Raw genomic sequence first — 144,179 nt, forward strand, 5'->3', positions numbered from 1 at the left:
GCACTGTAAGAACTCAGAAGTGAAACTCTGAATCATCTGCTTAGAAATTATTTTGAAATTATAAGAAATATTTTTGACAGTACTGATCCACCTCCCAAGTGGCATCAGATGCAACAACAATAAAACAGGCCCCAGAAGAGAACCCTGGACCACACCACATGACAGCTTGGACACATTGGACATGACATCATTAAAAGTTTTTCCATTGATACAAGAAGTCAACCACTGGACAACAGCAGCAGAAACACCCGTCTCAGATTTGAGGCCATCTATTGAGGGTTTTGTGGTCAGGATGGATGCTGACTGTTGTGGAGCTGGTTGTTGTGGTGCTGATTGTTGTTGTCAGGTTCAAACACTGATGACATCTATTAAACAAGACAAGAAGCAAAGAATCAAACAAAGGCAGAATTCAATTTTGCTCAATTGAGGAGAAACGTGTCAACCTGTAACCTCTTACAGTGTCACCCACGCTCTGGCGAAAGATTGTACGCCACCTCTTTGTATTTGGATATTCCCTGTTTACATACCAACATCTGTTTCTAAAGGAATGGGGAGTATGTAAACAGTCATTGTTTTCGGTCACATTAACACAAAAGAAAAAGATGCCTCGGGCTTGGGCTGGTCCTGGCTTCAGCCTGGGCAGGTCTTGGATGACCATAGATAACCCCCATCCCGTCTCCTCCCATTGTACACAATGGAATTTTCCAAGCCTTTGCTTGGTGCAACAAAGACAACCTCTTGTCTGTTCATTGGGAACTCAGAGAACGGAAAGTTTTTTGATCATTTACATACAATTTTTCTGACAGTTGTGATGCTGATTGTTGTGGTGCTGGTTGTTGTGGTGCTGATTGTTGTGATGCTGATTGTTGTGGTGCTGGTTGTTGTGGTGCTGATTGTTGTGATGCTGATTGTTGTGATGCTGATTGTTGTGGTGCTGGTTGTTGTGGTGCTGATTGTTGTGATGCTGATTGTTGTGGTGCTGATTGTTGTGGTGCTGATTGTTGTGGTGCTGATTGCTGTGGTGCTGATTGTTGTGGTGCTGATTGTTGTGATGCTGATTGTTGTGGTGCTGATTGCTGTTGTGCTGATTGTTGTGGTGCTGATTGCTGTGATGCTGATTGTTGTGGTGCTGATTGTTGTGATGCTGATTGTTGTGGTGCTGATTGCTGTGGTGCTGATTGTTGTGGTGCTGATTGCTGTGGTGCTGATTGTTGTGGTGCTGATTGTTGTGATGCTGATTGTTGTGGTGCTGATTGCTGTGGTGCTGATTGTTGTGGTGCTGATTGTTGTGGTGCTGATTTTTGTGGTGCTAATTGCTGTGGTGCTGATTTTTGTGGTGCTGATTGCTGTGGTGCTGATTGTTGTGGTGCTGATTGTTCACCAGTGACAGTCTGATGGCAACAGAGAAAGTGAGGTTTTGTTGTCTGATGCCATGGAACATTCCTTCAGTATGAGCAGAACATGAAAGCCAAGGTTCCAGCTTGGTGTTCCAAGCCGTCCTCAACGTTCCTTCTGTGTTTAGATCTCTGGCTCCTTGTGGCTCCTTGTGGCTCCTTGTGGCTCCTTGTGGCTCCTTGTGGCTGCTGAGCAAAGAAAGCGTCCAAGTGGTCTTGATTGCACATTCCCAAACAGGTTTGGTTTCTCTCAGAGGGCTGAAGCCAACGCTCCTGGCGCATATCTCCTGGTCTTTGGCTCCTCAGATGTTTGTCTCCAAGTGATGTTTTGCTGTCAGCTCCTGACTAAATGTCCTTCAACAAAAGTTCATCTTGTCAGGTGCAGTGTCATCATAAAAAAGGCAACATTCTGACAAGGTGGACGGACTCTGGCTGACTTCTTCATGAGTTTGGGCACTAATCGCTTTTTTCTCTCCCTTGGCGCTGAGTGTGGAGCTGCAGGAGCTTTTGTTGCAATCTGCTAATTCATGCTGCCTCACACTTTTACTTAGCAACTGCACGTTTGGGAAAAGTGTGCTCCTGATTAGAGATCGCCTCACAATAACTGCATGAAGCAAACCTTCTTCTTCTCTTCGCTGGCTTCTTGGTCTCTCGGGCAGTCACAGTAGTCCAAGAAATCAATCACAATTCATTGATAGAGACCTTAATCACCAGCGTCTCAAAGGGCTGCACAAACTCACAAGATCCTAGACCCGGGGAAAAACAAAAAAAACCTTGAAAAGTGGGTAAGATTATTGATTGGTTCAATTATTCATGTGGGAGTCCATATATACACACACACATTTATATACGTAAACACATGTATATATGTGTGTGTGTATATATGTGTGTGTATGTATTAATGTATATAGATGTCAATAGGTATGTGTATATATATATATTACATATACATGTGTTTATTTGTGTGTGTGTATATATGTGTGTGTATGTATTAATGTATATAGATGTCAATAGGTATGTGTGTATATATATATATATATATATATATATATATATATATATATATATATATATATATATATATATACACACATATATATATATATATATATATATATATATATATATATATATATATATATATATATATATATATATATATATATATATATATATATATATATACATACTACATATACATGTGTTTATTTGTGTGTGTGTGTGTATATATGTGTGCGTATGTATGAATGTGTATAGATGTCAATAGGAATGTGTATGTATATATATATATATATATATATATATATATATATATATATATATATATATATATATATATATATATATATATATATATATATATATACGCACACACATAAATACATATATATACATATATACACACATATACATATACATACATATATACAGTACATATGCATATATATATATATATATATATATATATATATATATATATATATATATATATATATATATATATATATATATATATATATATATATATATATATATATATATATATATATATATATATATATATATATATATATATATATATATATATATATATATATACCTTGTGTAGGGCCACAACAAACACGTGGCAGATGAGACCCCAATACAAAACATGGGTCAACCCAAAATCTACATCCTGTCAAAGAGAGGATCTTTGACCGACATTTTGCCTTAAAAACAACAGAGTGTTCCTGTCATATACAAGAGCCTTGGCTAGTAGGTCTGAATTAGCCATAATGCTAACAATAACTAGCTTTCCAGGTACAATTTTGCACCTACTGGAATGGAGATTAAGCTTGCATTTGACCTTCAGTTAATTATTACGGTGTAATTGCAGCATGAGCGTGTCTCGCCTCCAACTATGCTTTGTGGGTCTTAAAATGTGTCTCAGTGTTACAGTGGACACATGAATTATTCATGAGGAGGACACTCAGTGCTGAAAGGGCATCCAGAGGTCACTTGGACCAAGAAAACACACACACACACACACACACACAGACACACACACACACACACACACACACACACACACACACACACACACACACACACACACACACACACACACACACACACACACACACACAGAGGGTTGTAGACAGAATACTTGATAAATAGAAAGGGGCGGGGCCGTGATTGGACTCTTTAGCGCAGACAACACTGCTGCAGTGTCGATACAAATGGTGACATTTTCCAAGCAGTTGTTCATTCATCCAACTGTACAGCATTAGGAATTGTTGTTTGACATCAAAGTAGTATTACTACACATTTAATGTGATCCAGAATGGAGTAGCAAAGGTCAAAAGTCAGCTATGGTAAACACCAATTCCATGTGAAAGCTCTGACAGGTGCAATTTTACCCCCGTCAGGTTTAATACCATTACTCAAAGTAAGAACTAACAGAAAAGACATGTTGTTTAGTTTTAATTTAATTTGTTTAAATTCATTTAATTTATATTAATTTTAATTTTAATAAAATACAATACAATAAAATAAAATAAAATACAATACAATACAGTACAATTAAATTAAATCCTGTCATAGCACATTCAAAAAAAGAACCCATGCTGAAGTGTTCCTTTTGCCCATGATAAGTACACTTCCTGTCGTAGTACATTCAAAATAGAACCCATGCTGAAGTGTCCCTTTTACCCACGATAAGTACACTTTCTGTCATAGTATATTAAAAAAAAGAACCTTGGTTTAGGCTCAGTGTTCCTTGGCAATGACAAAAACATAAAATTAAATTAAATTAAATTACATTTAATTAATTACATTTTTAAGATTAAAAAATATTAAATAAATTGAAGTGAATAAATACTCTTTTGTTATTATATTCCTGCCAAGTCCGTGGGGAAACAGCGAGAGACATGCAGATGCATGTTGGGTGCGTGTGGAGGCACAGAGGAGGACATTATCTGCTGCACTTTCAATTCAGGAGGACCTGTCTGAGCTTTTAAACTGCTTAGCCTTCCAAAGTTGTGCTGCACAAATGTCTGCCAGACAAATCTCCGCAACTTAAAAGCTCATAAATGCATATCCAATCAGCAGTAGTGTCACGTTATGGTAATTTTCTCTCCTCGCTCACGCGCTGCCTAACGACTTATTTATGGAGAAGATGTTTACAGGACATTCAACCGCAACATGAATGATGACATATCCTCTGGGAATGTTAGTTTTAATGAACCTTAGCAAAGTCAATATCTTGACATATTCTGTCAAATTGGAAAGTGGCATCATTTCCAAAAATACTAGTTCAGCGAGCCACGCAGGAAGTGGTGTTGAAGTGAGGATGATTGAAATATATGCACAACTACTAATAGTCAACTTACTTTTGGCCTGCAAGGGTCATCATGACAACTTCCTGTTCCTAATTTGGGGTCATGTGTCAGGAATTTTAACTCAATTGTCTTCAGATGGTCTCCTGCTGGCCCCACTATGGACTGGACTCTCACTATTATGTTAGATCCACTATGGACTGGACTCTCACTATTATGTTAGATCCACTATGGACTGGACTCTCACTATTATGTTAGATCCACTATGGACTGGACTCTCACTATTATGTTAGATCCACTATGGACTGGACTCTCACACTATTATGTTAGATCCACTATGGACTGGACTCTCACTATTATGTTAGATCCACTATGGACTGGACTCTCACACTATTATGTTAGATCCACTATGGACTGGACTCTCACACTATTATGTTAGATCCACTATGGACTGGACTCTCACTATTATGTTAGATCCACTATGGACTGGACTCTCACACTATTATGTTAGATCCACTATGGACTGGACTCTCACTATTATGTTAGATCCACTATGGACTGGACTCTCACACTATTATGTTAGATCCACTATGGACTGGACTCTCACACTATTATGTTAGATCCACTATGGACTGGACTCTCACTATTATGTTAGATCCACTATGGACTGGACTCTCACACTATTATGTTAGATCCACTATGGACTGGACTCTCACTATTATGTTAGATCCACTATGGACTGGACTCTCACTATTATGTTAGATCCACTATGGACTGGACTCTCACTATTATGTTAGATCCACTATGGACTGGACTCTCACTATTATGCTAGATCCACTATGGACTGGACTCTCACACTATTATGTTAGATCCACTATGGACTGGACTCTCACACTATTATGTTAGATCCACTATGGACTGGACTCTCACACTATTATGTTAGATCCACTATGGACTGGACTCTCACTATTATGTTAGATCCACTATGGACTGGACTCTCACACTATTATGTTAGATCCACTATGGACTGGACTCTCACTATTATGTTAGATCCACTATGGACTGGACTCTCACACTATTATGTTAGATCCACTATGGACTGGACTCTCACACTATTATGTTAGATCCACTATGGACTGGACTCTCACTATTATGTTAGATCCACTATGGACTGGACTCTCACACTATTATGTTAGATCCAATGTGGACTGGACTCTCACTATTATGTTAGATCCACTATGGACTGGACTCTCACTATTATGTTAGATCCACTATGGACTGGACTCTCACTATTGTGTTAGATCCACTATGGACTGGACTCTCACACTATTATGTTAGATCCACTATGGACTGGACTCTCACACTATTATGTTAGATCCACTATGGACTGGACCCTCACTATTATGTTAGATCCACTATGGACTGGACTCTCACTATTGTGTTAGATCCACTATGGACTGGACTCTCACACTATTATGTTAGATCCACTATGGACTGGACTCTCACACTATTATGTTAGATCCACTATGGACTGGACTCTCACTATTATGTTAGATCCACTATGGACTGGACTCTCACTATTATGTTAGATCCACTATGGACTGGACTCTCACACTATTATGTTAGATCCACTATGGACTGGACTCTCACACTATTATGTTAGATCCACTATGGACTGGACTCTCACACTATTATGTTAGATCCACTATGGACTGGACTCTCACACTATTATGTTAGATCCACTATGGACTGGACTCTCACACTATTATGTTAGATCCACTATGGACTGGACTCTCACACTATTATGTTAGATCCACTATGGACTGGACTCTCACTATTATGTTAGATCCACTATTGACTGGACTCTCACACTATTATGTTAGATCCACTATGGACTGGACTCTCACTATTATGTTAGATCCACTATGGACTGGACTCTCACACTATTATGTTAGATCCACTATGGACTGGACTCTCACACTATTATGTTAGATCCACTATGGACTGGACTCTCACACTATTATGTTAGACCCACTATGGACTGGACTCTCACACTATTATGTTAGATCCACTATGGACTGGACTCTCACACTATTATGTTAGATCCACTATGGACTGGACTCTCACTATTATGTTAGATCCACTATGGACTGGACTCTCACTATTATGTTAGATCCACTATGGACTGGACTCTCACTATTATGTTAGATCCACTATGGACTGGACTCACACTATTATGTTAGATCCACTATGGACTGGACTCTCACATTATTTTGTCAGACCCACTCGACGTCCATTGCATCCGGTTTCCCTTAGAGGGGGGGGTTACCCACATATGTGGTCCTCTCCAAGGTTTCTCATAGTCATTCACATCGACGTCCCATTGGGGTTGTGAGTTTTTCGTTGCCCTTATGTGGGCTCTGTACCGCGGATGTGGTTGTGGCTTGTGCAGCCCTTTGAGACACTTGTGATTTAGGGCTATATAAATAAACATTGATTGATTGATTGATTGATTGACTTGGACATTATACTGAGACGTGTTGTGTTGGACTTTGGATGAAAACAATGGTTTTGTTTGAAAGTGATAAGTGGATGCTGTTGACTGGCAGCCATTATTACCCTTGTGTTACTGTCTCCTGTGCACTAAGAGCATCCTGTCTGACTGGGGACCATCCTCCACCGGGGACCATCCTCCACTTCCACTCACCCATCAGTACCGTCTCACCAAGGTGCATCATCACAAAGGTCCAAACAAACAACACACAACTGTTCTACGCCGATACAAACGACGTACATCAGGCTCAGTTTACAGTCTGCTCACTATTTTGCATGCACAAGAGAGACCTGGCTAATTGTGTTATTGATGGCCAGGCTCACTATTTTGCATGCATGAGAGTGACCTGGCTAATTTTGTTATTGTTGGCCAGTTAGATTCCAGCGCTGTCATTACATCTTATCTTTGTGTTATTGTGTTATTGTTGGCCAGTTAGATGCTAGCGCTGTCATTATAGCTTACCTTTTTTTAATGGCTGCAAACTTTTTCTGCTCCTGATGACTGAGTGTGCAAAGCCACCATTGAATTGAATTGAACTAGGAATTATGCCGATTGTAACAATGGTGGCATTTTATTTTGTTATGTGGTGAGGTGGTGACTTGTCCAGGGTGTACCCCGCCTTCCGCCCGAATGCAGCTGAGATAGGCTCCAGCACCCCCCGCGAACCGCAAAGGGACAAGCGGTAGAAATGGATGGATGGATGGATGGATTGTTAAAAGTTAGAAGACAATCATTGGTACATTAACTTGAACTTTAACACGGACATGTATTATTTATATATTGTTATTTGCAGATAAACACTGACATGTATTATTTATATATTGTTATTTACAGATATACACTGACATGTATTATTTATATATTGTTATTTACAGATAAACACTGACATGTATTATTTATATATTGTTATTTGCAGATAAACACAGACATGTATTATTTATATATTGTTATTTACAGATATACACTGACATGTATTATTTATATATTGTTATTTACAGATAAACACTGACATGTATTATTTATATATTGTTATTTACAGATAAACACTGACATTTATTATTTATATATTGTTATTTGCAGATAAACACAGACATGTTTTATTTATATATTGTTATTTACAGATAAACACTGACATTTATTATTTATATATTGTTATTTGCAGATAAACACTGACATGTATTATTTATATATTGTTATTTACAGATAAACACTGACATGTATTATTTATATATTGTTATTTACAGATAAACACTGACATGTATTATTTATATATTGTTATTTACAGATAAACACTGACATGTATTATTTATATATTGTTATTTACAGATAAACACTGACATTTATTATTTATATATTGTTATTTGCAGATAAACACAGACATGTATTATTTATATATTGTTATTTACAGATATACACTGATATGTATTATTTATATATTGTTATTTACAGATAAACACTGACATGTATTATTTATATATTGTTATTTGCAGATAAACACAGACATGTATTATTTATATATTGTTATTTACAGATATACACTGACATGTATTATTTATATATTGTTATTTACAGATAAACACTGACATGTATTATTTATATATTGTTATTTACAGATAAACACTGACATTTATTATTTATATATTGTTATTTGCAGATAAACACAGACATGTATTATTTATATATTGTTATTTACAGATAAACACTGACATGTATTATTTATATATTGTTATTTGCAGATAAACACTGACATGTATTATTTATATATTGTTATTTACAGATAAACACTGACATGTATTATTTATATATTATTATTTACAGATAAACACTGACATGTATTATTTATATATTGTTATTTACAGATAAACACTGACATGTATTAGTTATATATTGTTATTTACAGATAAACACTGACATTTATTATTTATATATTGTTATTTGCAGATAAACACAGACATGTATTATTTATATATTGTTATTTACAGATATACACTGACATGTATTATTTATATATTGTTATTTACAGATAAACACTAACATGTATTATTTATATATTGTTATTTGCAGATAAACACAGACATGTATTATTTATATATTGTTATTTACAGATATACACTGACATGTATTATTTATATATTATTATTTACAGCTAAAATGTACCAAAATGAACCACCTGACTCCTGAATTCCTAACTTACTGAGAGGATGACTTTCTGACTGTTTGACATTGCGGACAAAAGCCTGACTTTTTAAGATTAATTCTGTACACTTTATCTTTTAAATCCTATTGTTATGTTTATTATTGTTTTGCATTTCAATGACTTACTTTTTAGTAAAAGAAGTGTGACCTAATATTTATTGACATGGTATCAGTGTAGATGAAGTGTAGTAAACCACTCCTCCACACGTCATCACACTGGTTTGTAGAAAGTACCTGAAGTGTGAAATGCGGTGGAAACACAAATCACAAACTTCTACAGGAACATTTAGATCCAGGAAGCAAAAAGTGGAAAAGGGCCTCATGTCACCTTTGTGGCTGTATTATTCAGTTATTTCAATGAATATATTTTTTTCAACCATACCAAAAATACCATGCCGTTTGTTAGAATAAATTGTTTCTAAATGATCAAAAAAACTTTGTATTACATTAAGTTCCTGACAAGAAGACAAAAGCTGTCTTTGAAACCTACCAAGAGTAAGACTCGTAAAACTCCACTGTGTAGGGGGGGATGAAGGTGTTCCTGTGTTCTTTCATGTATGGTAATCAACAGAAGGATGTTGTTCTGGCCCAAGGACTTCAGAGCAGAGAGAGGACAGGGTCTGCCCAATTTCCAGACGACCTCTTTTTGAAGTATTTTACGAACTCTTTTTGAACTATTTTACGAACTATTTTTGAACTATTTTACGAACTATTTTTGAACTGGCCTTTCCTGTGAATTGTTTACGACCTTTTCTGTAAACTTTTTGCGACCTATGTCCTTTGGAAACAAAGGTGGCCATGTGGTCGGGTTAGGGTCTAAAATAAAAGAAGGAGGTGTGCAATCTTTTGGCAGAGCGTGCTGGAGACTACAAGAGTACAGTGTGTCCAGGCGTGTCTCCTCAATTGAGTCCAAATTGAATTCTGTCTCTGTTTAATTCTTTGCCTCTTGTCTTGTTTAATAGATGTCATCAGTGTTTGAACCTGACACCGTTTTTTCTGTTTGGTGATGTTTTTCCTTTCTTTACTGTCAACGATTTCACTTCCTGTTCTGATTTTTTCCGCATGGATTTTACCGCTGCCTCTGAGCGCAATTCTCCTCATATGTCCCTGATTGCCAACCAAGAGGGTTTTTACTACCATCGTCTTGTATTATTTTCTTCATCAAATGACCTTCCTGATCTAACATGTACGCCGCTTGCCGTCTCTGCATCCTGGGGTCACGCCGCATGCAACCATGTGCATGGGTGACGCCAATATATAGTAAGTCTTTTCATGAAATGCTGCTCAACTGTAATGGGAACAGGCTGAATGATGAAGTGGCAGCTGTGATGAAGAATAATGGAGTTAATATTAATGATCACATTCATCAAGAGAAAGTGTGTACTGTACATTTACTGTACAAGGCCATGCATACTGTAGGCTAACACGCTTATAAAGGCTGCAATTGAGTGTAAAATAGTGTGTCTAATATGATTAGAAAAGCTTTTCTACTTGAGCTCATTACGACCGTTAATCATAGTCAAATAAAGCGTGTGTTTCAACATACATCTGGCTTTTATGGGATTGCACATTTTATTTGTAACATCACGACGGATTTGGTCTCAAATTCCACAATAGATGAAAAAAAATGATGTTGCTGTATTTGCAAGCACTACAATCAACATGAAGTGGTCACATATTTCCTCTCCTCCGCTGTTATACATGGTATGCTCAGCAGGCGTGAACATTGCCCTATTTCCTCACACTCTGCAAGATGCGGCGCTCCTGCAGACCCCCAAACTCAACTTCTTCCTTCTCTTTTCCAAGCCAGCAGCAACATTTAGCGGCCAACATTGTTGTTGTGCTGCAGGCAGGATGCCATTGTTGGCAGCGGTGCAGAAAAGAGCAGGACAGTCCGATGCCGACCTAAATGCAGGATGGCGACCTGGGTGGGAGTAAGGGGGTCTTTGGGATGGGGTCTAATGAGCCCTAAAGCGTGCTTCATGCCAAGAGGAAAGAGGATTTACTTGGGGTGTAACGGTACGTGTATTTGTATTGAACCGTTTCGGTACGGGGGTTTCGGTTCGGTTCGGAGGTGTACCGAACGAGTTTCCACACGAACATATTAAGTAGCCGCCTCCGCTTCCTTCTGCCTGTCTCTGTCAGTCCTCTACACAGCACCCAGCATTGTCACACCCACACAACCATCTGATTGGTTACAAACAGAGCGCTAACAGCCAATCAGCAGTGCGTATTCAGAGCGCATGTAGTCAGAGCTTAGCGTTTAGCAGGTAATCATCAGGCAGCGGACTCTCCCCAAATGATAATAAACACCTCCCAGTCAACTACAGCAAAGCCCTGTCTGCCTGTTATTTCACTTGACCTTTTTCTGTGTTGATTGAGCTGTGTTGAAGCAGCAAAAAAGGACATTATGTTAAATGAAGAGTTTCTGTCTCTGATAGTTGATATAATAATGTAAGTGCATCATTAAGCCTACATGAACTCCATGGTGTTCAGGGATGAATAGTCTCTCCTATTGCTATTGTACTATTTTTTCAGCTATAGCTACATGAATCATTAGTAATGCAGCAGCCTAGTTTTGAATGGCAGGGTCCCTGCTATCACATGTTGATAATAATATAACATTTACATAATAAAAATCAACTACAGGCTTCCCAAATGCTGTAATAAATTAAGCATGATGAGTTGACTTGAAACTGTTTAATGTTGCACTTTTTATATGTAGAAGAAAAGTTGTGTCATTTTATTTAATCTGAGCAACAACTTGAGGCAGTTTAATGTTGATTAACGTGGGCAGAATTATTATAGTGTTCCCAATGTTAAAAGGATAAAGCCATTGTTTACAAATTTGGTAAATAAATAACCAAAAAATGTATATTTTGTTGTTTTCTTACTGTACCGAAAATGAACCGAACCGTGACCTCTAAACCGAGGTACGTGCCGAACCGAAATTTTTGTGTACCGTTACACCCCTAGGATTTACCATAGTTGAAAATGTACTGTGACTCCAAAGGTGATCATCTTTGCCTCCATGACTCCAGTGTGAGATCAATAAGATCTGGAGCGGAGCCACCAGGTCGTCTTGCAGCGAGAGGCTCTCCTCAATCACAGCATCCACCATGGGTGAAGGACACCACCCTCAAAGGAGGAGTAGAAGCATGAGATTGTGAAATGTGGTGTCATCACTGACACGCAAATGAGCTTGAGGTGAATCTCCATGGCAACGCACAGCAGCATCAGCACCGTGGCTGTGGTCGACATCTTCTTACATTCCCAACCTCCTTCTCCTGAGGTGCAGTGACAGAGCATTCTGACACTTTACTGGGTGTGTGTGTGTGTGTGTGTGTGTGTGTGTGTGTGTGTGTGTGTGTGTGTGTGTGTGTGTGTGTGTGTGTGTGTGTGTGTGTGTGTGTGTGTGTGTGCAGGCTGCCATGACAGCAGCATGTCCTCCTGCAGCAGAGAGATATGTTTGTGTTTGCTTCTTCATTGTCGCCATGTTGCAGGTGCTACTAAAACATTGCTGCGTTTATTTCAGCTTGCAAAGAAGACACGTTTGTTTTGACCTTTTCAGCGGAGTTTAAATGCCAAATACTTTCAGAAAATACACTTTTTTTATGCCATGGTATGGATTTATTTCCAATATGCATCGGCTATACTTGAAAAATGGTTCCTCACTTATTGACAATTTCACGTTTCCACGTGTACGAAAAGGAATGGAAAGAAACAAAGTTGATTGAATCAAAACACTTTTATATTTCTTAATGACAACATTAAATACAGTAGTGTAGTAGACCTAAGTATTCATTAAGTACCACCATCATGACAACATTAAATACAGTAGTGTAGTAGACCTAAGTATTCATTAAGTACCACCATCATGACAACATTAAATACAGTAGTGTAGTAGACCTAAATATTCATTAAGTACCACCATAATGACAACATTAAATACAGTAGTGTAGTAGACCTAAGTATTCATTAAGTACCACCATCATGACAACATTAAATACAGTAGTGTAGTAGACCTAAGTATTCATTAAGTACCACCATCACAACAACATTAAATACTGTAGTGTAGTAGATCTAAGTATTCATTAAGTACCACCATCATGACAACATTAAATACAGTAGTGTAGTAGACCTAAATATTCATTAAGTACCACCATAATGACAACATTAAATACAGTAGTGTAGTAGACCTAAATATTCATTAAGTACCACCATAATGACAACATTAAATACAGTAGTGTAGTAGACTTAAGTATTCATTAAGTACCACCATCATGACATCATTAAATACAGTAGTGTAGTACACCCAAGTATTCATTAAGTACCACCATCATGACAACATTAAATACAGTAGTGTAGTAGACCTAAGTATTCATTAAGTACCACCATAATGACAACATTAAATACAGTAGTGTAGTAGACCTAAGTATTCATTAAGTACCACCATCATGACAACATTAAATACAGTAGTGTAGTAGACCTAAGTATTCATTAAGTACCACCATAATGACAACATTAAATACAGTAGTGTAGTAGACCTAAGTATTCATTAAGTACCACCATCATGACAACATTAAATACAGTAGTGTAGTAGACCTAAGTATTCATTAAGTACCACCATAATGACAACATTAAATACAGTAGTGTAGTAGACCTAAGTATTCATCAAGTACCACCATAATGACAACATTAAATACAGTAGTGTAGTAGACCTAAGTATTCATTAAGTACCACCATAATGACAACATTAAATACAGTAGTGTAGTAGACCTAAGTATTCATCAAGCACCACCATAATGACAACATTAAATACAGTAGTGTAGTAGACCTAAGTATTCATTAAGTACCACCATCATGACAACATTAAATACAGTAGTGTAGTAGACCTAAGTATTCATTAAGTACCACCATCATGACAACATTAAATACAGTAGTGTAGTAGACCTAATTATTCATTAAGTACCACCATAATGACAACATTAAATACAGTAGTGTAGTAGACCTAAGTATTCATTAAGTACCACCATAATGACAACATTAAATACAGTAGTGTAGTAGACCTAAGTATTCATTAAGCACCACCATAATGACAACATTAAATACAGTAGTGTAGTAGACCTAAGTATTCATTAAGTACCACCATCATGACAACATTAAATACAGTAGTGTAGTAGACCTAAGTATTCATTAAGTACCACCATCATGACAACATTAAATACAGTAGTGTAGTAGACCTAAGTATTCATTAAGTACCACCATAATGACAACATTAAATACAGTAGTGTAGTAGACCTAAGTATTCATTAAGTACCACCATCATGACAACATTAAATACAGTAGTGTAGTAGACCTAAGTATTCATTAAGTACCACCATCACAACAACATTAAATACTGTAGTGTAGTAGATCTAAGTATTCATTAAGTACCACCATCATGACAACATTAAATACATTAGTGTAGTAGACTTAAGTATTCATTAAGTACCACCATCATGACATCATTAAATACAGTAGTGTAGTAGACCTAAGTATTCATTAAGTACCACCATCACAACAACATTAAATACATTAGTGTAGTAGACCTAAGTATTCATTAAGTACCACCATCATGACAACATTAAATACAGTAGTGTAGTAGACCTAAGTATTCATTAAGTACCACCATCACAACAACATTAAATACATTAGTGTAGTAGACCTAAGTATTCATTAAGTACCACCATCATGACAACATTAAATACAGTAGTGTAGTAGACCTAAGTATTCATTAAGTACCACCATAATGACAACATTAAATACAGTAGTGTAGTAGACCTAAGTATTCATTAAGTACCACCATCATGACAACATTAAATACAGTAGTGTAGTAGACCTAAGTATTCATTAAGTACCACCATAATGACAACATTAAATACAGTAGTGTAGTAGACCTAAGTATTCATTAAGTACCACCATAATGACAACATTAAATACAGTAGTGTAGTAGACCTAAGTATTCATTAAGTACCACCATAATGACAACATTAAATACAGTAGTGTAGTAGACCTAAGTATTCATTAAGTACCACCATCATGACAACATTAAATACAGTAGTGTAGTAGACCTAAGTATCCATTAAGTACCACCATCATGACAACATTAAATACAGTAGTGTAGTAGACCTAAGTATTCATTAAGTACCACCATCATGACATCATTAAATACAGTAGTGTAGTAGACCTAAGTATTCATTAAGTACCACCATCATGACATCATTAAATACAGTAGTGTAGTACACCCAAGTATTCATTAAGTACCACCATCATGACAACATTAAATACAGTAGTGTAGTAGACCTAAGTATTCATTAAGTACCACCATAATGACAACATTAAATACAGTAGTGTAGTAGACCTATGTATTCATTAAGTACCACCATCATGACAACATTAAATACAGTAGTGTAGTAGACCTAAGTATTCATTAAGTACCACCATAATGACAACATTAAATACAGTAGTGTAGTAGACCTAAGTATTCATTAAGTACCACCATAATGACAACATTAAATACAGTAGTGTAGTAGACCTAAGTATTCATTAAGTACCACCATCATGACAACATTAAATACAGTAGTGTAGTAGACCTAAATATTCATTAAGTACCACCATAATGACAACATTAAATACAGTAGTGTAGTAGACCTAAGTATTCATTAAGTACCACCATCATGACAACATTAAATACATTAGTGTAGTAGACCTAAATATTCATTAAGTACCACCATAATGACAACATTAAATACAGTAGTGTAGTAGACCTAAATATTCATTAAGTACCACCATAATGACAACATTAAATACAGTAGTGTAGTAGACTTAAGTATTCATTAAGTACCACCATCATGACATCATTAAATACAGTAGTGTAGTACACCCAAGTATTCATTAAGTACCACCATCATGACAACATTAAATACAGTAGTGTAGTAGACCTAAGTATTCATTAAGTACCACCATCATGACAACATTAAATACAGTAGTGTAGTAGACCTAAGTATTCATTAAGTACCACCATAATGACAACATTAAATACAGTAGTGTAGTAGACCTAAGTATTCATTAAGTACCACCATCATGACAACATTAAATACAGTAGTGTAGTAGACCTAAGTATTCATTAAGTACCACCATAATGACAACATTAAATACAGTAGTGTAGTAGACCTAAGTATTCATTAAGTACCACCATAATGACAACATTAAATACAGTAGTGTAGTAGACCTAAGTATTCATTAAGTACCACCATAAGGACAACATTAAATACAGTAGTGTAGTAGACCTAAGTATTCATTAAGTACCACCATCATGACAACATTAAATACAGTAGTGTAGTAGACCTAAGTATTCATTAAGTACCACCATCATGACAACATTAAATACAGTAGTGTAGTAGACCTAAGTATTCATTAAGTACCACCATCATGACATCATTAAATACAGTAGTGTAGTAGACCTAAGTATTCATTAAGTACCACCATCATGACATCATTAAATACAGTAGTGTAGTACACCCAAGTATTCATTAAGTACCACCATCATGACAACATTAAATACAGTAGTGTAGTAGACCTAAGTATTCATTAAGTACCACCATAATGACAACATTAAATACAGTAGTGTAGTAGACCTAAGTATTCATTAAGTACCACCATCATGACATCATTAAATACAGTAGTGTAGTAGACCTAAGTATTCATTAAGTACCACCATAATCACAACATTAAATACAGTAGTGTAGTAGACCTAAGTATTCATTAAGTACCACCATCATGACAACATTAAATACAGTAGTGTAGTAGACCTAAGTATTCATTAAGTACCACCATCATGACAACATTAAATAGAGTAGTGTAGTAGACCTAAGTATTCATTAAGTACCACCATCATGACAACATTAAATACAGTAGTGTAGTAGAGCTAAGTATTCATTAAGTGGGGACCACCCTAGTGTGTACAGTTAGGTTTGCACATGTTTTAGTACACACAACTTGGAGTCAATCAGTGATCAGTCAGTGAACAAACACTCCTACATATCAGCCTGTCTTTATTCCTCTTTAAAGACTCCACAGATTGGACTGATGGTCCACGATGGCGCTATCTAACGGCTCATGTTCCACTATGCAAATCCTCAGTGGGAGACGACCCAATAAGTGACACAAAAACCCACTTTGGATAAAAAAAGACTGACAGAAGATGCTGATCATACGTGTGGACCACTTGCTTGGCTTGTGTGTGTTAGAAGTGGGGGGGAGGGGGGGTTGGGGGGGGTCTTATGTATGGCGATATGTGTGTTAGTGTTAGTGTGTGTTAGAGTGTGTTAGTGTGTGTTAGTGTGTGTGTGGGGGGACAAGAGGCGGCTTAAAAGATTAAAGAGCAGCCCGGCCACGCAGGAGGAGGAGAAAAGACCCCTAACTGTGGGGGGCGTCTTCAGTGGCGTCACATTTGCATGCCTCCTGTCCTGCTGGGGGAATTAGCCTTTTTATTTTGGCCATTGTGAGAGAGAGAGAGAGAGAGAGAGAATCCTTCCATCCTTCTATGGTGGCCCCAGACAATGGAGTGCAGTATGTAGGACACTTGGCAGGGCAGACTAAGTAGTCCTCATGGCCACAGGCATGGCAGCTCCACACTGCAAGGTAGGACCGCTGTGACCTCATTGCTTTATTTCATCGACTGTCTCTTCTTACTTTCATTCCATGTCAATCTCATTTTGTCACCCGGACATGACAGTACCTCCCACCCCCCACCCCCCACCTCAGACACTTATTTTTTTTAGTTTTTTTTTCCCATTTATTTATTTATTTCAGGCAATGACACAAAAAAATTATCATAAAAAAAAGTACAAAGTTGACAACACATAATAATATAAATGAATATAGTGCAAAAGGTACTGTATAGTACGTAATGCATGAAATATGTCTTCCCAGGAACACATACTGTATCTTTATGTGCATGAAGCATCACTCTGTAATGGAGCCTCGCCACCTTTGACTTCCTGCTGCTGTTTGTCATGTACATGTCATCCTGACAGGAAGTGGCGCATATTTTCAAAACAAAATTGTCCGGCTAAACATTAAAACATTTTATTTAATTTTTTTTTGGTCCTGTGCAGCCACTGTAGATGTAAATGTAGATGTAGATGATCATATAGTTGATGTAGATGTAGATGTAGATGATCATATAGTAGATGTAGATGTAGATGTAGATGATCATATAGTTGATGTAGATGATCATATAGTTGATGTAGATGTAGATGTAGATGATCATATAGTAGATGTAGATGTAGATGTAGATGATCATATAGTAGATGTAGATGTAGATGTAGATGATCATATAGTTGATGTAGATGATCATATAGTTGATGTAGATGTAGATGTAGATGATCATATAGTAGATGTATATGTATATGTAGATGTAGATGATCATATAGTAGATGTAGATGTAGATGTAGATGATCATATAGTTGATGTAGATGATCATATAGTAGATGTAGATGTAGATGTAGATGTAGATGTAGATGTAGATGTAGATGATCATATAGTTGATGTAGATGTAGATGTAGATGATTATATAGTTGATGTAGATGTAGATGTAAATGATCATATAGTTGATGTAGATGTAGATGTAGATGATCATATAGTTGATGTAGATGTAGATGTAGATGATCATATAGTTGATGTAGATGTAGATGATCATATAGTTGATATAGATGTAGATGTAGATGATCATATAGTTGATGTAGATGTAGATATAGATGATCATATAGTTGATGTAGATGTAGATGATCATATAGTTGATGTAGATGTAGATGTAGATGATCATATAGTTGATGTAGATGTAGATGTAGATGATCATATAGTTGATGTAGATGTAGATGATCATATAGTTGATGTAGATGTAGATGTAGATGATCATATAGTTGATGTAGATGTAGATGTAGATGATCATATAGTTGATGTAGATGTAGATGTAGATGATCATATAGTTGATGTAGATGTAGATGATCATATAGTTGATGTAGATGTAGATGTAGATGATCATATAGTTGATGTAGATGTAGATGATCATATAGTTGATGTAGATGTAGATGTAGATGATCATATAGTTGATGTAGATGTAGATGTAAATGATCATATAGTTGATGTAGATGTAGATGTAGATGATCATATAGTTGATGTAGATGTAGATGTAGATGATCATATAGTTGATGTAGATGTAGATGATCATACAGTTGATGTAGATGTAGATGTAGATTATCATATAGTTGATGTAGATGTAGATGTAGATGATCATATAGTTGATGTAGATGTAGATGTAGATGATCATATAGTTGATGTAGATGTAGATGTAGATGTAGATGATCATATAGTTGATGTAGATGTAGATGTAGATGTAGATGATCATATAGTTGATGTAGATGTAGATGTAGAGGATCATATAGTTGATGTAGATGATCATATAGTTGATGTAGATGTAGATGTAGATGATCATATAGTAGATGTAGATGTAGATGTAGATGATCATATAGTTGATGTAGATGTAGATGTAGATGATCATATAGTTGATGTAGATGTAGATGTAGATGATCATATAGTTGATGTAGATGTAGATGTAGATGATCATATAGTTGATGTAGATGTAGATGATCATATAGTTGATGTAGATGTAGATGTAGATGATCATATAGTTGATGTAGATGTAGATGTAGATGATCATATAGTTGATGTAGATGTAGATGTAGATGATCATATAGTTGATGTAGATGTAGATGTAGATGATCATATAGTTGATGTAGATGTAGATGTAGATGTAGATGATCATATAGTTGATGTAGATGTAGATGTAGATGATCATATAGTTGATGTAGATGTAGATGTAGAGGATCATATAGTTGATGTAGATGATCATATAGTTGATGTAGATGTAGATGTAGATGATCATATAGTAGATGTAGATGTAGATGATCATATAGTTGATGTAGATGTAGATGTAGATGATCATATAGTTGATGTAGATGTAGATGTAGATGATCATATAGTTGATGTAGATGTAGATGTAGATGATCATATAGTTGATGTAGATGTAGATGATCATATAGTTGATGTAGATGTAGATGTAGATGATCATATAGTTGATGTAGATGTAGATGTAGATGTAGAGGATCATATAGTTGATGTAGATGTAGATGATCATATAGTTGATGTAGATGTAGATGTAGATGATCATATAGTAGATGTAGATGTAGATGATCATATAGTTGATGTAGATGTAGATGATCATATAGTAGATGTAGATGATCCATATCTGCTCTACACATTGACTTTACACAAGAGAAGTGTAGGATACTTCTCTTGTTGTCTTATTTGTATTTGACTTTATTACATGTATTTATATTACTATTTGGTGCAGCCGGGCCGGAGCAGGAGGGGATAGAGAGAGAGAAAAGAAAAAAAAAGAAGATAGAGGGGGAAATTGCATGGACAAGACAGAAAGACAACTATGACAGAACAACAACAACAACAGCAAACATAACAACATCATCAAATACAGTATGTATGTGCGTGAGTACCAATGTGTGCATGTATGTATGTATAAATGAATGTATGTATGTATGCATATACTGTATGTATGTACAATTGTGTGTATGTGAGAAAATGTAAAATAGCTATTAATCATTATTGCCACTGTGATTAAAAAGTAGTTTTTTGACATCAAGATTGTGTTTTTCTTGTAGTTGTGGCAAGGAGTACAGTAAAGACACAAGATTCAAACTTACTTTGAATCAAACTATGGTAAATAATCCAATTAACCTCATATTCAATTCATAGCCAGCGCAAAAGCATACACACAAAAAAACAACAACATTGTGGCTGTAGGCAACCCCCACATCAATGATCCAATGAACGCTTTCATTTAGATAACTGCAGAATCCTCCTACACATGCTCTCTAATTAGTGCTTTGGCTGTAGGCAACCTCATGGTGGCAGTAGCTGCATTTGAAGAAGCAGCTTTATTAAAATTGGATATGAGGGCCAGCACGGACGAATAGAACAGACACGCCATTGTAATGTCTGCTCGCGGAAAAACAAAAATCCTAATCTACGATTTGACTCCCTCGAATGGCCTTGACGCTCCAACAACAGGAGCGGGCTGTTCCGAAAACATCCCGGATGACACCTCAATGATGGACGCTTTTGACCTCCCTCCCTCCTCAACGACACCTGGAGTCGAAACTTTTGCTTGCATGCAGAACGGCCCCAGGTCTATGAACATGAACACTACATCAACACACCCAAGACAATGGGCATATATACACACACACACACACACACACACACACACACACACACACACACACACACACCCACCCTACGCCTTCACCACCGCTTGATTCCCCTTTGGGGTGATGTACGGCTGGCAGCACTTCATAGCAGCAGTCGACCTCCAGGGGCCCAACTCCCCCCCCCCTCCCTCTGTTGCGAGTTGTCGTGATTAAATGTAACATGTTTATGTGTGCATGGCATGGAGGGTTTTTCCCACTCCAGACTGTCTAGATTGTATTTTTTTACTCATCCTTCCCCAGCGTTTTACCTTTTTCCCATCTTTTACGGGGCGCCTTGTGGCGACCCATCAGCGTTCCTGTTCTGTAACCCTGTACACTGTTTGTCTCATCTTCAACGGGGTTGTGCTGAAAACATAGTTTTGTTGTACTTGTTGCAATGACAATAATGACCTATCCCTATCCTATCCAATCCTATCATATCCTATCCTATCATATCCTATCCTATCCTATGCTATCCTATCCTATGCTATCCTATCCCATCCTATCCTATCATATCCTATCCTATCCTATCCTATCCTATCCTATCCTATCCTATCCTATCCTATCCTATGCTATCCTATCCTATCTTCCTACACTGTTGATATGACTGATTTTGTTTTTTGTCCTGTTTGTCTTCTCAATTGCTCTGTGGAGTTCTATTCAGAGTATTATTTTACTAGAGCGCTTGATCATCTGTGATTTTTGTACATAAAAAAATAAAAAAGCTTTAACAAATGTACGATCCTAGTGCAAACATTGTTCCCATCACTGAATAGTGTGCAGCATGACAGGTGTCCTGGCTGGTCCAAAAGCTGAGGTTGCCATGGCGACCACATCACAAGTCAGTTTCAAGATGCAAGTCAAATTGTTACTTTCATCTTTATTCATCCGGTCAAGCATTTATTTATTGTTTTAAATGGAGGCTAATGGGTGTGTTTGCAATGTGAAAAGTGTTTCCTTCCTAAATCCGCCTCAGGGAGGACCAACATGAGGGATGACATCATGAATAGTTGATACTCTCAATTACGGAGGTTTTAGGCGGAATATTCATGAATTCATGCGCTTTTTAGCAGCATCATGTGGACTGATGATTGTGTCTGCATGATGATTGTGTCTGCATGATGATTGTGTCTGCATGATGATTGTGTCTGCATGATGATTGTGTCTGCATGATGATTGTGTCTGCATGATGATTGTGTCTGCATGATTGTGTCTGCATGATGATTGTGTCTGCATGATGATTGTGTCTGCATGATTGTGTCTGCATGACGATTGTGTTTGCATGATAATTGTGTCTGCATGATGATTGTGTCTGCATGATGATTGTGTCTGCATGATGATTGTGTCTGCATGATTGTGTCTGCATGACGATTGTGTTTGCATGATGATTGTGTCTGCATGATTGTGTCTGCATGATGATTGTGTCTGCATGATGATTGTGTCTGCATGATTGTGTCTGCATGATGATTGTGTTTGCATGATAATTGTGTCTGCATGATGATTGTGTCTGCATGATGATTGTGTCTGCATGACGATTGTGTCTGCATGATTGTGTCTGCATGATGATTGTGTCTGCATGATGATTGTGTCTGCATGATGATTGTGTCTGCATGATGATTGTGTTTGCATGATAATTGTGTCTGCATGATGATTGTGTCTGCATGATGATTGTGTCTGCATGATGATTGTGTCTGCATGACGATTGTGTCTGCATGACGATTGTGTCTGCATGACGATTGTGTCTGCATGATGATTGTGTCTGCATGACGATTGTGTCTGCGTGATGATTGTGTCTGCATGATGATTGTGTCTGCATGATGATTGTGTCTGCATGATGATTGTGTCTGCATGACGATTGTGTCTGCATGATGATTGTGTCTGCATGATGATTGTGTCTGCATGACGATTGTGTCTGCGTGATGATTGTGTCTGCATGACGATTGTGTCTGCGTGATGATTGTGTCTGCATGATGATTGTGTCTGCATGAGTCAGTGACAAATTACAAGTGGACAAATCTCCTCTTCCACATCTCTATGTGGCTTCAACGGTGGAGACATTGCTTCCATTATGTTTGCAGCAAATGTCAGAAACATTGTATGTCAATTATCAAAAAACTTTCCATTCTCTGAGTTCCCAATGAACAGACAAGAGGCTGTCTTTGTTGCACCAAGCAAAGGCTTGGAAAATTCCATTGTGTACGATGGGAGGAGACGGGATGGGGGTTATCTATGGTCATCCAAGACCTGCCCAGGCTGAAGCCAGGACCAGCCCAAGCCCGAGGCATCTTTTTCTTTTGTGTTAATGTGACCGAAAACAATGACTGTTTGTTTACATACTCCCCATTCCTTTAGAAACAGATGTTGTTATGTAAACAGGGAAAAGCCAAATAAAAAGAGGTGGCGTACAATCTTTCGCCAGAGCGTGGGTGACACTGTAAGAGGTTACAGGTTGACACGTTTCTCCTCAATTGAGCAAAATTGAATTCTGCCTCTGTTTGATTCTTTGCTTCTTGTCTTGTTTAATAGATGTCATCAGTGTTTGAACGTGACATCATAAAGTAATTATTTTACATGACTTTTAGTCTGCTTGCATAGTTACTTCAGATTTAAATTGGCTTTTTTTCCCCTGAGATCTTTCTCTCTTCCTCTCTCTCTCTTTGGTTCATTTTGGAATCAATACTTTTACCATCAATAATTCACCAGGTGGACTAAAAGCTTTGTCGCTACTTCCTGATCATAATAAAAAAAGACAACATGAAACCTAATCCAGCTTGTTCTAGGACATCTCCAGCCTTTTTCCCCAGCAGGGGGCAGTTTAATGTGTGCATTATTTTCCCGGACCGGCTTTTTACGTGCGGCAGATAAAAACATCAAAAACTACTGTATTTAATATTTTCATGATGGTGGTACTTAATGAATACTTAGGTCTACTACACTACTGTATTTAATGATGTCATTATGGTGGTACTTAATGAATACTTAGGTCTACTACACTACTGTATTTAATGTTGTCATGATGGTGGTATTTAATGAATACTTAGGTGTACTACACTACTGTATTTAATATTTTCATGATGGTGGTACTTAATGAATACTTAGGTCTACTACACTACTGTATTTAATATTTTCATGATGGTGGTACTTAATGAATACTTAGGTCTACTACACTACTGTATTTAATGTTGTCATGATGGTGGTACTTAATGAATACTTAGGTGTACTACACTACTGTATTTAATATTTTCATGATGGTGGTACTTAAAGAATACTTAGGTCTACTACACTACTGTATTTAATATTTTTATGATGGTGGTACTTAATGAATACTTAGGTCTACTACACTACTGTATTTAATGTTGTCATTATGGTGGTACTTAATGAATACTTAGGTCTACTACACTACTGTATTTAATGTTGTCATGATGGTGGTACTTAATGAATACTTAGGTCTACTACACTACTGTATTTAATGTTGTCATGATGGTGGTACTTAATGAATACTTAGGTCTACTACACTACTGTATTTAATGTTGTCATGATGGTGGTACTTAATGAATACTTAGGTGTACTACACTACTGTATTTAATGTTGTCATGATGGTGGTACTTAATGAATACTTAGGTCTACTACACTACTGTATTTAATGTTGTCATGATGGTGGTACTTAATGAATACTTAGGTCTACTACACTACTGTATTTAATGTTGTCATGATGGTGGTACTTAATGAATACTTAGGTCTACTACACTACTGTATTTAATGTTGTCATGATGGTGGTACCAGAGTTTCTTCAACCAAAGCAAGCCTCATGATTGACGTCACATATTGCTACATTTCCCAGAGTTTGGGGGTGTTGAGGGTCTCAGTGTTTTGTTTGGAAATGCTGATTTATTAGGTCTTTCCTTCTGTGTGTGATTAGGACCAATCTTGCCTTAACCTCATCTTGTCTTCATCTTGGAAGATTACAGCACATCTGGTGTTGATGTGCTTGTGAAAGTAGTGCTGGAGAAACAGGGGTGGGGGGGTGGGGGAGGGTCTTGTTGGTGGACCTATTCAATGGCCTCCTCCCCCCTTTTATGGCCGGCTGACAAGGCTGTTACATCCCTGCAGGGTCACATGACCCAGCAGCATCAGGAGGTCACGGGGTCATGATGACAAGAAAAATGACAGCAGTGATCAGTGGAGGGTCACTCACGTGCAGACCTCCTAGTAACAAACACCTTCATAACAATATGTAATATGTACAATATACACACTGCAAGTATATATATAATGTAGTAACAGACACCTTCATAGCAATATGTAATATGTACAATATACACACTGCAAGTATATATATCATGTAGTAACAGACACCTTCATAACAATATGTACAATATACACACTACAAGTATATATATAATGTAGTAACAGACACCTTCATAACAATATGTAATATGTACAATATACACTCTGCAAGTATATATATATAATGTAGTAACAGACACCTTCATAACAATATGTAATATGTACAATATACACACTGCAAGTATATATATCATGTAGTAACAGACACCTTCATAACAATATGTAATATGTACAATATACACTCTGCAAGTATATATATCATGTAGTAACAGACACCTTCATAACAATATGTAATATGTACAATATACACACTGCAAGTATATATATCATGTAGTAACAGACACCTTCATAACAATATGTAATATGTACAATATACACACTGCAAGTATATATATAATGTAGTAACAGACACCTTCATAACAATATGTAATATGTACAATATACACACTGCAAGTATATATATAATGTAGTAACAGACACCTTCATAACAATATGTAATATGTACAATATACACACTGCAAGTATATATATAATGTCGTAACAGACACCTTCAAAACAATATGTAATATGTACAATATACACACTGCAAGTATATATATAATGTAGTAACAGACACCTTCATAACAATATGTAATATGTACAATATACACTCTGCAAGTATATATATAATGTAGTAACAGACACCTTCATAACAATATGTAATATGTACAATATACACACTGCAAGTATATATATAATGTAGTAACAGACACCTTCATAACAATATGTAATATGTACAATATACACACTGCAATATATATATCATGTAGTAACAGACACCTTCATAACAATATGTAATATGTACAATATACACACTGCAAGTATATATATCATGTAGTAACAGACACCTTCAAAAAAATATGTAATATGTACAATATACACACTGCAAGTATATATATAATGTAGTAACAGACACCTTCATAACAATATGTAATATGTACAATATACACACTGCAAGTATATATATCATGTAGTAACAGACACCTTCATAACAATATGTAATATGTACAATATACACACTGCAAGTATATATATCATGTAGTGACAGACACCTTCATAACAATATGTAATATGTACAATATACACACTGCAAGTATATATATCATGTAGTAACAGACACCTTCATAACAATATGTAATATGTACAATATACACACTGCAAGTATATATATCATGTAGTAACAGACACCTTCATAACAATATGTAATATGTACAATATACACACTGCAAGTATATATATCATGTAGTAACAGACACCTTCATAACAATATGTAATATGTACAATATACACACTGCAAGTATATATATAATGTAGTAACAGACACCTTCATAACAATATGTAATATGTACAATATACACACTACAAGTATATATATATATATATCATGTAGTAACAGACACCTTTATAACAATATGTAATATGTACAATATACACACTGCAAGTATATATCATGTAGTAACAGACACCTTCATAACAATATGTAATATGTACAATATTTACCTTATTTCAATCATTTGAATAATTTCCAGGACTGACTTTTTTGCGCTTTGATTTCTGTTTCCATAGCAACACACTTCTGACTTCTGGCAACATGTGTGTTCTTACTTCAGGAAACAAACAGTCGAGTGTTTTTTCTAATCATGGCAGACTTGGTGATAGACAACGAAGACAACTATTTTCGGACAAATGAGGATTCACAACCTTATCTTTTTGAAGCTGAATATACGGAGGATGAACTTGGAGCTTATTGAAGTGATAGTGATAGTTAATGAAGTGGTAGCTTATTGAAGCTACCACCAAGGAAGAGTGAGATGTTGGGTAAGACAGAAGCTGGGAGAGGGAGATGAAAGCGATTTTGACGCTAAAAATATGGAACTTTGAGCCAAGCTATTTCAACATAAGAAGCTGCAATACTTACAGAATAGTGCTGCTAGGATCCTGATCAGAGTGTGGAAATATGACCATATCATACCAACTCTCAAATCCCTTCACTGGCTTCCTGTTCCACTCAGGATTGAATTCAAGGTCTCCCTACTAACCCACCAGTGCCTCCATGGAAATGCCCCCCTCTACCTCAAAGAACTACTCACCCCCAAATCCTCCACACCACACCTCCGCTCCGGACAGACTAACCTCCTCCAACCTCCGAGGACAAAGCTACGGACAATGGGAGACCGGGCTTTCTGCTCCGCCGCTCCCAGTCTGTGGAACGCTCTCCCTGACCACCTGAGGGCACCACAGACTGTGGATGCTTTTAAAAAAGGCTTAAAAACCCTTTAAAAAAAAAAAAAAAAAAAGCCTTTTTTAGATACATGCATACTAGTTTTAGCTATTTGGCTGTTCTAGTTTTTATTTTTATTTATTATCTTTTTATTTTTTTAAATACACTATAGCACTTTGAGGTTGTTTACACAATGTAAAGTGTTTTTTTACACATTCCCGAGTTCCCTTTCAATAAAAAGTGATTAAAGAGTCTCCCTTCTTCCTCTGAATCGAGTCACTGGTGTGATGACAGGATTGGTCGCCTCGTCCTGGCGCTGAAATGAGTCTCCTTGTCATCTCGCCTAATGTCTTAAATGCATCTCTTAGTGTCACCTCTGATGCATGACTGGCACAGCAGACATGAAGGAGTGAAGGAAGTAAAGTGAGAGTTGGGAAGGGGCCGTCGTGGGGGTCGCTGCGACCACAAGATGAAAAGGACAGTCTTTGTAGTTCTTTGGATGCTGTTGCTAGGATACACGCCGACGGGGTGACGAAATCTTGGCTGTATCCAAGCAGATAAAGGCTCTGGTCACATGCTTGTCTTTATGCTGTGCTGGTCGCCATGACGACACATTACCTCATCGCCCGTGTTGCCTCTTGATTGAGCTGCAATGGCTGGACAGTGTACCCATGGAAACATGACACAGTACCAGTCAACCTACAGTGTATCCATGGAAACATGACACAGTACCAGTCAACCTACAGTGTATCCATGGAAACATGACACAGTACCAGTCAACCTCCAGTGTATCCATGGAAACATGACACAGTACCAGTCAACCTACAATGCATCAATGGAAACATGACACAGTACCAGTCAACCTCCAGTGTATCCATGGAAACATGACACAGTACGAGTCAACCTACAGTGTATCCATGGAAACATGACACAGTACCAGTCAACCTCCAGTGTATCCTTGGAAACATGACACAGTACCAGTCAACCTCCAGTGTATCCATGGAAACATGACACAGTACCAGTCAACCTACAATGCATCAATGGAAACATGACACAGTACCAGTCAACCTCCAGTGTATCCATGGAAACATGACACAGTACCAGTCAACCTACAGTGTATCCATGGAAACATGACACAGTACCAGTCAACCTACAGTGTATCCATGGAAACATGACACAGTACCAGTCAACCTACAGTGTATCCATGGAAACATGACACAGTACCAGTCAACCTCCAGTGTATCCATGGAAACATGACACAGTACCAGTCAACCTACAATGCATCAATGGAAACATGACACAGTACCAGTCAACCTCCAGTGTATCCATGGAAACATGACACAGTACCAGTCAACCTACAGTGTATCCATGGAAACATGACACAGTACCAGTCAACCTCCAGTGTATCCTTGGAAACATGACACAGTACCAGTCAACCTACAGTGTATCCATGGAAACATGACACAGTACCAGTCAACCTACAATGCATCAATGGAAACATGACACAGTACCAGTCAACCTCCAGTGTATCAATGGAAACATGACACAGTACCAGTCAACCTCCAGTGTATCCATGGAAACATGACACAGTACCAGTCAACCTCCAGTGTATCCGTGGAAACATGACACAGTACCAGTCAACCTCCAGTGTATCCATGGAAACATGACACAGTACCAGTCAACCTACAGTGTATCCATGGAAACATGACACAGTACCAGTCAACCTACAGTGTATCCATGGAAACATGACACAGTACCAGTCAACCTACAGTGTATCCATGGAAACATGACACAGTACCAGTCAACCTCCAGTGTATCCATGGAAACATGACACAGTACCAGTCAACCTCCAGTGTATCCATGGAAACATGACACAGTACCAGTCAACCTACAGTGTATCCATGGAAACATGACACAGTACCAGTCAACCTACAGTGTATCCATGGAAACATGACACAGTACCAGTCAACCTCCAGTGTATCCATGGAAACATGACACAGTACCAGTCCACCTACAGTGTATCCATGGAAACATGACACAGTACCAGTCCACCTACAGTGTATCCATGGAAACATGACACAGTTTGCATGTTTTCTATGAGATGTTTGACTTTCACATGTATGCATTGAATGATCCATCCAGTGGATGTAGAAGTATTCATTATGATCACCAAAACAAACACGATCAGATATTCTTCATGTGTGGAAGTCGTACATTTCTTTGTCAACACTGACATACCTTTAGCCCCAACCACTCATACCATCAATTCATTTGGCTGACCACATACAATAATGTGGTGGTCACCTTAAACGACTTCCTGTCGCTGTACTTTGTGGTTTTGGATTGGTTAAAATGGAATCAAGCATCACTAATGCTTACGTTGGATTGGCTAAACAGAGTCATGTGACAGAGTCATGTGACAGTGTCTCGCTGACATAAGAATATACTTGCAAGTCTTAATTGATGATTATAAATAATAGTGATATAAATAAATGTAACGATTATAATGAAAGTCAAGTCAATGCAGTAAAAGTAGCATTTCTTCTTCTCAAAAATACAAAAATGTAACATCCAAAAAAAGTATATTACATTAAAACTACTCTGACAAGTACAATGTATTATAATTGAAGTTGCTTAAGTAAATGTAGCACGTTACTACCCACCTCTGCATAGAACCCAGCCTCTACTACGGTGTCTTTTGTCTTTGGGAGAGATGTCCATGTTTGTGTGAGCGTTCACACATCAGGCTGAGCACAAACAATCAATAGTCTTCCAGTCTTCAATGACAGTGTCATCAACACCCAGCATGCTTGTATTGACCTCATGCTCAGCACTGACACGTATTATTCACATACTGTACCACCACTGTACACTACCGATACCTAAAATACTTGTGCATTTAACGTCCATACATCAAAACTTGTACAGTACTCATTGTTATACTGAATAGTACAATTAATCAAATTGTTTTGGGGGCCAAAATTCCAGAAAGCTAAGGACCTGGGGGCTGGACTTCACCCTTCACTGTTAGTCTTATTTTGTATATTCTGGAGAACCTTCTGCAAAAAGCCATGACAGTCTTTAGAATTTGCTGCAAACATTTTCTGAACTGAACTCACCGGCCCAAAATGATGAAAAAGAGAGTACCTAAGATGGGACCTCGAGGAACACCACAAGTGTAGCTAAAGACGTTGAACAAATGACTACTGACTGCATCTGAAGTAAACAACACCTTACTTACATAAATCGCATTACCAAAAAAGTTTGTAACTTGACAAAATGGGAGGACTTAAAGGGGTGCCTTGAGGAACACCTAAATCACAAGTCTAGACCTCAGTGTTCTACGTCTGCTAGCAAAGTTCAAATGTCAATGCAAGGATCTGCCAATGAGCACTCTATATTTTTTTTAGGAATTTGCTGCAAAAATGTTTTGTCTCCCGAGTTTTGAACTGAACTCAGGAGCTGGTATGGTGTCATTCCTAGGCCATCAGTTGAATAGCCCTGATTTATACCTGTACTGTACATACACACGTGTGTCTATACATACTTACATGTCTATACATTCTACCAGCCGTAATGGGCACTAACAAGCTACATGTAGCTAAGCTACGTAGCTGAACTACATTTTCCTGTAGCTTAGCTACTTTTAGACAAATGTTGCGAGGTAGCTAACATGAAAGCTACAAAGAGAGAACATGGATTGTGACTCCAGGCCAAAACAATATGGAGAAGGTAGAAAATAGAACATCCATGATGATTGCTTGGTGTTCCTATGATGAGTCACAATTGGCTAAGGTTAGGGTGAAACTGGCCAATCAGAGGCAAGATAAGGCGGGTCATCCAAACTAGTAACACAATCATAACTAGAGATGATGTTTGATAAGAAATTATCGAGTTCGAGCCCATTATCAAATCCTCTTATCGAACCGATTCCTTATCGATTCTCTTATCGAATCCAGATAGGTTGTTGTATATGGAAAAAAACACACAATGTTTGGTTTAACAAAAGCTCACTTTTATTTTATAAGAAAAAAATAAAATAAAATAAATAAAAAAATATTGACTGTTGTTACCCAAAGTATATTAAGTGGGATTTTTCAGAAAAAAAAATATATACAGTAACACAAAAACAACCTGTCTCTGTGATCACTATAGGTGTATAAATTATAATATAGTGTTAAATATCATCATCATCATCATCATTTCTTTTTATTCCTTTCATGAAAATGCATATATACAAGCCAAATACAGTTGACACGTTCAGTCCCTTGGGCAAAAAACTGAAAATAATACAGCTCTCCAAAAAGTGCACTTCTGCTGCTATTGGAACATACTAACGACACACACTATGACACTAAGAACGCCACAGTCATCAATCAACAATTCTGCAGTCCTGGTTGACATAAGAGGTAACGTTATTTTAGCCTTAAGGCTACAAGTGAGCAGATATGGAAATTAACCGGCAACAGTTAACGTTAGTTACTCACCGGCACTATCACTGGAACTGGGGCTGCAGGTTGAAGCAGAGGAAGAGGGGTGTGCTTCGTCATCTCTGTCGCTGCTTCTCCACGTTTCGAAGACACGACACGGTTCTCGAACGTTCAGGTTATGTGCGGCCTGAACATGTTTCAACATGTTTGTTGTACTTCCCCCCTCACATGAGAGCGAAGCCTGGCAATAATTGCATATTGCCGTTTCCTTGTCGTATTTTTTTGTAAAATGAAGCCATGCCTTGAGGCGTTTTTTCCGGTCCATTATTTTTGATGCTTTCTGTATCTGCCGCCTAATGACTGAGTCATTTCCTGTGATGTCCCACAGGGCATTTCCTGTGGGACGGGATTCATTCCCAGGGATTCGAATAAAGAACCAACTTTTTTTCTTTACTATAGTGGCCTCGATAACGGGAATCGGTTCTCAAAAAGGGATTCGAGTCCATGGAATCGGTTATTTTCTTATCAAACAACCGGGAGAACCGGTTTCGAACATCATCCCTAATCATAACAGACACCCATGTCACATGACCAGGAGAGAGTCAGAGACAGAGGGACGCTTCAAGCTGACCACTCAAAAACAAATGATCTCGCTCAGATGAGCATTCTTCTGTCAGCCACCTCCTCAATGCTGTACCTTTAGTACACCACTGTAACTAATCTGATTCATGTTGAGCTGGAATGCACAACAATATCTATAATAGCTATATAATACCTATACTTGCACTGGTTTCTTACACTACCATATACCTGTTCAGGTCCTTTATAGTAACTGTAGTCTACTGGATCTATCCTACTTATACTGGAGCTCCATTATAGACACAGCAGATATACAAGAAGTTAGCAGACATGGCGGCAACACCCCTGAGGTCAAAGTAATGAGACGGATCATCGAGGTGTAATTGTCGTTCTAGGACAAATGACAAGGCGTAGAATGAAATGATACAATCCTAATTGTGTGGGTGTGCTGGGGGCCTCCTGGCTCACACACATGTTCCTTTTCATCTTGTGTTACTGCGTGAAGAGGCTGACATCTTGTGTTACTGCGTGAAGAGGCTGACATCTTGTGTTACTGCGTGAAGAGGCTGAGGGATATCTGCTGGGCTGAATTAGTGCTGGGGATGGAGGGCTGTTTGTCCACAGACATGTTTGTGTGTTATGTTTGTGTGTTATGTCTGTCATCAGTGGTTTGAGCCTCCCAGGCTGACAGGAAGTAGTTACCGTGCTCGCAGGCTGACAGGAAGTAGTTACGGTGAAGATGCTGGTGACTTAGCATGGAGGATAAGCTGCCATTGGAATGGCACAAAATAGATCAAATATAACATCTCTGCTATGCCATTGAAAGCTATTGTACTATCGCCAACATGTTGATGCTGTTATCCATCCATCCATTTTTTACAGATTGTCCCTTTTGGGGTCGCAGGGGTGCTGGAGCCTATCTCAGCTGCATTCGGGCAGAAGGTCAAATTGCAATCTAATCTTGCTTAAACATTTTGTTGCTCTGCACTCGACGTCTCTAAATGTTGAACTTTTTTTTTCCCTCTGAATTATTATTAATAGTATTATTTCATGTTTTATTTGAAGACAAAATAGAGCATGGAAGCCATACCATTTAGAGGTATATGGTTTTAGAACAGACATATGACAACATGAAATGTTGATGTAAATTGGGTTTTTTTTATGCCTTTTTTTGTTTTTCGTTATAGACAACAAAAAAAATTTATCAGCAAATTTAAAAATACATTTTTCAAAATGAATTTGTTTTTTAAAAAGTGGAAATAAGTGGAAATACACTAGACCGATAATATTTGCATCTGCCTGTGTTTATACGGGGACATTGAATATCAATCATAATAAAGTTTGATTAATTTCCTAATTGAAATAATCATATATATGTATATATATATATATATATATATATATATATATATATATATATATATATATATATATATATATATATATATATATATATATATATATATATATATATATATATATATATATATATATATATATATATATATACGGTATATATATGGTATATATATATATATATACATATATATATATATATATATATATACGGTATATATATGGTATATATATATATATATATATATATATATATATATATATATATATATATATATATATATATATATATATATATATATATATATATATATATATATATATATATATATATATATATATATATATATATGTGTGTAATGTGTATATATATAATATAGCTTTGCAAGCAGCCCATTTTATTTGCTTGTTCTTCTTTTGTGTCTTATTAAGGAGAACCCGGCAGTCCTGCTAATGTTCCATCGGCTGAGCATCTAGCTGAAGCCTCCCCCAGCAGGTCACGTGGACATGATGCTCCCCCTCAGCCTGCTCCTCCATCTCCTGCTGCTCTCTGGCTCCCCCGCAGGTCAGTGACACACACCCCACTTCACCCTCATGCCAATTTCTAAATCCTTCTCAGTTCACTCGAACTACCTTGACTTTGTCTGTTTGGAATCCCTCATATTTCAAGTAGCTCTGAATACAGAAAGAAAAATCTATTTTAGTTGAAGGACTGTTGTTCATTTTCAGCTTTGGCGAGCAACAGGAACTGTTGAGTTCCATGAAACGACATGAAGAGTGTCAACAGTAACACACTCATGCATTTAAACAGGAGTTCTTTGCTAGCTGCCACCTGCAAGAATCACATTCTAACCACCTTCTGTCAGGTTCAAACACTGATGACATGTATTAAACAAGACAAGTGGCAAATAATTAAACAGAGACAGAATTCAATTTGGACTCAATATTGAGGAGAGTCGTCTGTACACTGTACCCTTGCACAGTATCTCAGCACGCTCTGCCAAAAGATTGCATGCCTCCTTCTTTTATTTTGGACCCTCCCCGACCACATGGCCACCGCTGTTTCCAAAGGACAAAGGTCGCAAAAAGTTCACAGAAAAGGTCGTAAACAATTCACAGAAAAGGTCAGTTCAAAAAGAGTTCGTAAAATAGTTCCAAAAGAGGTCCATAACATAGTTCAAAAAGACGTTCGTAAAATACTTCAAAAAGAGGTCGTCTGGAAATTGGGCAGATCCTGTCATCTCTCCGCTTTGAAGTCCTTGGGTTAGAACAAAACTTTATTTTGATTACCATACATGAAAGAACACAGGATTAGGTTTCAAAGACAGCTTTTGTCTTCTCACCAGAACCTCAATGTAACACAAAGTCTTTGTGATAATTTAGAAACAATTATTCTAACACCTTCATTGAGTGAAATGTGTGTGTAAAGACGTGACCGCCCATGTAAACTCTCTGCTGTGCAAGAACAAGGGCAGTGCTCAGTGTCGTCCAAAGGGCCGATGCATCCAAACAGCCGCCGGGGTTGTTAGTGCAAGTAAAGAACATTGTCTTGACAATGTTTCTTTGTGGAGGAAAGATGAAGGTTGATGGTCAGTGTGACAGCAACAAGCAAAGTTCAACACACTGTGTGCTACCACCCACAGCTCCCCTGGCTCACAGTAGTCACAATCACAGATGACATTTCTAGACATCACATTGGTGGGAATGAAGCGTTTCATGTGTTCTTCATCTATAAGCACCAAATTGTGCAAATTCACTTGTGGGTCCGGAATAAGATTTACAAACTGCTGACTGCAAATTGCGTTCCTGTCACTGTTTGAGATGTGTGTCAACACTTGACTCTATACACAACCTGATGTAACATCATGTAACACTTTATCATGTATGGTAACACAACATATTGTCACGGAACACACTGTAAAATGAGACACACGTAAGATAGTAACACAATTCCTTTACTCTTATATAGTTGATTGATTGATTGAAACTTTTATTAGTAGATTGCACAGTACAATTGACCACTAAATGGTAACACCCCAATAAGTTTTTCAACTTGTTTAAGTCGGGGTCCACTTAAATTGATTCATGATACAGATATATACTATCAGATATATACTATCATCATGATACAGTCATCACACAAGATAATCATACATTGAATTATTTACATTATTTACAATCCGGGGTGTTGGGTATGGAGGGGGGGCGGGTTAGGTTTGGTTGGTATCAGCACTTCAGCCATCAACAATTGCATCATCAGAGAAATGGACATTGAAACAGTGTAGGACTGACTCGGTAGGATATGTACAGCGAGCAGAGAACATAGTGAGAGAGATCAGAAAGTATAAGAAAAAGTGTCTACATTTGATTATTTACATTTGATTATTTACAATCCGAAGAGGTATGATGTGGAAGGGAAGGTATTAGTTTAGGGTTGAAGTTGCCTGGAGGTGTTGTTTTAGTGCGGTTTTGAAGGAGGATAGAGATGCCTTTTCTTTTACACCTGTTGGGAGTGCATTCCACATTGATGTGGCATAGAAAGAGAATGAGTTAAGACCTTTGTTAGTTCGGAATCTGGGTTTAACGTGGTTAGTGGAGCTCCCCCTGGTGTTTTGGTTATGGCGGTCATTTACGTTAAGGAAGTAGTTTGACATGTACTTCGGTATCAGGGAGGTGTAGTGGATTTTATAGACTATAGTTTACTGTAATGTTACCCAATGTAACACAAGTTCAGGTCACATAAGATCACACAACTTACATAAGTGTGTAATATTACAAGCTTTGGCAATTATTTCACAGTTCTGGACCGAAAAGCGAGAGAAAATTAGGTATGTTTTGTTTTTTTGAGTGGTCAGCTTGAAGCGTCCCTCTGTCTCCGACTCCCTCCTGGTCATGTGACATGAGTGTCTGTTATGATTGGATGACCCGCCTTATCTTGCCTCTGATTGGCCAGTTTCACCCTAACCTTAGCCAATTGTGACTCATCATAGGAACACCAAGCAATCATCATGCATGTTCTATTTTCTACCTTCTCCATATTGTTTTGGCCTGGAGTCACACTCCATGTTCTCTCTCTGGAGCTTTCATGTTAGCTACCTCGCTACATTTGTCTAAAAGTAGCTAAGCTACAGGAAAAGCTACTCGTTAAAAAAGTAGCTAAGCTACAGGAAAAGCTACTCATTAAAAAAGTAGCTGAGGTACCGCCGAGCTAGTGGAAAATGTAGTGAAGCTACGTAGCTTAGCTACATGTAGCTAGTTACTGCCCATCACTGTACTCCATAGTCTCCATTTTGCTGCACTTTGCTCCCTTTTCTTGCTGCCCTCAGTCTCCTCTTGGACAAAATGTGTATCCGGAAGTAAATGGTAAGGGTTGCATGTTTTGTTCCAACAGACGATAAAAGCTTTTGAATGGTCAATGCAGGTTCATGTGAATGATCCCTCAACAAACTACGCAACTAAAGAAGAGAATCACGACTCAAAGCCTCGGCAGACGACCTTGACCTTCAATTGACAGCACAAGTCGTCCTCTGAAGGTCAAAGCCTCATCAAGCTGTCAGTGCTCAGCTTGGCCATCAATCCCGTCTTTAGGTTATGTGATTGAACTTCCTTGGTTCATGAGAGAAAACATGAACTGAGTGGTTCATCCAGTCATGTTTCAGATTGAGACAGTGGAAGGTAGCAAGTCATTTGCCTTACCTCCATAAAAGTCAGCTTCCTCCCCTCGCATGGTGGTATCTGTAACGGAGAGCAAAGACGCCTGAGTTCATGATTAGTAGTACAGTGCATGCACAAGAGCTGCTCTTTACACCAACACAGATGGAATAAAGGAGTGACTCTGCTCGTCAGGTCATGCAGGTCGGACTCTAAGTTGTTCAAACTGCAAATAATGGCAGAGAGTTGGTGGGCGGCCGAGGGTGGAGTCGACTCTCTTGGTTGCTTTGTTGGGTCTGCTCCTGTCTCTGGCCATGCTCCCCCCAAACTGCAAATAATGGCTTAGAGTTGGTGGGCGGCCGAGGGTGGAGTCGACTCTCTTGGTTGCTTTGTTGAGTAACTTGTAGCTTAGTTACATTTAATGGAGAGTAACTTGTTGCTTAGCTACATTTAATGGAGAGTAACTTGTAGCTTAGTTACATTTAAAGGAGAGTAACTAGTAGCTTAGTTAACATTTAATGGAAAGTAACTTGTAGCTTAGCTACATTTAATGGAGATTAACTTGTAGCTTAGTTACATTTAATGGAGAGTAACTTGTACCTTAGCGACATTTAATGGAGTGTAACTTGTAGCTTAGTTACATTTAATGGAGAGCAACTTTTGGCCTATTTACATTTAATGGAGAGCAACTTGTAACTTAGTTACATTTAATGGAGAGTAACTTGTAACTTAGTTATATTTAATGGAGAATAACTTATAGCTTAGTTACATTTAATGTAGAGTAACTTGTAACTTAGTTACATTTAGAGGAGTGTAACTTGTAGCTTAGCTACATTTAATGGAAAGTAACTTGTGGCTTAGTTACATTTAATGGAGAGTAACTTGTACCTTAGCGACATTTAATGGAGAGTAACTTGTAGCTTAGTTACATTTAATGGAGAGTAACTTTTGGCCTATCTACATTTAATGGAGAGTAACTTGTAACTTAGTTACATTTAATGGAGAGTCACTTGTAACTTAGTTATATTTAATGGAGAATAACTTATAGCTTAGTTACATTTAATGGAGAGTAACTTGTGGCTTAGTTACATTTAATGGAGAGTAACTTAGCTACATTTAATGGATATTAACTTGTAGTTTAGCTCACTACATTTTCCAAGTAGTTTGCCTATCACTGCTGGACATTTATTATAATACTGCAGCGTCCAGAGTGAAGGCACAACAACAACAACAACAACAACAACAACAACAACAACAACAACAACAACAACAACAACAACAACAACAACAACAACAACAACAACAACAACAACAACAACAACAACAACAACACAAACAACAACAACAACAACAACAACAACAACAACAACAACAACAACAACAACAACAACAACAAACATTGAGCGTTTGTGTTAGTCATTTCCAGTGAGTAGAAGCAGGAAGTACCAGGCAGTGGAAAAGGTCCATGCATGCGAGCACATGCTGTGTTGTGTTCATTCAGGCCTTAAAAACAACAAGTTGGACAAATAGTATGTAATTGCATCTCATGTCCACCATGGCTGAAATGTGCAGGGCTCTATTTTATAGACTGTAAGACATGTTGCATATTCTGAGGCTGCACAAGATGAAGGTGTATTTATAGAGGATGACAAAGTCAGTGGGCACACCAGCTTGGAACACTGAGTGGGTCATCTACCCAGCTGACACCCTGCTGTGAGGCTGTGTTTACCTCCCCTAACACCCACACCTGGCATCTATACCTTACCTTCTTACCTGCTGGTAAATATGATCATGTTGTCTCATCTCCTCCACTGATCCTTTTGTCACCACCATCATGACAACATAGTGTAGTACACCTAAGTATTCACCATGGTATTCACCATCATGACAACATTAAATACAGTAGTGTAGTAGACCTAAGTATTCATTAAGTACCACCATCATGACATCATTAAATACAGTAGTGTAGTAGACCTAAGTATTCATTAAGTACCACCATCATGACAACATTAAATACAGTAGTGTAGTAGACCTAAGTATTCATTAAGTACCACCATAATGACAACATTAAATACAGTAGTGTAGTAGACCTAAGTATTCATTAAGTACCACCATCATGACATCATTAAATACAGTAGTGTAGTAGACCTAAGTATTCATTAAGTACCACCATAATGACAACATTAAATACAGTAGTGTAGTAGACCTAAGTATTCATTAAGTACCACCATCATGACAACATTAAATACAGTAGTGTAGTAGACCTAAGTATTCATTAAGTACCACCATAATGACAACATTAAATACAGTAGTGTAGTAGACCTAAGTATTCATTAAGTACCACCATCATGACAACATTAAATACAGTAGTGTAGTGGACCTACGTATTCATTAAGTACCACCATAATGACAACATTAAATACAGTAGTGTAGTAGACCTAAGTATTCATTAAGTACCACCATAATGACAACATTAAATACAGTAGTGTAGTAGACCTAAGTATTCATTAAGTACCACCATCATGACATCATTAAATACAGTAGTGTAGTAGACCTAAGTATTCATTAAGTACCACCATCATGACAACATTAAATACAGTAGTGTAGTAGACCTAAGTATTCATAAAAAAGGGTGTTATTTAACAGGTATAGTTCATGTGTTCATCACACACAACATCAACATATTTACAGTTGGACAATCCCTGATCTACTCTAATAAAGATGTGTGGTATTTAATTGTGGTGCTTGTGTAGGTGCAAAGTATTAACCAAACAATTTCCTCCGCCCGAGAATGTAACTTCCTGTCAGTCTTTTCCTAAAGTTATTCAGCCACGTGAAAAAATAAGGACACCCCTAGTCGCTAAGTCTCACCTCTGCCGTTGTAGACATCTTTTGGCTAGTTGGCGGCCATGTTTTTCCACCAATCTTGTTAAAGAAATGTAGACGTGTTTATCAAAAATGTGTCCACATCTTCCTTTGTTCCGGCTAAACACCCTCATATTACACTGTTTGTTTTGTGTGTAGATGGCATTGAGCTGTGTGAGAAACGTCAAGTAAATTCGACCTATGAGGTCAACAGCGCCACCATGTGGTGTATTTGTTCCAAAACATGCAACACATGTTCTGACAAATTGTCACCCTTTAGTCTGCCGTGGCTCAGGTGTGTTAGCTGACACAAATACACGGGTTAAAAATACAAAAACCAGGATACGCCTTAGGGCAGTCTTTCTTAACCATAGGGTTTTTCGGTCACAGAGGGCCGCCAAAAAAGATCTGTTTTCCCAGCTGTGGTTTTTATGGGCAGCAGCGGTACTCAGTTGCAATACACTTGTCCACCACTTGTGGCAGTAATGACAACCTCAAACAAACAGAAGAAGTCTGGAGCTAAAGTCATAAAGAAGTTCCTTAGGTGAAAAAATTATGACTAAAATGGTGAAGTTGCATTTTCATTTGCACTTTAATTTTGACATTTTGGTTAAGAAACATATTTGTTATTCTTTAACTAGCACAACTGTCAGGTTCAAACACTGATGACATCTATTAAACAAGACCAGAGGCAAAGAATTAAACAGAGACAGAATTCAATTTGGACTCAATATTGAGGAGAGTCGTCTTTACGCTGTACCCTTGCACAGTATCTCAGCACGCTCTGCCAGAAGATTGCACGCCTCCTTCTTTTATTTTGGACCCTCCCCGACCACATGGCCACCACTGTTTCCAAAGGACAAAGGTCGCAAAAAGTTCACAGAAAAGGTCGTAAACAATTCACAGAAAAGGTAATTTCAAAAAGAGTTTGTAAAATAGTTCAAAAAGAGGTTCATAAAATAGTTTAAAAAAAGTTCGTAAAATACTTCAAAAAGAGGTCGTCTGGAAATTGGGCAGATCCTGTCATCTCTCCGCTTTGAAGTCCTTGGGTTAGAACAACATCTTTCTGTTGATTACCATACATGAAAGAACCCAGGAACACCTTCATCTTACACCCCCCTACTCAGTGGAGTTTTACGAGCCTTACTCTTGGTAGGTTTCAAAGACAGCTTTTGTCTTCTTGCCTGGAACTCATTTCAACACAAAGTTTTTTGTGATAACTTACAATTATTCTAGCAACAACATTATTGTATCTACATGTATTGTGTTATTCATGAGTCTCTTCTTAAGCAGTTTATTTGATATTTGTTTAATCAGCCAGACCTAAGCCTAATGTTTGTGTTGAGTAAATAATCATCTTTGTTTCACATCATTAAACAAGGTAGTAAACTGTAAGTAGGTTACACATCATTATTGAATACCATTCAGTTGAAGAGTTAGATGACTGATTGGGTGTTAATATTTCAGTGGGCCCCAGGGTCCCTCTGTAGTGAGAAAGTGGGGCCCCAAGGTCAGAAAGGTTAAGAACTCATTTGAAGAAATGTAGAAATCCACATGTTGTGGTTTGAATCATGATCTCCATCCATAATCAAAATAAATTCCAACCTTCTCTCCTTGGTCTTGTTGACACTGGCTTTGAATAGTACCTGGTCTTGTACCATAGTACCATGCTACTTATGGCTTTTCATTCTTTGTCCTTGGCTGCTTCTTTCTTGTCAGAGCGCACGCTGCTGACTGCAAATGCGGACAAAAGATGGCTTTCTTGACTTTTGCATAAAAGCTTGACTTTGTGCTGGAGTAGTTGTTGAGTAGTTGAGGAGAAGATCCAGTGTGTGTTGTGAAGAAGTCCTAGCTTGTGTGTTGTGAAGAAGTCCTTGCTTGTGTGTTGTGAAGAAGTCCTAGCTTGTGTGTTGTGAAGAAGTCCTAGCTTGTGTGTTGTGAAGAAGTCCTAGCTTGTGTGTTGTGAAGAAGTCCTAGCTTGTGTGTTGTGAAGAAGTCCTAGCTTGTGTGTTGTGAAGAAGTCCTAGCTTGTGTGTTGTGAAGAGGTCCTAGCTTGTGTGTTGTGAAGAAGTCCTAGCCTGTGTGTTGTGAAGAAGTCCTAGCTTGTGTGTTGTGAAGAAGTCCTTGCTTGTGTGTTGTGAAGAAGTCCTAGCTTGTGTGTTGTGAAGAAGTCCTAGCTTGTGTGTTGTGAAGAAGTCCTAGCTTGTGTGTTGTGAAGAAGTCCTAGCTTGTGTGTTGTGAAGAAGTCCTTGCTTGTGTGTTGTGAAGAAGTCCTAGCTTGTGTGTTGTGAAGAAGTCCTAGCTTGTGTGTTGTGAAGAAGTCCTAGCTTGTGTGTTGTGAAGAAGTCCTAGCTTGTGTGTTGTGAAGAAGTCCTTGCTTGTGTGTTGTGAAGAAGTCCTAGCTTGTGTGTTGTGAAGAGGTCCTAGCTTGTGTGTTGTGAAGAAGTCCTAGCTTGTGTGTTGTGAAGAAGTCCTAGCTTGTGTGTTGTGAAGAAGTCCTTGCTTGTGTGTTGTGAAGAAGTCCTAGCTTGTGTGTTGTGAAGAAGTCCTAGCTTGTGTGTTGTGAAGAAGTCCTTGCTTGTGTGTTGTGAAGAAGTCCTAGCTTGTGTGTTGTGAAGAAGTCCTAGCTTGTGTGTTGTGAAGAAGTCCTAGCTTGTGTGTTGTGAAGAAGTCCTAGCTTGTGTGTTGTGAAGAAGTCCTAGCTTGTGTGTTGTGAAGAAGTCCTAGCTTGTGTGTTGTGAAGAAGTCCTTGCTTGTGTGTTGTGAAGAAGTCCTAGCTTGTGTGTTGTGAAGAAGTCCTAGCTTGTGTGTTGTGAAGAAGTCCTAGCTTGTGTGTTGTGGAGAAGTCCTTGCTTGTGTGTTGTGAAGAAGTCCTAGCTTGTGTGTTGTGAAGAAGTCCTAGCTTGTGTGTTGTGAAGAAGTCCTTGCTTGTGTGTTGTGAAGAAGTCCTAGCTTGTGTGTTGTGAAGAAGTCCTTGCTTGTGTGTTGTGAAGAAGTCCTAGCTTGTGTGTTGTGAAGAAGTCCTAGCTTGTGTGTTGTGAAGAAGTCCTAGCTTGTGTGTTGTGAAGAAGTCCTTGCTTGTGTGTTGTGAAGAAGTCCTAGCTTGTGTGTTGTGAAGAAGTCCTAGCTTGTGTGTTGTGAAGAAGTCCTTGCTTGTGTGTTGTGAAGAAGTCCTTGCTTGTGTGTTGTGAAGAAGTCCTTGCTTGTGTGTTGTGAAGAAGTTCTAGCTTGTGTGTTGTGAAGAAGTCCTAGCTTGTGTGTTGTGAAGAAGTCCTTGCTTGTGTGTTGTGAAGAAGTCCTAGCTTGTGTGTTGTGAAGAAGTCCTTGCTAGTGTGTTGTGAAGAAGTCCTTGCTTGTGTGTTGTGAAGAAGTCCTAGCTTGTGTGTTGTGAAGAAGTCCTAGCTTGTGTGTTGTGAAGAAGTCCTAGCTTGTGTGTTGTGAAGAAGTCCTAGCTTGTGTGTTGTGAAGAAGTCCTAGCTTGTGTGTTGTGAAGAAGTCCTTGCTTGTGTGTTGTGAAGAAGTCCTAGCTTGTGTGTTGTGAAGAAGTCCTAGCTTGTGTGTTGTGAAGAAGTCCTAGCTTGTGTGTTGTGAAGAAGTCCTTGCTAGTGTGTTGTGAAGAAGTCCTTGCTTGTGTGTTGTGAAGAAGTCCTAGCTTGTGTGTTGTGAAGAAGTCCTAGCTTGTGTGTTGTGAAGAAGTCCTTGCTTGTGTGTTGTGAAGAAGTCCTAGCTTGTGTGTTGTGAAGAAGTCCTAGCTTGTGTGTTGTGAAGAAGTCCTAGCTTGTGTGTTGTGAAGAAGTCCTAGCTTGTGTGTTGTGAAGAAGTCCTAGCTTGTGTGTTGTGAATAAGTCCTAGCTTGTGTGTTGTGAAGAAGTCCTAGCTTGTGTGTTGTGAAGAAGTCCTAGCTTGTGTGTTGTGAAGAATTCCTAGCTTGTGTGTTGTGAAGAAGTCCTTGCTAGTGTGTTGTGAAGAAGTCCTAGCTTGTGTGTTGTGAAGAAGTCCTAGCTTGTGTGTTGTGAAGAAGTCCTAGCTTGTGTGTTGTGAAGAAGTCCTTGCTTGTGTGTTGTGAAGAAGTCCTAGCTTGTGTGTTGTGAAGAAGTCCTAGCTTGTGTGTTGTGAAGAAGTCCTAGCTTGTGTGTTGTGAAGAAGTCCTAGCTTGTGTGTTGTGAAGAAGTCCTAGCTTGTGTGTTGTGAATAAGTCCTAGCTTGTGTGTTGTGAAGAAGTCCTAGCTTGTGTGTTGTGAAGAAGTCCTAGCTTGTGTGTTGTGAAGAATTCCTAGCTTGTGTGTTGTGAAGAAGTCCTTGCTAGTGTGTTGTGAAGAAGTCCTAGCTTGTGTGTTGTGAAGAAGTCCTAGCTTGTGTGCTACTTTCACAGTCCAGCGTGGCCAGCAGGACACAAAGACATGGTTGATGCGCTAAGGGAGAGGATACACTCGTCCTTTTTTTGGATGATGGTACAAAAAGTGTTTTTGGAGAAAGGAAGAATTATTTGAGAGCCGCTGCAGCTGCCTCCTATTTGTCATTTGGTCACATGACTCTACTAAATGTTAGCTCGTGCTAAAACACGTGCAAAGCTACCAACTGAGCTACTAACTGACTCAGATTCAGATTGGTTTTATTTGAGCATATTTCAACGTCATGCATCACATTTGTACTTTTTCTTGACATGTCCAAAAAGGAGTAGGAAGAAGCATCCGTTCACCCATTTTGTACCGCTTGTCCCTTTTGGGGTCGCGGAGCCTATCTCAGCAAGCAATGTTATTTAATCAATCAATCAATCAATCAATGTTTATTTATATAGCCCTAAATCACAAGTGTCTCAAAGGGCTGCACAAGCCACAACGACATCCGCGGTACAGAGCCCACATCAGGGCAAGGAAAAACTCACAACCCAGTGGGACGTCGATGTGAATGACTATGAGAAACCTTGGAGAGGACCGCATATGTGGGTGACCCCCCCCCCCCCCCCTCTAGGGGAGACCGGATGCAATGGACATCGAGTGGGTCTGACATAATAATGTGAAAGTCCAGTCCATAGTGGATCTAACATAATAGTGAAAGTCCAGTCCATAGTGGATCTAACATAATAGTGAGAGTCCAGTCCATAGTGGATCTAACATAATAGTGTGAGAGTCCAGTCCATAGTGGATCTAACATAATAGTGAGAGTCCAGTCCATAGTGGATCTAACATAATAGTGAAAGTCCAGTCCATAGTGGATCTAACATAATAGTGAGAGTCCAGTCCATAGTGGATCTAACATAATAGTGTGAGAGTCCAGTCCATAGTGGATCTAACATAATAGTGAGAGTCCAGTCCATAGTGGATCTAACATAATAGTGAGAGTCCAGTCCATAGTGGATCTAACATAATAGTGAGAGTCCAGTCCATAGTGGATCTAACATAATAGTGTGAGAGTCCGGTCCATAGTGGATCTAACATAATAGTGTGAGAGTCCAGTCCATAGTGGATCTAACATAATAGTGAGAGTCCAGTCCATAGTGGATCTAACATAATAGTGAGAGTCCAGTCCATAGTGGATCTAACATAATAGTGTGAGAGTCCGGTCCATAGTGGATCTAACATAATAGTGTGAGAGTCCGGTCCATAGTGGATCTAACATAATAGTGTGAAAGTCCAGTCCATAGTGGATCTAACATAATAGTGTGAAAGTCCAGTCCATAGTGGATCTAACATAACAGTGAGAGTCCAGTCCATAGTGGATCTAACATAATAGTGAGAGTCCAGTCCATAGTGGATCTAACATAATAGTGAGAGTCCAGTCCATAGTGGATCTAACATAATAGTGTGAGAGTCCGGTCCATAGTGGATCTAACATAATAGTGTGAGAGTCCAGTCCATAGTGGATCTAACATAATAGTGAGAGTCCAGTCCATAGTGGATCTAACATAATAGTGAGAGTCCAGTCCATAGTGGATCTAACATAATAGTGTGAGAGTCCAGTCCATAGTGGATCTAACATTATAGTGAGAGTCCAGTCCATAGTGGATCTAACATAATAGTGAGAGTCCAGTCCATAGTGGATCTAACATAATAGTGAGAGTCCAGTCCATAGTGGATCTAACATAATAGTGTGAAAGTCCAGTCCATAGTGGATCTAACATAATAGTGTGCGAGTCCAGTCCATAGTGGATCTAACATAATAGTGTGAGAGTCCAGTCCATAGTGGATCTAACATAACCCCAAAAAGGACAAGGGGTAGGAAATGGATGGTTTGAATCGAGATTGTTGTTAAATTAGGAATCGTCACTCCAGGAATCGGAATGGAATGTTGAGTTGTTGTAAGATTCCTGTAAAAAAAAGTCCTAGCTAAATGGCAAACTGGATGGAATGTGATTGGTCGATGAAAATACATCTCACTTCTTCTTCAAAATGACTCGTACGGACATCAAAGGTTTTCTAATGGCCTCAGCTTGACTCCGGAAAGTGTATTTTCAGTTCCATTTCATCCAATGTGAAAAAGTGTCATTTGCGTGAGATGATATTAAAATATTAGACTATCTTGTCTGGAAGCCATATAGTGGGCAACTTTATGAAGTAGTAGTGAATATGCAAATAAGGCAGCTGTGTGGGTTATAGAGAGGACAGAAGCCAGTCAGACACAAACTAGAGAGAGACCATACTGGTGTGTCTGTGGTCTACTTCCACACCACCACCATCTGTCATCTCACACCTTACACTTCAACAACTCAACGCCACCACCAATGTTTCTTTCACAGCAGGACATGACGGTCGCTATAATCTTTTTGTCGCCTTATAATTTACATTCACACAAAAAAACTATTTTTTTTAATCTACCCTTGTTCCCAGAATATATTTCCTACCTTTATTAGCCTCCCATCAGCCCCACTTGGCCTCATTTCCAGCAAGATCCTCAGTCAACAGTAGTCAGAGGTGGGTAGAGGAGCCAGACTTTGTACTCAAGTAAGACTAGCATTACTTTACAATAATAGGACTCAAGTAAAGGTAAAAAGTAGTCATCAAAATAATGAAGTGAAGTGAATTATACAAACCCCGTTTCCATATGAGTTGGGAAATGGTGTTAGATGTAAATATAAACGGAATACAATAATTTGCAAATCCTTTTCAAGCCATATTCAGTTGAATATGCTACAAAGACAACATATTTCATGTTCAAACTCGTAAACTTTATTTTTTTTTTGCAAATAATAATGAACTTATAATGTCATGGCTGCAACACGTGCCAAAGTAGTTGGGAAAGGGCATGTTCACCACTGTGTTACATGGCCTTTCCTTTTAACAACACCCAGTAAAGGTTTGGGAAGTGAGGAGACACATTTTTGAAGTGGAATTCTTTCCCATTCTTGCTTGATGTACAGCTTAAGTTGTTCAACAGTCCGGGGGTCTCCCTTCTGCTATTTTAGGTGCCACACATTTTCAATGTCTGGACTACAGGCAGGCCAGTCTAGTACCCGCACTCTTTTACTATGAAGCCACGTTGATGTAGCACGTGGCTTGGCATTGTCTTGCTGAAATAAGCAGGGGCGTCCATGGTAACGTTGCTTGGATGGCAACATATGTTGCTCCAAAAGCTGTATGTACCTTTCAGCATTAATGGTGCCTTCACAGATGTGTAAGTTACCCATGTCTTGGCCACTAATACACCCCCATACCATCACACATGCTGCCTTTTACACTTTGCGCCTAGAACAATCCGGATGGTTCTTTTCCTCTTTGGTCCGGAGGACACGACGTCCACAGTTTCCAAAAACAATTTCAAATGTGAACTCGTCAGACCACAGAACACTTTTCCACTTTGTATCAGTCCATCTTAGATGAGCTCAGGCCCAGCGAAGCCGACGGCGTTTCTGGGTGTTGTTGATAAACGCTTTTCGCCTTGCATTGGAGAGTTTTAACTTGCACTTACAGATGTAGCGACCAACTGTAGTTACTGACAGTGGGTTTCTGAAGTGTTCCTGAGCCCATGTGGTGATATCCTTTACACACACTTGTTGATCCAGTACAGCCTGAGGGATGGAAGGTCACGGGCTTAGCTGCTTACGTGCAGTGATTTCTCCACATTCTCTGAACCCTTTGATGATATTACGGAGCGTAGATGGTGAAATCCCTCAATTCCTTGCAATAGCTGCTTGACAAAGGTTGTTCTTAAACTGTTCAACAATTTGCTCAAGCATTTGTTGACAAAGTGGTGACCCTCGCCCCATCCTTGTTTGTGAATGACTGAGCATTTCATGGAATCTACTTTTATACCCAATCATGGCACCCACCTGTTCCCAATTAGCCTGTTCACCTGTGGGATGTTCCAAATAAGTGTTTGATGAGCATTCCTCAACTTTATCAGTATTTATTGCCACCTTTCCCAACTTCTTTGTCACGTGTTGCTGCCATCAAATTCTAAAGTTAATGATTATTTGCAACAAAAATATGTTTATGAGTTTGAACATGAAATATGTTGTCTTTGTAGCATATTCAACTGAATATGGCTTGAAAATGATTTGCAAATCATTGTATTCCGTTTATATTTACATCTAACACCATTTCCCAACTCATACGGAAACGGGGTTTGTATTTATATAGCAAGAAATGGACATTGAAACAGTGTAGGACTGACTTGGTAGGATATGTACATCGAGCAGAGAACATAGAGAGATCAGAAAGCATAAGAACAAGTTTATACATTTGATTATTTACAATCTGGGGAGGTGGGATGTGGAAGGGGGAGGGTGTTAGTCAAGGGTTGAAGTTGCCTGGAGGTGTTCTTTTAGTGCGGTTTTGAAGGAGGATAGAGATGCCCTTTCTTTTACACCTGTTGGGAGTGCATTCCACATTGATGTGGCATAGAAGGAGAATGAGTTAAGACCTTTGTTAGTTCGGAATCTGGGTTTAACGTGGTTAATGGAGCTCCCCCTGGTGTTGTGGTTATGGCGGTCATTTACGTTAAGGAAGTAGATTGACATGTACTTCGCTATCAGGGAGGTGTAGTGGATTTTATAGACTAGGCTCAGTGCAAGTTGTGTTACTCTGTCCTCCACCTTGAGCCAGCCTACTTTAGAGAAGTGGGTAGGAGTGAGGTGGGATCTGGGGTGGAGGTCTAGAAGTAATCTGACTAGCTTGTTCTGGGATGTTTGGAGTCTAGATTTGAGGGTTTTGGAGGTGCTAGGGTACCAGGAGGTGCAAGTGTAATCCAAAAAGGGTTGAAGGAGAGTTCCCGCTAGAATCTTCATGGTGCTTTTGTTGACCAGAGAGGAGATTCTATTGAGAAATCTAATTCGTTGGTTGACTTTTTTGATTACCTTGGTTGCCATTTTATCACAGGAAAGATTAGCCTCCAGAATGGAACCTAGGTAGGTGACCTCATCTTTCCTGGTGACAGAGTCATGTGACAGAGTCATGTGACAAGCATGCTCGCTGACATAAGAATATATTTGCAAGTCTCAATTGATGAGTATTAATAAATGTAACGATTGAAATGAAACCCAATGCAATATCAAGAAGAGAGTAGTATCGGCCACACAATCAGTTCAGTATCGACTGTCTCAGCCTCATCACTTACATTAGCATGCAGACTTTTTAAACTCTTTTTTTCAGCCGAACGCCTCAAAGTTGTAATCATACAACTTGCTACTTGATGCATGCTAACATACCAATCAATCAATCAATTAGCATGCTAATATTAGCATTTACGATCGTCTTGCCCATCTCAGAAGTTTGCGCTTTTGTTTTTTTGTGTGGTGTTCTATTCCGGGGTGTGTTTGTTTGGTCTTTAGATGTGTCGCGGGCCAGTAAAAAACACACTGGCCACCCGTGCCTTAATCAGGGTTTGTACACCTTTTCTGGCCAAATTCAAGCACTTTTTAAAGGACTTTCAAGATCAATTTTCCAGTTTTTCCAGTAGCCTTCAGTGTGACTCAGTCCATAGTCTAGTTGTTGGAGGTCACCAAATGCTGTCTGGAGGAACAATATGGCACATCTGCTGAAAGCTAAGCCTAACATTAAAGCAGCAGTTATCATGAACTGAATGGGGCCTAGAAAATGAAGCAGTGTGACTATTCAATGTCATTGCTGTCTCCGTTTGTACTGTTTTCACATTTCTTCTTCTTTTTCTTACTCCCAGCACTCGATGACATGGAACAGCACGGATTGATTCACAACATATTTGTACTTTGTAAACTGCATAATGAGATATAAATACACTCAATTATGAACAAAACTGTTGCACATGAATATAAGGATAACATATTCATTCTAGTCATCACTACTGTACAATATATTGGTGTCATCTGCAAATAGTATATATTTTCAGTACTTTGGTGGTATTTGCTGGTATTTGTCCCATTGACGTTTGACGTTGTGGTTGTTTACCATGTTGGTGCTCATTTTGCAGATGAAACCACGGGTTACGGGCCGGTTTTTGAGGAGCAGCCGGTGGACACCATCTACCCCGAGGAGTCGCCCGAGGACAAGATCACCATGAGCTGTCGGGCACGAGCCATTCCACCTGCCGCATACAAGTAACATATGTTCACACCAGTACTGACTAAAGATGGCCACTGAAGGACTGTTTCAACCATGCTGGGGGTCATGTGACCGTCTGCCACGCATGACAGCATAACATAGAAAGCCTGCATCTGCGCACTTTATCCGTAATGGTGGGCAGTAACTAGCTACATGTAGCTAAGCTATGTAGCTTAACTACATTTTCAGGTAGCTTAGCTACTTTCTTATGAGTAACTTTTCCTGTAGCTTAGCTACTTCTAGACAAATGTAGCGAGGTAGCTAACATGAAAGCTCCAAAGAGAGAACATGGAGTGTGACTCCAGGCCAAAACAATATGGAGAAGGTAGAAAATAGAACATCCATGATAATTGCTTGGTGTTCCTATGATGAGTCACAATTGGCTAAGGTTAGGGTGAAACTGGCCAATCAGAGGCAAGATAAGGCGGGTCATCCAATCACAACAGACACTCATGTCACATGACCAGGAGGGAGTCCGAGACAGAGGGACGCTTCAAGCTGACCACTCAAAAACAAATTCTCTCCCACAGATAAGATTTTTTACTTTAGTGTTCCTTTAATGTTGCTAATTGTAACTTCGATGTAGCTTGTTGCAATTCTCCGGGATATTTTCCCCTGTAGCTTAGCTACATTTAATGGAGAGTAAATTGTAGCTTAGCTACATTTAATGGAGAGTAACTTGTAGCTTAGTTCAATTTAATGGAGAGTAACTTGTAGCTTAGCTACATTTAATGGAGAGTAACTTGTAGCTTAGCTACATTTAATGGAGAGTAACTTGGAGCTTAGCTACATTTAATGGAGAGTAACTTGTAGCTTAGCTTACTACATTTTCCAAGTAGCTTGCCTGTCACTGCTAATATCACTAATCAGCAGGATGCTACATGCTAATGTATTATTCCAAGTTGTCATATACAGCATCTACTGTTAATTTGTTTGTGAATCCTTCTGTATACTTCTCACCATACTTCTCTCAGCCAGGCCAAACACAAACATGAAGTCTTCTTTTTCAATGGAGGTTAGCGTGGCGACCTGACGTGAATACAAGCATTAACAGTCTCAGTGTGGACGGATTTCAGCTGAAGAACCTCAATGATGTATATTAGTTAACATCACTAGTCAACTATGAAGAATCTCAATGATGTACAAACCCCGTTTCCATATGAGTTGGGAAATGGTGTTAGATGTAAATATAAACGGAATACAATGATTTGCAAATCATTTTCAAGCCATATTCAGTTGAATATGCTACAAAGACAACATATTTCATGTTCAAACTCATAAACTTTATTTTTTTGCAAATAATCATTAACTTTAGAATTTGATGGCAGCAACACGTGACAAAGAAGTTGGGAAAGGTGGCAAAAAATACTGATAAAGTTGAGGAATGCTCATCAAACACTTATTTGGAACATCCCACATGTGAACAGGCTAATTGGGAACAGGTGGGTGCCATGATTGGGTATAAAAGTAGATTCCATGAAATGCTCAGTCATTCACAAACAAAGATGGGGCGAGGGTCACCACTTTGTCAACAAATGCCTGAGCAAATTGTTGAACAGTTTAAGAACAACCTTTCTCAAGCAGCTATTGCAAGGAATTTAGGGATTTCACCATCTACGCTCCGTAATATCATCAAAGGGTTCAGAGAATGTGGAGAAATCACTGCACGTAAGCAGCTAAGCCTGTGACCTTCCATCCCTCAGGCTGTACTGCATCAACAAGTGTGTGTAAAGGATATCACCACATGGGCCCAGGAACACTTCAGAAACCCACTGTCAGTAACTACAGTTGGTCGCTACATCTGTAAGTGCAAGTTAAAACTCTCCTATGTAAGGCGAAAACCGTTTATCAACAACACCCACAAACGCCGTCGGCTTCGCTGGGCCTGAGCTCATCTCAGATGGACTGATACAAAGTGGAAAAGTGTTCTGTGGTCTGACGAGTCCACATTTCAAATTGTTTTTGGAAACTGTGGACGTCGTGTCCTCCGGACCAAAGAGGAAAAGAACCATCCGGATTGTTCTAGGCGCAAAGTGTAAAAGGCAGCATGTGTGATGGTATGGGGGTGTATTAGTGGCCAAGACATGGGTAACTTACACATCTGTGAAGGCACCAATAATGCTGAAAGGTACATACAGCTTTTGGAGCAACATATGTTGCCATCCAAGCAACGTTACCATGGACGCCCCTGCTTATTTCAGCAAGACAATGCCAAGTCACGTGTTACATCAACGTGACTTCATAGTAAAAGAGTGCGGGTACTAGATTGGCCTGCCTGTAGTCCAGACATTGAAAATGTGTGGCACCTAAAATAGCAGAAGGGAGACCCCCGCACTGTTGAACAACTTAAGCTGTACATCAAGCAAGAATGGGAAAGAATTCCACTTCAAAAATGTGTCTCCTCACTTCCCAAACCTTTACTGAGTGTTGTTAAAAGGAAAGGCCATGTAACACAGTGGTGAACATGCCCTTTCCCAACTACTTTGGCACGTGTTGCAGCCATGACATTATAAGTTAATTATTTTTTGCAAAAAAACAATAAAGTTTATGAGTTTGAACATGAAATATGTTGTCTTTGTAGCATATTCAACTGAATATGGGTTGAAAAGGATTTGCAAATCATTGTACTCTGTTTATATTTACATCTAACACCATTTCCCAACTCATATGGAAATGGGGTTTGTATATTAGTTAACATCACAAGTCAACAATGAGGACCACTCGTCTTTTTGCTAGAACATTCTTCAAAGGTCACATTTGCATAATAGGCCAGCTTTAAATATCATCAGATTGCACTTATGTTTATCTCTGATGCTTCCCTGCATTAGCACATCATTATTGTGCTTTTAGAACCCACTCATGTATTAACTCCGGAGATGTTTTCCCCTTCAGATGGACGCTGGACGGCGTAGAAATCGACCCGAGCAGCGCCGAACACGCCCACTACGCTTTGTCGGGAGGAAACCTGATCATCAAGGAGCCCGTTAAAAGCCAGCACGAGGGGAAGTATTCCTGCTTGGCCAGCAACATGTACGGCCTGGTCATCAGTCAAGAGGCGTCGGTCCAGTTTGGATGTAATGGAACCTTCTCTATTCCCCCCAGAACCAGCATCTTCTGCCTGGGTTTGACAGAGCAGGCTCACTTTGAGATGACAAATGTCCACTGCAGAGGACGCTGGTTCTCCGGACAATGCTTTCGTCTTGTTTGAATCAAAACTCATCCTTTTCAACTCCTTTATTAGATTTGGACCTGTTCTCTTCAGAGGAAAGAGAGTCGGTGCACGTCAAAGAAGGTCAAGGGGCGGTTCTTCTCTGCGCCCCTCCTCCGCATCATCCAGGTGAGCAGGATGGAAGTCCAGAGAGTTCCAGGGGCCAATTTCACGCTTTACTTCTACAGCACATTAACTACAGGGCTGCACATGAAAAAAACAACAATACAAGTCATCAAATTACAAGCATTTAAAAAGAAACAAGTTAACAAACAAATAATAATAATAGAGTACAATAATAAATGACCTCAATAAAATACAATAAAAACAAATCAATATAATGGAATAAAACAATAAGAGGACCACAAGACAAATGAATCCAATTACAAGCATTGAAAATGAAACAAATAATAATAATAGAATACAAGACATCAATAAAATAGAATAAAACAATAAAAGACAAAGAGGACCACCAGACTCACGACGATATAAAAGCCAGAGAATAAAAGTGGCTTTTAAGACCCGACTTAAAACATCATTCTGACTTGAGGGGCCAACAAGAGAGAGGCTCTGTCTCCCCTAGTTTTAGGCCCCACAAGTTGGAACTTCTGCTTCCTGTTTTCAACTTCTAGTCTGCTCACGCAGATTCTTCATTCATCACTTTAAGCGACGTTTGTAAGTCTCACGACACAACTAAAACAATTCATACTTACTAAAGCGTCCCATGTGTGATGTCTGCAGGAATGCTTTCATGTATGTGTAATCCTAATGTAATGATAAATGATAAATGGGTTATACTTGTATAGCGCTTTTCTACCTTCAAGGTACTCAAAGCGCTTTGACACTATTTCCACATTCACCCATTCACACACACATTCACACACACATTCACACACTGATGGCGGGAGCAGCCATGCAAGGCGCTACCAACACCCATCAGGAGCAAGGGTGAAGTGTCTTGCCCAAGGACACAACGGACGTGACTAGGATGGTAGAAGGTGGGGATTGAACCCCAGTGACCAGCAACCCTCCGATTGCTGGCACGGCCACTCTACCAACTTTGCCAATCGAGCTAGCGTCATTAGCATTAGCTAATTAGCTAACATGTTTACAAGTGTCTGTGTTAGTATTATTAACTTACAATAGTATTTTTTTTTTGTATTTTTTCAGTTTCGTCAATTGACCAAAACGTCCTCGTGGAGTTATTGAGTCTGTTTAGCTGATTGGAGAGCTAGCTTGCGCATCTAGTGGCTCCATGACCATGACTTCTGTTTTGTTTGATCCGCCGTTTTACTGCAGCGTGACAGGCACTGTTTGGAAACATTTACAAAATATTTCTGTGTGAATAACTCACTTCTCAACGTATATATCTGCGGCTTATAGTCCGGGGCAGCTAAGGAATGGAAAAATAATTGTTTTCTTCTAAAATTCAGAGGTTGCAGCTTGTACCAGTGTGTTCTATAGTCCGGAAAATACGTACATCGCTTGTTGTTGACTCTGACCTCTTCGGTCCGTCACTCAAACGCGTCCATTTGCAACATGAAGAGCGTTTTCCTCGTTCTTATTTTGACACGACAAAAAAGTCTGCTTCCCAAGCTACTCAGTGGCCTAGTGGTTAGAGTGTCCGCCCTGAGATGGGTAGGTTGTGAGTTCAAAACCCGGCCGAGTCATACCAAAGACTATAAAAATGGGACGCATTACCTCCCTGCTTGGCACTCAGCATCAAGGGTTGGAATTGGGGGTTAAATCACCAAAAATGATTCCCGGGCGCGGCTACGCTGCTGCTCACTGCTCCCCTCACCTCCCAGGGGGTGATCAAGGGGATGGGTCAAATGCAGAGGACAAATTTCACCACACCTAGTGTGTGTGTGACAATCATTGGTACTTTAACTTTAACTTTTAACTACAAAATGATTACATTGACTTCATCAAAGTACCGTATTTATGATGCATTTTATTTTGAAAAGGCACGTTACATGTTCAAAGTGTGGTGGATTAAATTGATTTCAGTTCATTTCAATGGGCGGAATGGATTAGAGATACCAGTGTTTGGAGTTACCAGCTCACTCCTGGAACTCATTGTGCTGGTAATTTGAGGCACCGCTGTCATGAGTTTTAGTTGAGAAAGGTTTTGGCGTAAAAAGCTTGGATCTTTAATCTGCGGTGTCATAATCACTTTATATTGGTTGTTTGAATGCTGAATGATTGACTGTAAATCCTGCATTAGCATCACTGCTATACACATGCAAATCCAGCAGACATCTCTCCATTATCCCACCCCCGGAGAGGAGAATTACACCATTTTAATCCAAAAGGTCAATAAATGAATGCTAAATCTGCATTTGCACATTTCCATTCAGTCCACATCCCCGCAGTTATTTGCGGAGTGCTTGCTAGGTGTCTGAGCTGCTGACTGACACACCTTTTTTTCCTATGTGCCCTTGCAGCCGACCTGTCATTCCGATGGATCCTCAACGAGTTCCCCATCTTCATCCTGCTGGACAACCGGCGCTTTGTCTCGCAAATAACGGGCAACCTTTACATCTCCAAGGTGGAGGCCTCAGACAGCGGCAACTACTCGTGCATCGCATCCAGCTCCTCCATCTCCAAGAGCGTCTTCTCCAACTACATCCCTCTGGTGCCCCACAGCGAACGTCAGTACCTCACTTTTCTGACTTGTGCATTATATACACTCCCAAATGACCACCTGTCACTGTAGCGCATGGTTCTTTATTGGTCCCCGTTGGGGAAATTCATTTTCACTGCTGTACATTTAAACAATAGACATTACACATCACGAAACAAAAATAACAAAAAGACATCATACATGACCAACACATTTACAGGCTCGTCAGACAGGTCGGCCGGGCCTGCTGTTAATGGCGGCTATAGCTGCAGGGATAAGGCTTTTCCTGAGGCCGGCCCTCCGGAATTTGATGGTTCTGTACCTGCGCCCTGATGGTAGCGGGATGATGTATTGGTGTAGTGCAGGGGTCGGCAACCTTTACCACTCAAAGAGCCATTTTGGCAAGTTTCACAAATTAAAGAAAGTAATGGGAGCCACAAAAAAATTTTTTAAATGAAAAACACCGCATATAAAGCTTAAACGCTTTGTGCTATGTTACCGGCACCGGCACGCACTTCAATGTGGAAATTATATGTTAGTGCAGCCCGCGAGTTTTGAATGAATGGCGCTTGACAGCGTCATACTTGCCAACCCTCTCATTTTTCCCGGGAGACTCCCGAATATCAGAGCGTGATGACACTGCATTTGGCGCCCTCTACAGTCTGCCCTAACAGTGTACCTGCTCGACCACACGTAGAAAGCAATTTCAGCTTAATCACGTAGGTGACAGCAAGGCGTACTAACTCAGCAGGCACACATCTTACACTGACGGTACCAATACCCAGAATCCCATGCAGCCCTAACTCTTCCGCTCAACCAACGCACGGAGAGAGGGGGGGGGGGTTGATGTGTGGGGGGGATTTGGTGGTAGCGGGGGTGTATAATGTAGACCGGAAGAGTTAGGGTTGCATGGGATTCTGGGTAATGGTTGTGTTGTGTTTATGTTGTGTTACGGTGGGATGTTCTCCAGAAATGTGTTTTTCATTCTTTTTTGGTGTAGGTTCACAGTGTGGCGCATATTTGTAACGTAACAATGTTAAAGTTGTTTGATACGGCTACCGTCAGTGTAAGCTGTGTGGCTGATGAGTAAGTATGCTTTGCTGTCTCCTGTGTGCGCAAGTAATAACAACATGCGACATGTGGCTGAACTGGCACGCTGTATGTAAATGCTATAGAGGGCAATTACTGCAGTGCAATTAGGGCACGCCCTTAATTTAATAATTAGAGTGTAAATAGTATTATTCTTTCCCTGGGCGTAATCTATAAGGGACACTGAGATCCATAAATCTCCTGTGAAAATCGGGGGTGTCGGCATGTATGTAGCTGAGCCGCATCAGAGTGGTCAAGGAGCCGCATGCGGCTCCGGAGCCGCGGGTTGCCGACCCCTGGTGTAGTGGGTGAGTGATATCCTGGACTATCGTGTTTGCCAGTCGAATGATGGACCTGTGGTTTAAATCTGAAATGTTGGGTGTGGGTAGGCCGATGATTTTAGCTGCTATGTTTGTAATGCGTGTGAGTTTGGTCCGGTTGGTTACAGAAAGCATAGTGAAAAAACATGTGGAACAGTACATAAGGATGGGTTGAACAATGCTTTGGTAAAGTAATAACAGGAGATGAGGTGCAACGTATAGTCCTTTAAGTTTACGAATGGAGGTGAAGTGTGTCTCTCTTTACTAGCTTCGTCGAAGCATGTTGCTTTTGTAGCTGTTTCAGCAGATTTGAATTGTTAGGATAGGATCTTTGATCCAAGACACAACTTACATTTAACTAAAATGTTCTTTTCTTTGTGGTCGACAAAAGAAAAGTAGTGAGAATATCTCCATGTTAAGAAACTCGGCTTCGGGCTTCGCCATGATGTCTGGTTAGTAAACACAGACACGCCCCCTCCCACACACACACACACACACACACACACACACACACACACACACACACACACACACACACACACACACACACACACATACACACAGACAGCGCGCGGCGCGCCTCTTTCTTGTCGCCTCTTCCGCAGCGCTGCAACAAAACACACTCAGATCCTCTCAGTTTCTAGCCGATACTACATAAAACATAACGTAAAATAACGCAGTAACGCATCATGTAGTAACGGTAACTGAGTTACTGAATATAAAAAATAATGCGTTAGATTACTATTTACCGCCTAAAGTAACGCGTTAGTCCCAACACTGTGAGCAAGTCAAACATAACGTTGAAACAACGTTGAGTACTTGTTGAATTAGGTCCTGACGTTGAGCAAGTCAAACATAACGTTGAGTACTTGTTGAATTAGGTCCTGACGTTGAGCAAGTCAAACATAACGTTGAGTACTTGTTGAATTAGGTCCTGACGTCGAGCAAGTCAAACATAACGTTGAAACAACGTTGAGTACTTGTTGAATTAGGTCCTGACGTCGAGCAAGTCAAACATAACGTTGAAACAACGTTGAGTACTTGTTGAATTAGGTCCTGACGTCGAGCAAGTCAAACATAACGTTGAAACAACGTTGAGTACTTGTTGAATTAGGTCCTGACGTTGAGCAAGTCAAACATAACGTTGAAACAACGTTGAGTACTTGTTGAATTAGGTCCTGACGTTGAGCAAGTCAAACATAACGTTGAAACAACGTTGAGTACTTGTTGAATTAGGTTGTGACGTTGAGCAAGTCAAACATAACGTTGAAACAACGTTGAGTACTTGTTGAATTAGGTCCTGACGTTGAGCAAGTCAAATATAACGTTGAAACAACGTTGAGTACTTGTTGAATTAGGTCCTGACGTTGAGCAAGTCCAACATAACGTTGAAACAACGTTGAGTACTTGTTGAATTAGGTCCTGACGTTGAGCAAGTCAAACATAACGTTGAAACAACGTTGAGTACTTGTTGAATTAGGTTGTGACGTTGAGCAAGTCAAACATAACGTTGAAACAACATTGAGTACTTGTTGAATTAGGTCCTGACGTCGAGCAAGTCAAACATAACGTTGAAACAACGTTGAGTACTTGTTGAATTAGGTCCTGACGTTGAGCAAGTCCAACATAACGTTGAAACAACGTTGAGTACTTGTTGAATTAGGTCCTGACGTTGAGCAAGTCAAACATAACGTTGAAACAACGTTGAGTACTTGTTGAATTAGGTCTTGACGTTGAGCAAGTCAAACATAACGTTGAAACAACGTTGAGTACTTGTTGAATTAGGTTGTGACGTTGAGCAAGTCAAACATAACGTTGAAACAACGTTGAGTACTTGTTGAATTAGGTCCTGACGTTGAGCAAGTCAAACATAACGTTGAAACAACGTTGAGTACTTGTTGAATTAGGTCCTGACGTCGAGCAAGTCAAACATAACGTTGAAACAACGTTGAGTACTTGTTGAATTAGGTCCTGACGTTGAGCAAGTCAAACATAACGTTGAAACAACGTTGAGTACTTGTTGAATTAGGTCGTGACGTTGAGCAAGTCAAACATAACGTTGAAACAACGTTGAGTACTTGTTGAATTAGGTCCTGACGTTGAGCAAGTCAAACATAACGTTGAAACAACGTTGAGTACTTGTTGAATTAGGTCCTGACGTTGAGCAAGTCAAACATAACATTGAAACAACGTTGAGTACTTGTTGAATTAGGTCCTGACGTTGAGCAAGTCAAACATAACGTTGAAACAACGTTGAGTACTTGTTGAATTAGGTCCTGACGTTGAGCAAGTCAAACATAACGTTGTAACAACAAGGTTTATTCAATGTCAGGTTGTAATGTTGATTTGACCATTGAAATGTGGTCATTTCCAAACCAATATTCTACAACACAAATACAACATACTTTTTGACAACAGTTAATCAATGTTGGGTTGATTTGACATTGAAATGTGGTCATTTCCCAACCAACAACTTGGATCCAACATTAGACATCATCTCAATTTACAAACACTACTATTTTGCAACGTTGTTTCAAAATCACTTTTAAAGGACATGTACGTATAACCAACGTTGTATCAATGTCTTGTGCCTGCTGGGTCATGGTCATGGTGACTCAGCAGAAAACACTAGAAGTGAGTGGCTGGTGCAGAACTTTGAAAGAGTGATGGCGGTGCCTCCAGGGTCAGCGTAGTGACGACAGTACGCAGAAGCATCAAGTAGTCGGGGCCCCAACAGAGGGATAAAAGAGGCGCATTAGGGTCGAGTGAGGGAAAGATGGAGAAGGAAATCAGCCGGAGAATGGGAGCAGCTGGGGCAGTATTGCAGTCTCTCTGCCGCACTGTTGTGACCAAACGAGAGCTGAGCCAGAAGGCAAAGCTCTCGGTCTACCGAGCTATCTACATTCCTACTCTCACCTATGGTCATGAAGTGTGGGTCATGACCGAAAGAATAAGATCGCGGATACAAGCGGCCGAAATGAGTTTCCTCAGAAGGGTGGCTGGCATCTCCCTTAGAGATAGGGTGAGAAGCGCAGTCACCCGAGAGAGACTCGGAGTAGAGCCGCTGCTCCTTCGCTTGGAAAGGAGCCAGCTTAGGTGGTTCGGGCATCTCGTGCGGATGCCTCACGAGCGTCTCCCTAGGGAGGTCCTCGTTGCACGACCCACTGGGAGGAGGCCCCGCGGCAGGCCAAGTACCAGATGGGGGGATTACATCTCCTCTCTGGTCTGGGAACGCTTCGGGATTCCCCAGGAGGAAGTCGCAAATGTTGCTCTGGAGAGGGAAGTCTGGGGGTCTCTGCTGGAGCTGTTGTCCCCGCGACCCGATTCCGGATAAGCAGTTGAAGATGGATGGATGGATGGATTAGGCTCCAGAGCCGCAGGTTGCAGAGCCCTGCTTTAGAATCACACAGCGCTGCACCCAAACTCCACAATCATTGGATAAATGCTGAACTCTGTCCCGCCCACGGATGCTGAGTGAATGAACACGAGTGATGGAAAAGGTCGCATGATGATTGGATTGTACCATATGTCCCGGCAAGAAATCTGCGTTCAAAGAACTCCGGCTTATTAGTGATTCCCAGAGCCCAAAAAAAGTCTGCGGGCTATAGAGCGTTTTCTATTCGGGCTCCAATACTATGGAATGCCCTCCCGGTAAAAGTTAGAGATGCTACCTCAGTAGAAGCATTTAAGTCCCATCTTAAAACTCATTTGTATACTCTAGCCTTTAAATAGACTCCCTTTTTAGACCAGTTGATCTGCCGTTTCTTTTCTTTTCTTTTCTACTCTGCTCCGGGGTGGACCGCTAGCCTGTTCATCGGATGGGGACATCTCTACGCTGCTGACCCGTCTCCGCTCGGGATGGTTCCCGCTGGCCCCACCATGGACTGGACTTTCGCTGATGTGTTGGACTTTCACAATATTATGTCAGACCCACTCGACACCGAGGATGTCGTTGTGGCTTGTACAGCCCTTTGAGACACTTGTGATTTAGGGCTATATAAATAAACATTGATTGATTGATTGATTGATTGGATGAACAGTCTGGGCTGAACCTTTTTGATTGACAGCAAAATGAGCCAGTCAGAAATATAAAACGCTGCCAAATCATTTTTCAACTTTCATTCCGTTGGTCTTGTTGATATTTATCTGATTTTTTTGGTCAAATCTAGCATGATTATCTTTGATCTGTTATTGGAGACTGTACTGTTAGAGGAGTACTTGAAAGACCAGCAGCTGCCACTTCCACTGTACAATAACAACGATAACAATACAGCAACAATGTTAATACTGATTATTAATAACAGACTTATTTTCAAATGTATGTTAGTTTTAGCATTAATATGTATGCATCGTCAGCAATTATGCAAATTGTATGTTGATGTCACATAGGCCACGCCCTTATACATGTCTGGTGTCTTGACATTGATCATTGGATAATGTTTGTTGTCACAGGTCCCAATAAGAAGTACCCGGCTGACCTCCGAGTCAAGTTCCCAGACACAACAACTCTAGTGGGGCAAAACATCACTTTGGAATGCTTCGCATTGGGAAAGTAAGTGACACTTCTCGTCTTGGGAGGGTCCTTTTGATGGAATTGGGCCTTTAGCGAAGGCGGAGGGACTTATGAACAAGTTCATTTTGGCCCTACATGTGTTTTATTCTTAATTAGTTTATGGACAGTTGACACGTCACATTAGTCACAAGGCTTCAATGAGCTCATCTGTAGTCCTTCATTTGACACCTTCAAACATACATGGGAGAACATAAATGACAACTACTAAAAACAATACAAGGACAACTTTTAAACGTTTTACAACAGACCTGGGCATTCTGCGGCCCGCGGGCCGCATCCGGCCCTTTGTGCGTCCCTGTCCGGCCCGCGTGAGGCCAATTATAAATTACAAAATAAATTTTAAAAAGTATCTATGTCGAGTGTGCAATACAACGGTGCTGCTTTTGTTTTGAAAATCGTTATTTGTATTACTTCCGTGTGGACGTATGCGTGATTGTGAGTGAATGTGAACAACTGCAATTACAAAATAAAGTTGAAAAAACATCTATGTCCTGCGCGCAATACAACTGTGCTGCTTTTATTTTGAAAAGTATTATTTATGGGCGTGTGTCCGTGTGTAACCTGCGAGTGAAGGTGCACATGCAGCGACAAGTGATGCACGGTTTACACCCGAGACGCCAAAAAGAGAAAAGTTGATGAGGAATGCCGTGTTTCCAACAACACATGAACTGCAAAGCAACGTCCCCTCACCTAAGGTGCGTGCCTGCGCAATTGCGCACTGCTCAAGCGTCCGCTGCGCGCAGCAAGTATATGCCGCGCACCAAATCAAATCCCATCTGAATTATAAACAAAATAAACATATTTATTCTATGGAATTTTGCAATGCAACTTTGAGTGACAGTGACAACAAGCGGCCCTAATGGTGTTCGTCAACACCGTTCAATTGAACACCGTTCAATTATTGTAACGTCTATCGAGATGCTTCGAGGACAGGAATTATATCGATCACTTTATTGAACAAAACTGTTTATATTCGGACATAACCACACCAAAAACATGAGTAAAACAATTCTATCTCGAAAAACTAGTCATTTTGTGCCGTACAAACCAGGCCAAAACCAACTTGTCATCTGTCACCAACACGCATAGCACTAAACCACTGGTGCGTTTAAGGCCACACAAAAAGTCGGACAACTCAAACACCACACAAAGTTACACTATGACTCCTCAGTCATACGTGTGCTTATTTTACTGTCATTTATTATTAATGTTAATTTATATATATTAGTCATGGAATGCTGTTACACACACTATGTTGAAGTATTACTATTATTATTATTATTATTATTATTTATCTTACGGTATATATCAAAAATAATATTGAGCAAAATTTAATTGAAATATTGTCGATGTGGCCCTCCAGCAGTGCTCGGGTAGCTCATGCGGCCCCCTGTAAAAATTAATTGCCCACCCCTGTTTTACAATGACCTATCCAAAGCTTCGATGTCAACAGAATGACACATCTTGGGGGGCCACCTGACCATTCTGACACATTTGGAGCCAATATTGTTGAAATGTTCCATGTAACCAGCTTTTTGTTCCTTTTTAATATTTAGAAGCATTTACAAATATATATTTTGGTCCGTCAAAAGGGGAATTGCCACAAAACACATTTTAAGATATTAAACACTCTACTGCCATCTGGACGGCTAAAGTGCATCAAACCTTGTCACATTTCATGTGTTAGATCAGGGGTCACCAACGCGGTGCCCGCGGGCACCAGGTAGCCCGTAAGGACCAGATGAGTAGCCCGCTGGCCTGTTCTAAAAATAGCTCAAATAGCAGCACTTACCAGTGAGCTGACTCTATTTTTTAAATTGTATTTATTTACTAGCAAGCTGGTCTCGCTTTGCTCGACATTTTTAATTCTAAGAGAGACAAAACTCAAATAGAATTTGAAAATCCAAGAAAATATTTTAAAGACTTGGTCTTCACTTGTTTAAATAAATTCATAAATTTTTTTACTTTGCTTCTTATAACTTTCAGAAAGACAATTTTAGAGAAAAAATACAATCTTAAAAATTATTTTAGGATTTTTAAACACATTTACCTTTTAAATTCCTTCCTCTTCTTTCCTGACAATTTAAATCAATGTTCAAGTAAACTAATTTTTTTATTGTAAAGAATAATAAATACATTTTAATTTAATTCTTCATTTTAGCTTCTGTTTTTTCGACGAAGAATATTTGTAAAATATTTCTTCAAACTTATTATGATTAAAATTCAAAAAAATTATTTTGGCAAATCTAGAAAATCTGTAGAATCAAATTTAAATCTTATTTCAAAGTCTTTTGAATTTCTTTTAAAATTTTTGTTCTGGAAAATCTAGAAGAAATAATGATTTGTCTTTGTTAGAAATATAGCTTGGTCCAATTGTTATATATTCTAACAAAGTGCAGATTGGATTTTAACCTATTTAAAACATGTCATCAAAATTCAAAAATTAATCTTAATCAGGAAAAATTACTTATGATGTTCCATAAATTATTTTTTTAATTTTTTCAAAAAGATTGGAATTAGCGAGTTTTTCTCTTCTTTTTTTCGGTTGAATTTTGAATTTTAAAGAGTCGAAATTGAAGATAAACTATATTTCAAAATGTAATTGTCATTTTTTTCGTGTTTTGTCTTCTTTTAAACCGTTCAATTAAGTGTAAATATCATTAATTATTAATAATAACATAGAGTTAAAGGTAAAATGAGCAAATTGGCTATTTCTGGCAATTTATTTAAGTGTGTATCAAACTGGTAGCCCTTCGCATTAATCACTACCCAAGAAGTAGCTCTTGCTTTCAAAAAGGTTGGTGACCCCTGTGTTAGGTAAATCGTGATGAATGGGGCCTTCTTACTGTACGTAAGATCTGGCTTGATGTGAGGGTTCTAGCATCTTCTAAGCATGTTTTTTTGCCCGACTAATGCATACAATATGAAATCCTTTTGTCTTATTCAGTCCTGTGCCAAAGATCCGCTGGAAGAAGTTGGACGGCGACCTGCCCCCCAACCATGATGTGCGGACATCTGAGGCGCACCTGCACCTGTACAACGTGCAGGTAGAGGACGGCGGTCCATATCAATGTGAGGCGGTCAACTCCAAGGGAAAGGACTACCACAGCGCACTTTTGTCCGTCGAAGGTAATCCACTCTCAGTTGTTTTCAAGCGTCTGCTGTTTTACAACTTCTTGTCACTCATGTGATGCCATTTTCCAGCTTTTCCTGAGTGGGTGGAGCGCATCCACAGCACGGAGAAAGATCTCGGCAGCGACTACACCATGTCCTGCTCAGCCAGGGGCAAACCTGAACCTCGCATCCGCTGGATGAAGAACGGAGAGCCAGTAATGTTCAATATCTGAATACGTTATGCCAGTGGTTCTCTCCTTGCTGTTTTCCCAATTTTGGCTGGTGTTTTTCGTAAGGTACCTAGGGCCAATGACAATCGAGTCACGGGCCACAGATGGCCCCCGTGCCGCACTTTGGGCACCCCTGCTGTAGAAGCTAACTGTTAATGGCCACTATAGTCTTAGTTCCGTAGTATGGGGCTTCTGGTTGTCTTACGTCAGAGTAGTAAGTACGGTAGTAAAATGAGATGTACACCTGGCGGGTGCTTCCTGTCAGGTTCAAACACTGATGACATTTATTAAACAAGACAAGAGGCAAAGAATTAAACAGAGGCATAATTCAATTTGGACTCAATTGAGGAGACACGCCAGGGCACACTGTACTCTTGTACAGTATCTCAGCACGCTCTGCCAAAAGATTGTATGCCTCCTTCTTTTATTTAGTTTTTGTTTCCAAAGGACAAAGGTCGCAAAAAGTTCACAGAAAAGGTCGTAAACAATTCACAGGAAAGGTCAGTTCAAAAAGAGTTTGTAAATAGTTCAAAAAGAGTTCCATAAAATAGTTCAAAAAGAGTTTGTAAAATAGTTCAAAAAGAGTTCGTCTGGAAATTGGGCAGATCCTGACCAATATATTTCTGTTGATTACCATACATGAGAGAAAACAGAAAACCCTTCATGTGGCTCTCCCCCTTACACAGTGGAGTTTTACGAGCCTTCTTCTTGGTAGGTTTCAAAGACAGCTTTTGTCTTCTTGCCTGGAACTCATTTCAGCACAAAGTTTTTTGTGATAACTTACAAACAATTATTCTAACACTTCCTGTGTGATAAGAGGGCATGAAGGAGAAAGTCTTTTATCACATCCATCCATCCATTTCTACCGTTTGTCCCTTTCGGGATCGCGGGGGGATCTCAAGATAGACAGTGCTTAGTGCTGGTCAATGTTTACTTTTGCATTCACAATAAATCAACACAAATTCCCTACTTTGGAGCAATGTTCACTGACTCTGGAATGCGAGCCATGACCGTCATGGACTGGTGGTTCAGGGAAGGGTTGTTGGATGTTGGATGCTAGAAAATGTTGCAACAGTCAGCCCTAAAGTGGGATGAGAGGCTGAGGTGATCAGGGCCTATGTTGGTCATTCTCCGTGTGAGCGTGATGTCATATTAATACTTTTTCTTCTAACATTTTGGCAATGGACAGGTAGGGCCCCAAAGATCCATTAGTCGATCAACCCCTGCAATAAAGTGACAGGCAGCAAGAGAAAGTGACTTTTCAGCTGCTGCCAGTGTAAACAATCCAAGTCCAAGTGAAGGCACAGAGTAGTGGAGGATGTTGCGTCTGTTCAATTAGCTTTTCATCTGACCGAGACAATCCAGACTGCATCAAAACGTTTGGTGTTTTTCTCCACAGTTGGAGCGAAAGGAGATGAGGTTCAGCAGCCTGAGGTTTGAGGACTCAGGGATGTATCAGTGCATTGCAGAGAATCACCATGGAGTCATCTTTGCCACCGCCGAGCTGCGTGTGTTTGGTGAGTCAGCTGTGTAAATGTCACATGACAAAGGAGCCCTGTGGAGGTTCACACGATATCCCCTCTAATTCTAGTAAGCTCTGCTTCTTCCTGCTCCCTTTTGGCTCATGTTGAACTGTGTAAACATGTGATGTATGTAACAGTCAGCGTTCTGCGTTGTGTATTTTCTTAGTGAGGCACACACACCGGAGTTGAATCACGGGGATTTATTCACCTTTTTTTGGAAAAAACAAAAACAGGGCGTCACACACAGTCCACGGCAAACGGAATCTCTCTCCACAGCTCCGAGCGTCAGTGCTCACTGAATTCAATTATACATGTTTAAATGTGGAAATGGAAATAATAATAATAAAGGTAAAAAAAAAGCATAATAGTCTCAAATAAATTAATTAAATAAAACACAGTATATAAAATATATACTTCAGCAAATAACAATATATATTAAGAAAAAGGATCCTTAAATGTGCAGCAATACACCTCATCTTTCCCACCCACATCAATTCTTTTTATATTTTTTATACAATAAACTAAGCCAAAAAAACTCATAACAGACATACCTTTTTTTGGAAAAAACAAAAACAGGGCGTCACACACAGTCCACGGCAAACGGAATCTCTCTCCACTAAAGAATAAAGAAAACAATACACACTCATATAAATGCTACAGCGGCACACAAGATGTCCACACAGACACGCAGCAGAGCCCCTGACCCGTGCACAAACTCATGAGACAGGAGACCCCACAACAACTGCAGCTAGCAGTAAGCTAACCAAGCTAATCCACACATCCTTTAGCATACAAAAGTTCGTTTTTTTTTCAACAATTCAACAGCCATTTGGAATTCAACACACATGCACACCAACAAGTCACAAAACAGTGTGCATTCCCACAAAACACTTTTAAAAACGACAACCAAAAAGTTTATTAAAAAAACAAAAGGAGAGAGACATAAACATGACTTACCAGCTCCGAGCGTCAGTGCTCACTGAAGCTGGTCACAAAGGTGCGACGCCAAATCACCCCCCAGGGAAACAAAAAGGTATGTAACGGAAAATAATAGAGTGGAACCTATTTACAATGAGAAACGCTTTTGGGGAAGTTCACAACAAAAAATGATGTGAATAATTGAACAAAATTAAAATAAAATAAAATAAAATTTAGCTCGGCTACATACTCCCCTCTGAACTTCACCAAAATACTTCAAGACTTAGCAGAGTACACCAATACATTCACGTTATGCAACTTATTAGTTACTCACATTACTGAGAAAATGACCAAGGAGGGCTGCGCAACCCTCCTGGGTACACTTGCAAAAAGAGGTGCCTTTTACACCACCTTACACATTACTCTACAAAGGTAATAAAAAAATATACCTTTGACAAGACAAGGAGTACCTAATATTTATCACTGCTACTGTAATACATGTTCAACCCAAACATTGGATTAAACAACTATCTTATGGTACTTGATGGTTTACAGAGGTTTGTAACTCAAACAGATATTTTCTTCTGGGTCATGTTCTGAATTAGCCTATCTACAGGTTTCACCAGCCTACCCACCCTCGTTCTTATACGGGAGACAACACTGATTGCTGTGCTTGGGGGGTCGTCGCTATGGCCTGTCCTATCAACCACATTTGACACACTCCTTGGCCTCTGGCTGGCACTTTCATCCAGATCAGGGTCTTCAAGCTCCTCATCAGCATCCAGACATTCTGATGGCGAATTGGCAGAAGCACTGTCCAGAATCCAACTGGCTGTTCGGTCTTCTGTGACATTTCCCGTCACCACATCCGAAACCCGACTTTGTGTCTCAACATGACTTGACTCAGATGATTCAGTGAATGATGATTCAACATCCTCTTCATTCTCCAAATTAAGTGGAAGAAAGTTGACACACAGGAGGCGGTTGCGATGGACAACCCTTTCATGACCACTGCAAGTGTTCCTTATCCGGTAGGTATGACACCTTGGGTCTCTTGAGACAACCACATACGGTACAGCCTCCCATTTGTCCGACAACTTCTTGCGTGCCCTTTCACATTTGTTTGACAAGAGTACTTGGTCTCCCTCAGCGATGTCATGACCTTTGGTCCTTTGGTTGTACAGTTCAGTTTGATGACGCTGACTGGTGACAGCATTGGCCTGGGCAGATGATAATGCTTCTTTTAGCTCCTCCCTCAGTTTGAGGACATATTTATCATAGTCAGCAATGTCACAGTCCCTCTCCACATTGTGGAACATTACGTCAACTGGGAGTCTGGGAATTCTCCCGTACATTAGATAAAACGGGGCATAGCCCGTCGACTCATGGGCGGTGCAGTTGTAGGCGAAAGTCAATGTCTGCAACATTTGGGGCCATTTTTGTTTGGCTCTTGGAGGGAGAGCTCTGATCATGCCTCCCAATGTTCGGTTAAAGCGTTCGACCACACCGTTTCCCATGGGATGATAAGCTGTTGTCCTCGACTTCTTTACCCCAGAGATCAGCAGCAACTCTCGGATCAGCTGGCTCTCAAAGTTGGCTCCTTGGTCGGAGTGAATTCTCTCTGGAAAGCCGTAGACACAGAAGTATCGATCCCAGAGTTGACGAGCAACCTGCTTTGCTGACTGATCATGACATGGGAAGGCGTGAGCCATTTTTGTGAAATGGTCAGTGACGACCAGGACATCCACAGTATTTCCATTTGGGATTTCAGCTGACCAAAAGTCAATGCAGACCATCTCGAGAGGGCTTGTTGTTTTGATGCTCTCGAGAGGCGCTCTCCCTTCGGGTTCGGGTGTCTTGCTCACCACACAGCGCTTGCACGACTTGACATATTCACGGACGTCTCGTTCCATGTCAATCCAAAAGAACCTCTGCCTCGCCAGGTATAGAGTCCTATGCTGTCCCTGATGCCCAGCCTCGTCATGGACACCCTGCAGAGCCTGCTTGGCCAGTGATGCAGCCACAACATACTGGTACCGCCTTCTCCCAGTTAGTGAATCTTTGCTCACTCTATATAGGATGCCATCCAACATCTTGAGCTTCTCCCACTGCTTTAGAGTCTTCTGGACTTTGAGAGGCTCTTTAACTCTTTCTCTCCTCGATGGCCTCCTGCCACGTGCCACATAGTGAATGACTCTTGCCAGTATAGTGTCTTCCTGTTGCTTGTCTTGAAGCTCTTTAAGGGAGAAGACGGGTAAGGCACTTTCTCCTGGTGGAACAATCTTATGTACATCATTTACCAGCCAAGAGATCACTCTCCCTTTGGGTCCCTCACCCCACTCAATCTGACCATCCAAGACTGCCGTCACTTCTTCACTGCTCATTGAACTGCATGCCATTTCAGATCCGCCCAGTTTTACCTCTTGGCTGTTGGTACTCAGCCGAAACACATCCTGTATCCTGGCATCCCGAATATGTTGCGCTTCCTCGAGCAGAGCCTCATATGGTTCTGCTATAAGTCTCTTGCTGACCCGTGGCTTGATGAAGGGTTGCCTGCTCAAGGCATCTGCAACGATGTTCTTACTGCCTGGGATATATTGGATACTGAAGTCGTATGGAGCCAACTTCGACACCCACCGCTGTTCACAAGCGTCCAACTTTGGCTTTGTGAGGATGTAGGTTAGCGGGTTATTATCAGTCCAAACAGTGAAGGAGTGTCCCTTCAGCCAATGGCTGAATTTGTCGCACACTGACCACTTGAGAGCGAGGAACTCCAAACGATGGGCTGGATACTTGGTTTGTGAGCGACTCAGGGCTTTGCTTGCGAAGGCTGTGGGACATGCTTTGCTCCCTCCTTCAGGGACTTGAGAGAGGACAGCGCCCAATCCATCCAATGAAGCGTCAGTTGAGAGGATGAAAGGGCGACCAAAGTCCGGATGGGCCAACACAACTGAGTTCAACAGAGCAGCCTTTAGTTGGTTGAATGCGTCGCTCTGTTCTTGAGCCCAATCCCCTGGGCTGAGCCTTTTAAAGTGAGAAGCCCGTTTTGTGTTGGCCTTTCCAGTCGCAGCAGCGGTCAGAGAGAACAGGGGCTTCGCCATACTGGAACAGTTTTGTATGAATCTCTGGTAATACATTACCATACCGAGAAAAGACTTAATCTTTTTTGCTGAAGGTGTGACTCCATCCTCCATCATCAAGTCCGCTTCACTTATGTCTGTAATGACTTGTATCTTTTCAGAATCAGTGGAAACCCCATTCTCATCAATGATGTGGCCCAAGAACTTGACACTTCGCCGGAGGAAATTACACTTCTTCGGAGCCAACTTAAGCCCATGTCCTTTCAACCGCTTAAAGACCATTTCGAGTCTTTTGAGGGCTTCCTCTTCATTTGGGGCAAAGACCAAAACATCGTCGAGGTAGCACAGCAGGGTCAAAAAGTTTTGGTCTCCGAAGACACTCATCATGAGGCGCATGAAACTTGCCGGGCTGTTGCACAGGCCTTGGGGTAGTCGGTTGAACTCATGGAGGCCTACTGGTGTAGTGAAGGCAGTAAACTTCTTGTCCTGTTCGTGCATGGGGACATTGTAGAACCCCGATGTCAAGTCCATGGCGCTAAATATGGCATTTCCCCCTAGCGCAGCCAAACAGTCAGCTTGGTGAGGTACTGGATGGGCATCCTTCACGGTGCGTGCATTAAGCCACCGGTAGTCCACACAAATGCGTAGTTCCCCACTCTTTTTCCAAACCAGTACTAATGGCGAGGCCCACTCACTTGACGACTTGCGTATGATGTTCTTCTCCTCCATCTCAGAAAGGACCTCTCTTAGTTTCTGGTATTGGCTTGGTGGGACACGGCGGTATGCTAGTCGGAAGGGGCGCTCATCAGTCAGATGGATCCTGTGGACGAAGTCTTTGGCTAGGCCACAGTCCAGCTTGTCCTTGGAGAACACCTCATCATGCCTCTGTATGAGTTCCACAAGTTGACTCTTCCAATAAGGGGACACTTCACATGAGTGGATGTCTATGTCGTCCAATCCAAGATCAGCAAGCTTATCCTGAAGGGCGAGACTTACAGAGGTGTCAGGGGCATGGTCAGTGTCTACTCTTACGCTTTGGCCTTGTGCTTTTAGCTCCGTGCTGGCGACATAGTCCACTCCAAGGTCAAAGTCTTCAAGTGCCACACATGGTGAAACATCAGCTAACTTCATGTTCCTCCTCAGTGTCACAGGCTTGTCACTTGGGTTCACAACCTTCACAGGAACCCACCTGTCTCCGCTCATTGACGCCACAGTTCTCCCTACCATGACGCTCTTCCGGTTGGAGTGTGATTTGGCTGGTTCCACCAGTATGGTACTTCCCTCTGAGATAGGAGCCTTTCCAGGAAGCTTTCCCCACACTATGTGCTCCTGTTTCGGTACCAGTGTCACGGCATTAGTAAGCTTCACAGTTCCAATGATGTCTGGGATAATGTCACCTTTCCATCTTGTTATGCCCGAGAGCATGCTCAAGAACTGCTCGATGCCTGGTTCACCAGTAGAGTCAGCTTTACTCATCACGCGCCAATAGCTGGGATCTTGCTTGAATTGGCGTAGCAAGTGTTTCAGAAAATTGGTGCCTACTATCATTTGGTCACGCTGGCCTGGCACGACTAGTGTGGGCACGATTGCTTCTTGTCCGTAGATTTTCAACTTTAACTGGTGAATGCACTTGGGTCGCACATGCACACCACCACAACCCACCAGAAAAATGTCTTTGGTGGACTGGGCACCCTCTGCCAGCAACCCTGCCTTGTGGAGCTCCTCCTCTGCTTCTTCACTCATCGTACAAGCCATTGAACCAGTGTCTAGCATAGCATATAGTGCAACTTGGTCATTCACCAGCACATCAGTGTAGAATAGATCATCTGCCTTCTCAAGTTTGTGTATATTCTGGAAAATCATGACACTACCATTCGGTGCAGTCTTGCAGCTCTCTTCATATATTGCATGTATGTCTTCTTCAGTTTTGAGGGTCTGACATGACGCACTCACACTTTGCCCTCCACAATGTGAGCGACTCAGTTTCCCTGGTTGGGTGTGTGGTTCTCTGCTTGGGTTTGGCGTGGAGCGGCCCGTGGGCAATCTCTCCTTGTGTGGCCAGGTTCCAGACACCCAAAGCACCTCTTCTCTCTCATGCAGTGTTCACGTGTGATGTGAGTTTTGTCACCACATACACGGCAAGAAGTGGGGCGTGTCCACTGGGTTGGCTGTTGGACAGGGGAGGCTGCTCTGGCCAAAACGCCTTCTAGCATGCTTAGTACTTGTTCTAAAGCCCCTGCTTCTGAAGTGGTGACTGCACTCACCTTTGTCTGTGTGGAAGGTTCTTGAACACCCGCTCTCGTTGCAGTCAGCTCCTCAACTACAGGTTGACAGGTAGTGGTAGCTGCTGTCACCATTTTCAACTTCTCTGCTCTAATGGCCCTCTTCCTTGCCTGATGCTCCCTCTGGTGCTCATCGATAGCTTCTTGCACCTCCACGGCTGACCATTTGCTGATAGGCTTGCATCGGAACACACTGGAGAGTTCGGGGTTGGGGCAGTTCCTGATGAACATCATAGCAATTTGCGCTGACATGTTCTCCATCTTCTCTCCACTTTTCCGCAGATGCTGGTCAGCGTGCTCGGCTGCTGTATTGAGCCGAACCCAGTAATCCACTGGGTTCTCATTTGCGTCAGACTGTGTAGAATAGAAATCAGCCATCGGTAAGCCAGACATGGGAGAGTCACTGAAGTATCTTCTGAGTATGTCGTATACCACTTCAGGGTGTGTGTTGATATCAGCACTACTCTTCAGCCCCACTTTAACGATACTCTTAGCTCGTCCCAAAAGATGACTGAGGATTTCATCCGCCTGCTCTGTAGTCGGACAATTCTTTTTATGCAGGTAAGCGTCCATCATATCTATCCACTCTTGTACGGTGTATTTGTCTGAGCCATCCCCCCTAAACATCGATGGTTCCTTGACAGCTGCATTCACCGTGATGTTCAGTCGAGACAAATCAACTGGGGAGGGTATGGGCTCGAGCGGGGGTGGTGTCATGGGGTGTGGGCGACTTAGAGTGGGGAAAGGTGTTTGGTTGGCTAATATGCGGCTAACAACAGTGTCACCAATGTGGGTTCCCAACTCCCCTAAAAGGTCACGCAATTGTGCCAGGGTGTCATTATTAGCAACGGTGGGAGTGGAAAACATTTGCCTTGCTACAGGGGTACCATCAGGGCTGCTACAGCCTGGCTGCCTAGCTTGCTCTGCAGTCCCTGCTTGCATCCACCCTCTACCCCTCCCAAATGGTGTAAAGTCCATTATATTTCAAACACAATGAATATAACAGTGGAAATATGACGTAAAATTTAACTATACAGAGACACGTGGTATAAAGACACTGTACGTGAGGAAACGTAATGATAAATTGTGGAAAAACACAGCCACAGTAAAACAAAATCACTTTTTATCAAAAGTCTCAACGATCAACGGATCCCTTCTGATTGCTGTACGATACGCTTACTTGCTCACAGCATAACCTCGGCGATCTGCAGCAGCTGATCTGAAGAATCCGGGTCACGGCACCATTTTGTAACAGTCAGCGTTCTGCGTTGTGTATTTTCTTAGTGAGGCACACACACCGGAGTTGAATCACGGGGATTTATTCACCTTTTTTTGGAAAAAACAAAAACAGGGCGTCACACACAGTCCACGGCAAACGGAATCTCTCTCCACAGCTCCGAGAGTCAGTGCTCACTGAATTCAATTATACATGTTTAAATGTGGAAATGGAAATAATAATAATAAAGGTAAAAAAAAAGCATAATAGTCTCAAATAAATTAATTAAATAAAACACAGTATATAAAATATATACTTCAGCAAATAACAATATATATTAAGAAAAAGGATCCTTAAATGTGCAGCAATACACCTCATCTTTCCCACCCACATCAATTCTTTTTATATTTTTTATACAATAAACTAAGCCAAAAAAACTCATAACAGACATACCTTTTTTTGGAAAAAACAAAAACAGGGCGTCACACACAGTCCACGGCAAACGGAATCTCTCTCCACTAAAGAATAAAGAAAACAATACACACTCATATAAATGCTACAGCGGCACACAAGATGTCCACACAGACACGCAGCAGAGCCCCTGACCCGTGCACAAACTCATGAGACAGGAGACCCCACAACAACTGCAGCTAGCAGTAAGCTAACCAAGCTAATCCACACATCCTTTAGCATACAAAAGTTCGTTTTTTTTTCAACAATTCAACAGCCATTTGGAATTCAACACACATGCACACCAACAAGTCACAAAACAGTGTGCATTCCCACAAAACACTTTTAAAAACGACAACCAAAAAGTTTATTAAAAAAACAAAAGGAGAGAGACATAAACATGACTTACCAGCTCCGAGCGTCAGTGCTCACTGAAGCTGGTCACAAAGGTGCGACGCCAAATCACCCCCCAGGGAAACAAAAAGGTATGTAACGGAAAATAATAGAGTGGAACCTATTTACAATGAGAAACACTTTTGGGGAAGTTCACAACAAAAAATGATGTGAATAATTGAACAAAATAAAAATAAAATAAAATAAAATTTAGCTCGGCTACATGTACTTCAATGTTACGTGTTTTAAACATGGAGCACTGTGATGGGCAGGAACAGGCTACATGTAGCATTTTTAATGAGTAGCTTTTCCTGTAGCTTAGCTACTTTTAGACAAATGTAGCGAGGTAGCTAACATGAAAGCTCCAGAGAGAGAACATGGAGTGTGACTCCAGGCCAAAACAATATGGAGAAGGTAGAAAATAGAACATCCATGATGATTGCTTGGTGTTCCTATGATGAGTCACAATTGGCTAAGGTTAGGGTGAAACTGGCCAATCAGAGGCAAGATAAGGCGGGTCATCCAATCATAACAGACACTCATGTCACATGACCAGGAGGGAGTCGGAGACAGAGGGACGCTTCAAGCTGACCACTCAAAAACAAATGAGATTGTTCCTTTAGTGATGAAGATGAAAGCCACAATAATGCGTGTCCTTGGCCATATTTAGACACATTTAGAGAAAACAATGTTGACTTTGTAAAGCACAATCATAAGTGCTCTCTTCATCTAAGACGTGGAACACAAATGTAGGAACACACATTAAGTGAAAAGTTTTACTGCACATAACCATTAGCAACTCTTCCCAACAAGTCTTTCTTTCTTTGTCAACATATGCTGTTTTTTACTGGAGGTAGACAACATGAACAACATTATAGGGGTGGGCCAAAGAAAAGGCAAACTCAATAAATACATAGAGCGACCCCTAGAGATAAATGACAGATAGTTGATAGTAGTATTTTTACACTTACATGAACATTGATATTATACATGTGGCCCATAGATAGAAATGTTGTTCAATGTAGCTTTAATGTAGCTAGCTACTTTTGTCCTGTAGCTTGTAGTGTAGCTTGCTACAATTCTCCAGGGATAGCTTCCCCTTTAACTTAGTTACATTTAATGGAGAGTAAATTGTAGCTTAGCTACATTTAATGGAGAGTAACTTGTAGCGTAGTTACATTTAATGGAGAGTAACTTGTAACTTAGTTACATTTAATGGAGAGTAACTTGTAGCTTAGCTACATTTAATGGAGAGTAACTTGTAGCTTAGTTACATTTAATGCAGAGTAACTTGTAGTTTAGCTACATTTAATGGAGAGTAACTTGTAGCTTAGCTACATTTAATGGAGAGTAAATTGTAGCTTAGCTACATTTAATGGAGAGTAACTTGTAGCTTAGTTACATTTAATGGAGAGTAACTTGTAACTTAGTTACATTTAATGGAGAGTAACTTGTAGCTTAGTTACATTTAATGGAGAGTAACTTGTAGCTTAGTTACATTTAATGGAGAGTAACTTGTAGCGACTGGACAACAAAGTATGAATGTATTGACATTGCTGACTTTGTGATGTCTTTTGTATTCGTGGTTGTGTTGAACTCTGGCCATCAGAACTGCTTAAATACATGTAGTGCTGAATTTGACCAGCAGAGGGCGATAAAGCTACCCTAGGTTTAATTGTGTTAAACCACATGTGTGCAATGTTTGCTGTGGATGTTTAATTTCAATATGTGTAAACATATCACGTTTATTATGTGAATGTATTAACACTAAACCTTCTATTTTATTTATGTAAAATACACAATGGACGTTATACTTTTGTAATGTTTATATTTTCAGTCTTACAAACCTGAAAAAAGGACGTGTAAAGAAATAAGGATAACAATTCAAAAGAAGAAACATCAATAATCAACAAAACTTCTGGAGCATCTGCTTCCTCAGTTGAATAGCCCTGCTCTACGCGCTACTTTGACATTTTGAAATAAAATAAATCAAGATTTGCCACACATCTTTAAACTGCAGCCAGGAGTTCTGTCAGGACATGGTAGCTGTAAAGTAAATGGTGCTATGCTAGCCTAGCATGATGTTAGTATTGTAGCTCACGCATGACAGTGTTGCTCGAGTTAACGTCTTTTTGCCCCATTATTTTGTTGTGTTACGTTGTTGTATGTGCGATGTGGCATGTATCGTGAGTAAGTGTATTGATCAAAGTGGATTAAGCACACAATAGCGTTAACGGGAGCCACACACTCATTAGCATTAGCATTTATATATATATGCATCCGTCCGTCAGTGGTGATGATGGGTTGGACCTGGGGGAGGTCATTCTTTCTTGCAGCAGTGGCTGTGGCTGTGCAGTCCCACTCTGGAGTGACAGTCTCTGGCACAGACGTCTGGGGAGGGTTCTGCGTCACCCAGTTTCCGCTTTTGTCTCCTCGCCTGCAACAAGGAGATGTGCTTCTCAGGTTCCTGTGGCAACAGTCTGCCTCCAAACATCGCGGTCTTTTGCAGCTTCCTCCAAGTTGTTGTCAATGCCTGCCTGTTTCATGTCATTCGGGGGCGACCAAGGGGTCTGGAGCCTGGTGACAATTCGCCATACAGGACAGCTCTGGGGAGCCAGCTGGGGTCCATCCTGTGGACATGGCCAATCCATCTGAGGCGGCGTTGGCTGAGCATGGTGAACAGGCTGGTGGAGTGAGCACGTTCCGGGACTTCCGTGTTGGGAACTTTGTCCTGCCATGCGATTCCAAGGATGCGGCGAGGACAGGGCAGGTGGAAGCTGTTTAGCTGTTTCTCATGTCTGGTGTAGGTTGTCCAGGCCTCGCTGCCATACATCAGTGTGCTAATGACGCAGACTGGGTATACCTGGAGTTTAGTGCGCATGGATAGCTGGTTGTTCGACCATACTCTTTTGGACAGCCTGGCCATCACTCTCGCACGACGGGTGGCATGAACCGTGTCGAGTGACAACTCGCTGGAGATTGCGGATCTCTGGTATGTAAAGGTGTTTACACATTCCAGAGTCTGATTGTCGATGGAGATGGATGGAGAGTGGAGTTTCAGCATCTTGGACCATGACATTGGTCTTCTTAATGCTGACGGTGAGACCAAACTCTTTACAGGCAGATGAAAGTCTGTCCATCAGCCTCTGGAGCCCGGACTCGGTGTGGGATGCTAGAGATGCATCATCAGCAACAAGCATTTCCCTCAGGAGGACACCGGTTACCTTGGTCTTGGAGCGCAAACGGGCGAGGTTGAAAAGTTTGCCATCAGCTGTTGTGTGTAGGAAGAACCCTTCAGAACATGAGCCGAAAGCAGCAGACAGAACGAGGGAGAAAATTCCAAAGATGGTTGGTGCAAGAACGCAGCCCTGGTTTGCACCGCTGCGGATTGGAAAGGCTTCTGATGTTTCTCCTTCCCAACAGACGGAACCCTGTGTGTTTTCGTGGAATGATCTTATGACGGCGAGGAGTTTTGGGGGGCAGCCGATCTTTGCAAGCAGCTTGAAGAGACCATCTCCGCTGACAAGGTCGAAGGCTTTTGTGAGCTCGACAAAGGCGATATACAAGGGTCTCCTCTGTTCTCCTGCAGCTGCCGAAGGGGGAAGATCATGTCCACTGTGGATCTTGCTGCTCTAAAGCCACGTTGTGACTCAGGGTAGACACGTTCTGCAAAGAGGTGGAGTCTAGCAAGACTTTCCCCACGATGTTGAGCAGGGATATGCTCTGGTAATTATCACAGTCACTACGGTCTCCCTTGTTCTTGTACAGTGTGACAATCTTGGAGTCACGCAGATCCTGAGGGACAGCTCCATCTTTCCAGCAGAGGCAGAGGAGATGGTGAAGATGCGGTAGTAAGGAAGGTTTAACTGGAAACATTAAACATCATTAGCATGAAAAGCATGAGAAGACACAAATCAGTGTTTTTCCAGTAGAGCTTAATAAAATCAATTTTAAACTACCTCTCAGGCTTATCTGATTAACATTTTGTATAACTGCTATTTGGTTTTAGAATGCAGAGGGGTGATCAAGTGCTCTCTCATGAACCCGAGCTTCTAATCAGCCGGGATGGACGTGTGGGTCTTAACATCTTTTATCATTAATTCATGCTTGCCTGCATCAATAATCCATATCCCCTCTTCTCTCATCCCCACCAGCCTGCGCCCCCACATTTCAACACAACCCCGTCAAACAAGTCCTGGCTCCACGAAACGGCCGGGTGGTGTTGGAATGTCGACCCAAAGCGGCGCCCAAGCCCAGCATCTCCTGGAGCAAAGAGACGGAACTGCTGAGCAACTCCAGCAGGTGAGCCAACTTCTTCTAGGACTGTGTGGGTCCCCCTGGTCTATGTGGGCCGACGATAAGTGTGCGCTCATCCCTGGGAGATTTAAATAAGCCCTGGATCGTCTAAATCTGCTAAATATGTCACAAGGCAGTTGTTGATTTATGTGATTCTCCTGACATTAAGCTGCTTCCCCAACTCGTCAGCCGGGATGACAAAACAAGCCTAATCTGGGTGGGTGGGGGTACCCCAACCTTCTCCCCACCCCCACAGAGGGACTGGAAGGAGGGCTTGAATGACGCTAGTTGTCATGCATGAGCTGAAATATGCAAAGAAAAAGAGAATTTTTATTTTTGCCTTCAGCTCACTTTCACTCTGTTTTCTCTTCAACTTTATTTGGGAAGAAGCATTTTTATCTCATTTTTCTTCATTATCCAAGAACACACTCTGGACTTTTAACCTCCTCATGTTTTATTCAGCCGCTTCTCCGATGAACAAGGTTTCTTTTTCTTCTGCAGGGTGTTCATCTGGGAGGACGGCAGCCTGGAGATCCTGAACGTGACTCGTGCAGATGAGGGCAGGTACACCTGCTTCGCCCACAACGACCGCGGCAAGGCCAACAGCACGGGCTCGCTGTCCGTAACAGGTACATCAACAAGGTAACAGGTACATCAACAAGGTAACAGGTACATCAATAAGGTAACAGGTACATCAACAAGGTAACAGGTACATCGATAAGGTAACAGGTACATCAACAAGGTAACAGGTACATCAACAAGGTAACAGGTACATCAACAAGGTAACAGGTACATCAATAAGGTAACAGGTACATCAATAAGGTAATAGGTACATCAATAAGGTAACATGTACATCAATAAGGTAACATGTACATCAACAAGGTAACAGGTACATCAACAAGGTAACAGGTACATCAATAAGGTAATAGGTACATCAATAAGGTAACATGTACATCAATAAGGTAACAGGTACATCAATAAGGTAACAGGTACATCAATAAGGTAACAGTTACATGAATATAAAGGTGGAGGAAGTAGCTCTGATTATTTGTGTTGACTATAAAGGTGGAGGAAGTAGATGTGATTATTTGTGTTGAATATAAAGGTGGAGGAAGTAGGTGTGATTATTTGTGTTGACTATAAAGGTGGAGGAAGTAGATGTGATTATTTGTGTTGAATATAAAGGTGGAGGAAGTAGGTGTGATTATTTGTGTTGACTATAAAGGTGGAGGAAGTAGATGTGATTATTTGTGTTGAATATAAAGGTGGAGGAAGTAGGTGTGATTATTTGTGTTGAATATAAAGGTGGAGGAAGTAGGTGTGATTATTTGTGTTGAATATAAAGGTGGAGGAAGTAGGTGTGATTATTTGTGTTGAATATAAAGGTGGAGGAAGTAGGTGTGATTATTTGTGTTGAATACAAAGGTGGAGGAAGTAGGTGTGATTATTTGTGTTGACTATAAAGGTGGAGGAAGTAGATGTGATTATTTGTGTTGACTATAAAGGTGGAGGAAGTAGATGTGATTATTTGTGTTGACTATAAAGGTGGAGGGAGCAGGTGTGATTATTTCTGTTGACTATAAAGGTGGAGGAAGTAGATGTGATTATTTGTGTTGAATATAAAGGTGGAGGAAGTAGGTGTGATTATTTGTGTTGAATATAAAGGTGGAGGAAGTAGGTGTGATTATTTGTGTTGAATATAAAGGTGGAGGAAGTAGGTGTGATTATTTGTGTTGAATATAAAGGTGGAGGAAGTAGGTGTGATTATTTGTGTTGACTATAAAGGTGGAGGAAGTAGATGTGATTATTTGTGTTGAATATAAAGGTGGAGGAAGTAGGTGTGATTATTTGTGTTGAATATAAAGGTGGAGGAAGTAGGTGTGATTATTTGTGTTGAATATAAAGGTGGAGGAAGTAGGTGTGATTATTTGTGTTGAATATAAAGGTGGAGGAAGTAGGTGTGATTATTTGTGTTGAATATAAAGGTGGAGGAAGTAGATGTGATTATTTGTGTTGACTATAAAGGTGGAGGAAGTAGATGTGATTATTTGTGTTGACTATAAAGGTGGAGGAAGTAGATGTGATTATTTGTGTTGACTATAAAGGTGGAGGAAGTAGGTGTGATTATTTGTGTTGACTATAAAGGTGGAGGAAGTAGATGTGATTATTTGTGTTGACTATAAAGGTGGAGGAAGTAGATGTGATTATTTGTGTTGACTACAAAGGTGGAGGAAGTAGATGTGATTATTTGTGTTGACTATAAAGGTGGAGGAAGTAGATGTGATTATTTGTGTTGACTATAAAGGTGGAGGAAGTAGGTGTGATTATTTGTGTTGAATATAAAGGTGGAGGAAGTAGGTGTGATTATTTGTGTTGAATATAAAGGTGGAGGAAGTAGGTGTGATTATTTGTGTTGAATATAAAGGTGGAGGAAGTAGGTGTGATTATTTCTGTTGACCATAAAGGTGGAGGAAGTAGGTGTGATTATTTGTGTTGAATATAAAGGTGGAGGAAGTAGATGTGATTATTTGTGTTGACTATAAAGGTGGAGGAAGTAGATGTGATTATTTGTGTTGACTATAAAGGTGGAGGAAGTAGATGTGATTATTTGTGTTGACTATAAAGGTGGAGGAAGTAGGTGTGATTATTTGTGTTGACTATAAAGGTGGAGGAAGTAGATGTGATTATTTGTATTGACTATAAAGGTGGAGGAAGTAGATGTGATTATTTGTGTTGACTATAAAGGTGGAGGAAGTAGATGTGATTATTTGTGTTGAATATAAAGGTGGAGGAAGTAGGTGTGATTATTTGTGTTGAATATAAAGGTGGAGGAAGTAGGTGTGATTATTTGTGTTGAATATAAAGGTGGAGGAAGTAGGTGTGATTATTTGTGTTGAATATAAAGGTGGAGGAAGTAGGTGTGATTATTTGTGTTGAATACAAAGGTGGAGGAAGTAGGTGTGATTATTTGTGTTGACTATAAAGGTGGAGGGAGTAGATGTGATTATTTGTGTTGACTATAAAGGTGGAGGAAGTAGATGTGATTATTTGTGTTGAATATATATATATTTTCTAAAAAGCTAGACGCAGATATTATATATATTTAAATACATACATTTGTGTTATAGGTGACCAAGTATATTATTAATGTTAGTTTAAAAAACGTTTTTTTCTCATTACATTGCAATTTTTTTCTATTTTTTTCTTATGTTTACTGTTTTTTTTTTTTTTTTTAGATAGATATGTTATTATTTGAATATACACAACTTTTAACATTTTAGTAGACACATTATGTAAGTATTGATCATTATCACCAATACCATCACAATTATTTATTACTGTCAGGAATAGAAGTCATGAAATAATACCATTGTAATAACAATAACAAATAATAGTCTTACAACCTCGGATTTGAGAGAGAAATGTCAAATCAGCCAACCATTCCACATCTGTGAGTCACTACACCTTCAGCATACAAAGAGCCATTTAAGCCCATTTCCTCCAAATAAAACCCACCTGGAGAGGCAAACTCTGTTGGATTATTAAAATGACACCACTTATAGTTTTGTTACATTTATGCTACAGAATTGATGAAATCAAACAACGACTCACATTTTATTTCTGGGTATGACCAAGAAAATCACCAAATTATTTGGAACATTGGAAAGAAAATATACTGTTCCTTCTCTTATTAATGGATTTGGAAAAAAGTCAATATTGTGAGGCATACGGTGCATACATGCGCAGTGGTATGCGGCATACCACTGCGCATGTTTAATTGGACAAAAAAGGGAAAACAACAACCTTGTCTTCGGTGAAAGCAAATTCATCTGAAAATGTTCTATTTTCATCTGAAATGTTCTTGTTTTTTTATCCGTCCATTGCTAGCTTACCGCTAAAACAATACAATCACTTGGCAGCGAGTGATGACGAATAGGTGTGAGGGGTCGTTAGGGACATTATTCAGAATGACCTCTTACATACACTACTGAAATCTTTTTCTCACACACACACAACTTGCACACTCTTATACACACTACTGAAACACTCTTATACACACTACTGAAACACTCTTATACACACTACTGAAACACTCTTATACACACTACTGAAACACTCTTATACACACTACTGAAACACTCTCACACACACTACTGAAACACTTTTATACACACTACTGAAACACTCTCATACACACTACTGAAACACTCTCACACACACTACTGAAACACTCTTATACACACTACTGAAACACTCTTATACACACTACTGAAACACTCTTATACACACTACTGAAACACTCTTATACACACTACTGAAACACTCTCACACACACTACTGAAACACTCTTATACACACTACTGAAACACTCTTATACACACTACTGAAACACTCTTATACACACTACTGAAACACTCTTATACACACTACTGAAACACTCTCACACACACTACTGAAACACTCTTATACACACTACTGAAACACTCTTATACACACTACTGAAACACTCTTATACACACTACTGAAACACTCTCACACACACACTACTGAAACACTCTTATACACACTACTGAAACACTCTTATACACACTACTGAAACACTCTTATACACACTACTGAAAAACTCTTATACACACTACTGAAACACTCTTATACACACTACTGAAACACTCTTATACACACTACTGAAACACTCTTATACACACTACTGAAACACTCTTATACACACTACTGAAACACTCTTATACACACTACTGAAACACTCTCACACACACTACTGAAACACTCTTATACACACTACTGAAACACTCTCACACACACTACTGAAACACTCTTATACACACTACTGAAACACTCTCACACACACTACTGAAACACTCTTATACACACTACTGAAACACTCTTATACACACTACTGAAACACTCTTATACACACTACTGAAACACTCTTATACACACTACTGAAACACTCTAATACACACTACTGAAACACTCTCACACACACTACTGAAACACTCTTATACACACTACTGAAACACTCTCACACACACTACTGAAACACTCTTATACACACTACTGAAACACTCTTATACACACTACTGAAACACTCTCACACACACTACTGAAACACTCTTATACACACTACTGAAACACTCACACACACTACTGAAACACTCTTATACACACTACTGAAACACTCTTATACACACTACTGAAACACTCTCACACACACTACTGAAACACTCTCACACACACTACTGAAACACTCTTATACACACTACTGAAACACTCTTATACACACTACTGAAACACTCTTATACACACTACTGAAACACTCTCACACACACTACTGAAACACTCTTATACACACTACTGAAACACTCTTATACAACCCTACTGAAACACTCTTATACACACTACTGAAACACTCTCACACACTACTTGCACACTCTTATACACACTACTGAAATCTTTTTCTCACACACACACAACTTGCACACTCTTATACACACTACTGAAACACTCTTATACACACTACTGAAACACTCTTATACACACTACTGAAACACTCTCACACACACTACTGAAACACTCTTATACACACTACTGAAACACTCTTATACACACTACTGAAACACTCTTATACACTACTGAAACACTCTTATACACACTACTGAAACACTCTCACACACACTACTGAAACACTCTTATACACACTACTGAAACACTCTTATACACACTACTGAAACACTCTTATACACACTACTGAAACACTCTTATACACACTACTGAAACACTCTCACACACACTACTGAAACACTCTCATACACACTACTGAAACACTCTTATACACACTACTGAAACACTCTTATACACACTACTGAAACACTCTTATACACACTACTGAAACACTCTTATACACACTACTGAAACACTCTCACACACACTACTGAAACACTCTTATACACACTACTGAAACACTCTTATACACACTACTGAAACACTCTTATACACACTACTGAAACACTCTCACACACTACTGAAACACTCTTATACACACTACTGAAACACTCTTATACACACTACTGAAACACTCTTATACACACTACTGAAACACTCTTATACACACTACTGAAACACTCTTATACACACTACTGAAACACTCATACACACTACTGAAACACTCTTATACACACTACTGAAACACTCTTATACACACTACTGAAACACTCTCACACACACTACTGAAACACTCTTATACACACTACTGAAACACTCTTATACACACTACTGAAACACTCTTATACACACTACTGAAACACTCTTATACACACTACTGAAACACTCTCACACACACTACTGAAACACTCTTATACACACTACTGAAACACTCTTATACACACTACTGAAACACTCTTATACACACTACTGAAACACTCTCACACACACTACTGAAACACTCTTATACACACTACTGAAACACTCTTATACACACTACTGAAACACTCTTATACACACTACTGAAACACTCTTATACACACTACTGAAACACTCTTATACACACTACTGAAACACTCTTATACACACTACTGAAACACTCTTATACACACTACTGAAACACTCTTATACACACTACTAAAACACTCTTATACACACTACTGAAACACTCTTATACACACTACTGAAACACTCTTATACACACTACTGAAACACTCTTATACACACTACTAAAACACTCTTATACACACTACTGAAACACTCTTATACACACTACTGAAACACTCTTATACACACTACTGAAACACTCTTATACACACTACTAAAACACTCTTATACACACTACTGAAATGCTCTCACATAAACATGTCATGTCATGTCCCTCAGACTCCACCAAGATCACCTTGGCCCCCTCCAACGCTGATGTCATAGTGGGCCAGAACGCCTGGATGCAGTGTGCCGCGTCACATGACTCCTCGCTGGACATCACCTTCATCTGGTCCTTGGACGGACACACCATTGATCTTCACCAGCAAGGACAGCACTATGAACACCCCCCGGTGAGACAGTAGTGGTTTTATGTGCTGGCACACTTTATTCATCACAGGGTAGTGGTTTTATATGCTGGCACACTGTATTTATCACAGAGTAGTGGTTTTGTGTGCCAGCACATTGTATTTATGACAGAGTAGTGGTTTTATGTGCCAGCACACTGTATTTATGACAGAGTAGTGGTTTTATGTGCCAGCACACTGTATTTATGACAGAGTAGTGGTTTTATGTGCCAGCACACTGTATTTATGACAGAGTAGTGGTTTTATATGCTGGCACACTGTATTTATGACAGAGTAGTGGTTTTATGTGCTGGCACACTGTATTTATCACAGAGTAGTGGTTTTATGTGCTGGCACACTGTATTTATGACAGAGTAGTGGTTTTATGTGCTGGCACACTGTATTTATGACAGAGTAGTGGTTTTATGTGCTGGCACACTGTATTTATGACAGAGTAGTGGTTTTATGTGCCAGCACACTGTATTTATGACAGAGTAGTGGTTTTATGTGCTGGCACACTGTATTTATGACAGAGTAGTGGTTTTATATGCTGGCACACTTTGTTTATGACAGAGTAGTGGTTTTATGTGCTGGCACACTGTATTTATGACAGAGTAGTGGTTTTATGTGCCGGCACACTGTATTTATGACAGAGTAGTGGTTTTATATGTTGGCACACTGTGTTTATGACAGAGTAGTGGTTTTATGTGCCGGCACAATGTATTTATCACAGAGTAGTGGTTTTATGTGCCGGCACAATGTATTTATCACAGAGTAGTGGTTTTATGTTCCCCATGTCAGATGTTATTGGATGAGGTTTAGGATGAATACAAATGTGATGTTTGAGTCCTAAAGATGAGTACTACTGCATGATAAAGTCTATGAAGTACACTAAAGATGAGTACTACTGCATGATAAAGTCTATGAAGTACACTAAAGATGAGTACTACTGCATGATAAAGTCTATGAAGTACACTAAAGATGAGTACTACTGCATGATAAAGTCTATGAAGTACACTAAAGATGAGTACTACTGTATGATAAAGTCTATGAAGTACACTAGAGATGAGTACTACTGTATGATACAGTCTATGAAGTACACTAATGATGAGTACTACTGCATGATAAAGTCTATGAAGTACACTAAAGATGAGTACTACTGTATGATAAAGTCTATGAAGTACACTAAAGATGAGTACTACTGCATGATAAAGTCTATGAAGTACACTAAAGATGAGTACTACTGCATGATAAAGTCTATGAAGTACACTAAAGATGAGTACTACTGTATGATAAAGTCTATGAAGTACACTAAAGATGAGTACTAATGCATGATAAAGTCTATGAAGTACACTAAAGATGAGTACTACTGCATGATAAAGTCTATGAAGTACACTAAAGATGAGTACTACTCTATGATAAAGTCTATGAAGTACACTAAAGATGAGTACTACTGCATGATAAAGTCTATGAAGTACACTAAAGATGAGTACTACTGCATGATAAAGTCTATGAAGTACACTAAAGATGAGTACTACTGCATGATAAAGTCTATGAAGTACACTAAAGATGAGTACTACTGCATGATAAAGTCTATGAAGTACACTAAAGATGAGTACTACTGCATGATAAAGTCTATGAAGTACACTAAAGATGAGTACTACTGCATGATAAAGTCTATGAAGTACACTAAAGATGAGTACTACTGTATGATAAAGTCTATGAAGTACACTAAAGATTAGTACTACTGCATGATAAAGTCTATGAAGTACACTAAAGATGAGTACTACTGTATGATAAAGTCTATGAAGTACACTAAAGATGAGTACTACTGCATGATAAAGTCTATGAAGTAAACTAAAGATGAGTACTACTGCATGATAAAGTCTATGAAGTACACTAAAGATGAGTACTACTGCATGATAAAGTCTATGAAGTACACTAAAGAAGAGTACTACCGCATGATAAAGTCTATGAAGTACACTAAAGATGAGTACTACTGCATGATAAAGTCTATGAAGTACACTAAAGATGAGTACTACTGCATGATAAAGTCTATGAAGTACACTAAAGATGAGTACTACTGTATGATAAAGTCTATGAAGTACACTAAAGATTAGTACTACTGCATGATAAAGTCTATGAAGTACACTAAAGATGAGTACTACTGTATGATAAAGTCTATGAAGTACACTAAAGATGAGTACTACTGCATGATAAAGTCTATGAAGTACACTAAAGATGAGTACTACTGCATGATAAAGTCTATGAAGTACACTAAAGATGAGTACTACTGCATGATAAAGTCTATGAAGTACACTAAAGATGAGTACTACTCAAGTCTATGAAGTATACTAAAGATGAGTACTACTCAAGTCTATGAAGTACACTAAAGATGAGTACTACTCAAGTGTATGAAGTACACTAAAGATGAGTACTACTCAAGTGTATGAAGTACACTAACACTTTACTAAGAGTCACAAACATCCTGCTCCTTAATTGTCCATCATTTTCACCCAAAGTTGTCACTTTGTGCAGAACGGGAGCTCCAGTGGTGAGTTGATGATCAAGAACGCTCAGTTGAAGCACGCTGGAGTCTACAGCTGCACCGCCCAGACACCTGTGGACTACATCACTGCCTCCGCCAGCCTGCTCGTTAGAGGTGGGGCCAATTAGCATCTAATCATGCCAATTAGCATCTAATCAGGCCCTGCATAGGGATGACTACCTATGGTCCTCTCCCTGTATGATCAGTGTCAGAGCTTAGTCCTCTCCTTGTATGATCAGTGTCAGAGCTTAGTCCTCTCCTTGTATGATCAGTGTCAGAGCTTAGTCCTCTCACTGTATGATCAGTGTCAGAGCTTAGTCCTCTCTGCCGGCAGTAAGTGGGACACGTTTCCAGTGAGGGTTGGACTCCGCCAAGGCTGCCCTTTGTCACCCATTCTGTTCAGAACTTTTATGGACAGAATTTCTAGGCGCAGTCAGGGCGTTGAGGGGATCTGGTTTGGTGGCTGCAGGATTAGGTCTCTGCTTTTTGCAGATGATGTGGTCCTGATGGCTTCATCTGGCCAGGATCTTCAGCTCTCACTGGATCGGTTCGCAGCCGAGTGTGAAGAGACTGGTATGAGAATCAGCACCTCCAAGTCCGAGTCCATGGTTCTTGCCCGGAAAAGGGTGGAATGTCATCTCCGGGTTGGGGAGGAGACCCTGCCCCAAGTGGAGGAGTTCAAGTACCTCGGAGTCTTGTTCATGAGTGAGGGAAGAGTGGATGGTGAGATCGACAGGCGTCTTCAGTAATGCGGACGCTGTATCGATCCGTTGTGGTGAAGAAGGAGCTGAGCCGGAAGGCAAAGCTCTCAATTTACCGCTCGATCTACGTTCCCATCCTCACCAATGGTCATGAGCTTTGGGTTATGACCGAAAGGACAAGATCACGGGTACAAGCGGCCAAAATGAGTTTCCTCCGTCGGGTGGCGGGTCTCTCCCTTAGAGATAGGGTGAGAAGCTCTGTCATCCAGGAGGAGCTCAAAGTAAAGCCACTGTTCCTCCACATGGAGAGGAGCCAGATGAGGTGGTTCGGGCATCTGGTCAGGATGCCACCCGAACACCTCCCTAGGGAGGTGTTTCGGGCACGTCCGACCGGTAGGAGGCCACGGGAAAGACCCAGGACACGTTGGGAAGACTATGTCTCTCGGCTGGCCTGGGAACGCCTCGGGATCCCCCGGGAAGAGCTGGACCAAGTGGCTGGTGAGAGGGAAGTCTGGGCTATCCTACTTAGGCTGCTGCCCCTGCGACCCCACCTCGGATGAGCGGAAGAAGATGGATGGATGGATGGATGGAACTTGTAGTTTAGTTAAATTAATTGGAGAGTAACTTGTAGCTTAGCTACATTTAATGGAGAGTAACTTGAAGCTTAGCTACATTTAATGGAGAGTAACTTGTAGCTTAGCTACATTTAATGGAGAGTAACTTGTAGCTTAGCTACATTTAATGGAGAGTAACTTGTAGCTTAGCTTACTACATTTTCCAAGTAGTTTGCCCATCGCTGCTTATTACACAGCAGCTGTGTGACTGCAACGTACATCTTAGTTGTATTTTTGATTACCAAATTTAGAGGGGTTGAAATCTCCATGAGAAATCACAACAGCAAATCAGTAGCATGCATACTTGCCAACCCTCCCGAATTGTCTGGGAGACTCCCGAATTTCAGTGCCTCTCCCGAAAATCTCCCGGGACAACCATTCTCCCGAATTTCTCCCGATTTCCAACGGGACAACTATATCGGGGGCGGGCCTTAAAGGCACTGCCTTTAGCGTCCTCTCACCTGAAAAGGAGACTATTATATACGTCTCCGTTATCCATAGTTTTATCTACAACCCATAAAGTGGGCAGGCACGGAGCTATTTCTCAGCGTGTGTTTATACCAGCCGGCACGTTAATACACTGACACACAACATCTCCATTACCATCATGCATTGCTTCAAAACTACGGCAAGTAGTCATGTCCGCGCCAAGTATCTGGTGACGTCATGTGCGACAAAGGTATTGAAAAGTGGTTTGATCAATCAATACTTGGTCATACCCACAGAATTTGCTCGGTGCCTATAAAAGCGTGAGCCCTCAGTCTCGTCTCGGATAAAACTCCACTCCTTATGACAATTGTTTGTAGCTTGTATGTAAAAAGCGAGGAGAGAACTCCTTGAACACTGCAAAAAGTCAGTGTTCAAAAACAAGAAAAAAATACAAAAATGAGGGGTATTTTATTTGAACTAAGCAAAATGATCTGCCAATAGAACAAGAACATTTGGCTTGTCAAGCCTTTCCAAAACAAGTAAAATGAGCTAACCTCAATGAACCCCAAAATAGCTTAAAATAAGTATATTCTCACTAATAACAAGTGCACTTTTCTTGCTAGAAAAAAAATATCTATTTTTGCTCAATATGTTGGAAAATATTCTTAAATGAAGTAAATGCTAGTGCCATTATCTTGACATAATGATATGCGCTCGGCATTACATTTCTTGAAACTAATTTATTGTTCTTAATGGAAAGGCAACAAGGCAAGCGCTTGTTACTCTCGGGGTCTCCTAGCCGCTCAGGCTAATCATATTGTCTAAAAATGCATTTTTCCATGGATAACATGACATCATCACGCCAAGTGCGTGCTCTTTCAGTCAATTAGTGTGCATATATACAGCCCGGCCCCCGGACAACATTTTTTTAATTGTAATTTTGAAGAATTTATCTGACTGTGCATGAACTATTTCTGTTCAAAATTGTTAGAAATGTCAAATGTTTAAATATTAACTGTCAGTTTACTGTACTGTGCCAACTGTACTACTATATGAGTACATATTGTCTATTGTTTCATTGAAAATAAAACAGCAAAGTCCATTTGGCTGTCATCTGTTTTAATTATGAGACACAATTGTGGCAAAGTCATGATTTTTTTTTCATACTTGAAATAAGAAATGATGACTTTAAAAAAGTAGTTTTATACTTGTGAGTGTTGATGACAGCTTTGCAACACTTGATATTCTAGTTTCAAGCATGTTTTACTCAATATAGCTCATCAAATCTCAGCAACAAGCTGTAATATCTTACTGACATCATTTAGGACCAAAACACTTCAAACAAGTAAAACACTCTAACATCAAATCTGCTTAGTGAGAAGAATGATCTTATCAGACAGAAAATAAGCAAATATCACCTTATTGGACATATTTCATCTTACTTAGATGTCACTTTTTGCAGTGTATGAAGTGAGTTGATGGCCAGACTTGACGTCCATGACAGGACTCTCTGCTACAAGAATGTTAAGTCAGTTGATGGCCAGACTTGACGTCCATGACAGGACTCTCTGCTACAAGAATGTTAAGTCAGTTGATGGCCAGACTTGACGTCCATGACAGGATTCTCTGCTACAAGAATGTTAAGTCAGTTGATGGCCAGACTTGACGTCCATGACAGGACTCTCTGCTACAAGAATGTTAAGTCAGTTGATGGCCAGACTTGACGTCCATGACAGGACTCTCTGCTACAAGAATGTTAAGTCAGTTGATGGCCAGACTTGACGTCCATGACAGGACTCTGCTACAAGAATGTTAAGTCAGTTGATGGCCAGACTTGACATCCATGACAGGACTCTCTGCTACAAGAATGTTAAGTCAGTTGATGGCCAGACTTGACGTCCATGACAGGACTCTCTGCTACAAGAATGTTAAGTCAGTTGATGGCCAGACTTGACGTCCATGACAGGACTCTCTGCTACAAGAATGTTAAGTCAGTTGATGGCCAGACTTGACGTCCATGACAGGACTCTCTGCTACAAGAATGTTAAGTCAGTTGATGGCCAGACTTGACGTCCATGACAGGACTCTCTGCTACAAGAATGTTAAGTCAGTTGATGGCCAAACTTGACGTCCATGACAGGACTCTCTGCTACAAGAATGTTAAGTCAGTTGATGGCCAGACTTGACGTCCATGACAGGACACTCTGCTACAAGAATGTTAAGTCAGTTGATGGCCAGACTTGACGTCCATGACAGGACTCTCTGCTACAAGAATGTTAAGTCAGTTGATGGCCAGACTTGACGTCCATGACAGGACTCTCTGCTACAAGAATGTTAAGTCAGTTGATGGCCAGACTTGACGTCCATGACAGGACTCTCTGCTACAAGAATGTTAAGTCAGTTGATGGCCAGACTTGACGTCCATGACAGGACTCTCTGCTACAAGAATGTTAAGTCAGTTGATGGCCAGACTTGACGTCCATGACAGGACTCTCTGCTACAAGAATGTTAAGTCAGTTGATGGCCAGACTTGACGTCCATGACAGGACTCTCTGCTACAAGAATGTTAGCCTCTTACATGGAATGATTATTCCAGATCTAGGATTCCACTCCTGACGCCAGTTGTGACCGCTGAATGGTCTCGGTTCATGTCCACCACTGTATTTCTGAGACTGCGGGTTTGGACCCAGGCTGATCCAGCCTGACTCGGTCTTTATGTTCCCTATCAGGATTTGTCATGTTCCAGTGGAAGGCCAACTGATCATTAGCCAGGCTTTCACTTCACTCGTCTTTTCACTTTCACACACAAACTCCCGCTACAAACCTAACAAGATATTCATCAACCTTTAAAACCCCTCTCAAAGGTGCGTGGGGGTTGTCAGTTCAAACCCTGCATTCCATCGCTGCTGTTGTGTCCTTGGGCAAGGCACTTCGCCCACACTGCTGCATCAATGTCAATAAGTGTTAAATGGTGGTGGCAAGTGGGCAGCCACGTTTGTGTTGGTCACACCACTGTGGGACTGTGGACTCAATCCAAAATGGCCTCTCACTGTTGGCATGCGGGTGTCTTCAGGCGCTATAAAAAAAATAAATCAATCAAATAAATTTGTTTTTTTTAAAAAAAACTAATTAAACTTATATAAATATAAATGTCCAAAAATCTTAGGGATAGTTAAAAATTGTTTATAAATGTGTTTTTTAGGGGTGTAACGGTACGTGTATTTGTATTGAACCGTTTCAATACGGGGGTCTCGGTTCGGTTCGGAGGTGTACCGAACGAGTTTCCACACAAACATGTTAAGTAGCGTACCGCACGTTGTGTAAAAAATGCACACCAAGGCACAACACACGGCATGCTAGCAGCGACCGGGCTAGGACAACATGTAAAAGCCAGAGCTGGAAGACCCTCCTGCCTCGTTAAGATCTCCCGTTTGGGAACACTTTGGCTGTGCGATACAACAATGGAGGACGGAGGTTTGCCGACATTGTTCAGCAGCTGCTTCTGACAACACGTCAAACATGCAAACCCATTTGAAGCGTCACCACCGCATTCAAGCAGCCTCTCCTCGGCGAGTCAGGCAGGGCTAAAGCAATAACAAATGTTTTTTTAGCAGCAGATATAAATCAAATCAAATCAAATCAACTTTATTTCTAAAGCACATTTAAAATGTACCACAGGGGTAGCCAAAGTGCTGTACAATGGGCAGGTTAAAAGATAATACGAGAACCGAGCAAACACAACACAACACAAACAGAACACGATAAAAAATAAATAAATAAAACATAAATAAATAAAACATAAAAACAGGTTCACAGAAGGTGTATTATGGGGCGCCATTGCAGGATGGATATCACTCAGTGTTAAAAGCCATGGAATAAAAGTATGTTTTTAAGAGAGATTTAAAAACACGAAGAGAGGAGGCTTGTCTAACACTCAGAGGTAGGTCGTTCCAGAGCTTGGGAGCAGCAGCGGCGAAAGCTCTGTCACCTGTAAGCTTCAGCCTTGTGTCAGGGACCGTTAGTAGCGGTATATATAAGACCATATTGCATTAAGAACTAGATTTTGACCCTCTTCTATGGTGGAAGAACTATGAGCCCATATGTTAATCTGAGGGTGAGTTGACTTGAAACTGTTTAATGTTGCACTTTTTATATGTAGAAGAAAAGTTTTGTCATTTTATTTAATCTGAGCAACAACTTGAGGCAGTTTAATGTTGATTAACGTGGACCCCGACTTAAACAAGTTGAAAAACTTATTGGGGTGTTACCATTTAGTGGTCAATTGTACGGAATATGTACTGTACTGTGCAATCTACTAATAAATATGTAGTGTACTGTGCAATCTACTAATAAATATGTAGTGTACTGTGCAATCTACTAATAAATATGTACTGTACTGTGCAATCTACTAATAAAAGTCTCAATCAATCAATCAATCAAAAAAAGCACTTTATATGTAGAAAAGTTTGGTTAATAAACCATTCTGAGCCATATCTTATTTAGTTTTTATTTGATATATGTTGACCACTTGAACCCTGGCAATGGACCCTGTGTGTATATGCATGGTATGCTATTGTTTACACATTTAATAAATAACCAAAACATTTATATTTTGTTGTTTTCTTACTGTACCGAAAATTAACCGAACCGTGACCTCTAAACCGAGGTACGTACCGAACCGAAATTTTTGTGTACCGTTACACCCCTAGTGTTTTTCCATTTCTGCCAGAGTGTGTAGTATACAAGTATATTTTTCAAATATTTTTTTACCCCTTTAATATTTTGTAAAGAATAATATATTTTTCTATATGTTTTTTCGCTATTTTTAGATATATGCATTTCAATAGTCATAATATACTGTAGTTTTAATTATTTAATTTATCAAGGAGCGTCGTATACAGGAAGTGCACTGCAAAAAGTCAGTGTTTAAAAACAAGAAAAAAAAATATAACAATTAATCTGATAAATCTATGGATAAAAAGCAGAGCTTTGCGAGGCATGCGCGTTTATCATAGCTCTCTCACTCTCTCTGTCTCTGCCCCTCCCTCACCAATGCTGCTGTTTGTTTTGTTTTTAACCCCTTCTTAACCCTGAACGTACATTGAAAATACACGCAACCCTAACTCAAAATGCCGGACATTTGAGGCATTTAAGAAACTCCGCCCTGACAGCTCCGCAAAAGAGGACATGTCCGGTGAAAAGAGGACGTATGGTCAGTCTATCCTAGCCCGTTAGCTGCTAGCATGCGTGTGTTGTGCCTCGGTGTGCATTGTTTACACAACCAGCGTTACGCTACTTCATATGTCCGTGTGGAAACTCGTTCGGTACACCTCCGAACCGAACCGAACCGGAACCCCCGTACCGAAACGGTTGAATACAAATACACGTAGCGTTACACCCCTACTTTTATTTAATGATTTATGATGAATACCTTTCACTGTTAACCTCTTATATGAAATGATTATTCCAAATCTTTGGGATGTATGATTCCGATTCCTATGTGCTTAAAAGCCTTCATACATCATTTTAAAATGTAAAACTTGAAAGAAGAGTACGCAATGGTACTACAATGAAACGGTGATGCAATAAGTGAAGAGCAAACACTGTCAGTATCTAAAGGAGTCTACTGTCACTTCAAGGCGCTAAAAAAAAAGGTGTAAAATGTATCTGGAAGGCTGCACGTATGAAACCTGTAATTTTCCTACCTTATCCATCAAGCAACACTCACTGGTCCTCTCTTCTCCCCAGGACCCCCCGGGGCCCCGGCGGGGGTGCGAGTGAGGGACAAAAGTGAGAGGAACGTAACGCTGCAGTGGAGCCGCGGAGCAGACAACCACAGCCCCATCTCCAAATATAACATCCAGTGCAGGGACGCCTCCTCGCAGGAAGTGTGGAGGAACGCCAGCACATGTGAGAAGAACACATCATTTATGTTGGGTCACAACTTCTTCCACACACTGGGGGACCTTCATAGAAGCAATACAATATACAGATTATTTTCACCTTTCGGGCCACCCTCAAGTTATGAAGGATTTCGCTCATAAAAATATCCAAAAATAATTATTTTTTAAAATTATTATTCCACGGTTCAAAAGGGGACTGCACTTCTTTGGAATGTTGCCTCTTGTTCAAAATCATTATGAGAGACAAGAACACACCTCTTTTATTTGTATTTTTAGGATTTTAAAGATGACAAAAAAACGCTTGAAAGATGCCACTAATGTGAGTCACCGTTGTAGCCTTCAAAGTCTCTAAAACTACTTCAAAACCCTCCAACATTTTATATACACACTGCAAGTATATATATATATCATGTAGTAACAGACACCTTCATAACAATATGTAATATGTACAATATACACACTGCAAGTATATATATAATGTAGTAACAGACACCTTCATAACAATATGTAATATGTACAATATACACACTGCAAGTATATATATAATGTAGTAACAGACACCTTCATAACAATATGTACAATATACACACTGCAAATATATATATATATATATAATGTAGTAACAGACACCTTCATAACAATATGTAATATGTACAATATACACACTCAAGTATATATATCATGTAGTAACAGACACCTTCATAACAATATGTAATATGTACAATATACACACTGCAAGTATATATATAATGTAGTAACAGACACCTTCATAACAATATGTAATATGTACAATATACACACTGCAAGTATATATATAATGTAGTAACAGACACCTTCATAACAATATGTAATATGTACAATATACACACTGCAAGTATATATATATCATGTAGTAACAGACACCTTCATAACAATATGTAATATGTACAATATACACACTGCAAGTATATATATCATGTAGTAACAGACACCTTCATAACAATATGTAATATGTACAATATACACACTGCAAGTATATATATCATGTAGTAACAGACACCTTCATAACAATATGTAATATGTACAATATACACACTGCAAGTATATATATCATGTAGTAACAGACACCTTCATAACAATATGTACAATATACACACTGCCAGTATATATGTATATAATGTAGTAACAGACACCTTCATAACAATATGTAATATGTACAATATACACACTCAAGTATATATATCATGTAGTAACAGACACCTTCATAACAATATGTAATATGTACAATATACACACTGCAAGTATATATATAATGTAGTAACAGACACCTTCATAACAATATGTAATATGTACAATATACACACTGCAAGTATATATATAATGTAGTAACAGACACCTTCATAACAATATGTAATATGTACAATATACACACTGCAAGTATATATATAATGTAGTAACAGACACCTTCATAACAATATGTAATATGTACAATATACACACTCAAGTATATATATCATGTAGTAACAGACACCTTCATAACAATATGTAATATGTACAATATACACACTGCAAGTATATATATAATGTAGTAACAGACACCTTCATAACAATATGTAATATGTACAATATACACACTGCAAGTATGTATATCATGTAGTAACAGACACCTTCATAATGTGATGATGTGACTCGCATGTTCATTAACTCTCAAAATGGCTCAGGAATCTCCGTGAGATTGTTACTATTTTGAGCACATCTATTTATCTGTAAACGTTGTAAGTCTGAAGGTGTCATAAATCATATATATACGATCATATCTTCAATGTTTTTCAGCTCTACTGCTACTTGAAAGCCACTTTGACCACATGAAGCTCCTAAAGCATATTTGACAGAACAATGACAGGCTGCACAAACATGAGGGATTTATTACAAGAAACATGCGTCAAGAAGAAACCACCCTAAGTTTGGGAAACTTTGAGCTGAAACTTAGTTTTTACTCTTCTAGAAGCATCTTAAAATGTCTTTGCAGTTCCAGCAGATGTTGAAGGCAACGCAGAGACGGCCACCGTGGTGGATTTGGTGCCCTGGACCGAGTACGAGTTCCGGGTGATGGCCACCAACACTCTGGGCACGGGGGACCCCAGCAACCCCTCGCCTAAGGAGAAGACCTTGGCCTCACGTAAGTCTGTTTCACATCCCGTCCAGTTTTCTCTTCATTTTGACAGTCCTGAGTAAGTGTTTGGTGAACACACCTCAGCCTGACCTCCTACACCACACGCCAAAGTCACCGCATGAACTTCTAAATGAGCACCTTGTGTGCTGCATGTCAAGTATAAATGACAATCCCAGATTGGAGGCGTCCCTCAGTTAAGGTGTTGCACTTGGAAGACGACACTGAGTGGAATTTGCAAGAGGAAAGATGTTGCAGGAGCCAGAGAGAAGTTATAGCCTGCTGTGGTTTCTCCTTGTAGCTCCTGTGGTGGCGCCTTCAGATGTGGACGGGGGCGGGGGGACCAGCAGGGAGCTGACCATCACGTGGACGGTAGGTTTGGTCCTGGACATTCTTCACAAACTTCTTTATATTTCTGCTTCTTACAAGCTTTTATCACCACTTATTCTTCAAGTTTGAAAGGAGCATTGCAGGAAGATCAAAAAGATACAAAGTATAAAGTATACCAAAAAACAATGAATTTAAAAAAAATTATTACAGAAACTAAATATTTAAATGTGAAAATAAAACAGTTTTATGGACACTAAAGGAGAATCCATCCATCCATCTTCTTCTGCTTATCCGAGGTCGGGTCGCGGGGGCAGCAGCCTAAGCAAGGAAGCCCAGACTTCCCTCTCCCCAGCCACTTGGTCCAGCTCTTCCCGAGGCGTTCCCAGGCCAGCCGGGAGACATAGTCTTCCCAACGTGTCCTGGGTCTTCCCCGTGGCCTCCTACCGGTCGGACGTGCCCCAAACACCTCCCTAGGGAGGCGTTCGGGTGGCATCCTGACCAGATGCCCAAACCACCTCATCTGGTTCCTCTCCATGTGGAGGAGCAGCGGCTTTACTTTGAGCTCCTCCTGGATGACAGAGCTTCTCACCCTATCTCTAAGGGAGAGACCCGCCACCCGGCGGAGGAAACTCATTTGGGCCGCTTGTACCCGTGATCTTGTCCTTTCGGTCATAACCCAAAGCTCATGACCATAGGTGAGGATGGGAACGTAGATCGAGCGGTAAATTGAGAGTTTTGCCTTCCGGCTCAGCTCCTTCTTCACCACAACGGATCGATACAGCGTCCGCATTACTGAGATGGCACTCCACACTTTTCCGGGCAAGAACCATGGACTCGGACTTGGAGGTGCTGATTCCCATCCCAGTCGCTTCACACTCGGCTGCGAACCGATCCAGTGAGAGCTGAAGATCCTGGCCAGATGAAGCCATCAGGACCACATCATCTGCAAAAAGCAGAGACCTAATCCTGCAGCCACCAAACCAGATCCCTTCAACGCCCTGACTGCGCCTAGAAATTCTGTCCATAAAAGTTCTGAACAGAATGGGTGACAACGGGCAGCCTTGGCGGAGTCCAACCCTCACTTGACACGTGTCCGACTTACTGCCGGCAATGCGGACCAAGCTCTGACACTGATCATACAGGGAGCGGACTAACTCTGACACTGATCATACAGGGAGCAGACCGCCACAATCAGACAGTCCGATACCCCATACTCTCTGAGCACTCCCCACAGGACTTCCCGAGGGACACGGTCCAATGCCTTCTCCAAGTCCACAAAGCACATGTAGACTGGTTGGGCAAACTCCCATGCACCCTCAAGGACCCTGCCCAGAGTATAGAGCTGGTCCACAGTTCCACCACCAGTGGAGAATCAATGAAAAAATATTTATTAACATTTTTTTTATGAATAATTAATTCTAAAACAAACAATTCAATAAATACATTTTAAAAATGCATTTATATTAAAACCATTTGCTTTGTGAAGGCAAAGCTCTCAGTCTACTGTCACTACCTACGCTCCTGCTCTCACCTGTGGTCATGAGGTGTGGTCATGAAGTGTGGTCATGAGGTGTGGTCATGAAGTGTGGTCATGAAGTGTGGTCATGAGGTGTGGTCATGAGCCAAAGAATAAGATGGCGGATACAAGAGTTTCCTCAGAAGGGTGGCTGGCATCTCCTTTAGAAATAAGGTGAGAAGTTGAGTCACCAGAGAAACTGGGAGTAGAGCCGCTGCTCCTCCGCTTGGAAAGAAGCCAGCTTAGGTGGTTGGAAGGTCTCGTGCTGATGCCTCACCAGCGTCTCCCAGGGAGGTCCTCCTTGCACCTCCCACTGGGAGGAGACCCCGGGGCAGATGGGGGGGATTACATCTCCTCTCTGGCCTGGGATCCGTTGGAGAGGGAATCCTGGGGGTCTCTGTTGGAGCTGTTGTCCCAGAGACTCCATTCCAGATAAGCCTTTGAAGACGGATGGATGGATCATTTCTAAATATACACATGACATAAAATAGTTACAAGGTCAACTGAGAAAATTATTGTTGGAAAAAATACATCATTAGAATATGAATAAATAAATGATAATTAAAAGATAATCATATTTTCGGTATTATAAAATAGAATAATAACACACATATCTTAGTTTGAAAATGACAATTTAAGGATGACTGTTGGAAATAAAATAAGTCATTAAATTGTAAATAAATAATAAAACAAAATCCCCAAACTAAAACAAAATATATTATTATTATTTATATTTAAAACACATAGTAATTTTAAAGGACAAGTGAAGGATGATTGTTGGAACAAAAGTATATGGTTACATTACCAAAGGATAATTGTTGACACTATGTGTGTGTGTGTGTGTATATATATTATATATGTAGATATGTATGCATATATATACATATATATATATATATATATATATATATATATATATATATATATATATATATATATATATATATATATATATATATATATATATATATATATATATATATATATATATATATATATATATATATATATATATATATATATATATATATATATATATATATATATATATATATATATATATATATATATATATATATATATATATATATATATATATATATATATATATATATATATATATATATATGTCTTAATTAGATTATCCAAAAAATAGTGCTCGATACCGGAAAAAAAAAAATAGTCTTGTGATTTTTTTCCCACACATACATATATATATATATATATATATATATATATATATATATATATATATATATATATATATATATATATATATATATATATATATATATACACATATATGTATATATATATGTGTGTGTGTATATATATATATATATATATATATATATATATATATATATATATATATATATATATATATATATATATATATATATATATATATATATATATATATATATATATATATATATATGTATATATATATATATGTGTGTGTATATATGTATATATATATATATGTATGTATGTGTGGGAAAAAATCACAAGACTATTTCATCTCTACAGGCCTGTTTCATGAGGGGTTTTCCTCAATCCTCAGGAGATTTTAATGGAAGCATTCACATACCATGGTTTATATAGGACACAGAGCGGGTGGGTACAGGCAGGCGTGGGGGCGTGGTGATTGACTCATGTGTTGCCTAGGAGGTGTTTCCTTCTGTGACGGCATGCTGATACAATTTCGCTGCGCTTGTTGAGGGATGACAACTCTGGACGGTATATGATAAACAGTTTCTCTTTTAAGCAACCTATGCTTAAAAGAGAAACTGTTTATCATATACCGTCCAGAGTACTGTAGAGATGAAATAGTCTTGTGATTTTTTCCCACACATACATATTACGCTCTACCACGGTATCGAGCACTATTTTTTTGGATAATCTAATTAAGACATATATATATATATATGTATATATATATATGTGTATATATATATATATATATATATATATATATATATATATATATATATATATATATATATATATATATATATATATATATATATATATATATATATATATATATATATATATATATGTATATATATGTGTATATATATATATATATATATATATATATATATATATATATATATATATATATATATATATATATATATATATATATATATATATATATATATATATATATGCATATGTACTGTATATATGTATGTATATGTATATGTGTGTATATATGTATATATATGTATTTATGTGTGTGCGTGTATATATATATATATATATATATATATATATATATATATATATATATATATATATATATATATATATATATATATATATATATATATATATATATATATATATACACACATGCATATATATATATGTATAATATTATATATAAATATATACTATTATATATAAATTATCATTTTAAATTTTATAGTTGTATTCAATGTTTAGTTATAAATAGATATAGAATTTTCAGGGTCTTCTATTTGTTTATATATTTAATTTTATAATTCATTTATAAACAACCTTGTTTGTTCAAAATTTCATTTCAACATTTGATTTGAACAAATCTGAAGTTTTGGTGTAAGAAAAAAGTGACAACAAGCCAATAAAGTAACTGGTGAAGTAAGGTCTGTATGGCATGCAGAGTGAAGTAAGGTCTGTATGGAATGCAGAGTGAAGTAAGGTCTGTATGGCATGCAGAGTGAAGTAAGGTCTGTATGGAATGCAGAGTGAAGTAAGGTCTGTATGGAATGCAGAGTGAAGTAAGGTCTGTATGTCATGCAGAGTGAAGTAAGGTCTGTATGGCATGCAGAGTGAAGTAAGGTCTGTATGGCATGCAGAGTGAAGTAAGGTCTGTATGGAATGCAGAGTGAAGTAAGGTCTGTATGGCATGCAGAGTGAAGTAAGGTCTGTATGGCATGCAGAGTGTGTCCACATGGTAAAGTAGTCTTGAAACTCTTGCAATGTGGTTGCAATTCTCTTTCTCACCGCTAGAGGCTGTAAAACCTCCAAACACTGACATCTTCAGTCATGAATATTCTGTACTGCTTGTAGCTGTTGCACAGAGAGTTTGCATGCTTTAAATATGTGTCATAAATACATCAATAGTGATAAATAAGTTCAGGATGTAGAGTTAAAATAGTATTACAAAATGTGTAATTGTAAAATCTCCTGAGGAGAATGTGTGCGTATTAGTGTTAATTGTGTTGCAAGGTGCAAGGAGTGTTGTGATGTTGTAAACAAAGAAGAAGGGAGGGTTGGTTGAGCACATTTTCTTCAGCTCCTCCAAAGGTTTTTTAGTTCATTTGTGCAAAACTTCTTTATTAGAACCTCTTTTCGTTACAAGCAGCCGAGGAGTTCTCACAGCGTGGATGGTGTGTACAGCAAGGATGAGGCGTCAATAAACGCTCGTTTTACAAAAAATTACTTTCCTGTGTTGCCGTCAAACTGTACTTTATGTTATGGTTTGCAGAAGGGAGGTGACGGCAACTGACACCAGGAGCCTAATGTCCAAAGATTTATTATATATATATATACTGTATAATAATAAAACAATAATAATATAAACTAAGGAAATGGAGTGTGAACTAGATCCAAAAGTGTATGTGGTGTGTTGCTATGTGTGTCATTAGCTGAGGTGTGTTACCAAATGTTGTCGAGAGCGAATTAACACGGAAGTCCGTGGGGCAGGCAGATGATCCAGGGCAGGAGAGAAGAGGCAAGATCCGTTTCCAAGCAGGAGGTCGAGAATCCAAAAGGGCAACAAAAAGGTGACGAGACGCACAACTCGCCAACACAGGAACACGTTCAGACGCTGGAAGGACAAAGAAAAACAATGAAACACGGGGGGAACACGGAGAGATCAGGACAGAGAGAGAGCATAAAGCTGGGTATCGGCTTACGGTACAGAAGACTATAATCCGGCGCCGCATGGCAGCTTGTGCAGGCTTATGAAGGCAGCTTGATCATCACAGGCAGGCGCGCTGATTGCCGGTGAACGATTACAGCTGGCGGCTGCTGCAGGGCGGAGACGCGCGCGCCGCATCCCTGGATGTGCGCGGCCGTGGGCGTGACCCGAGGTGCGACAAGCAGAGCGCAAGGATGAGGGCGCATTGGAATGCGCCCTGGCTGTGACACTTTAACAAGGAAAAAAACATGGCGCCTTAACTTTTGATGTATTTCCATTGTAGCTAATTGCACTCCTTTGTTGTGCTACTGTCATGTTCCCCAGCCCGTCCAGGAGCAGTACTACTACGGTCCTGACTTTGGCTACATCGTGGCCTTCAAACCACGAGCTGGCCTGGAGTGGACGCAGGTGACCGTGTCGGAGCCACAGGCCAAGCGCTACGTACACAAAGATCCTTCCATCCCTCCCTGGACCGAGTACCACGTCAAAATCAAAGCCTTCAACGGCGAAGGGGAGGGGCCGTACAGTCTGACAGCGGTGGTGTACTCCGCACAAGAGGGTAGGCAATGTTGAAGTTGATAGATCAATGTCACACATCGTGCATGTGGAATGTTAATACCTCTTGAAGGTGCAGGGGGGGGGGGGGGATTATCCAGATGAGTGAACCTGATCGTTCAGTTATTAACTTCCACTGACAGACTGTGGAGATAACCGCTCGCTCGCGCAGAGAGTGGAGTCTGGTTACCATGGCAACACTTGCAGAACACCTGCTGTTCAACGTGGAATTTGGCAGCGAGATGGCTGTCTTGACTTTATGCGCGACGACTGACACGGAATCACATGATCTCATTCTAGCGCCCTCTGACGCCCCTGCGAGTATCGACGGCAAAGCTCGCTCGGCCACAGAAGCCATCGTGTGGTGGCTCCACATCCCGCAGACCTACATAGACGGATACCAGGTCAGTAGATCTAAATCAGGGGTCACCAACCTTTTTGAAACCAAGAGCTACTTCTTGGGTAGTGATTAATGCGAAGGGCTACCAGTTTGACACACACTTAAATAAATTGCCAGAAATAGCCAATTTGCTCAATTCACCTTTAACTCTATGTTATTATTAATAATTAATGATATTTACACTTAATTGAACGGTTTAAAAGAGGAGAAAACACGAAAAAAATGACAATTAAATTTTGAAACAGTTTATTTTCAATTTCGACTCTTTAAAATTCAACATTCAACCGAAAAAAATGAGAAAAACTAGCTAATTTGAATCTTTTTATGGAACATCATTAGTAATTTTTCCTGATTAAGATTAATTTTAGAATTTTGATGACATGTTTTAAATAGGTTAAAATCCAATCTACACTTTGTTAGAATATATAACAAATTGGACCAAGCTATATTTCTAACAAAGACAAATCATTATTTCTTCTAGATTTTCCAGAACAAAAATTTTAAAAGAAATTCAAAAGACTTTGAAATAAGATTTAAATTTGATTCTACAGATTTTGTAGATTTGCCAGAATAATTTTTTTGAATTTTAATCATAATAAGTTTGAAGAAATATTTCACAAATATTCTTCGTCGAAAAAACAGAAGCTAAAATGAAGAATTAAATTAAAATGTATTTATTATTCTTTACAATAAAAAAATAAATTTACTTGAACATTGATTTAAATTGTCAGGAAAGAAGAGGAAGGAATTTAAAAGGTAAAAAGGTTTATGTGTTTAAAAATCCTAAAATAATTTTTAAGGTTGTATTTTTTTCTCTAAAATCGTCTTTCTGAAAGTTATAAGAAGCAAAGTTAAAAAAAATAATGAATTTATTTAAACAAGTGAAGACCAAGTCTTTAAAATATTTTCTTGGATTTTCAAATTCTATTTGAGTTTTGTCTCTCTTAGAATTAAAAATGTCGAGCAAAGCGAGACCAGCTTTTTAGTAAATAAATACAATTTTAAAAATAGAGGCAGCTCACTGGTAAGTGCTGCTATTTGAGCTATTTTTAAGAACAGGCCAGCGGGCTACTCATCTGGTCCTTACGGGCTACCTGGTGCCCGTGGGCACCGCGTTGGTGACCCCTGATCTAAATGGAGTCAATCTGTTCCAAAGCCTTCCAAAGAACTTTGATTAACTCATTTAAAGCAGGGTGTCAAACTCATTCTAGCTCAGGGCCGCATGGAGGAAACTATATTCCCACACGTGACATGATAACATAAAAATAAAGACAACTTCAAAATTGTTTTCTTTGTCTTAACTTTGGCCAAAAATAAAACAAGTACATTCTGAAAAAGTACACATAAACAAATAATCCTCTTGGCAAAACACTTCAAGTTAGTTCAAAATTCTGAGGAAAAATTGGTGCAGTTTCAAAAACACCACGAACAATGCAATGGACAGAGATTTGGTGTGTATTCAACTTTAAGCACTTCCTCATGTTGGCAGTTCACCATTAAAGACGTGTTTGGAAAAGCAACCAAGTGTTTCCTCAAATCGACGCATTGGTGACATCCGCAACTGCCTTTGCCTCTTTGGTGGAAATAATCCTCAGTGCTGAACTCTGAAGAACTTGCACCTGGCTCGCTAACCATAAACTATCCATACACTTGGGTAAAACAGAATCCATCCTATTTGGGTCCCACATCAACCTTAAGAAAGTCAGTGACTTCACTATAAAACTGGGTGACATTGTTATCACCAGGAAAGATGAGGTCACCTACCTAGGTTCCATTCTAGAGGCTAATCTTTCCTGTGATAAAATGGCAACCAAGGTCATCAAAAAGGTTAACCAACGAACGAGATTTCTCTACAGAATCTCCTCTCTGGTCAACAAAAGCACCCTAGCGGGAACTCTCGTTCAACCCTTTTTCGATTACGCTTGCACCGCCTGGTACCCTAGCACCTCCAAAACCCTCAAATCTAAACTCCAAACATCCCAGAACAAGCTAGTCAGATTACTTCTAGACCTCCACCCCAGATCACACCTCACTCCTACCCACTTCTCCAAAGTGGGCTGGCTCAGGGTGGAGGACAGAGTAAAACAACTTGCACTGAGCCTAGTCTATAAAATCCACTACACCTCCCTGATACCGAAGTACATGCCATAACCACAACACCAGGGGGAGCTCCACTAACTACGTTAAACCCAGATTCCGATCTAACAAAGGTCTTAACTCATTCTCCTTCTATGCCACATCAATGTGGAATGCACTCCCAACAGGTGTAAAAGAAAGGGCATCTCTATCCTCCTCCAAAACCTCACTAAAAGAACACCTCCAGGCAACTACAACCCTAGACTAACACCCTCCCTTCCACATCATACCTCAACCCTAGACTAACACCCTCCCCCCTCCACATCCCACCTCAACCCTAGACTAACACCCTCCCCCCTCCACATCCCACCTCAACCCTAGACTAACACCCTTCCCCCTCCACATCCCTCCTCCCCGGATTGTAAATAATCAAATGTAAATAATCAAATGTATAAACTTGTTCTTATGCTATCTGAACTCACTATGTTCTCTGCTCACTGTACATATCCTACCAAGTCACACCTACACTGTTTCAATGTCCATTTCTCTGATGATGCAATTGTTTTGATGACTGAAGTGCTGATATCCACCAAACCTAACCCCCCTGCCCAATCAACCCCCCTGCCCAATCTCCCCCCCGTCCACATCCCACAACCCCGGATTGTAAATAATGTAAAGAATTCAATGTATATACTCTGATGATGAACTTGTGTGATGACTGTATTATGATGATAGTATATATTTGTACCATGAATTGATTTACGTGGACCCCGACTTAAACAAGTTGAAAAACTTATTGGGGTGTTACCATTTAATGGTCAATTGTACGGAATATGTACTGTACTGTAATAAAAGTTTCAATCAATCAATCAATCAATGCCACAACACATTCATTTATCTTTCAAATATTACAATTATAATCAAAACAGTTGTCACAATGACACAATAATATTACGAATTAAAGCTAACATAACTACAAACTTAACCAATGTGAACATCCCTTGCTCCTGATGTGTTGTGGTTAGCGCCTTGCATGGCAGCTCCCACCATCAGTGTGTGAATGTGTGTGTGAATGGGTGAATGTGGAAATAGTGTCAAAGCACTTTGAGTACCTTGAAGGTAGAAAAGCGCTATACAAGTATAACCCATTTATCATTATCGTTTATCAATACACCTGTGCATGTTCCTCAGGTGAAGTACTGGAGGAAGCAGGAAGACAGTGAAGGTGGGGCCCATAGGGTCGTGGTCTCCGGCAGGGAAAACCAAACCAGACTAGACAGGATGAAGCCGGACACCACTTATCTCATTGAGGTCCGAGGATACAACTCTGCAGGATACGGGCCGGCCAGCGAGCGCCTGCAGATCCACACCAAGAAACCTCGTAAGTTCTTTGTCTTCATGGTCAACAACTTCTTCAACTCTTACTTGTTTGTTTGTTTGTTTGTTGTTCAGCCCCCAGTCAAGCCCCCACAATCATAGGCAGGAAGTACAAGGGCAAGAATGTCACCGTGTCCTGGAAGGACGTGAAGACGCTCGCCAACGAGGCACCTGTGAAGTCTTACAAGGTGACTCATTCTTCACTTTCACTTTCTGTTCAGCACAGGTGACTTAAGTCTTACCTTTGTCAAATCTACACAGGTGACTTTGTTCTTACCTTTGTCAACTCTGCACAGGTGACTTTAGTCTTACCTTTGTCAACTCTGCACAGGTGAATTTAGTCTTACCTTTGTCAACTCTGCACAGGTGACTTTAGTCGTACCTTTGTCAACTCTGCACAGGTGACTTTAGTCTTACCTTTGTCAACTCTGCACAGGTGACTTTAGTCTTACCTTTGTCAACTCTGCACAGGTGACTTTAGTCTTACCTTTGTCGACTCTGCACAGGTGACTTTAGTCTTACCTTTGTCGACTCTGCACAGGTGACTTTAGTCTTACCTTTGTCGACTCTGCACAGGTGAATTTAGTCTTACCTTTGTCAAATCTGCACAGGTGACTTTGTTCTTACCTTTGTCAACTCTGCACAGGTGACTTTAGTCTTACCTTTGTCAACTCTGCACAGGTGACTTTATTCTTACCTTTGTCAACTCTGCACAGGTGACTTTAGTCTTACCTTTGTCAACTCTGCACAGGTGACTTTATTCTTACCTTTGTCAACTCTGCACAGGTGACTTTATTCTTACCTTTGTCAACTCTGCACAGGTGACTTTAGTCTTACCTTTGTCAACTCTGCACAGGTGACTTTAGTCTTACCTTTGTCAACTCTGCACAGGTGACTAGTGGTACGTTTGCTGACTGTGCACAGGTGACTTCAGTGGTACGTTTGCTGACTGTGCACAGGTGACTTTTGTGTTACGTTTGCTGACTGTGCACAGGTGACTTTGGTGGTACGTTTGCTGACTGTGCACAAGTGACTTCGGTGGTACGTTTGCTGACTGTGCACAGGTGACTTCAGTGGTACGTTTTCTGACTGTGCACAGGTGACTTCGGTGGTACGTTTTCTGACTGTGCACAGGTGACTTCGGTGGTACGTTTGCTGACTGTGCACAGGTGACTTCAGTGGTACGTTTTCTGACTGTGCACAGGTGACTTCAGTGGTACGTTTGCTGACTGTGCACAGGTGACTTCGGTGTTACGTTTGCTGACTGTGCACAGGTGACTTAGGTGTTACGTTTGCTGACTGTGCACAGGTGACTTTGGTGGTACGTTTGCTGACTGTGCACAAGTGACTTCGGTGGTACGTTTGCTGACTGTGCACAGGTGACTTTGGTGGTACGTTTGCTGACTGTGCACAGGTGACTTTGGTGGTACGTTTGCTGACTGTGCACAAGTGACTTCAGTGGTACGTTTGCTGACTGTGCACAGGTGACTTCAGTGGTACGTTTTCTGACTGTGCACAGGTGACTTCAGTGGTACGTTTGCTGACTGTGCACAGGTGACTTCGGTGTTACGTTTGCTGACTGTGCACAGGTGACTTCAGTGGTACGTTTGCTGACTGTGCACAGGTGACTTCAGTGGTACGTTTGCTGACTGTGCACAGGTGACTTCGGTGTTACGTTTGCTGACTGTGCACAGGTGACTTCGGTGGTACGTTTGCTGACTGTGCACAGGTGACTTCAGTGGTACGTTTGCTGACTGTGCACAGGTGACTTCAGTGGTACGTTTGCTGACTGTGCACAGGTGACTTCGGTTGTACGTTTGCTGACTGTGCACAGGTGACTTCAGTGGTACGTTTGCTGACTGTGCACAGGTGACTTCAGTGGTACGTTTGTTGACTGTGCACAGGTGACTTCAGTGGTACGTTTGCTGACTGTGCACAGGTGACTTCAGTGGTACGTTTGCTGACTGTGCACAGGTGACTTCAGTGGTACGTTTGCTGACTGTGCACAGGTGACTTCGGTGGTACGTTTGCTGACTGTGCACAGGTGACTTTGGTGGTACGTTTGCTGACTGTGCACAGGTGACTTCAGTGGTATGTTTGCTGACTGTGCACAGGTGACTTCAGTGGTACGTTTGCTGACTGTGCACAGGTGCTGTACAGACAACAGGGCCAGTCCAATGGCCAGCTGTACGTCACACACACATCGTTCATCGAGCTTCCACTCCACAAGGATGGGACCTACGTGGTGGAGGTCCGAGCGTCTACGGAGGGCGGAGACGGGGCCGTGTCACAAATCTCCATCACAGGTAGCAAGACTCCAACGTTGGCAGGAGGCGATGTTTCTCCCAAAAAGAGAGTTCCTATTGTAGGTTCCAGTTCAGCCTTGAAGGCAATTGACCACATCCTTTCTATGAAGGAAGTCCTGCTCTGCTTTCTTATCCTGCAGTCCACACACACCTGGCAGTCCACACACACCTGGCAGTCCACACACACCTGGCAGTCCACACACACCTGGCAGTCCACACACACCTGACAGTCCACACACACCTGGCAGTCCACACACACCTGGCAGTCCACACACACCTGGCAGTCCACACACACCTGGCAGTCCACACACACCTGACAGTCCACACACACCTGGCAGTCCACACACACCTGACAGTCCACACACACCTGGCAGTCCACACACACCTGGCAGTCCACACACACCTGGCAGTCCACACACACCTGGCAGTCCACACACACCTGACAGTCCACACACACCTGACAGTCCACACACACCTGACAGTCCACACACACCTGGCAGTCCACACACACCTGGCAGTCCACACACACCTGGCAGTCCACACACACCTGGCAGTCCACACACACCTGGCAGTCCACACACACCTGGCAGTCCACACACACCTGACAGTCCACACACACCTGACAGTCCACACACACCTGGCAGTCCACACACACCTGACAGTCCACACACACCTGGCAGTCCACACACACCTGGCAGTCCACACACACCTGGCAGTCCACACACACCTGACAGTCCACACACACCTGACAGTCCACACACACCTGACAGTCCACACACACCTGGCAGTCCACACACACCTGACAGTCCACACACACCTGACAGTCCACACACACCTGGCAGTCCACACACACCTGACAGTCCACACACACCTGACAGTCCACACACAACTGGCAGTCCACACACACCTGACAGTCCACACACACCTGGCAGTCCACACACACCTGACAGTCCACACACACCTGACAGTCCACACACAACTGGCAGTCCACACACACCTGACAGTCCACACACACCTGGCAGTCCACACACACCTGACAGTCCACACACACCTGACAGTCCACACACACCTGGCAGTCCACACACACCTGACAGCCCACACACACCTGGCAGTCTACACACACCTGGCAGTCCACACACACCTGACAGTCCACACACACCTGGCAGTCCACACACACCTGGCAGTCCACACACACCTGGCAGTCCACACACACCTGACAGCCCACACACACCTGGCAGTCCACACACACCTGGCAGTCCACACACACCTGGCAGTCACATTTCATGGGGATGTTAGCCAGAGCTGGGAGGGCTATTAGATGATCCTTACTATGCTGTTTAGTTGGGATGATAGCAGGACACTTCTTCTTTGTTTCTGACCTTCTAGTCCGTCAGTTTGAGGACATGTAACACAACACGTCAGTGTGAGGACATGTAACACAACACGTCAGTGTGAGGACATGTAACACAACACGTCAGTGTGAGGACATGTAACACAACACAAAATAATCCAACACAATATAAGTTAATACGGCAACACTACAAACCACAACTTAACAAAGCATGATGCAACACAATATGATGGAACACAAACATAATATCACAAATGGGGAGTCATACTGCCGATACTGATACCAATCACCCATGAGGGAGATCGGAGGATAGCGATCACTTGTATTAACTGTACATTTTCCTATTTATTTATAGTGAGTTGTATTGGACAACATCAAGCCAATATTTGAATGACTTCCTTGTCTGATGAAAACAAAATCAATAGTACAATTACTCAAAGTAAAAATCTACAAATTATTTCATTGTTTGCTTTTTGCCCTCAAATTCCCTCCTCGCTCCAGGGAATCAATCAATCAATCAATCAATGTTTATTTATATAGCCCTAAATCACATGTGTCTCAAAGGGCTGCATAAGCCACAACCACATCCTCGGTACAGAGCCCACATATGAATTGTTCCCTGAGTTTGTAAAGATGAACAAAAACAACACAAAATATATCTAGAGAAAATAAAAAAAGTGATCAAATCACACTACCATGATATTACTTTTGGAATCAACACCAGCAATTCATGGATCGAACCTCCTCTTCTTTTTTCAACATTATTGTGTAGGGGTGTAACGGTACACAAACATTTCGGTTGGGTACGTACCTCGGTTTAGAGGTCACGGTTCGTTCATTTTCGGTACAGTAAGAAAACAACAAAATATACATTTTTTGGTTATTTATTTACCAAATTTGTAAACAATGGCTTTATCCTTTTAACATTGGGAACACTATAATAATTCTGCCCACGTTAATCAACATTAAACTGCCTCAAGTTGTTGCTCAGATTAAATAAAATGACAAAACTTTTCTTCTACATATAAAAAGTGCAACATTAAATAGTTTCAAGTCAACTCATCATGCTTAATTTATTACAGCATTTGGGAAGCCTGTAGTTGATTTTTAATGATGTAAATGTTGTATTATTATCAACATGTGATAGCAGGGACCCTGCCATTCAAAACTAGGCTGCTGCATTACTAATGATTCATGTAACTATAGCTGAAAAAATAGTACAATAGCAATAGGAGAGACTATTCATCCCTGAACACCATGGAGTTCATGTAGGCTTAATGATGCACTTACATTATTATATCAACTATCAGAGACAGAAACTCTTCATTTAACATAATGTCCTTTTTTGTTGCTTCAACACAGCTCAATCAACACAGAAAAAGGTCAAGTGAAATAACAGACAGACAGGGCTTTGCTGTCCGTAACACACACACACACACACACAAACAAACACACACACACACACACACACCGCAAAATGAGCTAACATTATGCTAAAAGCGAATTAGCCTTCACCTCAAGCCAGGATTGCGAGCGAGCTGAGCTGCCTTTTATATTTCTAGAAGGTCAACGGGCTCATAGTGATGTTACTAGTTGTTGACTGGGAGGTGTTTATTATCATTTGGGGAGAGTCCGCTGCCTGATGCTTACCTGCTAAACGCTAAGCTCTGACTACATGCACTCTGAATACGCACTGCTGATTGGCTGTTACCGCTCTGTTTGTAACCAATCAGATGGTTGTGTGGGTGTGACAATGCTGGGTGCTGTGTAGAGGACTGACAGAGACAGAGGCAGAAGGAAGCGAAGGCAGCTACTTAATATGTCCGTGTGGAAAGTCGTTCGGTACACCTCCGAACCGAACCGAAACCCCCGTACCGAAACGGTTCAATAGAAATACACGTACCGTTACACCCCTATTATTGTGTGTTTGGACCACAATTGACAGCAATGGTCAAAAATACATCAAATGCAGTTTCCCCCCCAACAAGTAAACAATAAATACATCTAATAATAATAAAGTCAATGAAAAAACTGACTGATGATATTGTGTGTGTCCCAGGAGGAAGTGTATTGGCCGCCCAGGCCCTCAGTGCACTCTGCCTGCTCCTGGTCTCTCTTCTCTGCCTGAACCTCTGAATGTAGCATCTTTATCTTCACTTGGACGTGAAGGACAGTCTTCACGGGCTGCAAGGACTTCTGGGACTCTTTCCACCATCCTTTGGTTCCAGGGTTACCCATTCCGACTCTTCTTAAGAAGTTAGTGGAAACGGGAATCCCTTATTTATCCACAAAAGGTCTTTTTGGAGGAACTTCAAAGTTTGAAATCTGCCTTATGTAAATGTCTGCACTTATCTTTCACAATGACCTTTCATTTTTCAAGCTTTTTGATACAAATACATGCCACATACTCCAATCAGCTGTGAAAGATAAGTGCACCCCTCTATCAGTATCTCTGTACACATCTTTCTTTACGTCTTGCTCTTTTATGCTCTTTTCTTACAAAAGTGAAGCACAGCCTCTGTTGAAGACGATACAGTCAAAGCAAAAAAAAATAGACCTTCATTGGTATCAATTGTCACTGCCTGTCAGTGTCATCAGCCACTACTTTATCCCTCAAGTGTACTTAGTGTACTTACATGAACACCATGTAAGGAGCAGCCAATGTCAATCAGAAGCAAAGCATTGGAGCCAAACTCCACCACAAGCGACTCTGCCAAGCCAGGCCAGGAAAATCCAAACACTGTAACACCACCAAGTGGGGACGCACAAAAGCAGATGCTTGGATTGCAAAAACCCAGCAGATGAGCTTTAGATGTCTCAACCAGGACAGGAAAAGTCTATCTTTTAACGACGCTCTGTGAAGCCCAAATGCTTAGTTTTGGACCAGAGATTCCTACCAACTAAAAGTCTTTGGAGAAGTTTCAGGATTGCAGGGTTGGAGTTCTGGACGCAACTTAAAATGACACCACTTTGATGATGCAAGCCTGTGCGTACAAAATAAGATGCGCCATAACACAGTCACATGATCATTGTCACCACATTAAAGACTAAGATGCATCATAACAGTCACATTAAAGACTAAAATGCATCATAACAGTCACATTAAAGACTAAGATGCATCATAACAGTCACATTAAAGACTAAGATGCATCATAACACCACATTAAAGACTAAGATGCATCATAACAGTCACATTAAAGACTAAGATGCATCATAACAGTCACATTAAAGACTAAGATGCACCATAACAGTCACAATAAAGACTAAGATGCATCATAACAGTCACATTAAAGACTAAGATGCATCATAACAGTCACATTAAATACTAAGATGCATCATAACAGTCACATTAAAGACTAAGATGCATCATAACAGTCACATTAAAGACTAAGATGCACCATAACAGTCACATTAAAGACTAAGATGCATCATAACAGTCACATTAAAGACTAAGATGCATCATAACAGTCACATTAAAGACTAAGATGCATCATAACAGTCACATTAAAGACTAAGATGCACCATAACAGTCACATTAAAGACTAAGATGCATCATAAGTCACATTAAAGACTAAGATGCATCATAACAGTCACATTAAAGACTAAGATGCACCATAACAGTCACATTAAAGACTAAGATGCATCATAACAGTCACATTAAAGACTAAGATGCATCATAACAGTCACATTAAAGACTAAGATGCATCATAACACCACATTAAAGACTAAGATGCACCATAACAGTCACATTAAAGACTAAGATGCACCATAACAGTCACATTAAAGACTAAGATGCACCATAACAGTCACATTAAAGACTAAGATGCATCATAATAGTCACATTAAAGACTAAGATGCACCATAACAGTCACATTAAAGACTAAGATGCATCATAACAGTCACATTAAAGACTAAGATGCATCATAACAGTCACATTAAAGACTAAGATGCATCATAACAGTCACATTAAAGACTAAGATGCATCATAACAGTCACATTAAAGACTAAGATGCATCATAACAGTCACATTAAAGACTAAGATTCATCATAACAGTCACATTAAAGACTAAGATGCATCATAACAGTCACATTAAAGACTAAGATTCATCATAACAGTCACATTAAAGACTAAGATGCATCATAACAGTCACATTAAAGACTAAGATGCATCATAACAGTCACATTAAAGACTAAGATGCGTCATAACAGTCACATTAAAGACTAAGATGCACCATAACAGTCACATTAAAGACTAAGATGCATCATAACAGTCACATTAAAGACTAAGATGCATCATAACAGTCACATTAAAGACTAAGATGCATCATAACAGTCACATTAAAGACTAAGATGCACCATAACAGTCACATTAAAGACTAAGATGCACCATAACAGTCACATTAAAGACTAAGATGCACCATAACAGTCACATTAAAGACTAAGATGCACCATAACAGTCACATTAAAGACTAAGATGCATCATAACAGTCACATTAAAGACTAAGATGCACCATAACAGTCACATTAAAGACTAAGATGCACCATAACAGTCACATTAAAGACTAAGATGCACCATAATAGTCACATTAAAGACTAAGATGCACCATAACAGTCACATTAAAGACTAAGATGCATCATAACAGTCACATTAAAGACTAAGATGCATCATAACAGTCACATTAAAGACTAAGATGCACCATAACAGTCACATTAAAGACTAAGATGCATCATAACAGTCACATTAAAGACTAAGATGGGATGGGAAACGTCTCTTCCTCAGACCCTTTTTTTGTCTTCCTCGCACTCATTCGAAGACGAGTCAGGACGCATTGATGCACTTTCAAACTGTGGGAACATAAAACTGTTTCAGCAAGAACCAGCGCAGATATTTTCCAAAAATGCACATTTATTTAAAAAAAAAGCCAAAGTACACAAGAGGAGTTTTCAAAAAAATGTCACACACGGTCTGTCCAAAGCAAAAGAAGCAAGGACAGATGATTGGTGCGTGACATCTTACCAACATAGTGATGCACTACAGTGGCTGTGCAATAACTTATGGTGCGTGACATCTTACCAACATAGTGATGCACTACAGTGGCTGTGCAATAACTTATGGAAGCTTTAAAACCCAGGAAGATGCATTTTTAACCAGGTGGAAAGTCGGCCACGAGGTTTTGTCAGGTAATGTTTCCTCCTTGAGGTGTGATGGACTTTATCACAGGTGGGTAGACTTGTACTCCAGTAAGAATACCACTACTTTACAATAATAGGACTCAAGCAAAAGTCACAAGTAGTCATCAAAATAATGACTAGAGTAAAAGTAAGTAAGAATTCTGTCAAAAATTGAGTAACTTGTGAGTAACTTCTGATTTATTTAGTAGTTTTTTAATGGTTCTTGTACTACAATTATAGTTGGTGTGCGTGTGTGTGTGTGTGTGCGTGTGTGTGTGTGTGTTCTTGTATTTCTACCCTTCTTGAGACATCAACAAGGAAAAGTACCTTCCATATGAGGAGATGTGAACAAGTTAAAAGCATTGCATCTAATAGAGAATGTCTCATTTGCACCCCTGATGGTGAATTCCATCAACATGAGAAAGGAGGGGTTTTTCAAATTGACTGTGTGTCTCTTTTAAAAGTGCTCCCCCTCTGGTCAACATATGAAATAACAAGTGTTTGTAAAAATTTGAAGTGCTCCCCCACTGGCCAACATATGAAATAACAAGTGTGTGTAAGAAACCGAAATGCGCCCCGTATGGCCAGAATTAATAAAAAATAATTATTTAAATAGAGACATACTCTAATAACTGGAAGTAAATAATGAAGGTTCAAAACCAATTACAAACAAAACATTCAGAAAATAAAAATGAACTTAAAGCAGTCTTTTTCTCACAATGTGTCGACTTTTTTTCTTATAAAATTGGCAATAATTTCTCAATTTATTTTTGTTTCTGTAATATTGCAATATTTTCTCGTAAAATTATGACTTTTCCATGTAAAATTGTCACTTTTTAATGCAAAATGTTGACATTTGTCATATAAAATTCTGACTTTTATAACAATATTATAATATATATCTTATAAAATGGTGACATATTTGAGTAAAATTATGACTTTTGTCATAATTTTGCCAAATAAAATTCCGATGATTATTATAATATTGCCAACATTTTAAAGTTTTCTTATAAAATTGTGACTTTTGTCAAGTACAATTACAACTTTTATCATAAAATTGCACAAATGTTCAGTTTTTCTTGTAAAAGTTTGACTTGCGTTGAGTAAAATTACGACTTTTATTAAAACACTGCCAAAATTCTAAGTTTTTCTTGTGAAATTCCAACTCATTTTTCACAACAAGCTTTTTTGTATTTACATAGTTTGTATATATTATTAATGTTGTAAATACAAATCTTGTATATATCTAGAAAGGGTGGTCCTAAAGAGGTAGGCATTTTTCGGAGGTCTCGAGAAGGTAAACAATACAAGAATATGTGTGTGTGTGTGTGTGTGTGTGTGTGTGTGTGTGTGTGTGTGTGTGTGTGTGTGTGTGTGTGTGTGTGTGTGTGTGTGTGTGTGTGTGTAAAACATACAATTAATTTACAATTGACTTCAACATGTTTTGTGTAGTTTGTTTGCTGTCAGTTGAAAAGTGCCACAGATGATGATATAAATGTTCTTTTTACTAGTTGCAAAGAAATGATTGAAGATGTGTTTTTACCATCCAGTACCAGCTGGATGTTTGCTGAAGTCTAAATGTTTCATTTTGGAGCAGAAGCAGAACCCCTTGCTTGGTACGAAGAGACTTAGGAATGAAGAAGCGTATAAAAGTAGTTGCCACAGCCGAGGAGTCTGCCAAGACAAAGTGAACATGGCCGAGTGTAAATGTTCCCACAAAGTGTGTGACCAGCACCATCACAGAAGGTGCACCTGGCACTGTTCCACTTTTTTGCGTAGTCTCAGAGCTGTAACAGGAACAGAGCCCAGGGGCCCCACCCAATCAGGGGCCACCTGTTTTGATAGCAATGTTTGGAGTTCCTCGCTTCCAACCACCAACCTGAGCTGAATCGCAAGATGGATCACATCATGGAGAAGCTTGCTGAAAAAGAAAATGGAATTGAATTGAGATCACCCAGCATGGACGAATAGAACAGACAAGTCATTGTTTTGTCTGCTCGCGGAAAACAAACATCCCAATCTACGATTTGACTCCCTCGAATGGCCTTGACGCTGTGAAAACAGGACCAGGCTGTTCTGAAAAACACCCCCGAGGACACCTCAATGATGGATGCTTGGCCTGAGCTTGGCCGTCGCCTGTGGCAGAGACCAGTGTACTACTACTGAGCTAAAACACTCCTGGATGGCAGCACTCTGCTCCAAGTTGAGTGACTCGATCGTTCTGATACAATACAGATATTGCACGATACCGATACGATATCAGCACAAGTCATTCACTTTTGTTTTGTATTCAAAGTCTCTGCAGGTTTTTAACAAGTCAAATTGAAGACTTTTTGAGAGCATCATGAATACAATATAAGACCCAAATGGATGTGAAGCAACATTAAGGGACGGAACATACTAGAGAACATAATAGGGAAACAACTTTGGCACATTTTGTGCACAAAAACTTGTAAAATGAGTTGAATGTAGTGTATTGTAAGTTATATTACTTTGTATTACAGGCCATCAAGTGAAAATACTCTCATGTCTAAAAAGACATCTTATTTTTGACAATAAACTGGGGGCCGAAAATGGCCCCTGGGCCGCACTTTGGACACCCTGGTTTACAGTCAGTACACTACAATCCATACACTAAATGATTCAGCTTTCTTGCTCTGCTGAGGACACCCTTTGTGTCGTGCATGTGTCAGGGTTAGGTCAGGGCTCTGTTGCAGTACACCTGTGTGAAAGCATGTTTGTTGAAATATTGCAGGTATTTGTTTTGCTTTGGCTGTATCATGCTGGGGCTTTTTCCTTTATGGCCACCACACAGCACAGGAAGTTCTCACCACACCGTTTGGTGCGGTATACCCTAAACTAGTTTAGTACGGTAAACCCAAACTAGTTTAGTACGGTAAACCCTAAACTGGTTTAGTATATCAATATATGTTGTATTCCATTTAAACTAGTTTAGTACGGTAAACCCAAACTAGTTTAGTATGGTAAACCCTAACTAGTTTAGTACGGTAAACCCTAAACTAGATTAGTATGGTAAACCCTAAACTAGTTTGGTACGGTAAACCCTAAACTAGTTTAGTATGATAAACCCTAACATAGTTTGTTTAGGTGAACCATAAACTAGTTTGTTATGGTAAACCCTAAACTAGTTTGGTACGGTAAACCCTAAACTAGTTTAGTATGGTAAAACCTCAACTAGTTTGGTACGGTAAACCCTAAACTACTTTGCTACAGTAACTAGTGTGAGTCAGCAAGATCAAGGTGATCTTTTATATATTTCCAACGGGCGCCACTAAGCCAACACGACATGCAAAGTGACTATGAAAAGTGGAACCGTGCTGCTTGGTGGAAACACGACCTAAAACATGCACCAGGTCCCATGTGTTGCTTCTCTAACAAAACAAGATGGTAGAACATTTGTCATCTTCTCATTCTTCAAGCAGAGACTAGCTGCCTGTTATTTTTCTCTTGTTGTTTGTCATCATTGCCACACACACTTTGTGTTGTTGTTTGTCATCATTGCCACACACACACTTTGTGTTGTTGTTTGTCATCATTGCCACACACACTTTGTGTTGTTGTTTGTCATCATTGCCACACACACTTTGTGTTGTTGTTTGTCATCATTGCCACACACACTTTGTGTTGTTGTTTGTCATCATTGCCACACACACTTTGTGTAGTTGTTTGTCATCATTGCCACACACACACTTTGTGTTGTTGTTTGTCATCATTGCCACACACACTTTGTGTTGTTTGTCATCATTGCCACACACACTTTGTGTTGTTGTTTGTCATCATTGCCACACACACACTTTGTGTTGTTGTTTGTCATCATTGCCACACACACTTTGTGTTGTTGTTTGTCATCATTGCCACACACACACTGTGTGTTGTTGTTTGTCATCATTGCCACACACACTTTGTGTTGTTGTTTGTCATCATTGCCACACACACACACTGTGTGTTGTTGTTTGTCATCATTGCCACACACACTTTGTGTTGTTGTTTGTCATCATTGCCACACACACTTTGTGTAGTTGTTTGTCATCATTGCCACACACACTTTGTGTAGTTGTTTGTCATCATTGCCACACACACACTTTGTGTTGTTGTTTGTCATCATTGCCACACACACTTTGTGTTGTTGTTTGTCATCATTGCCACACACACTTTGTGTTGTTGTTTGTCATCATTGCCACACACACACTGTGTGTTGTTGTTTGTCATCATTGCCACACACACTTTGTGTTGTTGTTTGTCATCATTGCCACACACACACTTTGTGTTGTTGTTTGTCATCATTGCCACACACACACTTTGTGTTGTTGTTTGTTATCATTGCCACACACACTTTGTGTTGTTGTTTGTCATCATTGCCACACACACACTTTGTGTTGTTGTTTGTCATCATTGCCACACACACTTTGTGTTGTTTGTCATCATTGCCACACACACCTTGTGTTGTTGTTTGTCATCATTGCCACACACACACTTTGTGTTGTTGTTTGTCATCATTGCCACACACACTTTGTGTTGTTGTTTGTCATCATTGCCACACACACACTTTGTGTTGTTGTTTGTCATCATTGCCACACACACACTTTGTGTTGTTATTTGTCATCATTGCCACACACACACTTTGTGTTGTTGTTTGTCATCATTGCCACACACAACAATGCTGCGTCCATGTGTGTAGTCACCAAGTGCTTCTCACAGTGTCCTCCATGCAACTACACAATGCATGACTGGCCTCCCTTCATACCATAGAGCATAGACCTAAACCTCATCTGTGCTTTAGAAGTCATTTCTCATGATGCTTTCTTCCCTCTAAAGTGTGAGGGACAAATACTGGAATTGCTTGTTGGCTAAAGAAGGAACAATAAAAGTCTAGTAAACTGTTGCAAGACTTCTCTTCTTTTTATGACCGCTCTGATCAATACTTCATCTTTTACTGCAATACTTGATTAGTGATTCTCAAACTTCTTTCACCAAATACCACTCAGCTCAGTAGCACACCTAAGTATTCATTAAGTACCACCATAATGACAACATTAAATACAGTAGTGTAGTAGACCTAAGTATTCATTAAGTACCACCATAATGACAACATTAAATACAGTAGTGTAGTAGACCTAAGTATTCATTAAGTACCACCACAATGACAACATTAAATACAGTAGTGTAGTAGACCTAAGTATTCATTAAGTACCACCACAATGACATCATTAAATACAGTAGTGTAGTAGACCTAAGTATTCATTAAGTACCACTATAATGACATCATTAAATACAGTAGTGTAGTAGACCTAAGTATTCATTAAGTACCACCATAATGACAACATTAAATACAGTAGTGTAGTAGACCTAAGTATTCATTAAGTACCACCATAATGACATCATTAAATACAGTAGTGTAGTAGACCTAAGTATTCATTAAGTACCACTATAATGACATCATTAAATACAGTAGTGTAGTAGACCTAAGTATTCATTAAGTACCACCATAATGACAACATTAAATACAGTAGTGTAGTAGACCTAAGTATTCATTAAGTACCACCATCATGACAACATTAAATACAGTAGTGTAGTAGACCTAAGTATTCATTAAGTACCACCATAATGACAACATTAAATACAGTAGTGTAGTAGACCTACGTATTCATTAAGTACCACCATCATGACAACATTAAATACAGTAGTGTAGTAGACCTAAGTATTCATTAAGTACCACCATAATGACAACATTAAACATGATAAAACTGTTGAAACATGATACATTATTATTCATTCAATCAATTAATACAATTAAAATGTAATTTAGGGCTTTGGACCAAACTATAAAAACATGTCAGGAGGAAAAACTGTTTGAAAATAATAATGAATGCATTATAAAGTATTATTTATTAAATATAATTCATAATAATATTAATTCGTACAATCAAAATGTAACTTAATTTAATAATATGTCAGGATAAAAAAAGTTTACAAATAATAAAATAAATTATACACTATTTATTGTTAATAAAATAAATTAGAACAATTAAAATTAAATTAAATTTTTGGTAAAAGTATTTAATACAATATAAATAAGCAGTTGACATACACTGTTTAATTGACCATCAACATCCTACACCTGAGTAACAAGGACAAACGGTAGAAAATGGATGGATATTATTTAAATCAATAAATGATGATTCATATTTTATATGATCATATCACCAAACATATTAATGTGAATGATTTGAATTTTATTATATATATATTTTTTAAAATAAATATCGTTTTGTATTCTTGCCTTTCATACGACGTTTTGTCCTCATTACTCATTCTTCTTCTATAAGTCTTTTTATTTTGTTTCTCTTTTTCACAAAGTGTCATAATCACATCATTTGACTTTTTCACTCCTCACATTTTATTCACTTTTTTTTTATTTATTGTTGTTTTTTTTATGTCAACTTTTGGCTGAAATGTCCTTAACGTCATGGCTTAGAGCGCCACCTGGAGCTCTGCCATGCAAACTGCAGCCTTCATCATCCATCATCCATCCATCCATCCATCCATCCATCATCCATCCACCTCTTCTGTCAAAAAGGTCTTACTACAGTCCCAGTTGAGTTCAGGTCAAAAATGACAATAAATACTGAAATATGACATAGAATTATAAAATCTAAAGCAGGATGGATTTTTAATGAGACAAAAGGGGGTCAGGGGTTAATTAGTGTGAGATTCCGCTGCCATGGAGACATCGCGCATGCGCACACCGTGCACACTTTCCATCCGCGTGTCCAAACTTGACTTTTTCCTCCGGAGTTCCGTGGACGGACCTAACTTTTCCTGCCCGGTGACCCCACGCGTCTTGCGGACAACATCACTAAGGTTCGAGTCCCGTTGAAGCCAATGGAAACAAAGCAGCAGGACGCGACTTTCCTCCAGGGCTGTCACCGAGGCTTCGGGCTGCTCTTACCCGGCGAGGACGCCCCAGGAGCGGGGCGAGTGGAGCAGCTCCTCCCGCTGACTGGGCTGGAGGATGTGCATGAGCACGACACGACTTTCCTCCAGGGCTGTCACCGAGGTTTCGGGCTGCTCTTACCCGGCGAGGACGCCCCAGGAGCGGGGCGAGTGGAGCAGCTGGAGGATGTGCATGAGCAGGGGGGAGAAGCCAGCATGCTGCAGCAGTGTTTCATGCACTTGGAGGACATCACCCTGCACCTCCTCCACCACTACCAGGTGAGAGGACGCATGCAACATTTTATGGATGGGAAAGTTCAAAACGTTTTGTATTCCATTTAGAGAGATGTGAGAAGAAAGATGTCAACATCAGAACAAGTCCAAGGATCAGAGGTAAGACTTTGATACTCCACATTGTTGCATCACAGGCTAGACTTTTCAGGTGTGCTGCTTATATGGAGGGCAGACCTGGGCATTCTGCGGCCCGCGGGCCGCATCTGGCCCGCGTGAGGCCAATTATAAATTACAAAATAAATTTTAAAAAGTATCTATGTCGAGTGTGCAATACAACGGTGCTGCTTTTGTTTTGAAAATCGTTATTTGTATTACTTCCGTGTGGACGTATGCGTGATTGTGAGTGAATGTGAACAACTGCAATTACAAAATAAAGTTGAAAAAACATCTATGTCCTGCGCGCAATACAACTGTGCTGCTTTTATTTTGAAAAGTATTATTTATGGGCGTGTGTCCGTGTGTAACCTGCGAGTGAAGGTGCACATGCAGCGACAAGTGATGCACGGTTTACACCCGAGACGCCAAAAAGAGAAAAGTTGATGAGGAATGCCGTGTTTCCAACAACACATGAACTGCAAAGCAACGTCCCCTCACCTAAGGTGCGTGCCTGCGCAATTGCGCACTGCTCAAGCGTCCGCTGCGCGCAGCAAGTATATGCCGCGCACCAAATCAAATCCCATCTGAATTATAAACAAAATAAACATATTTATTCTATGGAATTTTGCAATGCAACTTTGAGTGACAGTGACAACAAGCGGCCCTAATGGTGTTCGTCAACACCGTTCAATTGAACACCGTTCAATTATTGTAACATCTATCGAGATGCTTCGAGGACAGGAATTATATCGATCACTTTATTGAACAAAACTGTTTATATTCGGACATAACCACACCAAAAACATGAGTAAAACAATTCTATCTCGAAAAACTAGTCATTTTCTGCCGTACAAACCAGGCCAAAACCAACTTGTCATCTGTCACCAACACGCATAGCACTAAACCACTGGTGCGTTTAAGGCCACACAAAAAGTCGGACAACTCAAACACCACACAAAGTTACACTATGACTCCTCAGTCATACGTGTGCTTATTTTACTGTCATTTATTATTAATGTTAATTTATATATATTAGTCATGGAATGCTGTTACACACACTATGTTGAAGTATTACTATTATTATTATTATTATTATTATTTATCTTACGGTATACATCAAAAATAATATTGAGCAAAATTTAATTGAAATATTGTCGATGTGGCCCTCCAGCAGTGCTCGGGTAGCTCATGCGGCCCCCGGTAAAAATTAATTGCCCACCCCTGATATACAATATACTCTATTTCTGTTCAGTTTTTATTCATTGTTAGTTTTCTGTGGTATTATTTCCCTGTTTTTTTAGTTTTCAGTGTGACTGTTGAATTGTGGTCATTTCCCAACCAATATTCTACAACACAAACACAATGTTGAAACAACGTTCATTCAATGTTGGGTTCTGATGTTGAAATGCGGTCATTTCCCAATTAATATTCTACAACAGGCCTGGGCAATTATTTTGACTCGGGGGGCCACATTTAGAGCAAAAATGTGTCTGGGGGCCTGGTATATCTATTTTTAGGAACACTAATACAAAACCTCACAATAGAGTCTGATTGAATGCTAAAAACGTTATGACAGACCGCCTTAAAAAACTTAATGGAATTTTACATTTTTCTATGAAGGATAAAACACTGAATATTGACAACATATGAACGTCACACCCCCTTTTGATCGACATATTTTACAATCAAGTGAAACGCAACAAAAATGCAACAAACAGTGAACAATGAACACAAAGGGTACAAAATAAACCCACCTAAAATCTGATACATCACTAAGCTTTACAACTTTGTTGTGAAAATCTCCTTCCGCGTCTGTGGAAACGCTTCCCGCCCACACTGCTTGGTGCCTCGTCTGAGCTGCTGTGACGTAGATTACCATAGTAACTAATGAGATGACCATAGTAACTAATTAGATGACCATAGTAACTAATTAGATGACTATAGTAACTAGTATATCATGCAGATTCCAAGCATTGAAAGACTTAGTATAGTTGAAGACTTCCGGTCATTATAAAAGATGAGTGCACATCATAATGGCAGCTACACTTTACATCTTAAAGATCTAAAAAAATGATTTGGGAATGTCCGGCGGGCCAGATTGAAAAGCTTAACGGTCCGCATGTGGCCCCCGGGCCTTCATTTGCCCAGGTCTGTTCTACAACGTGAATACAACGTAGAAACAACGATGTTTGCACAATGTCGTGTTGTGACGTTGATTTGACATTGAAACTCGGTCATTTCCCAACCAACAATGTTGATCCTGTCATGATCCGTGGTGCGGATCATGTTTTGTGTATTCTGTTTGTTTTGGACTCCTGTAGTTCCTGTTTGTGCACCTCCTGAGTTTAGTCACCATGGTTACTTATGATTTTCACCTGCCTCTGTTGTTCGAAACACACCTGTTTGTAATCAAGAGGGACTATCTAAGCCTGCCTTTGTTGATCACTCGTCCTGGCTACTTTGTTTGCGGTATGCAACTGTTACATTGGTTTATTCCTGTTCTCCATTCCTGTGCTAAGTTGTTGCCTTAGCTTCCCGTGCGATCGGCACACTTTTCTTTTGTTTGTTCCTGTCTTTTGGTACGGTGTATGATTTTATGATTAATAAATCATCTCCTACATTCACATTTTCGTCCGGAGTTGTCCGTTTTGCATCTGGAGCAGGCCTGGGCAATTATTTGACTCGGGGGGCCAGATTTAGATAAAAAAGTGTGTCTGGGGGCCGGTATATCTAATTTTAGGAACACTAATACAAAACCTCACAATAATGATTGAAAGCTAAAAACGTTATGACAGACCGCCTTAAATAACGGAATGGAATTTGACATTTTTTTACTGAATGAGACACCCAGAATGTACATGAAAATAAAGAATGTGGGTTTTACAATATTAACTATGACCGATAAAATACTGAATATTGAATACATATTTTACAATCAAGCGAAACACAACCAAAATGCAACAAACAGTGAAATATGAACGTGAAGGGTAAAAAAAAACCCCACCTACAATCTGAGATATCTCATAGTGACCAAAGTAATTATTTAGATGACCAGAGTAACTAATTCGTTGAGCATAGTAACTAGTATATCATGCAGATTCCAAGCATGTAAAGACTTAGTATAGTTGAAGGTCATTATAAAACATGAGTGCACATCATAATGGCAGCTACACTTTACATCTTAAACATCTAAAACAATTATTTAGGAATGTCCGGTGGGCCAGATTGAAAAGCTCAACGGGCCGCATGTGGCCCCCGGGCCTTTATTTGCTCAGGTCTGATCTGGAGGAACGACCCCGCATAAAGATGTGACCCCCTCGTGACAGATCCAATGTTAGACAGCAGCGTTGTCTCCATTTACGAATACAACTATTTTGCAACGTTGTTTAGAAGTCAGTTTTAAAGGACATGTATGGAAAATAACTATCAATTGTGCCTGCTGGGATATGTTATGGCCCTCTACTTCACCTCATAGTTTAGTGTAATTGTGGCCTGCACACCTAAGTGGTTAGTAGTTACATATTTCATGGCTAGTTTAATCTGGAAGTTTAGTTTAATCTATATTACTGGAAGAAGTGGTTAACTATAGGGCTGTCAAACGATGACATTATTTAATGGCGATAATATCAGTTTGTTCGTACTTAACTCACAATTAATTGCAGATAAAAATCATTTTTTCACAAGTGTACCTCAGACGGATCATTTTCAAGTTTTAATACCATGACTGCACAATTAGTTTGCCTTAATGAAAGGTTTTTGGAACACTATGCTTTATTTTTTTAAACCGCTCAACCTAAAAATGGCATAAACGTCCCTTTTAAAGAGAATTCAAAGGAAATACCTGCAGTGCGTTGCTGTCTTGCCAGATTTTGTATTTTGTAGGAATACAGAATTTGTATTCCTGCTATAGGAGCACTTGCATTAAATGGTATGTTTAGATACCAGTTTCATGCATTATTAACACCAAATGTGGATTGTTCCGACCACGGTTTGATTGTCAAAGATGTTAGGTAACACAAAATAGGCCTGAATACGTGCTTCTGATGTGTTGTACAAGTCAATCATATTCATATCTCTGCATTTTTACATTCTCTATTTATTAATGAAGTATAACATTCAGCCTGCTAAACATTCTCTCATTGCGGACTATCAATCAAAGAATGGGAATATTGTGTAGTCAACTGTAATTGCCTCATGTGGCCTGCAGAGGGCAGTGTCAGGCATGCCTGCAGTAGTAAACCTCCACTCAGTGGGAATGAAGGAGACAAGACAGTGTGTGTGTGTGTGTGTGTGTGTGTGTGTGTGTGTGTGTGTGTGTGTGTGTGTGTGTGTGTGTGTGTGTGTGTGTGTGTGAGTGTGAGTGAGTTGGACAGCGTGGGAGAGTGGCTGTGCCAGCAACCTGAGGGTTCCTGGTTCGATCCCCACCTTCTACCATCCTAGTCACGTCCGTTGTGTCCTTGAGCAAGACACTTCACCCTTGCTCCTGATGGGTGGTGGTTAGCGCCTTGCATGGCAGCTCCCGCCATCAGTGTGTGAATGGGTGAATGTGGAAATAGTGTCAAAGCGCTTTGAGTACCTTGAAGGTAGAACAGCGCCATACAAGTATAACCCATTTACCATTTACCATTTACAGTGCTGTTTGTGAACATAAATAAAAGGCTGACTCCTTCATATCTGTTGCACTTCATTTCAATCAGAAAACATTTATTTTAGGTAGAAATATCACAGAATTTTATTAAAAAATCGTAAGAATATTTTTGTTGTTTTGTTGGTTGTACCGGATGTGAAGCATAGTGCTATTATTAGGGCTGCAACTAACGATTAATCTGATAATCGATTAATCTGTCGATTATTACTTCGATTAATCGATTAATAATTGGATAAAAGAGACAAACTACATTTCTATCCTTTCCAGTATTTTATTGAATATGTTTGTGTGGAAACTCGTTCGGTACACCACTGAACCCAAACCCCCGTACCGAAACGGTTCAATACAAATACACGTACCGTTACACCCCTATTATTTAGATTATTGTTTCTCAGCTGTTTGTAAATGTTGCAGTTTATAAATAAAGGTTAAAAAAAACAAAACAAAAAAACGTAGCCTCAGCGCATGCGCATAGCATAGATCCAACGAATCGATGACTAAATTAATCGCCAACTATTTTTATAATCGATTTTAATCGATTTAACCGATTAGTTTGTTGCAGCCCTAGCTATTATTGTGAAAAGTCTCAGATTAAAGTGACTTTAGACTTCCTCTCTGCTGTGCTTTTATTCCATCTTCCTGAAGCAGTTGGAGTAACATTTAATGTTGTCAATGCACTTAACTGTAAGACAAACACGGACGTGACGCTCCTCCTCTCTACAAGCGGCCAGCAGCGTTGGCTGCAATGATGTGGTCTCACGGGGATTGCCTTGTCTTGTCTTTAGAACCACTTTGTCATGGCTTTGGACCTGAGTCTTCTATAATCTCCCGCTTTTTGTGTGCATTTTTGCTGGTTATTTACCCCGCTTGTGGCTCCACAGTTACTGGACGCCTTTACATTTCCTCCAGCTACAGAACGGGCCGAGGGTCAAAAAGGAGTCAGGACGTTACCCGAGCGTTAAAAAAAATGATCGCTGTTTAAGGAACTTATAGTTATGGCGTTAACTTTGACAGCCCTAGTTAATTGATTTAGTCACGTGACTAAAACGTGATTCTGAAGGGAATACTTGAGCCTCACCCCAGTGGCCCCCAGGTCAGACCCCTGCTGTGCGGGGACTATAATGCTGTTTTTTCATTGACTCTGTGGCCTAATGTTACGTAATTGTCACATTTAGTCTGTTTCTAATCATTTGACCCCAGAAAGCCAAATGTTACAAACACTTCCCATAATCCACCATAAAATTGGCCACTGTCTTTTTTTTGAGGATTTGGACTTTTAAAAGCCTCCTATGTACCTTTTTCACCCTTAGTCCTACGAACTGAACTCTAAACTGCTCTAAATGTTGATTTAATTGACTAAACTTTTGGCTTCCATCCCAAATTAATAAAACATGTCCACTTCACGTTTTGTGTCAACGTTCTGACCTTTTAATTTTTTTAATGTCCTTAATATTTGTACAACGCACTTTACATTGAGTAAACAACCTCAAAGTGCTATAGTGCATTAAAAAAAATTAAAAGATAATAAATAAAAATAAAAACTAGAACAGCCAAATAGCTAAAACGAGTATGCATATATCTCAAAAAGGCTTTTTTTTTTTAAAAGAAGGGTTTATAAGCCTTTTTTAAAAGCATCCACAGTCTGTGGTGCCCTCAGGTGGTCAGGGAGAGCGTTCCACAGACTGGGAGTGGCGGAGCAAAAAACTGGGTCTCCCATAGTTTGTAGCTTTGTCCTCGGAGGTTGGAGGAGGTTAGCCTGTCCGGAGCGGAGGTGTGGTGTGGAGGATTTGGGGGTGAGTAGTTCTTTGAGGTAGAGGGGGGCATTTCCATGGAGGCACTGGTGGGTTAGTAGGGAGACTTTGAATTCAATCCTGAGTGGAACAGGAAGCCAGTGAAGGGATTTGCGAGTTGGTGTGATATGGTCATATTTCCGTACCCTCATCTTTGTCTTTGTGCTCTACTTCTGCTTCACATGATCACATGACATTGGTTGGTATAGTTACCTAAACTGCCAAGATACCTGTGGCAGTAGGGGCGTGGTCACCATGACATCATTGAGTAATTTGCATAATTTGCTATGATACGATTATCTTTAAAAAGGTAAAAAAAAATGTATACATACATTTCAAACAAATCTGTTTTTATGAATTAGTAGTAACATGTTTTTATTGTTTTGTCATATTTGCAATTGTTGCTGCTTTTTGTACAAGGTACTTTGTTGAGATTATTTCAAGTGTTTACAGACTTTTAATGACTTTTTTTAAAATTAAAAACAACTAGCAACAAATCTAGCATCTTCTTCTGGTGTTATTATAGAATGTACTGGTGTTTAGAGACTACTTCTGTCCCTGACTGAAGAGGCTGCAGCTAGCATGACGTCACACTTGTTTGGCACTGGTGCTCTACTTTCACTTTCTTTTCTTAAAAGCCACCACTGTCCTCTTAGTATTTGCACGTTTTGTAGATGGCTGTCCGCAGGTATATCTGTAATATATATAAATATCACATCCACATCACAGACATGCTGACAATGCTCCAGACAATGGTGTGGGTTTTGTTTACATCCGGTTTCAGTAGCACAGTGTTCGGTGATCAAAGTCTTTTTTCGGTGGTTAAGTTTTTGGTGCATCACTTGTCAATAGTGCAAGAATAAAAGGCTATATATATCAATTTATATTGTAACGACCAGCTAATGTTAATTTTTTATGTTCCTGTGGTTTGGATTTGATGTCAGTTTTTCCCATGTTTACAAACACACCCTCTGTGCCTGAAAGGTGATTGGTTGAGAATGAGGAAGTGTTGTTGTGTGTCCGAGGAAGCGAAGATTGAAGGAGACAAAAGTGTTTTCACGGGAGATAAAACCTGTTGGAATTGTGCCGCTGTTTATCATCAGATTGGTAATAAAAGTTAAAAATAGCGTCGGACTTTGTTCGATTTCTTCTGGGCACGACAAGACATAACATCACCTTAATTTGTCTTCAAGTAAAGAAACAAACTTATTTTTAAGGTGTGGTAAGAAAAATGTTGCCACAATTAATTACATTAATGGGAAACACTTTTAGCAGGAAATTGGTCTCGGGTCACATGACTTAGTCTGCATTGTTTAGTCTTTTGCTCTGTTTGGGTTGAGTTGACATTTACTGGGAATTGACTTGTCAGCTGTTTATCCTTCAAGCGTGAGACGGACCGCCCTGCTCACTATTTCCTATTGCACACACACACACACACACACACACACACACACACACACACACACACACACACACACACACACACACACACACACACACACACACACACACACACACACACACACACACACACACACACACACACACACACACACACACACACACACACACACACACACACACACACAGCCTCATAGGATGACACTGGATTAATGCACACGATAACTTCCAGTATGTACTAAAAGTACATATACATTTAATGATATCTTCTCCAGAGAGGCCTGCATGCACTTTGCAGACGTCCACTGACTAAAATGTGTGCCAGTTTACTGTCTGTAATGTTTCCCCTTGGTAAGATTACTGGATAGTGTCAGCGTGGAATTAGAAGACCACACCCCCTTTACAGACCTCCCGTTGCCCTCACTGTGGTTTGGCCATGGTGTTGTTATTGCACAGCATGCGCCTCCTTCGGCTAATAATGTTCATGCTGACATCAGCATTATTACAGAAGAGTGAAATATACTTCATGTGAGTGCTGGCTGCTGCCCGACCAAGGTCTTGACCAAGGTCTATTGGTTTAGGCAAGACGTGTGCGGCTCCAGACCTCTGTGCCTATTGCATTGTGGGTCATTTAGAAAATGTAGGCTTATGCTGGAAGTGGTCGGAAGCTTTGTGCGCATTAGAGTCAAGCAAATAACGTGTAGACTAGACTTCTTTGTGGGCAGGACGTGGTTTTCTTTGGACAAGGTCCAGTCTGGAGCAGCACCGAGGACTGGCCCAGAACTTTCTCTTTTGTTTGTTTTGTGGCACATGGTCTTGTTGACTGGAATATCAGACTGTGTTTGATATTCTGGGTCTAGACCAGTACCACATGCAGACCAACAGGTAGGGGTGTAACGGTACGTGTATTTGTATTGAATCGTTTTGGTACGGGGGTTTCGGTTCGGTTCGGAGGTGTACCGAACGAGTTTCCACACGGACATATTAAGTAGCGTAGCGCACGTTGTGTAAACAATGCACACCGAGGCACAACACACGGCATGCTAGCAGCGACCGGGCTAGGACAACATGTAAAAGCCAGAGCTGGAAGACCCTCCTGCCTCGTTAAGATCTCCCGTTTGGGAACACTTTGGCTGTGCGATACAACAATGGAGGACGGAGGTTTGCCGACATTGTTCAGCAGCTGCTTCTGACAACACCTCAAACATGCTAACTCATTTGAAGCGTCACCACCGCATTAAAGCAGCCTCTCCTCGGCGAGTCAGGCAGGGCTAAAGCAATAACAAATGTTTTTATAGCAGCAGATTTAAGTCCATATTGCTTTAAAAACTAGATTTTGAGCCACTTCTATGGTGGAAGAACAATAAGCCCATATATCCTCTTAATGCCAAGTTAGCCAGGCTGGGGGGGAAAGAAAAGTTAATCTGAGGCTGAGTTGACTTGAAACTGTTTAATGTTGCACTTTTTATATGTAGAAGAAAAGTTTTGTCATTTTATTTAATCTGAGCAACAACTTGAGGCAGTTTATTGTTGATTAACGTGGACCCCGACTTCAACAAGTTGAAAAACTTATTGGGGTGTTACCATTTAGTGGTAAATTGTAGAAAGGTTTTGTTAAGAAACCATTCTATTTAGTTTTTATTGTATATATGTTGACCACATGAACCCTGGCAATGGACCCTGTGTGTATATGTATGTTATGCCATTGTTTACACATTTGGTAAATAAATAACCAACAAATTTATATTTTGTTGTTTTCTTACTGTACCGAAAATGAACCGAACCGTGACCTCTAAACCGAGGTACGTACCGAACCGAAATTTTTGTGTACGGTTACACCCCTACCAACAGGTGCTGCCAAAAGGCTTCTCCCCCAGCGAGTCAAAGTAATACATAAATGATAAATGGGTTATACTTGTATAGCGCTTTTCTACCTTCAAGGTACTCAAAGCGCTTTGACAGTATTTCCACATTCACCCATTCACACACACATTCACACACTGATGGCGGGAGCTGCCATGCAAGGCGCTAACCAGCAGCCATCAGGAGCAAGGGTGAAGTGTCTTGCCCAAGGACACAACGGACGTGACTAGGATGGTAGAAGGTGGGGATTGAACCCCAGTAACCAGCAACCCTCCGATTGCTGGCACGGCCACTCTATCAACTTTGCCACGCCGTCCCAAAGCTTTTCTACTTGTCACTCACGAGCCCACTAATGACCTGAAGATATGCAGTTGTGATACAAACTTGATCTCAAAGGTTTGTTAGCAAGTTAGCCAACAACAGAGGAGGATTATTGGCAACCAATGAAGACTTTTGAGCTCATAAAAATGTATTTTATATTGCAATCTACTATTGGTTCTTTAAACAGAAAATGATACATTTTGTTTTTGATTTCCTCTCACAAAAATAAGTCTTGAAAAAGAGGAGTCATCTTATATTTGGGTGAATTTGAGTAAAACATTTAGGCTACATTCACAATATATTTGTATGTAGTCCTTCATATATCTAAAACATATGCAACTTTCATTGCACGATACAGATGATATACCATATATAGTATGTGTGTGTGTATATATATATGTATGTATGTGTGTATGTATGTATGTAGCGATCAAAAGTGTACGTACACTTGTAAAGAACATTATGTCATGGCTGTCTTGACTTTACAATCATTTTTACAACTCTTATGTTTTTGTGATGTAGTGATTGGAGCACATACTTGTTGCTCACAAAAAACATTCATGAAGTTTGCTTCTTTTATGAATTTATTATGGGTCTACTGAAAATGTGAGCAAATGTGCTATACTTTTAGTGTGGGGACAATACTGTCCACACCTGTCTCCATCTAAACACAGCAGTGTTCACACCTGTCTCCATCTAAACACAGCAGTGTTCACACCTGTCTCCATCTAAACACAGCAGTGTTCACACCTGTCTCCATCTAAACACAGCAGTGTCCACACCTGTCTCCATCTAAACACAGCAGTGTCCACACCTGTCTCCATCTAAACACAGCAGTGCGCTCTTGAACGCACGCTGGGAAGCGAGGAGAAGTGACATTAAAGCAAGCGCTTGGCCCCGTTTACACACGTTTCCGAGGGGACATCTCCGGAGCAAAGTCTGTGTAGTTAGTCGTAGTAGTTGTTGGTCACAAAAACATTCACGAAGTTTGCTTCTTTTATGAATTTATTATGGGTCTACTGAAAATGTGAGGGTCAAAAGTATACATGTCCCTTGGCAAGTTTACCTGCAATAAGGCGCTTTTGGTAGCCATCCACAAGCTTCTGCTTGACCACTTGACCACTAAATTGCTGCAGTTCAGCTAAATGTGTTGCTTTTCTGACATGGACTTGTTTCTTCAGCATTGTCCACACCTTTAAGTCAGGACTTTGGGAATGCCATTCTAAAACCTTCATTCTAGCCTGATTTAGCCATTCCTTTACCACTTTTGAGGTGTGTTTGGGGTCATTGTCCTGTTGGAACACCCAACTGCGCCCAAGACCCAACCTCCGGACTGATGATTTTAGCTTGTCCTGAACAATTTGGAGCTAATCCTCCTTTTTCATTGTCCCATTTAAAGCAGCAGTTCCAGTGGCAGCAAAACAGGCCCAGAGCATAATACTACCACCACCATGCTTTAGGGTTAGGGTTGAAAAACCCTAACCCTATGACCACCAATGACGGACATCACAGCCGTGTTCATCTTTGCGAACAACGATTTATTTTGCAATAAGTTGTGCTTTTCAGCCATGCTCAAGTTTCCCTCGCTCGTTCTCCACCATCAACAACCTCCTCTCCTTCCCGTAACATATATTATTACCATGTACTGTACGTTGGGACAACATATATTATTACCATGTACTGTACGTTGGGACAACATATATTATTACCATGTACTGTACGTTGGGACAACATATATTATTACCGTGTACTGTACGTTGGGACAACATATATTATTACCGTGTACTGTACGTTGGGAAAACATATATTATTACCGTGTACTGTACGTTGGGACAACATATATTATTACCGTGTACTGTACGTTGGGACAACATATATTATTACCATGTACTGTATGTTGGGACAACATTTATTATTACCATGTACTGTACGTTGGGACAACATATATTATTACCGTGTACTGTACGTTGGGACAACATATATTATTACCGTGTACTGTACGTTGGGACAACATATATTATTACCATGTACTGTACGTTGGGACAACATATTATTACCGTGTACTGTATGTTGGGACAACATATATTATTACCGTGTACTGTACGTTGGGACAACATATATTATTACCATGTACTGTACGTTGGGACAACATATATTATTACCATGTACTGTACGTTGGGACAACATATTATTACAGTGTACTGTATGTTGGGACAACATATATTATTACCGTGTACTGTACGTTGGGACAACATATATTATTACCGTGTACTGTATGTTGGGACAACATATATTATTACCGTGTACTGTACGTTGGGACAACATATATTATTACCATGTACTGTACGTTGGGACAACATATATTATTACCACCACTGACCAAGGAAAGCGCTGAGCCAGAAAATTGGAATTTCTCATCACGCTGAGTTATTGTGAGCAGTTGTTTTGTTGGGGGTGACCTTGACAAGTCAATGAGGGCACCAAACACCAGTTGAGTACACTTTGAATAGCGTGTTTGGCAAAGAAGAATCACGTCTATCCTGGTGTCTGTGGATCTGCACCCAGGTCTTCTTGTCTCAGTGGGATTATGGTCTTAATGACATGTGGACAGAAACCTGTACAGTGGATTATTAATGAGGAGGCGTTGAGTGGAGGGGGTAATAAACCAGGTGCGTCTGAGGGTAATAAGCCAGGTGCGTCTGAGGGTAATAAACCAGGTGCGTCTGAGGGTATTAGTGAACGCCGAAGCTGCCAAAAACATGGAAAGAAAAATGAACCCCTCAGAGCGTTTCATTCTCTTGTTTGCCTTTTTTGTGTTGCTAAAACAAACACAGTCGTAGTGTCGTACCAACGCCAACTGAGAAGTGACAGTACATTCATACCTGGATGTGTCAGTACGGCCCACAGGTGCACCAATTAGCTACCTGGACAAGGTTGAAGAGTGACCACAAGAGTAGCTGCTATGGTCAAGCGGACTGAGACCCATCTCTGAAGTGGTCTTGCTTTGCTTGTTTGGTGCACTTTAAAGGCCTACTGAAAGCCACTACTAGCGACCACGCAGTCTGATAGTTTATATATCAATGATGAAATCTTAACATCGCAACACATGCCAATACGGCCGGGTTAACTTATAAAGTGACATTTTAAATTTCCCGCCCCACTTCCGCTTGAAAACGTCTCGGTATGATGACGTATGCGCGTGACATAGCCAGTTTAACAGAGGTATGGCTCCCCCATTGAAGCCAATATGAATTAGCTCTGTTTTCATGTCATTATTCCACAGTATTCTGGACATCTGTGTTGGTGAATCTGTTGCAATTTGTTCATTGCATTACGGAGAAAGAAGCTGAGCAAGCAAAGAAGAAAGTTGTCGGTGCGAAGCGTCTATTTTGCGAGGGAAGTCAGCAACACGTACACAGTCGGTGTTTCATTGTTTACATTCCCGAAAGATGCAGTCAAGATCGAAGAACTCGGACAACAGAGACTCTAACCAGGAGGACTTTGATTTGGATACACATACGCGATACCGTGAGTACACAGCTGCGCTTCCAAACATTTGATCGCTTGCTATAACTAGCTCGAGCTAGTAGCTTGGAGCTAGGAGCTAGCATAGGAGCTAGGAGCTAGCATAACAAACACCTAGGTGTTTGTTATGTGGGATTAAATATAAGCCTGGTTGTGTTGTGGCTAATAGAGTATATATATGTCTTGTGTTTATTTACTGTTGTAGTCATTCCCAGCTGAATATCAGGTCACCCCCGGCTCTCACAGCATCTTCCCTATCTGAATCGCTTCCACTCCCCACTAGTCCTTCACTTGCATTTTCCTCATCCACAAATCTTTCATCCTCGCTCAAATTAATGGGGAAATTGTCGCTTTCTCGGTCCGAATCTCTCTCACTTCATGCAGGCCATCATTGTAAACAATAGGGAACTTTGTATATGTTCAACTGACTACGTCACGCTACTTCCGGTAGGGGCAAGCCTTTTTTTTTTATCAGATACCAAAAGTTGCGATCTTTATCGTCGTTGTTCTATACTAAATCCTTTCAGCAAAAATATGGCAATATCGCGAAATGATCAAGTATGACACATAGAATAGATCGGCTATCTCCGTTTAAATTTAAAAAAATCATTTCAGTAGGCATTTAAGTTTAGGTGACTCGGGCAGCAGCTATCCATTATTTTAGTATATATTTTTATATGATTTAATTGAGTTATCACAATAAAACACTTAATAGCCTCAAAGCGTGTTTTCGGGAAAAACGGTTAAAGATTTTTCTTTTTACAAATGCGCCTAAAATAAAAATTGCACTTTTACTAAAGGACAATTGCTAAAAATGACTTATACAAAACAACAGTGTAATCTTAAACCAGCTAATAGTACATCAACAAATAGAAGTTTTAGTTGGAGTTGAAGTTGGTGTGTGTGTGTGTGTGTGTGTGTGTGTGTGTGTGTGTGTGTGTGTGTGTGTGTGTGTGTGTGTGTGTTAGTTACCCACTGAAAGCCAGGTCTATTTCACCCTCATGTTGGATGAACAAATAGTCTGCTATTCACCCTCATGTTGGATGTACAAATAGTCTGCTATTCACCCTCATGTTGGATGAACAAATAGTCTGCTATTCACCCTCATGTTGGATGAACAAATAGTCTGCTATTCACCCTCATGTTGCATGTACAAATAGTCTGCTATTCACCCTCATGTTGGATGAACAAATAGTCTGCTATTCACCCTCATGTTGGATGAACAAATAGTCTGCTATTCACCCTCATGTTGCATGTACAAATAATCTGCTATTCACCCTCATGTTGGATGAACAAATAGTCTGCTATTCACCCTCATGTTGGATGTACAAATAGTCTGCTATTCACCCTCATGTTGGATGAACAAATAGTCTGCTATTCACCATCATGTTGGATGAACAAATAGTCTGCTATTCACCCTCATGTTGGATGAACAAATAGTCTGCTATTCACCCTCATGTTGCATGTACAAATAGTCTGCTATTCACCCTCATGTTGGATGTACAAATAGTCTGCTATTCACCCTCATGTTGCATGTACAAATAGTCTGCTATTCACCCTCATGTTGGATGAACAAATAGTCTGCTATTCACCCTCATGTTGGATGAACAAATAGTCTGCTATTCACCCTCATGTTGCATGTACAAATAATCTGCTATTCACCCTCATGTTGGATGAACAAATAGTCTGCTATTCACCCTCATGTTGGATGTACAAATAGTCTGCTATTCACCCTCATGTTGGATGAACAAATAGTCTGCTATTCACCATCATGTTGGATGAACAAATAGTCTGCTATTCACCCTCATGTTGGATGAACAAATAGTCTGCTATTCACCCTCATGTTGGATGTACAAATAGTCTGCTATTCACCCTCATGTTGGATGTACAAATAGTCTGCTATTCACCCTCATGTTGGATGTACAAATAGTCTGCTATTCACCCTCATGTTGGATGAACAAATAGTCTGCTATTCACCGTCATGTTGGATGAACAAATAGTCTGCTATTCACCCTCATGTTGGATGTACAAATAGTCTGCTATTCACCCTCATGTTGGATGTACAAATAGTCTGCTATTCACCCTCATGTTGGATGAACAAATAGTCTTCTATTCACCCTCATGTTGGATGAACAAATAGTCTGCTATTCACCCTCATGTTGGATGAAAAAATAGTCTGCTATTCACCCTCATGTTGGATGAACAAATAGTCTGCTATTCACCCTCATGTTGGATGAACAAATAGTCTGCTATTCACCCTCATGTTGCATGTACAAATAGTCTGCTATTCACCCTCATGTTGGATGAACAAATAGTCTGCTATTCACCCTCATGTTGGATGAACAAATAGTCTGCTATTCACCCTCATGTTGGATGAACAAATAGTCTGCTATTCACCCTCATGTTGGATGTACAAATAGTCTGCTATTCACCCTCATGTTGGATGTACAAATAGTCTGCTATTCACCCTCATGTTGGATGAACAAATAGTCTGCTATTCACCGTCATGTTGGATGAACAAATAGTCTGCTATTCACCCTCATGTTGGATGAACAAATAGTCTGCTATTCACCCTCATGTTGGATGAACAAATAGTCTGCTATTCACCCTCATGTTGGATGTACAAATAGTCTGCTATTCACCCTCATGTTGGATGAACAAATAGTCTGCTATTCACCCTCATGTTGGATGAACAAATAGTCTGTTATTCACCCTCATGTTGGATGAACAAATAGTCTGCTATTCACCCTCATGTTGGATGAACAAATAGTCTGCTATTCACCCTCATGTTGCATGTACAAATAGTCTGCTATTCACCCTCATGTTGGATGAACAAATAGTCTGCTATTCACCCTCATGTTGGATGAAAAAATAGTCTGCTATTCACCCTCATGTTGGATGAACAAATAGTCTGCTATTCACCCTCATGTTGCATGTACAAATAGTCTGCTATTCACCCTCATGTTGGATGAACAAATAGTCTGCTATTCACCCTCATGTTGGATGAACCAATAGTCTGCTATTCACCCTCATGTTGGATGAACAAATAGTCTGCTATTCACCCTCATGTTGGATGTACAAATAGTCTGCTATTCACCCTCATGTTGGATGTACAAATAGTCTGCTATTCACCCTCATGTTGGATGAACAAATAGTCTGCTATTCACCGTCATGTTGGATGAACAAATAGTCTGCTATTCACCCTCATGTTGGATGAACAAATAGTCTGCTATTCACCCTCATGTTGGATGAACAAATAGTCTGCTATTCACCCTCATGTTGGATGTACAAATAGTCTGCTATTCACCCTCATGTTGGATGAACAAATAGTCTGCTATTCACCCTCATGTTGGATGAACAAATAGTCTGCTATTCACCCTCATGTTGGATGAACAAATAGTCTGCTATTCACCCTCATGTTGGATGAACAAATAGTCTGCTATTCACCCTCATGTTGCATGTACAAATAGTCTGCTATTCACCCTCATGTTGGATGAACAAATAGTCTGCTATTCACCCTCATGTTGGATGAAAAAATAGTCTGCTATTCACCCTCATGTTGGATGAACAAATAGTCTGCTATTCACCCTCATGTTGCATGTACAAATAGTCTGCTATTCACCCTCATGTTGGATGAACAAATAGTCTGCTATTCACCCTCATGTTGGATGAACAAATAGTCTGCTATTCACCCTCATGTTGGATGTACAAATAGTCTGCTATTCACCCTCATGTTGGAT

General features: G+C 40.0%; 1 protein-coding gene across 1 annotated transcript; it reads left to right on the forward strand.

Moving 5' to 3' along the window:
- The first annotated feature begins 38,454 nt into the window (after window positions 1–38,454).
- Window positions 38,455–117,529, forward strand: LOC133659173 (contactin-1a-like). The gene is made up of 22 exons (XM_062061908.1): window positions 38,455–38,479; window positions 51,623–51,830; window positions 54,727–54,908; window positions 55,076–55,171; window positions 57,490–57,696; window positions 63,530–63,629; window positions 66,598–66,779; window positions 66,855–66,979; window positions 68,394–68,511; window positions 81,011–81,158; window positions 81,654–81,781; window positions 88,038–88,210; window positions 90,743–90,866; window positions 98,245–98,406; window positions 100,408–100,557; window positions 100,850–100,920; window positions 106,635–106,869; window positions 107,166–107,269; window positions 110,533–110,722; window positions 110,794–110,906; window positions 112,868–113,024; window positions 116,435–117,529. Exons 1-22 carry the CDS (start codon window positions 38,455–38,457, stop codon window positions 116,509–116,511), a joined length of 3,075 nt encoding a protein of 1,024 aa, XP_061917892.1. The 3' UTR covers window positions 116,512–117,529.
- The last annotated feature ends 26,650 nt before the right edge of the window (window positions 117,530–144,179 follow it).

Source organism: Entelurus aequoreus, linkage group LG10 (assembly GCF_033978785.1).
Source record: "Entelurus aequoreus isolate RoL-2023_Sb linkage group LG10, RoL_Eaeq_v1.1, whole genome shotgun sequence".
Classification (NCBI taxonomy): Eukaryota; Metazoa; Chordata; class Actinopteri; order Syngnathiformes; family Syngnathidae; genus Entelurus; species Entelurus aequoreus.

Coding starts and splice junctions, on each gene's coding strand:
- LOC133659173 (XM_062061908.1), top strand. CDS start 38,455: ATGTTTCAGATTGAGACAGTGGAAG. Junction 68,512..81,010: donor CGCCGAGCTGCGTGTGTTTG/GTGAGTCAGCTG, acceptor CATCCCCACCAG/CCTGCGCCCCCACATTTCAA. Junction 98,407..100,407: donor GTGGAGGAACGCCAGCACAT/GTGAGAAGAACA, acceptor ATGTCTTTGCAG/TTCCAGCAGATGTTGAAGGC.